A 128,994-nucleotide genomic window follows, 5' to 3' on the forward strand; every position below is an offset into this window, starting at 1 on the left:
TCGGGGGCGGCTGGGGCAGGCTGGCCGGCCGCCGTCGGGCCTCGGGCCCGCTGTGCCGCCCTGAGGGGTCTCCCTGAGGAGCCTGTGCGCCGGCCCCGCCGAGCCCGCCGCCGGCCTACAACTCCCGGCATGCCGCGCGCGGAACGGCCCGCCGTTTCCCCCTCCCCCCCGTCGTGCGCGCGGATCGGCAGTTGCCCGTTCGAACCGGCCAATGGCGGCGGGGGTGGTGCCGACTACAGCCAATGGCGATGCGCCTCCCGGGCGGGGCGGGGCCGAGGGGTGGTGCGGCGGACCAATGGGGAGGCGGAGCGGCAGGTATGAGATGGCGGCGGGAGCACCGGCGCCCGGCGGGCGGCGCGGCGGCAGGTAAGAGCGGGCCCCCTCCATCCCCAGAGACCGGTATCACCTCACCCCCTCCCCGGGGCGGTGGCGGGGCGCTCTCCCCGGCCCCTCGCCCCGTTACGGGTCGCTGCCCGGCCCGTTGCGGGCACTCCGCACCCGTCCGCAGCCCGCTGCTGGCGGGCGGGCGGTGCACCGGCCGGCGCACCTCGGCCTCGGCCCGCCCATTGCGGCGCTTCCCCCGACAGCCAGGCTCTCGCCGGTCCCTGCTGCGGCGGGGCAACCGCTCCCCCGGCCGGGGTCCCCCGACCCGCTGGCGGAGGTGTCGCTGCCCGCCGAGCACCCTCGCTGGCCCCGCGGGACGGACCGGGGGGTGGATCGGGGTGGGAAGCTGGGGGCGCCTCGGTGCTGCCGTTCCCTCGTCCCCGTGGGTTCAGCGGCTGGGGAGCGCTCCCTGCAGCGTCCCTGTGCTGCATTGCAGGGGAAATACCGCCCGCTCCTCCTGCCAGGGGAGAGATCCCGCTCCAAACCGCCTGCCCTCGGGCGGGGGGACTGCGCCATAGGGGAGCGTGTCCCTGCGCTTAAGTTAGCAAAGATAAGTGCCTGCCTTTCGGTTCTGCCCCTGCTCTGGTGCAGCCGCTCGCTGCCTGCAGAGATACGAGGCGTGCTGTGACTAGGCTGGCTCATTTCTGCAGCCGCAAAGCGAGACCTCATACCAAGCACTTGGCAGTTGCAGGGTTTGGTAGGGTGATGGCACTCTATAGACTTGCTTCGCATCCAGCCCTCTTTCTCCCTTGCTTTGTCCACTCTACATGCGTTATTCTTGCTTTCTAAAGACACGTACAACGTCAGCTTCACGTAATTCACCTTTAGCATGTACTTTTATATGCATAACCATTCTGTGATTGCTGCCAATAAAATAGTGGAGACCGTATGAGCACCGCATTGGAATAGTGTTGTCGGATGACTGCTAAAAGGCTTTAATATCTTACCCACCCCACCCCCCCCCCCCGCTCCGGCATGTGCAGCATGGAGCTGCAAACTGAGTACCCTTTGAGTGGTAATTCTTGTGGACTTGCAGAATAAATACAGTTGAGAGCTGATGCTGCATATCCAGCCTGATTCACAGTGGTGCTGTCCCATTCTGTGCTGAGTGGGACCTATCCTGATGGCACTTGCTGTGCTAATCTGGGGGTACTGCTGGGTTGGGGCAGAGCATTGCTCTGCAAGGAGGGATGAAGAGATGGTGGTCAGCGTGGCATGTTTGAGCAGGGAGTGACTAAAATGCTAGACCTGGCCAAGGGATGAGTATGCTCTGTGCAGCTGATACTTACAACACTTAAACACGATACAACACTTACAACACGATAAAGCATTTTAAACGTGGCCTGGATCAGTCCAAATGACTGAATTTATTTGTTACATGCTGATAGTTGTCCTTAGGATGTAATTCCCCAGATCTTTACCCCTCCCCCTGCAAGGGATTGTGTTAAAGCAAAGCCTGAAGTACAAGTTTTACTCCAACGCTTCCTGTCACCCACAGGTAGCGCTAGCAAATCGATCTCTTGCTTTGCAGGTCTATTACCACAAAGACCACAAAGCTTCCTTGTTTGTTTTGGGTTTTTTTTGGTTGGTTGGTTGTTTTTTTAAAGTAAGCTCCACGACCGTGCTTTTGCCGCTATTTCCTCTCATCTGGAGAGAAGTGCAAGTTAGCTAGTAAAGCTTGCATGCTGTGCGTGTGGTCTTATAGCATGCTGACTTAAAGATTGGAAACGAAAGCTGGTTGTCTTAACCTCCTTACCAAATGTTACTGAACATGACAAAAGATGATTTGTGTGCATCTCGTTTCTGTTTGTGGTCTCTCTAACCTCTGCCTGGCTCTTCATAACTGAGAATGATGATTGCAGTGTGCCCGAGTGCTCAATTTCAAAAGAGAAACATCTGTCTGATTAATGAATGCATTTAATGTTCAATTCAAGCAGCACCTAAGCGCTTTGCCAGGCACTTAGTGTTCTTGTTGACCATTTGATATGGCAAGGGTGGGATGAGCGGAAGGGAAAAAGCCATGGGCCTGGAAGGCAGGATGTGCTGGAAAAAGGCTTAAGGCATATTGCTAAACTGGCTTGATAGAGTGTCACTGCACAACTGGACATTAAGAGCTCACATCGTAAACAGGCAATGAAAGGAGACACAATTGCCATCTATGTTTTACTGCAAATAGGAAAACGTTCACTGTAAACATGACTTAATGGCAAAAAGTCAGTGACTTGCTGAGGGTCATGCAGAAAAAATGGTTGATTCCAGAGTTAAAGCCAAGTCTGAACACATGGCTATTTTTCTCCAAAGATAGCCTGCAGCAGGGGACAATCTTATTCAAATGTGCACTTTTCCACAGCTCTCACTAAAATCTTTGAGACTTAGACTTGCGTTTAACCCCATACTCAGTTCAAGCCCTGTCAGGTGCACATCTGGACCTGAAATCAAGGCTGTGTTGCATTTGCAGCATTTTTGAACGTTTACACATAACACCCTGTCCTGTTCTCATCCAGGGCCTGGGATGGGCTTGGACAACAGGATCCTTGTTCTGCTACGCTTCAGTTTATTGTCTGTTTGCGTGAAGGGGGAGCATTGCTTGCCCACATAGCCCAAAGCAGCGTCTGGATCTCCTTGCCAGCCTAGTCATTGCCTTGTTGCTGTGTGCACATTTGCATGCATATGAAAATGTCACCGGGCTTCGTTAACACTCCTTTAAAGGTGCCTGGGCGCTCAGTTCAGTCTGAAACTGAAGCGCTGAGTGCTGGACACTGTGCTGGGAAATCAGATTCCTTGTCTTAAAGGTCAACAGTCTTCAGTGTGTGTTGGTTTAATAAGTGGCAGGAACAGATGGGAAGGAGACAGGGCAGCATGGAAATGTTGGCTAATATCTAATGGTTGCACTGAAGTCAAGTTACTCTTGGAAATACTGTCCCTCTGTATGCTGGGTTAGGCTCCTGGTTGCAGCTGAGGCCTTGAATTTTCCACTTGTTTCAGAGTTAGCTCTTTTGGCAGGATCTCATTTTCGCTTATTCTTTAGCTGGAGACAGGAATACGGAGCCAAGACCCTTTCCTTGGTCTATGTTCTGCAGGGTTCAGGCACAGACCTGCTGTGTTGCTTTTGTGTAGGCTTTCACCAAAACTGTGCTATGATACTGGGGACTGACGCTGTGTTTCCAAGTCATAGGGGTCTTGGAGCCAGCATGGGTTGAGAAATGGGAGGAACTGAGGCCTGGTGGTGTGATAAATTTGGCCGACCCTTTGTTTCAGAGCTTTACGGGTCTGGTGTGTTCCTGGCCTCTCATCCTGATAATGCTTTACACTTATCCTTGTGTCTGACAAGAGCATTGGGCCCTTTTCTCTAAGGTGCAACAGCCTCACTCGCTGGCTCTTGGCCTTTCTCACCTCTATGCTAGGTAATTCCAATTAAGCTATCTAGAGTTTCCCCATAATTTTTTTCAGAAACTGTAGATAGTAGGGAATGTGATAAGCTGCTTAAATAATTGCCTGCCAGCTGCCTTATGAGAACTTCTAATGTGTTTGCTTTTGGACTATAAAGCTCTAATAATTTGGAGTCCAGCCAAAAGATCCTTTCTTCTCGAGTGGTAATGTGGCAGCTCTGATTTTCAGAGGCAGGAGGTTCTCGGGGGACCCAGCATTAGTTTCCCTTTTTGTTTTTCTGGAGCTCAGACTCAAGGTTGAAAAGTAGCTTTATGGTTTGGGAGTTCCATATTGGCATTCCTACAGCCCCGCTCATGAGCTGTCATATAGCAGGAGACAAGCATGCTACGGCTGGCTGTGCCTTGGAGAGCAGCAAGCATTTTAGGGAACATCCTTCACAAGCTCTCAGGGGTGGCTGGAGCTCTCCTCTCATGCATATACCACTCCGCATCCTCCTGAGCAGCCCCTGGAGCAGCTCCCTGGGCTCTGCAGAGAAACCGGGTGAATCCAGACAGAGATGACCTGTCAGGTGGGATGGGAAGAGAAGCAGTTTCTGATCAGTATGGGAGACTTGCATAAAGTGACAGTATAGGTTATTGTCATATGAATTCTGGCATCTGTTTACAATATTCTAGTTTTTGATACCCTAGCCTGCCCAAATCCCCTTCAAAAGCACTAGGCCCCCATTCTGCTCAGTTTGGTGAGTTAATTGGGCTGCTTTGTGCATCTCTGTCTCTCTGGTACTGCATGCTGTGCTGCTCTGTGTCTGGCCCAGCCTGTTTATCTGTGTGCCTCAGCAGCCCTGACCAGATGTCACCAGCTTATTTAAATGCTGGCGTGCATCCAGGTGTGCCTCATTTCAATTCCAGCTTGTGCGAGTTTACACATCTGGAACATGGGATGTGGCCTCTGACATACTCGGTGTCTGCAGAGGATTGCTGATGAGAAGGGATTTTATGTGCTCTCATGCTTTGCAAACACCACCATGATACAAAATACAGATGTAAGTGTGCAGCTTGCCCATTGCACCTCCAGAGCGAAGGAGTGTTGTAGAATTACAAAAGTGTAACGAACAAAAACAAGAGCTGTTACTTCCAGAGTACCTTTGTTCTCTGTATTTGCCAGGCTGTGACCACAAAATCTCACCCAACAGTACTGTTGGGAGCTTGCTGTGTGTCCTGACCCAGGTCTTGGTATCCCCGTATCCTCTTGGTCCAGAAAAAACAACAGCAGTCAAGTGAACCTGTGAGTGCCACAGCACACTATACTCAAATTGCAACACTTTGCTCGAGCGCTGGCAGTCGATGGATGGCATTCCCAAATGTGTTCTGAGCACCAGTTGGTGCTACCAATTTTGGGTGATTATCATCCCGTGGGAGGGCTGGAGGAAAACATCCATCCTTCCTTCCTGGGTTGCTCTGAGTTCCCAGACTAGTTGTTACAATAGCTTGTTAATTTTGCTGTGCTGTTTTTGTGTGATTGCTCTTTTTTTTTTTTTTTAATGTTAGAAGTAAACCTGATTGCTGTGGGGCTCCTCTTTATAGATGGTAATTCTGCTCTGACCTGGACACTGACTTGGAGCTACTGGACTGAGAAGTATCTACATGGTGTATCTTTGCTAGTCTCTGAACTGCATTTTTCCCTGCCTCTGAAGGATGCCCTAGGGCTCTTATCTTCAAGTGTAAGGGTAACAATCAGAGGTGCGTGCACCAATTTCTGAGTGCTAGAGGCCAAGGAGGTAAAGGTAGGACTGGGCCATGCCTCTTATTAACTTCCAGTACACTCAAAATGGGGAAGTAAAGAAGTTGAAGACATTTTAAAATGAGGAGAGTAAGGGAATGCTATCATTGTTCGCAGTGGGAAAGTACCCATTGGCACGCTTTGGGGATATAGCAGGCACCTGCGGACCTTGCAGTCCACCCAGCTAAGGACCAAACAGGCAAAAGTGGGAAGACGCTTCCTACCTGGGATCTGGATGAAGTTGAACAGCAGTCAGTTGGCGAGAGTCCATGGACAGATGTTCAGCAAGGAATTTTAGATTACACAAGAAAACTGTTAGGGTCTATGGGAAGAGGAGGTGTCCCTGCAGTTCGTTAGACTCATAGTCAAAGGTCATTGTGGGGAATTCTGCAGTGCATGGGGAGAAAAGGCCCAAAATCCCTGTCCTAGACAAGGGACACAGCATTCTGGGCAGATAACACCTGGCCCCAGAGGGTACCTCAGATCTATAGCATGTTGTTCACAAAGAAAATGGCTTAAATTAGTAAAATAAAGCAAAAAAGATGCATTGTTTTGTCATAACTATATGACTGGGGCAGGGAAAGTACATCAATACAGTTTCTGTATAAGGACTAGCCCCAGACCCTGGTGACCTCCCGAAGGAGGCAGCACGCCTGCCCGGCATGTTCTGGGTGGTGGCAAGTGGCTGCAGGGCTTCCTCATGCTGCGACCCTCCCACCCTGCTGTCGGGGTCCAGATGTGGCCACACAGTACCCTGCAGTGCTGTCAGGCTCCTCCGGCTACCCAGCACTGCTGCTGGCCTGTTGTCTCTGCCTCGTCAGCGGCTCCCAGCCAGCGCCTGGAGCTCAGCTCTTCCCTCCTCAGCCCCACATCCCAGCCGTCCCTGCCTGATAGCTTTCAAACCAGCTCCTTTGTGCTCAGTCCCATGTTGCCCCTCATGCAGAAGCTGGATTTCTTCTAAATATCTGCAGTGTGACCTGATTATTTTTCCTGTCCTTCCTCGCCCTCCTTTTTAATAGTGTCTACAGAAAAGCTGGCAGAGTTCAGTTATATCAGTCATGCTGACTGATAGTGCTGCCTCTTCTCTTGGGATTCCTCGTCTTTTCTGTCCCTCCAGCATTCATTTCAGATTTAGCTATCAGCCCTCTAAAGACAGGGTATTGCCTTTGTTCTGTGTTTGTACAGCATGGAGCACAGTGGAGTCCCCAGCTGTGACCAAGGTTCCCAATGCCACAGTGATAAAAGTGAATAGATCAGTAACAAGAAGAGGCAGCTGCTGCCATCTAAAAAGATTCAGTTTTGGTGCTGGTTTCAGTGAAATCAGGATTGGATCTAAGGCTCCTTTTCTATTGCTGCTCCCAGTAGGGGTTTATATTAAAATAAAGACATAAACTTTAGACTTCATTGAAAGTCATGAAAATTGGAGCAGCATTGCTATTTAATGCTGTTAGACTATGTTATTCTGATGTTAAGGCAGACATATGAGCTTGCAGATCTTTAATGTAAAACTACTGGGTTTCTGGCCGTAGCTGTGTTTCTGCATTTTTTACAGAGTCTTGGGTAGGAGGCTGAGCTGTTGCACAGCGTGGGATCATCCAGAGCTGTGGTGGTGGTGCTGGGAAGGAGACTTGGTGAGGAGCACCGTGGTGAACATGCGGTTCCTCTCTAAGGTGCCTCTTAGTTCTTTTCCTTCTTCTAGCACTAGAAGGCATCTGGATGCTCTGATGTTGTGGTGATGGCTGATTGAAGTACTGCTTTGTTGACTTTAAAATATTCCAGTAGCTATTACTAAAGATATCATGAAAGAATTCACTGAGGTCAAACTTGAGAAATTTCATGCTGAAATGTAAATTTCTTGATGTTTCACATATATCAAGCTGCCTTGCTACTGCAGTTTTCTTTGACACTGGCAATACATTGCATTTTCAGTTTCTTCCAAAGCACGCTTCCCTCCTGCCCCCCTCCAACTCTTTTATCTTCCCAGATAGGTCCCTCTCCAGGTTCACATCACAGATGTGCACCTTATGTTGCCAAGGTCCGCTTTGAGTCCTTTACTGAGACAGAATTGGAATTCATAGATTATAGCAGTAACTGGGATATCCAATTTACCCGATGGCCAAAAGATGGCCAGGTGTTACGTTAGTTCCAGGTTGTCCAGCACAGGCTGCCATCACATAATAGCAGCTTTCTTCCCAGCTCCTTGCTGTTTAAATTGTATATTATTATCTGGTTCCCATAGCCAAAAGGCTGAATCACTCTGTGTTAGCTGTTTAAATGTGAAGAAAGCAAAGCACAAATTAAAAAGGCAGTGTTAGCTAGTATGGCTTACTTGTATTAAGTCTGGCGACAGTAGGCAAGGATCGGCATCCACTGTGCTATGCACTGTGTACTCATCACAAAAGGATTCTGCCCCTAAAGACCTTATGAGTATAACCCTAGGCAAAAATTGCTGCATGTTTTTCTTGACGTTTTTCAGAGGCAAATCAGTCATCCTATGAAGAGTTACTGTGTCAAATCTGAGGCCTGAATGTGATCTTTGTTACGCTATCTTACAAGAATGTCAGTCTGAAGTACAGTCCTCAAAGCAACCTTAACTGTGAAGTCACTTCTAAGGTCTCCGCAGTCCATTCCCATTAGACGACTTCTAATTTTTTTTATTATTTTTTTTAATCTAGGAAATAATTTGTCTTCTGGTCCTTTTGTACTTAAAATGATTCCACATAATTCCAGTATGGTTCTTTCATCTCTTTGCAAAATCTGGGATGGCTCCTATCTGGCTCTGGAAATACTGTCTTCAGACATCCTCGTTAATTGATTCCTTACTCTGGCACAACATAGGAAACGATGCTCCTTCTCTCTCTCTGGGGAAATACGAGCCTGTGTGCATCTGTCCCGTCTCCCTTTGTGCTTAGCCAGGCAAAGAATTGCTCACGTTTTGTGTTCTTTAGCACTGCCTGCTTATCACCCTGCTCTCAGTATTTGGTAGCAGCCTGGCTCTTTCTCATAGTCTATAAAGATTTTGTTATTATAGAGGGAGATTTTCTTCTATTATCTGCCTTATTTTCAAAAGATTTTTAATCCTTTTACTCCTGTATGGTTAAACTCGCCTACTGTGGTGTGTCTGAAGTGTTAGCTCCCTAGTGACAACACACCAAGTGTGTAAAATGGCACTGGAGATGGGTTTTGCCCACTGAATTAGGTACATCAGGCTCCTCTGAAATCTGCAGGTTCCAGTGTTTCCACTTTCCCAGCTAGACAAACAGCTAATGCCTTGCCCCAAAGGTACCTTTCCCTTTTCTTTCTTGCTTACTTGTGCTCTCCTTACGCTCTATTTCGTGTTGCTTGAACCTGTTTCTGCCTTCAAGTGGGTGGAGTTAGAACAATATAAAATCTGTAAAAGCCACTTAAAACAGTTAGGTCTCACCTATCTGAATGCAAGCTTGCTGCCACATGACCTAATCCGCCTGCTTGCACAGCTCTTGCACTACAGGTTTAATCACCAGGTTTTGCCAGTTAAAGTCTCATTTTTGTCCTAGTTTCCAAGGCATTTCCCTGGCCTGGATCTAGTTACCTTAGGGATTAATTGATCCATCATGATTTTGACCTCCTGCACCATCCACTCCCCATGAAATGATGGGGCTGTCATGCCTGAAGCAAGAATGTTGTGTGTGACAGACAGCTTTCTTTGTGACTTGGCTGGGATCACAGGCTTCGCTTCTAAAAGATACTAGAATGGCAAGAATCTCAGCACAATATAGGACCCATTTTTTTTAATCTGCTGTCTTAATCACAACCCTATTAGTACAAGGTTTTATTATTCATTGGGTTCTGATTTTATTCATGGGATTGGGGAGGAAGCTATTTATTCCTTTATTTTATCGTCTTTTGACATGTTGTAAAGCAATCTGAGATCACAGCATATAGAAAATATAACTCTGTAATTGCAAGCAAAGCAAAAAAAAAAGCAATAAGCTCTCTGAATACATGTTTGTCTCCCCTTTGCTGCTGTTATATAAACTGTGAGTGTAGGTAGAGTACATCCATCTTCCTTTTTTAACGTGAAAACAGCAGATGGGGCACATGGCTTTTTCTGAAGGTTATAGTGTGTGCAGCAGTGAGGATTGGCAGGGTTATTGTGTGTAAAGCCAGTGGGGGCTTTATCTTTGCTCAGAAATAGGGGTTTGCTTCACATTTCCATTTTGATTAGCAATAATGATACAAAGGCAAATTTTCTGTGCGAGGAAGAGCTGTTAATAAAGTGACCTTTCAAAATTAAGTAGCTCATTGAAGTGCCATACCACAATAAGAGTATACAAGGCTGGTCCCAGCTGTGGCAGGCAGCGAAACTGGATGGGAATCCAGAGAAACGTGGAATGGGAAGCCTGAAGTGGATGAACAGCACATGGTGGCACAGTAATGGTAGCAAAGAGCAACAGCCAGGTGCTGTGTCCAGCTCTGGAGGGGCCAGTCTACGTGCTTTGTCTCTGAAAGGATCTAAAAGTGTGAAAGGCAGGGGCAGAGAGTGTTTCTAGCAAGGTTTCTGGGCATGGGGTTGTGCAGTTAAGGGACTCAGCTATTGTCCTGCCAGTGCCGTAACATCAGTTGTGCTTGGATGCTGTTGGGAATGTGTTTGCATGGCTTTACTCATGGTAAACACAGGGTAGATTTGGGGCTATTTTGTGGATTCCTCTTGGATACAGGTGGAGAGCACTTAATACCACGCTGGTCCTAATTCAAAACCCTGGTTTCTATGTAGGAATTATTTGCTGTTCAACTCCAGCTACGCAGCCTTTGGCAAGAGACATGAATCAATTTGTCCAGCTTTTCTTTTCTGTTTTGTCTCTGTGTGAAGGCTGATGCCCAGTGTGTGCCAAGGGGGCCTTTCAGACCCAATAATGCGCCCTTGTGTCTCGTAGCATGCGTGGAATTTGCATAGGCTGTACTGGGACAGGCAGGTTTCTTTTGTTGCTGGAAACAAGGAGCAAGTTCTTTTCCCTGTCTCTGCTTCCTAATGCCTCTCCAAAAGCTCTCAGCACTCATGTAAGAAATTTACTTTTTTCTATTTATTTTTGCATTAAATGTTGTTAAACGTTGTGTGACTTGTAACAATGGCTGTGCAGAGAAGTCATGTCAGTCTGTTCTAGTTGACAAAATTGTTTAATTTTCTTTCTCTGAATCTAGATATCTAGTTGTCAGAGGGAGCAGATAATCTGTGATGCTTGATGTAACTGCTGCAAAGTATTTGCATATCTTCTCTGTGGGGAAACAAAACTGCTAGTGAGTGAATAACAGTGCACGGATCATTGCAGGCAGGGTCACTGGGCCTATACACTTGCTATTAACCCTTCTCAGGATCTGTATTGCCACGGAATGAGTTGTCATGGGTTTCAGGCAGAGGGCTTGCTCCACATTATGGGCAGAGCTGGCACTTGTTTGTGCATTGTAGCCCCGTGCAATGAAATGCGAATATGATCAGATCAATTGGCAGTTGCTTTTTGGCAGCTGATACCAAGTTGCTGCATTTCGGTCTTGATTTATTGCAGATAATAAACTGCTGAAAAATAGGCTGGGAGGTGCTCAGAAAAATATGGCCCCCATTTGGAGTTGGCAGCATGCTTTGCTAGGCCACTCTGAGCCATGCAGCTGGGAGCCTTTAAGAGCTTTCTAAAATTTTAGATGACCTGGCAGATTGCCTTGTAGTCTGCCGTGCAGACCTTCCTCCTCTCCATCCTCTTGAAGGAGTCTTTGACATGTGTGGAGAGCAGTGGCAAGGGGAGAGGGTTTTGTGTGGATTCTCACGATGCAAGTGTTGCTGAGAGCCTGGTTTCCTCTGATTTTCAGCAAGTATCTTTCTCCTTGTGGAGTCTGAGTCCCAGCTTTTATTCTTTTATTCTGATCATGCATCCTGGAAAATCACGCCAAGATGGTCTTGCAGGTCAAAGATGTACAGCAGTAGCTCAGATAACTCTTGGGTTCACAGATACTATGTGGAGGTGGGCTGGAGTTCAGGTGACTTGCCAGTATGTGCTTTGATGTCCTCCTCTTCGTTAGCTAATGTCGATTTACATCAGAACAAGAAGTTGCTGAGATCTCTGAACTAGTAGCGGAAGTGCGCTGTTAATTGAACCAATGGATGTAAGGTCCAGGGGGCTGCAAATGCTTTCGCTGGCAGGCATGCTGAGCAGTGAGCACAGATGCCCAGCGTGGTCCGAACATGGTGACGTGGCCTCCACCCCTCAGCAGAGAGGAGAGGAAGGTCAAGGTGTTTGGTGGCCTCAGGGGTGACTGGCAGAGCATGTGCTTCTCCCCAGGTGCCACACCATACCTAGGGGACTGATGTGATCCCTGGTGCAGGAATGCAGCATTTCTGTTACCTGTGCACTTGGCAGCTGCTGTTGGAAAATGGTGTTCAGTGAGAGCTCACAGCTGAGGAGGGATGTTGAAAAAGTGGAAAGGAAAGTAATATATAAGAGCCCAAGAATGGTTAAAGGACTGGGGAATGTCCTGCAGTGAAAGCACGCAGTGTGTGCAAGCTGGGTGGGTAGGCAGCCTCCGCCCAGAGCCCTGGAAGAACTGGCACACCAACTTGCAGGGCCAGGCCAGCACTTTGTAGCCAAGTATGACATCGGGGCAGTAGCTTGTGACTGGAGAATAATGACGTTAATCCTCACTTAAGTAAAAGAGGGACAGGAGAAGGAAGCTAGGTAACTCTAGTCTGTGGGCTTGACTTCAGAAGTGTGCAAGTGTTTGAAACAGTGGTGGGAAGATGGTAATAAAAAACCTAGAGGTAGATGGAAATTGGGATAAGCTTTAAGTGTGAGCATTAAGAACGCTGATTAACCTGAGATATCTCTTTGATAACTCTTTATTTTTATTTTAGACATGGTAAATGTAGCTTACCTAACATCTGGTAGGGCTAAGTATCTGTTATAGATAACCCTTAGCAGACCAGTGTCTCAGGTGTACCCCTTTTCCCATGCCATGTGAGAAGCTATGAAATGGGGAAAGTAGGCCTCAGTAAAGGATGGGGAATTCGGATGAAGTTCAGCCTGAAGAATAGGCAAGAACTGGCTAAGATGAAAAGAGATGTTCTAGGAGAAAGGTTACTAGGGGTTCCTCAAGGACTGATCTGGCATGGCTTGTGCTAATACTGATGAGTTCACACTCACTCTGGACTTGCTCCAGAGTGCATAGCTGGGCAGTTATTGTAGCTGGCAGAGAGCAGTAACCAAAGACTTGGCAGCTTGTCACCTGGGAGCATTTGACCACATCCCTAGCAGAACTGTGGGTCAGTATTATTGCATGTTTGTGATCTTAAAGTCCTAGGGCATGGGAACTATCTATTTGTTGATAGGAAAGTAGGGATGACAGAATGGCAGTGGGAATTGATGAGTATAAGCTGCCCATGAAAAAATTTAGATTGGGATTTAGATTTTCAGGCCACTGGGAGTGAATTTCTGGGGAGGAAGGGAGACAGAACCAAACTTATTTATGACTGAGTGGTAAGTTAATGTAAAATATCTGCTTGAACAAGTAGGATGTAGGTACAGTGAAGGTTTTAGTTGGGTGTTGCAAATGTTACCATCATGCTATGGAGTGCTAGTCTTGGGCTGTGTTGTACAAACAGGCCAGAAATGTTTTTGCTCCAAAGGGAAATGTAACTGTGCTGTGCTGAATGTTCACCAAAGACAGACAGTGCTGTTGGTGTAAACTGGTAGCTCCTGTGTCAGCAGATGTCTCCTTCAGGGCAGACCAGCTGGCTGTAAAAAAACAAAGCAATGAGGAGTTACTGTATTTTTTTTCCTCCTTCCTTTTTTTCAGTGATGCCATCTGCAATTTTGTCATCTGCAATGACTCCTCCCTCCGCAGCCAGCCGATCATCTTCAATCCTGACTTCTTTGTGGAAAAGCTGCGCCATGAAAAACCAGAGGTGTTCACTGAGCTTGTTGTCAGCAACATTACCAGGCTCATTGACTTGCCTGGGGCAGAGCTGGCCCAGCTAATGGGAGAGGAGGACCCAAAGCTGCCTGGGGCAAACAGCACAGCCTCTGGATTTTTTCGTTCTCTGATGTCTCTGAAGCGCAAGGGTGAGTGTGGCATGATGTCTGGTGCCCACCTTTAGGGTGATGCTGACTGTCATCATCTGTTACATGTAGTTTACAAAACTTTCAGTGTAGGCCTGTTGTTTTGAGCTTGTGTTGAATGCTTAATACTATAGGTTTGTAATCCCTGGGCTTGCCACCTTGAGAAGGAGCAAAACGGAGACCAGGAGGTTCATCCGGGAAATGCACTGCCACTTCTAGAGTACCCTTCTTCTGGGGATTATTGCTGTGGTTTGTCAGGTTGGCCTCAGTGGGTTAGCTGCTCACTGTGCTGCTGCTCAGTGCAGCACACACCGTGGAGATATAGCTTTGGTCCCTGAGTGTTTCTGGTCCGGCTCTGTGGATAGCACTGAGCTGGAGAGGGGTGCCTGAACAAGCTGCAGGTTTTTCCAATACACACCAAGGTGTCCTTGTCTCTCTGCTTGTTTGTGTTCATGGTAGTCCATGCTCTGTTTTCCTTAGCTCATTAGCTTTCCTTGTAAGTGATGGAATATCAGTAAAGGCTGAGAGCATCAGGTTCCACAGAGAACAATAATGCCCAGGTTTTCCAGGCCACTGACTTCACTCAGGGCCCACTGTCTCTTCCAGTTGCTGTCACAAGGTCTAGTCTGTGCAGCTGAGAAATCTGTAAGCATCTCCCATCCAAATGCCAGTGCCACTCTGATCCACATCCCAATCCAGTGAGTCAGTGACAAAGCTCTGCAGACTGACTGCTCAAGCCCAGATTCAACCCTGGGAGATGACATTTTTCTCTTTCTCTGAGACATGCATTCAGCTGGAGTTTTCTTCTGGTAAACTGACTATTCTTATCTTCTCTTTCAAGTTCAGCTGTCTTGGTTATGAAACAGTAGCCCCAGGCCCTTTCTCAGAAGTCTGAGATTTGCTTTTGAGCACAGTTGTGCTCAGATCCTCTCCTCTTCACTGGCTGGCATTTACCACTCTGTTTTGTTGTAACTAAAAGGGTGTTCTAGGTGTATGTGTGCCTTCTTCCACATCTGCCCACACTCAAGGGGAGCCTGGTTCTCCTGATAAGTTCGGTTAAACCTTCTCACTCATCTAGACAGAAGCTGCCTCCATCTGGGCACCTCTCACATCCCTCGTCAGCTCTGGTTTCCTAGCTAGACTGGCTGTCTGCTGGCAGAGAAGCTGTGCGTAGCTGTCTTCAGATGTTGGCAGCCTGAGGTTGAACACTTCTAATTAGTCTTCCCCTTCCTTTGAGCAATTCTGCTATTGTGAGTATCTCTGAGAAGGGAGCTATCACTATGTCCAAATATGGCTTTTTTTTGTCTTTAACCTTTATATAGTTTCTCTAAGTGTTTATGATTCTACCAAACCTATTCCTCCATTGTATTTCATAAGGACAAGCTCTGCAACCCCACTGTTCAGGCTCAATTATCTTGTGCTGGCTTCAGCCCTCCACTCCTGGCTCACCCAGTGGGAACCCTGGTAGATGCACTCACCCTGGGCTGGACAGCACTGCAGGGGAAAATCAAGTACTGCAAATCAAGTCCTTTAGCATACTTAGGTGAGAATTTTTCAATATTGCCATGACTTAACTTTGCTGCTCCATAATAACAGGTCTTCATGCTGCTCCCAAACTGCAGTTAGACTGTGCTTATACCTGCTATTGCTCCTGCCTCTGTTCCAGGAGGGTAGCAGGACACCTTAAATTCAGACACTTGCCACTTGACAAACAGAAGCGAGTGAGTAACCGAGTTGAAAGTGTTTTCTTAGTGTGTATGGAAACTTCCATGTTCTTGTCAAAACCTTCTAGCAGGGGCTTGTGAGCCTTCTCTAGCTTGTTTTTTTTAAATTATCTGTACCCTGCTGGAGCACTGCTTTTATCACACATGACATCTCCTGCTAGCTCTCTTCCCCAAGAGCTCTGCCCTCCCCCATTCAGAGGTCTCCATGGCCATGTGTCTCACTACAGCTACAGCTAGCAGATGTTTCCAAGTCTGCTGGCTGCACTCCCAGGCTGCAATGGCAGTGTCTCTCTGCATTGACAGGCACTGTCTGTGAACTCCTTGGCCAAACTCTGAGAAAAAGAAGTTTGTGCCTACAGAGAAAATCAGTTTCATGTACTGTGTGTTTCATCTTGGAGCCATAATTTGTTTTTCTTCGCATTATAGACCAGCTAGAACAAACGGGTTTTATTTCTTCAAAGCCAGAGGCCAAGGACCATAGACCTCAGAGCTGATCAAACTGCAAATACTTACAACTTCTTTGAGCATCAGGAAACTCAATCTCATGCTGCTTCTTAGTTTGAGAAGCAATTGTACAATACCATCTGAGCCTTCGTAACTCAGCATCCATTCTCCAGACATGTCTTTTAAGTTTCTTTGAGAATCAAATTCTCATTCAGATATCAACTTCTGACTTCAAAAGTAAATTGAATTTTTCAGGCCCTGCATGTCTCAAGAAGATGTATTTTCCTCTTCTCTTCCTGGCCACTATTGATTCTATCTGTTGAATGTCTAATGAGTTTAGTTTTCTTCAAGGACAAGAATCTTTTGCCAACTGTTCTCTCCCTTTGCACTGAAGCCTTTCAGATCTTATGTATGGATCAAGAGGTCACATTGCCCTCCTTTCTCCTGCAAGACTGAAGCCTGCACTTTATCAGAGGGAGGTCAGAAAGTTCTTGATTTAACAGGAGGCTGGAGCTCCTGGTGGTTTACCATGTATTTCAGAAGCCCTGGAAGAAAGTGGAACATTCTTCAGGTGGAATAAATTTAGTTGTACAGGAAGGCTGTTAGAGAAGTGCATAGGGTTAACCAGGTCTTTCCCACATGCTGTGAGCATCAACACCACAGAACAGTAAGATCTGTAGTACAACAGACCAAAAGCTAGTAAAATCAAAACATGCTATGAGGGGGGAAAAAAAGGCAGGAGAAAGCTTGAGGGGGAGATAACTTTTATCAGACCAGCCAGTGCACTGCTTGGATTGCTGGGCTATCAGCTGTAACAATGAGGAGGGAAATCTTCAGCCACAGAGAGGTGGGGTGCGAATGCCCAGCTTGCCCTCAGAAGTGGCCCATGTTCCTGGCAGTCTGGTCATGGAGAAGGGAGGAATATTCTTTTCTTAAATCTGTTGGCTCTTTGAAGCCTAAGTGCAAGGGTGGGATGAACCAGCTCTGTACCTGATTCCAGTTCTCAGTCCCAGTCAGCATGTTGTGGTATAGTCTATCCAGCATCTTGTTTCTAGCTGCAGTCAAAAGCCTACACGTATCGGAGGGAAGAATCGGTGCTCAGGGCTCTGGTTGCTGCCAGTGAAGCCCCTGGGAGTTGCCTCAGCTTTCTGAGGGACAGAGCATGCTGCCTGTGTGTATCTGATGGAAAAAGCCATTCACCAGCAAGACTGCATTTATTAGAAAATACTGTCCTGCTGGATAACCACTGTCTTACCTGGGAAGTCCCTCTCTGGACAAGAACTGTTTTCTGCATTGGTTCAACAAGTGCCTTTCAGTTAAATGGGCTTCACATCTAATGTTTCCTCCCATGCAAGGATCACCTTCCTTTCAGCTCAGTTGCTTCTATCTTCTTTTGGAGCTGTAGCCTGTGTTATTTACTGGAGTTCTGGAGCTGGCAGCTCATGCCCAATCTGTAACAGCCCCATGAGATGAAAGCAAACTCCAGGAGTGAGAGGAGCTGTCAGTGCTCCAAATGGAGAAGGGCCCAGCTCATTTCATTGCTTTGCTGCTCTCCTTTTTTTTTTTTTTTTTTTTTTAATAGTTCTTCCTTGTTCAGCCTTCATACTTTACTGTACTCAGGCCAGGGCAGCTGACATGGAAGAGGGATTCACTGTGATCAGGGAATTCCAGGGATTACCCATCCCTGAAAAGGAGACCAGTGTGAGCCAGTCAGATCATGTCTGTTCTCCCCAGTGGTGCTTGTTCCCCTTTCCCATAGTCACATAGCTGCACCTCTTCTTTCAGCTCCACTCCATGTCAAGCCACAGCGAGGATTAATCTGGCCTTTCCTTCCCAGGTGTGGAGTGTGCCAAAGTGGCAGACATCTGGGCAGTCCAAGCTGTCACATCTGCCCTTCCTATTTGCTGTTTCCATAAGGTCCAGGCTTGCAGATGATATGCCCTTTAAAACTGAAACATCTGTTCTGGTGTTGTTTTCTTTTCAAGAGCTAGAGAATATTTGCTTTAGCTGATAAAAACTGTAATTAAGCTGAGGTAAGAAGCAGGATGATGAAGCCCTTGTAAGTACAGCATGGTGAGATGAAGTGACGTATTTGGGAGTGCTTGTGATATCTCACATCTGTGGAAGTCCTTGTGACCTTCACCCTTAGCATTTTGGGGCACTGGTCTTTGCATCCTGAGATCCTGTTCTTTGGCGACCAGTCATGTCTGTGGCTGTTGGGTTCTGAGCTGTCTGAAGACACTATCTTCTGTTCTGCAGATAAAGGGGTGGTGTTTGGCTCACCGCTGACAGAAGAAGGCATTGCACAGGTTTCCCAGCTAATCGAGTATCTGCACAAAAGTAAGTCACTCTGTCTTGCTGTCTTCCTGTCCCAAAGGGTATCTGTCTGGCCCACCTCAGGTCTCTGGTGCAGACAGAGTGAAAAGCTCTGAGCTCTCCAGCAGCGGGAGTTTGAGGCTGCAATAGGCAACTGTTCCCCAGAACTGCCTAGCAGATGTGTTATTCTCTTTCCCTCTGTGCATGGACTTTTTCTACTGATGGGAGTCAGCTTGAAGTCGTGTCTCTGAATGCAGTTCACTGAGGTTTGCTGTCAAGCTCTGGAAAGGGGAGGGAACTGCTTTAGTAAGAAAATGGGAATCAGCCTCTGATTAATCGGTGGCCTTTTTTCTCCCCTCTGCCAAGCAGATCTAAGAGCAGAAGGCTTGTTTCGGGTGCCAGGCAACAGCATCAGGCAACAGATCCTAAAGGATGCTCTGAACAGTGGTACAGATATTGACCTGGACTCTGGGGAGTTTCATTCCAATGATGTGGCCACCCTGCTTAAGATGTTCCTGGGTGAATTACCAGAGCCGCTGCTGACACACAAGCACTTCCATGCCCATCTCAAAATTGCAGGTGAGTGAGCAGTAAGAGGCAGTGATGAGCAGAGGGAATAGAACTAGCCCCCTGGAAAGCTGGTAATGCTACAGAGCCACATGCTAGGCTGCAAAAGTGTAATCCTTAAAGGTAGGGTAAGAAGGAATCTTCCTGCCATCTCAGCCTAATGGTGGAAGGACTGGAGCTGAAAATCCTAAGGAATCAGACCAAGTCTCTCTAGCCCAGTCTTCTCTCTCCAGCAATAAACAGATACCTATAGGAGTGGAGCCCGTGTTGGTAACCTGGATTTCCATCTGGTTTAAGTCTGGGGGTCTCATGAGTGAGGTGTGGTTTCTATTGTACTTAATAACTGTTACTGAACTACCTTCTGTGAACTTCCTCTATCTTGCCTTCAACCCATCACAACTCTTAGCAACTGTGTTGTCCTGTGAGATGAATACCACAGATTAACACATCAGGTGGGGAGCTTGGGAGCTGGGGGGAGAGAGATGGAGGGCCAAGAACTGCGCAGGAGTATGGAGATCTGCATATGAAGAGGGAAGTGTAAGTGGTTGCAATAGGCCTGCTGTTAAGGAAGGTAATGCATGTCATTCATGTTTTGCCTTGTGATTTGGCAGACTTGACCCTGTTTGATGAGAAGGGGAATAAGACCAGCACTCCAGACAAAGAGCGCCAAATTGAAGCCCTCCAGCTGCTTTTTTTGATCCTTCCTGCGCCCAACCGCAGTCTGCTCAAGCTGCTGCTGGACTTGCTCTACCAGACCGCAAAGAAGCAAGACAAGAACAAGATGTCTGCCCACAATCTTGCCCTGATGTTTGCACCCCACATCCTATGGCCCAGAAATGTGAGCAATGCCTCAGTATCTGCGGGTGGGATATTGCAAGGTAGAAAGCAGAGGCTTGGCAGGCCTACAGGGGAAAGAACCAAGATGGGAAAATTAAGTATTGATACAGTGATGTGAGGGTTGGAGGCTGGGATGGTGAGGTGGACCTTCCTGGCAGGACTCAGTCCTAGTGTTCAGCCCAGACCTGCCGTAGGTCTCACTTCCAACTGATGCTTCATCTTTTTCAGTAAAATTGAAAGCACAGCAGAGTCCTGCTTCTTTTAAGGAGGACTACTCCAGACAAACCTTGCGGATCTCTGCAACGTTTCTTGTGCTGCTGGTGAACTATTTGGCCCCAAACTTGTCTAGTTCTCCTCCTCTCGGAGCAGCTTTGGCTCTGTGAGCTCTGCCTCCTCATCTCCTCAGAGCAGGTCTCCTGCTGAGGCACTATGTGTGCTATGTCCCAGAGACAGGAAGGGCAGCAGAGACCCTTCCTCCTTCCCTTCTAACTGCTGCACCTTTGGCTGTGTCCCCTTGCCAGGTGACAGCAAATGACCTTCAGGAGAATATCACGAAGCTAAACAATGGAGTGACCTTCATGATCAAACATTCTCAGAAACTTTTCAAGGTAAGTGCACTCTGGGGTCTTGCTCTCCCTGCCTCTTCAGCAGGAGACTGAATGCCCCTTGTCCAGCCATATCCCAGATGTCAAGTGTATATTCTGGGTGCTCTCTTCTGCGGTAGGAGAAGGAGGATTTCTACAAGAAACTGTTCCTTTAGTGACTAGGGAGGAGGTCTTTGCTGGGCAGGCAGCCCAGGAGGAGGAAGACCGCACTGGAGGTGGCTTTGTGCCTGGGCAGGTCAGAAGCACGGTGCAGTGTAACACCACCCTCTGCTGGACACCCAGCACCTGCTGCCCAGCTGGGAAGCCTGGTTCCTGGGGGCAGGTAGTGACCAGGCTCCCCTCGGGTTCTGGCAGGATAAGGAAACTGAAGGGGCTTGTCCTGGATGAGTGCTGCCAAGAGCTGAATCCCTAATATGGCAGGTCATTTAGTTGTGAACTTATCTGCAAGTGGTAGTCAACCCACTGCAGCTACAGTGACAGCCTGCAGTCTTGGGCCTCAGTCTAGCTCAGAGCAGGGTGCTGTGGCAGGACAGTCAGGAGCATGCGGCTTTCTGCAGGTTCTTCCAAGAAAGTGTTCCTGCAACAGGCAGTCTCGACTTCTCAGGACCTTCCTGGTCACTGTAGGCATCTGTTCTCTGCAAAGAGTCCTCCCATAGAAAGTTCCCCTTATGCCTTCTTTGTCAGGCTCCTGTTTGGCCAGCTCAGAGCTGGGTGAATTGCTTGGAAAAAGTTCCTGCTCTTACTCTGTGTTCCACTTGTGCTGGCTGCCTGCATCAAAAGGAAACCATGAACAGGGACTGCACTGGGGACATGAAATCCCATTGGTTTGTCTGCCCTGAACAGCTGAGTCTTGATGGAAGTGGCTTGTGTGGTATGGTTGAAGAGCACCTCTTGCTGGGGCCACTCTTGCCCCGGGACTAAACATACATTTGGTCTTTTCTCTGCTCGTTGTCACAGGCCCCAGCATATATCCGGGAGTGTGCCAGGCTGCACTATCTGGGATCCAGAGCCCACACATCAAAGGTAAGGCCAGTAAATGCAGCGCCTGCCCTCCATGAAAGGGCAGAGGCTGTGATACTATGAAGGGACCCTTGTGAGTGAAAGAAGCTGAAAACAAACCAAGTCATGAAAGAGGATCTGTCAGAGAGCAGGAGTGAGGGAACCATATGGTGTAGTAGTGTAGGCGGCTGCATTAGGGAAATTGGGCAGAGTTGGAGCATCTGTTAATCAAAAGCACAGGGAAAGCTACCAGCCCCTGTTTAGCAGCAAACCTGCTCCCTATGCCCAGTACATGCAGCACCTGCTCCTTCATGGGGTTGTGCCTTCCAGACAGACAGATGCGCCTGCTGCCATGGCCAGGCTGCTTGGAAGAGGAGCTGGGATAAAGGCTACTTGCTGCCACTGGGACAAGATTTGTCTGTGTCTTGCCAGCAAATGCTTCTCTGCCTCATATAGCTGCAGAAGAGGGAAGATGCATTGCAAGGAGCTGCACTGACCCTTCTCAAGCCTGGAAATGGTTCTGCAGCTGGCATCCGGCAGGGGAGGGAAGAAGCAATGGGGTCACCTTTGTATTGCTGTCACCTCTTCCTGGCACAGGGCCTGCTGGTGCAGTGCTGCTGCAGAGGGGTAGGGAAAACACAGCCCTGTGCATTCACTGGGGTTGAGGCAGCTCCCGAGACTCTTCCCAGCCTGGCGTAGATGGGTGGCTCATTTGGATTAAAGCATGGCAAGCGACTGCTGTCTCCACTTTCCCAGGACGACCTGGATTTGCTGACGTCTCCTGGCTCTAAGGAGCTGCAACCCCTCAAGTCTCAGAAGCGAAGTCGGCTGGACACTTGCCATCAGGAGGAGACCCAGCAGCGCACAGAGGAGGCACTGAAGGAGCTCTTCCGCCATGTCCACAATATGCCTGACTCTGCAAAAAAGAAGAAGCTTATCCGGCAGGTAGTGTGGGGAGGAAAGATATCTTTGGGGTGTGCTTGTCAGAACAATCTGGGGCACAGGCCTAAAGGCAGGGCCTTCCTGAGAGCTGCTCCTAGTCCTGGGCAGGCTAGGGAGAGTGGGCTTTGGGCTGTGTAAGGGGCAGAGCTCTAAGAAGGCAGGGGAGGAGGCTGCTTGTCCTGGATGTGGCTGACTGGAGCTTGCTGCACCAAGCTGTGCTTCGAGCTCTCTGTTTTCCAAGCCAGAGACTTGCTAGCCAGCAGTTCCCCAGTCCTGATTGCAGCATTGTTGAGTTTCTGCCCTCAGAAAGGGAAAAGTCTTGTCCCCTCTTGCTTGCAGGGAGTGGACAACCTGGTCTTCTCTCAGTCCCATGAGCATTCACAGCCAACCTGCTGCTCTAGACAGAGACTGGTTGATATGGTCAGCACCAGTCCTGGCTGCCAGCCTCCAGCTGCTGCCCAACCCCCTTTCTGCTCCAACACCTGCTGCTTTTGGCTAATCTGGTAGCCAGCACAAAGCAGCCTCACACCCAAGCTCCTTGTAAATCCTGGATGGGAGATGTGGCCTTCCTCTGCTTTCTTCTCCCTGCAGCTCTGAGCTGCTCCTCCATTTTGGAGTGCAGAAGAGACAAACTGAGTTCTAGGCAGAGGGCAGCAGGTAGAGCAGCATACAGCAGCAAGAGACTGGTGTAACTGTAACAGTAACTGTGCTAATGTACTGCCCTCATGTTTCCTCCTAGTTTAATAAGCATCCTACAGCTCTCACTCCTGGCTCTGATGTACCCACATCCCCAGCACCACGACGCACCCGCTCACGCTCCTTCAGTGGCCTCATTAAGGTAAAGGCAGCCTCTGACCCAGGCTCTCTGCTGTGAGTTTCTGATGTTGCTTTTTGCTTCTGCCTTGCCCTGGCTTGAATGAGGCCCTCAAAGGGTAGGGACTGTTCAAAGTATTGGCTGCCAAGGAGCACAGATCCACTGGGGACAGAAAAGGCAGCACAGTGACAATAAGCCTTGCTAGTATAAAGTGTAATTACCTATGAAACATATGGCTGTAGGATATATGCATCTTTCTGAAGGATTGGTTGCTTCCTGAGAGGAGATGAGATGAGGACTGACAGGAAGCTGGTTGTCTAGTCTAGCCTGTTAGCACAGGTGTTAGCACACTCTAGGCTGCCCCACAGCAGCATGTACCTGCTTCTGACAGACTGGGCTCCTGGCCAGGCCTCAGGTCAGCTCCCAAACCCTTTACAATCAGGCAGGCTCAGCCTAGTGGCATGGTATTTCAGGTGGCTCTGCTTTGCAATCTTTGTCCCAGCTTGGCTTCATTTTTTCTTTCCCAGCATCCAACCACTTACCAGCAATGCATCCTGCTCCTTCCCTTTCTTTTTCACTTTGCACTCTAAGCACTAGCCAACAGCCCTCTCTTCTTACGGCAGCGGAAGGTTTTGGGAACCCCAGTTATCCTGGAGAGGAGGAGCAGGGATGCCACACCGGAGCCTGAGCGAGTCAGCAAAGAGAATATCCACCTGGTAAGAACTGCTCCCAGCACCGCTGAAGCTGCTGGTGGAGGGAGCATGTGGTGGGAGGAGTGCGAGTGCAACTTTGGCACTCATTTCAGCGATCCTTGTGGGGCTGCTTGCTGTTCTCTGCCCAAGAGAAGGTCTCCAAGTTTCTTCTGTACGGTCAGATAAGGTCTTAGGAAGCTGCTGTGAGAGCAGAGCAGATGGCAAGGGCAGCATTGGGACAGGGGTGGCAGCACTTGGCCTCCACTCCAGTCTTATCCCTCTGGCTGTGTTCCTGCCCTGAGGCATTGGGTTGTACCCCTTCCCTCTCCGTCATCCTCCTCCGCAAGTTGTACAGCAACTGCCTGTGGGTAGTAGGGCTGTCCCATGGCCCAGACAAACCAAGAGTGGATTTGGGTGGTAGCTTCTCTCTGGTGGTACAGGCTGCTCGCAGGAAAGGCTGTGGATGCCACTTCATTCCCTAGGTCTCTACTCCTATTCCCCTCTCTTGTCCAGTTACAGAAATGTGGATCTCCAGCTCACATGTCCCAAGCGAAGCTGAAATCTTTGGAGGGGCGGAAAGAGGTGAGACGCGCACACTCTTTCTCCTTCCTGGGGGGAACCTGGCCTGCTGGGCTCTGGGACCTGCAGGGGTGATGTCATGCATGCAAGGCTCTGTCTCGGGCTCTGTGACAGCTGAGGTCCCCTGGCTTGTAGCAGCCTGCTCCATGCTGAGCTGCAGGCAGTTGGCATGCTGGAAGCCTGGCCTTGAAGGGTTTCACCCGAGCAGGTGTGTACAGCCCTTCTACCTGTGAGCTGCCAGGCTGGCTGTCACAGGAAACAGAGGGAAGCTGGCAGCACAATGTAGTGCTAACAGCCGGTCGTGGTGGCAGTGGGACAAGAGATTGGTACAGCCCAAGAGCAACTGCTGTGTTTGTCCCTGTCTGCTCACTGCCTCTTGTCTAGTGCTCTGCTTTGGTAAAAGGAGTGGGAGGCAGATTCCAGTGGGGAGTCCTTACAAGGGGAAGACCTTGCCAACTTGTCAGCCTTTTCTTGCATGGCATTCTGTGTCTCAAGCATTCAATTGCTCTAATTCTCTGTTCCAGGAATCTTGTAGACGCATGCGAACCCACCTGCTTTCCAAGGATTCATCATCCCTCTGAATTGCCTCGTACCAACGCATGGGTGGGGAATGCCCAGCCTCACAAGCTGTGAATAATGTGCTGCAATGAGAAGTGGAGCGCTGCAGGCTCACGGCAACCCTCACCAACATGGCAGCGCTCTTGAAACTGGACCTTTGCAAAGACTGCAGGGATTTGTGTCTTTCTGTATATAAATTATATTTCATTCTACTATGGGGCAAACCACTATCTAACCAAAACTTGTGCAGCATGTCTGACCTGCTGGGTCTGAGAAGAGCTGGAGTGCTTGCTTAAAAGGAGAGCCCTGTGTGTTGCACTCCCAGCTTTCTCTGCAATGTTGCTAGGCTGTATTTTTTTGCTTTTATGCTCTGAGTTTTTAACATATTGGCTTGTTTTTGCTCCCTCCCCTTTGTTAGCAGTGAGAACGATGGACTCCAGCCTTCACTCGCATCCTGACAGCTAACCTTACCTCCAGGCCTCTTCTGGAGTCCTGCCCTCCTCTGCTTCCAGTGGGCTCTGTTTTGCCCTGCTGTCCCCAAAGGGCTGGAGTGCACAAACGGTACAGAGCACAGGATGGGCCTGGGAGAAGAGGAGATGCTCTGGGTGCCATCATTTCAAGTGAGGCCAGGGGAAAGCAGCTTCCCCAATAAACTCACCCCTCTGTTTCAGCTTGAGCTGGAGGCAGCCCTTGCTCACTGCCTTTGTGGTTCTGTGGCACAGTGCTGCTGCTGGGCTCTGCCTGGTGAGCAAGGAGTGTCTCTGCTTTGTATTCTCCCAGGGAGGCTAAGCTGAGTGGGGCAGGAGGCTGGTAAAGGCTGTCTGGGGCAGGACAGCCCAGCCTTTGGAAGCTGGGGTGTCTGGGGTGGGCAGAGTCTGGTGGCTGTTTGCACAGCATAGGAACAGCATCAGCAGCATAAGAGGTGAGAGAGGGCTCTGGCCATTTGTGATCTGCAAATGGTGCCAGAGGCTTTGGCTCAAGATATCTGGATGGCTGGTCAGGCAACTGGCTGATTAGTCATTAAACCGCAGGAAAGGGCTGGAGCTGGGTTCAGCTCTTTGGCCTGAGCTGCAGAAATGAGATGAAACCATCTAGATACAGGATAAACCCCCATCACAGCTGGCCAGTGTCAGCTGCCTTGTTAAGCTAAAGTGCTCCCATAAGCCAGTCTTGTAAAGTGCAGGTCTGCAAGCACTCTGGGGTAGGAAACACACAGGGTCACTACTGTGAAATAAAGATTTAATCAGCTGGGGAACCATCTAAACACTTCTCAGCCCTTCTTGGTGAAGCAAATAATCTCTGGAATCCAATTATAATTGTCTTCTAATCTTTAAGAACCAGCAGCCGGCAGGAGTTAGAGCTCTGTCCTTGACAGCTTTCTGAGACAACTGGTGGCAGGAGGTGTGAATATTGGGATGTGAGCAGGGAGTTCAGTCCAACTGGCTAGAGCTGTCAAAACAGGGCATCAGAGCCCTGTGCAGCTTAGCTGGAATTTGTCACTTTTTTAACTTTTTTTTTTTTGAGATACAAAGCTATGTGCCTCATGCTACTCTCTCCAAAGAGATGTTCCTGGTACTCTATCAGGGGTGCATGTCCCCAGTCTGACCCCAAATGGGAGGAGCTGCCTTGAAAATGTAGGGGGTAGTGGGACTGTAGATGTGTGAGTTGGGAGTTGTTGGTGTTAGGAGCCTCTGTTGCAGCAAAGGAAGGGCTTTGGTTCTTCAGGGACCTGGCAGGCGAGGATGCTGTGAGGAAGGGCAGAGGCTGTTTGCTGTGGTAGTAGTATGTGCTTTTTGGATGTGTCTGTAATCGTTCCCCCCCGAGGCTGAAGCTGTCTATGTGCTCTTCTCCGAAGGGCACCATGTATTTTGCTGACTGCACTTCTGCCCTGCCTCTACAGTCCACTGCTAGCAGAGATCTGGGGATTTCAGCTTTGCCTCTGAACAGAGATGAGGCAGAGCTGAAGGTCAAGTGGCAGTGCAAGGAGAGCTGGGTCTGGTCCTGCTACCTCTGCTCTTACTTGCATCGGGAGCAGTTGCTGAGTGAAGCATTTGTTCATCCCATCCTTCCTAGCTTACTTGGGCATATATCTCTGTATGGGTGTCTGCTTGGCAAGGCAGTCTTGTTCCTAAGACTAAATACACTGCTCCTGTATAGGTGAGAGGAACATAACTCTTCTCTCTGCTGTCCCCCTTTATTGATGGCTCTAGCTCAGGGACTCCCTCTGGTTTCTGGCACAGCTGAGATTTGCTTAGCTCTAAGAAAAATTATCTATAGGGCATCAGCCTGGCGTTCTGCATGTCTTAGATGCCTTCCCTGCCAAAGGGGTGGGTGCAGTCTCCAGACAGGGCAGTCCCAGGAGGGGTTTGGTGCCCTAGGCTTTAGGTCATGGTGCTGTCCTCCCTGTGCTGAGGATGGTGGTGGCTAACAGACTCAGCCTCTAGGACCCCTGGCTGTTGCAGTCCCCAATGTGTTCACACGGTCTCACACGCACAGGGGAGTTTTAGTCATGCTTGGATGTCTCTCATCTGTCTGCCCTGTGCAATGACTCACAAGGATGCTTCCTCCCAGAGCAGCCACTAACTGTTCCCAGAGTCTATAGTTTCCAAAGTATTTTTAATCTTTGTCATTATTTATATATGCTATGTATGTACTGTTTCAGACTGTTGCCTTTCTGTGTGTTCATGTGAAAACCCCATATTAAATGCTTTTATTTTTAGTTGTTTTGCTCAGTGGGCTTAAGCAGTTTCATTGGGACGGCAAGGACTCGGTGGTGCATCCACCTTCAAAAAGAAGGAAATGTCTGCTCAGAACCCCAGAGCTCCTACTTCTAAGTGCAGAGGAGCTTGGTGAAGTGCTGCCCGCCTGCAGGGACGGCACTGGCCTCCTGTGGCACTAGGGCTTGTTCCCTCTCTAGGATCCTTGTGTGATGCAGGGTGCCCAGACGGGCTGTCTTTCCCTCAGAGGTATGAAGTTGGACCTCTTCTTTTCCTATTTTCTCCCTGCTGTCATCCAGGGTGATGGGAAATCAGGTTTACAAAGAACACTTTATATAAATAATGGATCAAATGAATACATTTTTCTCTGTAGAACCATTCTTCTCTTGCCATTCTTGGCTGCCGAGGGAGGATGGTTTCTGCTTGCATTATCTTTTCCTCCTTCTTAATAATGGCGTCTCAGATTTTATGCAGATTATTTCTCTGTGAAGTTCTTCCACATTTGAAATGCCCTGGGCTTGCCTGCCGTGGCTCAGACACTCATTAACATCCTCGCCATGCAATTGAAAAACAAGCAGGAGAAGCAAGCGGTGCGGTACGTTTGAAACTAGTGCTGCTTTCCTGCAGGGTGAGCTTCAAGCGGGCCCCGTTCTCCTCCAGGGCTACAGTTGGGTGTCATGGGACTGGTGTGCCCCATCTCCCTGGAGCTTGGGGAGCGGGAGGGGATGGGCCTCTCTGCACTTGAAAGTGGGCATGGGAGTCCAGAGAGACATTTCTGTTCTTGAAGCTGTTGAACAAAGGAATGCAAAAACTCACAATAGCTATTTTGAATACTGCAAACCCAAATATCACCTCCCTGATAAGCTGTGATTCAAAGTGACAGCTTTATATGGCTTACATAATTTAAAAAATGAATAGTTTTTAGCCCCTGAAGCCACAACCCAAGCACTTGCGCTTGGCTGCAAGTGAAAGGGCAGCAGTCATTGGGACCAAACACTGGGTGAAGGTACATATTTAGAGGGGGATTGCTCAGCTTTCATTGTGTTTGCTTTGGCCTGTTGGTATTTGTGCACAGCAGTGGTGTTACAAAGCAAATAAGCAGTGCTCATCCTTCATTTCATTAAACAGTTTTTATCTCAAATTGCACAGCACAGACTTGCAAATAAGTTCTGCAGAGTGTCACTGCTATCTAAATCAATTTTTGCAAGTTGTCTTGATTTTTTTTTTTTTAAACTGTTCTGCCCTGGTTTGGAGTTGAAATAAGATATTTTTTTCTTTCTTAAATTATCATGTGTGGTTGGGAGCTGTCATGCTGCTGCTGCATCTCACTGCCTAGGGCAACAGTGTAGACAAAAAACATGAGTACTGCTAGCGATAGATGTTGGCACCAGCCAGACCAGTTATCAGGCTTTACAATCTCATTGGCTTGGATTAACTAATATTTTTTCATGGAGTGAATAAATTACCATGTTTAGTTCTGTTTGCTCATCCCCCCAGCGAGGATCTTGTGCTGAAGCTCATAAATTGTGCAGGCATGTAAATGCCAAACCTCCATGCTGGGGGCTGCACTGACCTTCCATTTTTGCTGTGGACCAGGGTGGAATATCTGCTGGTGCCAGCTCTCTGGCCCTATCCTGCCCCAGCCCAGCTTTGTTCCTGGGCAGTGCCCATGCATGAGGAATGCGGTGGGGGGTTTTCTGGGCTCCTGTGTCTTGACACAAGGAGAAGCTGTCCCCAGCTGTGCATCACAGGATGAGGTTCAAATACTTCCCAGCACCAGCCTTTGAGGTGCTGATTTCAATCTGGATTGGGGCGGGGGGACCAGAGCTTTCCTTTCCCTGCTGAGTCCCAGCTGGAGTGGGCGTTGCTGCGCTCCCCTCCCCAGTTCCACCTCTCCTGGGTTAAACCAGGCTCCTGTCCCAGGCTAAACCAGCCTCCCCTGCCTTGCTGCTGGGAAGGACTTACAAATCCACCACCCAGCCCTCCCATGGGTTGCCTTACATGATTTTAAGCCTGGCTCCTTTTGCACCAGTGAGGAGAACTGAGTCCCATTTCATCCTCTCTGCTTCTGGCTGAAGCTCCTATTCTGCTGGGGCGAAGAATTGAGATGCATGGAGGTGCAAACCCTCCTTGGCCATTGTGGCTGCGTGTAACTGGGTGCACGCACAGGTCTATGATGTGGGGGTGTCTGCATTGGCCTGAGCTTGTTTTAGGGTTTGTTTCTTCCAACCTTTTCGCTTACAAAGCCTGAGCCTTGCTCCCCTGGGGCGGGAGGACCTCAGCAACCTCTTGCACAAAAGCTTCTGGCTCCGTTGTGCCTCGCCAAGGCCGTTCTGCAGCAGCAGCGCAAGAGGGGGCTGGCAGCACACGCTGCGGGACGGGACCCCCTGCCCGCCCCGCAGCACCGGGGGGCCCAGGGCCAGATGTGCTGGGGGGCAGGCTTGGAGATGCCTGGTTCTTCCTCCCTGGCTGCATCTGGGGATAGAGAGGGTAGGAAGCAGGGGCTATAAATAAGGTGAACAAGAACATAAAGAGCACAGAGAAGGCTGAGGGAAGAGGCTGGGGAGGGATGCCCTCTTATAAAGGACAAAAATCAGGTCTGCAGATAGCCCCTAGCATTGTCCTCCAGCTTCAGTGAGAGTCCCTGCCTGCCTCTGGGGCTGAGTAGAGCTGTCACAAGGCAAGCTAAATGCTTTTCTTCTCCTTTTCAAGTTATTTTTGGCTACTGGCATCCTCCTGCCATCCTTCAGAGCCAGACCTTGGTAGCCAGTCGCTTGGGCTCCTTCCTGCAGCACCTGCACCCTGAAAGTGCCTCCTCTACCTTGTGGGAATTTGGGTGATGGAGGCAAAGCCAGGCTGGCACTAGCTCCCCCGTCCCACGTTGTGCAGAACCTGACTTTCTTCCAGCCTCTAGTAGCTTGTAACTCTGTAAGGGCTGGGGGAGGAGGAGCAAGGGTGCAGAGACACACGCTCACAACTGTGGGACCAGCAAGGTGCAGAAAGGCTGCCTGCAACTGTGGAAGCACAATGAGCCCAAGTGGGCATGCAGCTTATTGATTGCATCCCAGCATGGGACTGGCTGCCAGCTAGCCATAAATATGGAGCAGAAGCAAGCTCGTCTTCACCCAAGGCATCTTCATTAACAAAATCAGGACAGACCCACTGCCTCCCTCATCCATCAGACTGAGACACTCCTTATTTCTCAGGTTAGATGGTTTCCCAGCTCAGGGATATCAGTGCAACGGGGATTGCAATATGTGAAAGGGGCTGGTAAGAACCCTGCTCCTCTAAAAACAAAGCTTGGTGTCTCTGGTCACCCCATGGCCAAGGTCATCAGCTAAATCCTGAAAACCCACCTGCTCCTACTGGGAGACAGGGTTTTATGGCAGAGGAGCTGCAGTTTATGGCACCATGGAGAAATATGCTGGATGTGCTTGGCAACAGCAAATGGAAAGTTAGTCTATTAAACAGTAAATTATCCCTCCAATGCATCTTCATTGAGGAGGGTTAATGAGTGGCTCCAGGCAGAGCGAGCAGGGAAAAGCGTGTGTGTACGCACAGCGCGGATGTGGAACAATTGCTACATCTGGGGACCCCTGAGTCCCTGATCCCACGCTGCACCAACAATAGCGTTTCCATGTGCGAGGCGCTTCACAAACACCTCCTCGCGTGTGGTTTATTCAAACCAGCTTGCGCCTCGCCGCAGAGCTCCCAGGCGGTTGGTGTGTCCAGCTGCGCTGGGAACAGCATCTCCCCATCTGCGTCTGGGCTGCTCGGCGTAAATGTTTTCCTTGTGGACTAGAGCTAGTTTTGGGAACCCAGGGTGTGGGGCTCAGCCCTTCTGCTCAGCTGCACCACAAAGCAGAGATGTAGTGCCTTGTGGACTGTCCCCCCCCCCGCCGCTCTACAACTGCTCAAGGCAGTGGGGCAGGCTGGGCTCCCCCCGCTCAGACAGTCCCTGTTGTGCGAGGCTGGGGCCAAATCTGCCTGCTTGGGAGCCTCAGCATTTCCCATAGCATTGAGAGTACCCAATGGATGCTGATCCCTTCACTCGGTCCCAGTGGTGAGGTCCCCAGGCAGCGGAGCTGCCCCCTCTCCTGCAGTCAGTGGGGCCATGTTCACACAGCAACGCTGGCCGTGTTTGCAGGGTCATGCTGGCACAGGATGATGTTCACAGGGTGATGCTGGCGGTGTTCACGGGGTAATGCTGGCAGCATTTGCAGGGCGTTGCTGGCAGTGTTTGCAGGGTGATGGTGATGTCTAGAGGGTGATGCTGGCCATGTTCACAGGGCAATGCTGGCAGTGTTTGCAGGGTGATGCCAGCCACTTTCACAGTGTGATGCTGGCCATGGTTGCAGGGTGATGCTTTTGCTGTTTGCCAGCGAGGTAGGGCTTGTCCCTGGAGAGATGCCCGAAAGAGCGCATCCCAGCCCTGCCTGCCACTGCCGCTAGCCAGGCAAGATTTACTGTGATCCCAGTGGCCCCCAGCTGCCCGCACCACTCCATAATAGACCCATCATGGGCATTGTTGTGCTGCACAAGCCCAACAGGTGCCCTAACGGGGCTGACATGCTGGCCCGCTCCCACACAATGCCTCACTCTCTGAACCCGAGCGTGTCCGGCAGGACAAAGGCAGCCTGGCCTCCCAGCACGAGCCGAACTGGCCAGGCGTGACAGATGTGGCCCCGGCCAACGGAGGGGCAGCCCCGCAGCCCGCCTTGCGCAGGGTCTCTGGGGGACACTGGGCAGCTGGAGTTCACGGCCACTCCGCTCCCAGCACATCTCCAGCTGGGTCTTGTGGCCACTGCTTCCCAAACCAGGTGTGTTTTAATGATGCTCCTGGTGGGAGGAAGGGTTCGAAGCACAGGTCCGGTGCAAGGGGAGCCGCGTCCTGCTCTTGGCAATGATCCTCAGCAGAGGATTTGGAGCAGGCACTGGTAATGCATGCTATTGTCTGCGTTTTAAACGCTTCTGCTCTGCACCAGTGCCTCGTCCTACCCTGAGAAAGGCTACCGCTGCTGTGGACTAGTGACAGCCGCGGCACTGCTTCGAAGCACATCCTAAGCGGTAGCAAGCACGGGCCGGGGCATGCCGCCTCCTCCCCTGCGTGCTGAGGCTCGGGGTGCAGTGGTGCAGCGTGGCTGCCTCGAAGCCCAGGCGTGCTGGAAGGTGCTATTGGCCGCCGGTGGCTACGGCGGGGACGCAGCGCCAGGCCAGACCGCAGCAGAGCTAACGGGGGCGGGCTGCGGCCCATCCCGGGGTGGGTAGAAATGCCTGGATGCTGCCCTGGGGGGCTTGGCTTAAAACTGGCAGCAATTTTTGTTTGAAGCTTTGTAGCTGCTTCGCATCTCTTTGCACGACAGGTCTGGCGCGTACCCTGGAATCCTTCCCCAGATCTTCCCATGAAAACTCCTCTCCTGCAAAAAAAAGCTTCTGCTTCATTTTAACCGAACCCAGAGCCCATCAGACAATCCAGATGGTGTCTCTCTCTCTATCAAGCAGTTTGGCCCAAATCCCGGTGGCAGACGGCAGGACCAGGCCTCCCCCGATAAAGAAAAGTTTGGGGTTTATTTTCTCCCTGTTCCTCATCCATATTCAGAGGCACCCTGGGCCTTTCCCAGGCAGCTGTTGCTCTCCGGGGCCTGCATCACCCCATGCAGGGTGCCTGGGCAATTTGGGATCGCCCAAGTGCACCAGGGACTGAGGTGTGGGAGGGGGTCTCAGCGCATGGCCCGTACCCCCACCCTGCTGTCCTGCCTGTCCGGGCTTGCTCAGCCCTCAGGGTTTTGGCAGCCCTAGAAGGGGGTTGCTTTTGCAACCAGAGCAGTTGCAGATGGGTCGGCCGTGGCCGTGAGTCCAGCTCAGTGGGATGCTCCGTGGTGTCAGGGAACTGGGTGCTGCCTGCGTGGCGGGTGGTGGCAAGAAGCTCCCATGGGAGAGCAGGAGTCGAGGTATCCACAGGAGAAAATGTGGAAGTTGGCCTGAAATGGGGTTTTCAGCCTCCCAGCCCTGTACTCCCACTGGAACTGAGGCAGGTGATGGTGGCCTCCAGGCAGGCCCCCACGGGCTACTCCCTCTGCCGAGACCACGGCCGGGCTGTAAAGTGAGTCGGTGCTGCTGCAGCTGGACACAGAGAGGGAGGGAGCCTATTTGTTCTGCAGATCACAAGGATCTGCCTGGGGCAAATGCCTGCAAAAGGGAGGAAACACGATCCCTCGTCCTGCTCCTGCCTTCCTGCCAGCCAGCAGCATCAGAGGCAAAGGGCAGGTTGGGAGAACCCGGCTCTGCTCTGCCAGCCAAGCGGTGAGGAGGGAGTTCAGGAGGGAGCAGGGTCGCAAGCATCACACCGGTAGCGGCCAGGTTTGGGGAATGCTGAGCCGCTAGGAAACAACCTTCACCCCCCAAAATTCAGCTGAGGTCTTCAGCATGGGGCCCCTTTGGGTGCCATAGCCACCTGGGTCCCCCTGGGAGCCCCAGGGCGGGCTGTGGGGCCACCTCTGCAGAAACCGTGCCAGCGAGGGGTCGGCTCCCAGAGTCCTGGGAAGCAGCTCATCTTCTTCGCTGTCAGGGCTGCTGGGTAGCAACGAGGAACAAACCCCTTTCATCCATCTCAAGCACAGCTTCCTCCCGGGATTGGGGCCAGAGGAAGGAGATGTCACGAAAATGCAGACAGATGATGGGAGCCTGCATTCGGGATGGGAAAGGGCTGCTGATCTGGGCCAAGCTGGTGCAACCCTGTGTGTGTGTGTGAGGTGGCCCTTGCCGGAGCGAGACCCCATGCAGACACCTCTCTCTCACCCTGATTAAGGAACTTGTGGAGCTCCATACGCAGGGGGCATTGATTTAAGAGGCACTTCTGCCCCAGGACCTGCCACCGTCCCAGCAAATATCCTGCTGGCTGGGGAGATGAATGTGCAGTGGGTTGCCTGTGCTCACACACCTCTCCTCCCGCGGCCGGAGTGATGCGACAGGCTCCCATCTCCCCTCCTTCCATAGGTTTCGTCTCCAAGGAGGACATTTGCAGCAGTAGCTGCCAGCATCCAGGGCTCTGTTGGGCATCTCAATATGCCTGTTTTTTTTCTTAAAGACTCAGCTCTTGGAACCATGGGGTTACAAGTGTTTCAGGTGTCATTAATAAAACGGGTGACCAGTCCTCCTGGTTACACCCTCCTGCTTTGCATTCGCAGACCTCAGGGAAGAAAATGGAAGGTAATAAAATGAATGCAATGCTCACATTTCTGAGATGTCAACCGTTTGGGACCAAGCTCACGGGATTTCTTGGCTTCACTTTTTTTTGCGTTGAAATAGGTCTATTTTGCCTTATTCTTCCAGGTGGATTAGCCACAAAGACATTTTGGTGTCTTTGACATTAAGATCTTCCCCTGGAGTGGGAAAGGACATAGCTAATGCCACAGCCAGGGCTTTAGGACTCGCTGTCTGTGTGCGGAGCAAAGAGCAAAGCAGAGATGCATCCCCAAGTGTCCCCTGCGTGCTGGGGTGCTTGGCCGCAGGGTTCCCATGAGCACACCGGGTACCGTCCTGGCTGACCGGTGCCAGCCCTCTGCGTGGTCCCCGCGGGCTGCCGGGTCCCCGCGGGCTGCCGGGTCCCCGCGCCTCGCCTGGGCTCTGGACGATGGGGACGGGGCTCCGGGCTGCAGGGTGGAAGACTGGCCAGGGGTGCCTGGAGCACGCCGGGGGATGCGAAAGCTTTTGGCACCCTCCGAGGAGAGGCGGGAACGCTCCGCAAGCCGCCGCTCGGTTGGCAGGCTGTTTCTCCGGCCGCTGCCAGTCCCCGGGGTGCCTCTGCCCGCACGCTACCCGCTCGCCTTGCTGCTGCACCCCGGCATCCCGCAGCCATCTCGCGGGGGGTGTGGGCGAGTCACCGACCCCGCTGTCCCGGGTGGGGGGACCGAGACGCAGCCCGCCTCCCTGCACGGCCGGGGCGGGGCAGAGCCCCGACGGCTCCGGCCACCGGGGTGCCGGTGCCCTGCCCGGCCGGGACCGCTCCTACCCCCGCAGCCGCCGGTGCCGGGGGCGCGGGGAGGGGCGGCGGCGGCGCGGGGAGGGGGGGCCCGTCGGGGCGGGCAGGGCGGGAGGGAGGAGCCAGCGCGGAGGCCGTGCCTGGGCTGCGGGATGGGGCGGCAGTGAGGACGGGCGGGTGTGCGCCGACGGGGCTCTCGCCCCGGAGCCGAGCCGTACCGAGCCGTGCCCTGCCGAGCCCAGCCCCGCTCCCCTCCCCGGTGATGCGCAGCGGCCCCGCCGCCTAACCCCGCTGCCCGCTGCCATGGCGGCCCCGACCCCCGGGGGGGCGGCGGGGGTCCCGGCGGGGCTGCGGGCCGCCGCCTGGTTGCTGGCGTGCGCCGCGCTGTGCCGGGGCCGCGCCGCCGCCTGCCCGCCGCTCTGCGCCTGCAGCGGCACCACGGTGGACTGCCACGGCACGGCCCTGCGCGCCGTGCCCAAGAGCATCCCCCGCGGCACCGAGCGCCTGTGAGTACCGCCGCGCTTTGTCCGGCCCGGGGCGGGTGGGAGCGGCCGGGGCGGGCGGGCGGGCGGGCGACGGCCCGGGGCGGGTGGGCGTGCGACGGCCCGTGGCGGGGCGCGGGCGTGGGCAAGAGCAAGAGCCCGGCCGGCTGCTGGGGCCAGGCGCTTGTCCTGGGGGGGGAGGGCGGGGATGTGTGTGCGCGCGCGTTCAAAAGCGCGGGGCGAGTGCGTGCAAGCGCCCAGCGGGGGTGTGCGTGGGTGTGGGTGTACGTGTTTAAGAGCCTGTCAGGAGAGTGGGCAGAAGCCCGTCGGAGGATGCATGTGCAAGAGCCTGTCCGTGGGGTGTGCGTGCAACAGCCTGTCTGGGGGGGGGGGTGTGCAAGCGCCCATGCGAGGGGGGATGCTTATGTCTGTTAAGGGGAGTGCTTGTGCAAATGCCCCTGGGGGCACGTGCAAAAGCCTGCCCAAAAGGTGCGCGTGCAAGAACCTGGTGGGGTGGGCGCGTGGGCAGCGGGGGGGGGTTGGGTGTGTGTAAAAGTGCCTGTCCGGGGGATGCGTGTGCAAGAGCCTGTTGGGTGGGCGTATGTGCATCATCCTCTCCGTGCGGGGGGTGCGATAGCCCGTCGAGGTGGGGAGCGGTGTGTGTGCAAAAGCCTGCTGAGGCAGGGGACGAGTGCAGCCCTTCGTCTGGGGAAGGGGTGTGCGAGGGGTCCGGCATGTGCAAGAGCCCGCGTGTGCCAGTGGGTGTGCAACCATGCAGAGCGGGACTGGGATTAGAGCTGTGCCCGAGGGGGTGGGTTACTCCAAGGGGGGGGGCATTTGCACTGGGGCAGCCCAGAACGGGCTGCATGTGCGGGGCTGTGTGCCCCGTGGCACCCACAGGCAGTTGTGTGGCTGCCCCTGCTGTGGCTTGTCGTGGGGTACCCACACAGCTGGAGGGGTTGCCTGAGAGTCCCTGCTACCACAAGCCCCTACTCGTGCTGGGCACCCCTTTGTCCCTGGGAAGTCCTCCTCGGAGTGCTGGAGCCTTAAGGAGCCCTGTAGGGAGAGCTTTTCTCTTACAGTCACGGTCCAACTGGCTGCGGGGGTCCTGTGGACCCTGCCGAGCTCCTTCGAACAGGGTGCCCCTTTGCCACTGCGCCCGACTGGGCAAGTCTCCCTGCTTGGGGGCCCTGTGGCTGCAGCGGGTCCCTGCTCTGGGGAGAGGGGCATGAGCTGAACGTGTCCAACCCGCTGCTGGCGGCAGGTTCCTGGCGTGCAGGTGTCCCCAGTCCCCGCAGGAGAGCAGGGCTGTCCTCAGCCTCTCCCCTCTGCTTGGGGGCAGCGGGTACCCATCCCAGGGGCTGCGGTGGAGCGCGGTGGCACAGTAGCCAGCCCCCCCAGCCCCAGCTGTGCGGCCAGACTGCCCCGGCATCCCCTTTGCTGCGCAGGGAAGCATTGGGCTGCCGCCTCCTTGGGCAGCAGAGCTGCTGGATGCATCCTGGGACAGCCACACACACGGGGCTCCTCCTGTCCCTGGGCTGCGCTGCCTCCGGTTACCGGAGTGTGAATGTGCCCTTTGCCTGCAGCTGGGGAGAGTCCCCGCAGGCAGGGACTGCGGGCAGCCTGGCAGCTGCCAGGGTTGCACCCAGCATGCAGCGCTGGGAGCTCTGCGGGACACCACTTTAGTGGAGTTTTCTCTTCTCCCGCCATAATTATCCTCATACAAATGATTATTACCCAGCACAGCGACCAGGCTGCTGTGAGCTGCAGTCCCATAGAGCCAGTTTGTGAGCTCTGAGACAGGATCCCCCTTTCCTCCGTGCCCAGGGCGGTGGAAAGGTTTGCGCATAGCCTGCACCAGCCCTTTCCACCCCTTGGGGAGCTCAGTGGGCTCCGCAGCATCAGCTTCCCACGCACCCGGCTGCAGGGTGCTGGGGGAGCGTGGGCAGTGAGCCCCCGCCTCTGCCCGCTGGGCAGGTGCTCAGCACCGCTCAGAGGAGGCAATGCTGGAGTGGGCAGATGGAGGATGCCCTTGGCTGGGTGTTGCCGCTTGGCGATATTGGTTTTTTTGTATATTCATGCAGTTGCCGATGCCAGATCTGCTGGCTGGGTTGAGCTAGACGTGCTGCTCTCTCGTGGGTGTTGTCTGCTGGATAACTACTTCCCGCTGTGTTGCACACCCTTGCAGGTGCTTGAGGGTGTCTGTGCAGAGCAGGTCTGTCTCCGAGCAGTGAATTCCTGCTGTAACAGCTCGTAAGCGAGTTCGAGTTCCCCATAAAGAGGTTGTAACCTCGCAGTCTCCAACTTCTCACCGCTTGATGGAGCGGTGTCAGCTAGCAACTGCAGGGGAGCCTGCAGCAGGGTCTGTGCTCGGGACTTGCTGTCTCCAGAGGCTGGCTTTCTTTGGGAAGCCAGCAACCTCTTACCAGTGCCCCCCACTGCCTGCCTCTTTTCCCAAGCACTGGGATGCACGGCGTGAGTGGTGCCGACCTCGCCATGCGTCCCACAGTGCTGGTGAGCAGTGGCGTCTGTGCTGTGCTGTCGTGTTGCCCGCCTGTTGCGTGCCCGCAGCCTTGCGGGGCAGCCAGTGTGGTGTTTGGAGGCTCCAGGCTTTCTCCAGGCTCCCAGCTGGCTGAGCCCCGTGGTGACATGGGTGGAACCCCTGGACAGGACAGCGCTGCTGCTGCAGCCACATGTGCTGGCACTGCCAAATTCATCATGGGGACTCAGACAGCAGTGTCCGGTGGTGAGGTCTGAGCTCCATCGCTTTTGAAATACACCCTTTTCCTTTGAAGAAGAGGGAATTATTTGCATTGCAGAGTCACTGCAACTTTGGCAAATCATGGGTTGGGGAGAAATTGTCTCATCTTCTGCTCAAAGGTTTCCCCTGTGATGTCTCCCTGGTGCTGTGCTATTGGTGCAGGGTAAGGGCTGGAGACGTGTCTAGCATGGGTGGTGGCTGCATGGGGGGACACGGGACCCTTCTTTCCTTGCTCCAGGGCACAGCTCATTGCTCCCTAAGTGCCTTCTAGCCTGCAACCCGACGTAAATGCCAAGTGGTGCCTGCAGCCCCCACTCTGCCTGGATCAGGCACTGAGTAGAGAGGCTTATGCTGCAGCAAGGCAGGAAGCAGCAAAATCTCTGGGCGCTTTGCATGGCTGCCTGCACTCCTGCCTACGCCTCTGGCAAGCACGAGAGAGCAGGTCCTGGAGGCATCGTAGGCAGGACAGGGCGATAATCCTCCAGTACTACAGTGTTATCTGCTTCCAAGAGTCCCTCGGGTCTTAGTCGCCGGAGGAGAGCTGTGGGAGAAAGGCACAGTTCCCTTCCCTGTTTGCTTGCTTTTCTTTCTTTCTTGCTTTGAAAGTGCCTCTGAAGAGCAGACTGCCCTGTCGGGGAGCCTCACCACTCTCCCCATGCCAGCAGGATCAGTGCAAATTTGCCACTGTCAAATGGCTGCTTCCAGCCCGGCTCTTCGCCCGTGGGGGATGAATTGAGCCTGATGGCATTGCACTCGCTCCTGCTTTTGAAGTTTTCAGCTGACAGCTGAGAATTGCCCCACTCACCCCTTTTGCCTCCTCTCTGGTGGGCTGAATGGCAGTGCAGTGCCCTTCTCCCCCCATGTGGGGGGAAGCAGAGCTGGTTTTGGGGGTCCTCATCACTGCATCCCCCTTGGCTTCCACTTCTCCCTCCCAGGGTCCCTGGCCTCAGCATTGCATGGGGCTCCTGTTTGCCTTGTTCCCCCAACTTGGGGTTTCCCTTTGCTGAAATGGGCCCCATCCAGACCGCAGCCAGCTCTGCCGTCTCCCCGCTCCGCGTTGACAGAGGGAAGGGGTGCTGAGCTCCAGCCTTTGGGTGCGGGAGCACGATGCTGGGGTGGCTGCACCTGAAGCATGCTTGCGTGCTGCCTAACTGTCCCCTGCCGAAATTACAGCAGCGGGCTCTTGTTCAGAGCGGGTTTAATTCATGCACCCGTGTCTCCCTCTAGCTGGTTAATCAAAATGTCTTGCAGCAGCAAGGCTGGTGTATCACAGCAGCGCTCATGCATTTGACACCAGTTGTTGGGCTGTGTCTCCTTGGTGGGCTTCAGGGAACGTTAATTCTTAGGAAGCACCTTGAGGGGGTCGACCTCTTCCTTCCTCAGGTGCCTGGGCAAGTTTTTGGTGTTGCAGCTGAGCAGGCTGGTTGCAGAGGCAGCGAGGGAGTGCGTAGGCTCTGCAGAGCTCTGGGGCAGAGTGCAGGACCGATATCCAGCCGGGGCAGTGCTCAGGGGGCCCTGCTGCCCTTGGCTCTTGGGAGAGCCAGTGCTGGGCACTGGGAGGACGCGGCCTGGCTGGGGAAGGCAGCCTACTCAGCCCGCTGCGGTGGCTTCTTTGGGAGCCTTCCTGGACAGAGGAAATTTGCAATTCTATTCCAATTTCTCCCTTCAGCTACGTCCAAGGCAGATGCTGTCTATATATCGCCATGGTAACGCTGCGTTCTTGCTCTCCATGGAATTGCATGCTGGAAAAATATTAGTTTAAAAAACTATGTCGTGTTTGTATTGACTGGAGCCGTGGCTGATAGCAGAGGATCTATTGTCCCCTGGTTGGGAAAAGTCACCGGTAACAGGCAATAAAGCCAGGCGGATTGGCCTCTGGTGACCACTTCTCACCCCGCACAGCAATTGCTTCCCTATAAACCCTTCCCTGGCGCTGTTTTATTGCATCCTTTAAAATAGATATTTTTGCCTTAAATGTGCTGCCACTTTGCTCCTCCGGGGTGATGCATTGTGCTGCCAGCAATTCCTCACTGCTAAGGTGGAAGCAAGGAGGGGGAATTGCTCCTGGCTTTAATTGTGTGTCTCTCGCGTGCACCTTCAAACGCCGTCACTGCTGCTGCTGTTCCCAGAGCCTGCAGCCACAGGGTGAGCTGGGCACGGCGGCAGTGGTGTTGGTGCAGGACAGCAACCCATGCACATGCATGCACAGGAACAGTCTAAGCCGTCTCGTTACAGGACGTGCGTTTGCTTTGAGTTTGGTGCTCCCCTACTTCATTGTTTCCTACCGAACCTCTGGCCAGCAGAAGAGCGAGCCAGCTATAAAATGCAAAGGATGCTTGAGAGACCCCTGTGGGGGAGTAGAGCCCGCGGCCTGGGGGAACAGAGGGGATTCGGGGTGCCACCAAGGCGGCGTGGGCAGGGAAAGGGTGTCCCGTCCGGGGAAAGGTGTATGAGCCCGTGACCCCGCGTTGAGAGGGAATTTTCCTGCATCTGTGCACCAATTTGCTCCCCGGGGAGCTGGCGCGGGTGGGCAAGGCGAGCGCTGGAGCAGGACGTGTGCAGGCACAGGAGGGCGAGGTGGGCAGCCAAGGAGCCTGTCTTTGTCTCCCATCTGAGTCCTTCATGGTTCCCTGCCCGCTCCAGAGGTACTTTGTGCTGCGGACACATCCTCTTTATCTTTATTGCTGCTGAAATAACCTTTCATAAAACCTGATAGGCGAGGAGATGTTTCTGTGCATGTTTTGCTGAAAGGCAATAAAAAAAACAGTTGCACGTTAGCAAATGGCCCCGTCCCGGGGGATGTCAGACCCAGATCACTGCTCCCCGGCAGGCTTCCAGTGCAAGTAGCTCCAAGGCCAGCTCCGGCAGCTGCCCCTGTCCCCACTCAGGGGGGCAGCCAGGGATGGCTGCAGGGGCACGAGCGGTGAGCAGAAGTTTTCCTGCTGTATGGCACCAGGCTGCAATTAGCAGTGTGGGCAGTGAGAGGGGATGGTTTGCAGCCTGGTCATTCAGGTTGTGGCACTGCTGGAAGCGGAAAGGGAAAGAGGTGGGATGGAGGGGACCCCTCCGTGGTGTTGATGCAGGGTCAGTCCCAGGCTGTCCTCTCTGGGACCATCTCAGGCTTCCCTGCCACATACAGGCTCTGAAGCTGTGCTGAGTATCTGCTTTCCTGGCATGCATTTTGGATGCACTTGCTGCTCAAAATAGCAGAGGCAAGTGTCCTATGGGGGAGAGAGGCTGCTAGGAGGAGGAAGATCAGAAAAAAGGGAAGATTAATTTTTCAAGTGATGCAGTCGAGGAGCAGCCCTGGGTACCAAGAGTGGGAGAGATGCAAGCTCCTGGCCCTGGATATTTTTCGGTAGGAGGAAGCCCCAGCTCCGAAATGGGATTCTTCAGGAGGCACAGCTGGTCTGGGGTTGAGCAGGCACCCACACCTGAGCAGTTTGGGTGCACTTGTCCTCTTGTCCCCACTGTGAGCTGCTCCACGAGTGATGAGCAAAGGGGGTTTGCTGAGGAAGATGCAGGGTGGATTGGACCTTGGTCTGCTGAGTGGCAGGATGAAGCCTGAGGGCTGGGCTGCCTCCCCTGCCCTGGAAAGCAGAGGAGCGACGGGAGTAGCGATGCTTCTCGCCAGGCTACGCAGCACAGCACAAAAAGCCAAATTTTGGAGGTATCCAGGCAAATCAGTTCTCTTGGCTGAGCCTCAGTTTCCCCATTTGTGAAACAGAAATGACTTGCTGCCTTTTCTCTCTCACACCAGGGTTGAGGGAGGTTATTTATTTATTTTTAACCCTGAAGGTGACACACCATGATGCTGCATGAGGGTAAAGCATTCCCTGACTGCGAGCAGCTAATGGCTGTGGCATGAAAACCCCAGAGAGAAGTTAGGAAGAGCAGAAAGCCTTCCGGATCCTCACCGTTACTCGCACGATCGATGCTGTTTGTAACACTTAAAAATTTATTGTGATGCTAACCTGCTTTAGTACCTCATAAAAGCTTACAGAGCCTCCCGTGCTCTGGGGCCAACGCAGTGCATGGGGCTGGGTTCCCCTTCGGCTAGGGGCAGTTATTCTGAGATGAGCCCAAATAGTACATAGCTGCTCTCGGAGCTCTCCTCTTTGGGCACATCACCCTGCAGGCATCTGGTAGGGGGACTGCTGGCAAGGCGTTCGCCCTGGGTTGTGTGGTACCCTTAAAGAGACTTTGATGGACCCCATGGGCACTCTTGCTCTTCCTTGAGGGCTCTGGTCAGGGCAGGGTTGGGAAGGAAAAGGAGGAGAAGGTGCTGAGCCTCTTGTGCAGCTGTGTCAGCCCAGGGTGTGGGTGCCCAGTGCCCCCTCCCCGAGCAGCGGGCAGCAGTACCCTGTACCCCTCTTGCACCTTGGAGGGGATGGGGTTAGCACCCAGCCATGCCCCCATGGGCAGCAGGGAGCTGGCGGATGCAGTGAGCATCCCTCCGTGCTGTGCTGGTGCTGGAGGGAACCAGCTCTACCAGGACTGGGAAGGGCTCTGCCCTGCCTTTCGCTGCTTGGGCCACTCAGCCAGCCTGTGCTGGGACTCGATTACATTCAAGCAGCTGGGTGAAATCTTGAGAAGACTTGAAAAATGCAGTAAAAGTATAGGATGAAAGGTTGCAGCTGCTCTGTCCCGCAGTGCTGAGTGCAGGGGTCAGTCCAGGGTCTGAGCTCGTCCGTGTTTCCATTAGCAGTCTGCGTGATGGGACGTGAGCTGCTTATGACATTTGCAGATGCCACCAGGCTGGGAGAGATGCAAGAGGGCTGGAGTACAGGCTGAGATTTCAAAGTGGGCTTGGCGAACAGGAGGAATAGTCTGACAAAAAGGATGTTGTTGCCTGCGGAATGGAGGAAGGTGTTTGGTGGCAGGGGATCACCAACAGCACAGATGTGAGATGGGAGCATGAACCGAGCGGGTCCTGCCCCTGCAAGGCAGAGAGGCCCCAAGGGAGGGCTGTGCCCCTGGGGCTGGTGGCTCGTTGGGGGGAATGGGGCCTGTGTGGGCAAGGGAGCAGCCTGGCCTCTGCACCGTGGTGGCCAGGGCAGGCAGGAATACGGCTCACCTGCAGCGAGAGGGGTTCTGGTCAGACTTTTGGAAATGGGCCTCGAGGCAGGAGCAGTGACATGCTGGAATAGGGCATGGGGGAGTGTCAGTCCCTGGCTCTGAAGGAGCCGTGTGTGCATCTGTCAGGATTGATGGAGGGCTGCAGAGATACTGCTGTGGGGTGCGTGACCTTGCAGCTTTCATTTCTCCGCTTCCCTGGTTATTATCTGGCACTGCTGGCTCCAGCTGGGGTCAGGACTCTGGGATGAGGGCTACGGAGCTGCTGGGAGGGGAGCCGTGCCCCCAGGGGCTGGTGCTCTGAGCCAAGGGCAGGAATGGCAGGGCAGTGGGGACCATGGAGGGAGGGATGCATCCCACGAACGATGCAACTGCCGGCCTTGCCGGGCACTGGGGCAGCGAAAGCCCTCAGAGCGTGGACCGCAGGAGCATGGCTGGCTGCAGGTGATGCTGGCATGGACCGCTTCTCTGCCAGCCCCTGCAGTCACTGCCTGGGTGCTGTGGGTACCCACTCTGTGCTGGTGCTGATGGGGCTGGGACACATTTCTCCGCTTGTGGGTGCAGATGTAGGGATTTGTCTCACAGACTTTCCCTCTGCCGCCTTAAAAGCAGGAGTCTGGGGAGCACACCAGTTAGGATTTTTGCCTCAGTGGGAAAGCAGAGCTGAGCTGAGCACAAGGACAGGAGTCACGTGTGTGCCGAATAGCTGATGCTTTGCAATGGAGCACGGATAGTGGGATTGCGCTGTCTGCTCCTTCCCCTTCCCGCTCCTGATAAATCAGTGCCCAGGGAAATATCACTCATGTTGGCTGTATTTAATAAATTACCTCTCAGCATTTGCACTCTCTGAGGTTGTTACTGAGTTAGTGTAGATCCAAACCCTGCAAAGGGAGAAGATGCATCAGACCCCCCGGGACCGGAATAAGCCATCCAAAGCTAGAAACCAAATATAAACCCAGACTATGCAAATTGAGTCTAACGAACCCTGCTGCAGCACAGACATCCCATCTGGGAGTGGGATGATCCACAAGCAATGTAGCAAAGGGACTGCTTGTTTTAATGACTTTCCTCTTCCCAGGGAGAAATGGGAGGGGGGTTCTGAAACTTGAAGGTTGCAAATGAAAATTCACTGCCTCTCCAGCGGCACTGTGAGATTTGGGGTGCTGTGGGGCAGAGGAAGGCAGCCTGGATGAATGTGAGGATGCTTTCTGGCGTTAACCCCTATAGATTAACGAGAAAAGAGCACGCCCTGCATCTCTGTTTTCAAATCACAGTCCAGAAATGCAACCAATCTGCCAGGCAGCTCCCCAGACACATCAGTCCTTATCGAAGCTCTGCTGCGTGGGGCAGGGCAGGGTGTTTCGCTTCACTAGGAAAGGGCACAGAGGCAGCGGGTGAGCAGCTGAGCAGCGGGGATCCGGCTTTCTGGGCACAGCAGACTGTAATTTATCTCCATGAGGAACTGAAGGGGATTTAGAGGGGAAAAAATGGCACGAAGTTAAATAGCAGTGTTGCCTCGGCATTCTTACAAATAAGCTTTACCTGCTGTTCGTTCCCATCTTGGTTGCAAAGGCCATCATCTACCCGAACAAAGGCAAGGGGGGATGCTGAGAGAAGTTGTCAGGGAGCACGCAGGGCCAGTCCCCGAGCAGGGCTGTGAAGGAGCCCTAGGGCACTGCCCTGCTTTTAGGGATGGCCACCAGCCCCAGTGCCAGAGCACTCATCATCTTCAGCGAGCGTGCAGGGAGCGGAGGCTGGGGTAGGCTGGGAGGGTGGCACAGTTGCCCTCCAGGGTGGCCTGTCCCTTGGCACTGCCCCAGGGCAATGCATCCTACCTGGCCTCCTTGTGCTGAAAAGTCTTTGGGTTCAGACTGCTCTATCCTAGAAGGTGCCTGGGAGAGAGGGCAGAGCCTAGTTTTGGCATGTGGAGGGACTGGCTGCGTCCAGCCCATCGCTCTTTGGTGTTTCTGCATATCTCCATGCTGCTTTGCCTGTGCTCTGCCTCTGGCTAAGGGTCTGGGGTGCCGGTGCTCTGGGGACCCCAGAGGAGTCCAAGCCCACCGTGGGCTTGCAGGCTGAGGTGTAAGTCTTGGCTTTCTGATTGAGCAGTTTTTAAGTCAAGCCTCTCTGCTCTGTCTGTCTGCAGTACCAGAGGTTTCCTAACTTCCACTTACACATTGCAGCCAGAGTAATGTTAGGTATGTTTAAAAGGCGGCAACATGGGAGTCCTGCCAGGGACCTGCCCTCGGCCGGAGCTTGGACGGACACCGTTACCTCCAGCTTGGCCTCCAGCACGGCCCTGGGGAGCTTCCAGGCAATCTGCTTTGGCAAGGACCCTTTAGGACATTTGGAGAAAACCGCTCCTGTAGCCGGGGTTTCTCCCTACCCTGGGCTGACCTCGAGGCTGTGATCCGTCAGGAGACGGGCACACATCTGCCCGTACCGAGCCACCCCTCCTGGGGTGACAGATGTCCCTAAAATGCACGACCCAGCCCAGTGCCTCGTGCCTGGGACTTAGAGCCTGCCCGTGGGTTTTGCTCCCGGGGAGAGGGGCAGCACCGAGTCCCGCAGGGCGCAACCTCGCGGGTTGGAGCCCCATCCCCGGGAGCCAGATGTGCACAGCTGTGCGCCGGCCGTCCGGGGAGCCGGGCGAGCCGTGGGGCTGCAGAGCCCGGGTGTGGGTTTCAGTTTAATCGCCGGGGCTGGGGAACCTCTATTCATTCCCCGCTTGCATTCATCTGTGTCCTAGTAACGTGCTCTCCCCACCTCCTTCGCACACACGGCTGGATAATGGCAGGAGCCCGGCAATCTCGGGCGCTGAATAGCGGTGTAATTACGAGGCTATAATGGCGAGCTGGAACTCATTAGCCATTATCAGCCGTTTCAGCAGGACAATGGCAGCACCCCGGGGTGCGCGGCCGCGCTGGCTGTGCCCGGCGGCCGTACCCGCTGCTGGGTGGCTCGGAGGCCAGCCCGCCGCTGACCTCGGCCCCTCAGCCCGGTGGAGGGAGACTTTGGCTCCGGAGGGGGACGATGGGCTTTGTGTTCGGCCCCTCGTGGGATGTGGGGCGCTCCTGCTCCCCGGTCCCGCTGCCGCGGCTGGGGGGGTTATAGAGCCCTGGGTGCTGGGGTCCTGCCCAGGCACCGCACCCTGCTCCGGGGCGGCACCCTCCTGCCTCTGCCCTGGCTCCAGCAGCTCGTCTTTCCCTTGACTGCCTCCCTCTCCTGTAGTTTGTTTGTTTCCTCTCTATTTCTGTGCCTGTGTTCAGCGCAAGCAGCGGGTCTCCGGCGTGGGAGCCCTCCCCGGGCCGTGCGTTCGCGTGGGCGTCCTCTGTCCCCAGTGCGTGTCGTGGGCCGATCGGCCGCCTGGCAAGGAGCAAACGCTGCCGAGGGGGGAGGCTCTCTCCTGCCGTGGGGTGCTGCACAGGGACCCCCAGCTCTGCTCTGCGGGTCCCAGGGCTGACGGTCCCCCTCTCCCTACAGCGCTCACAGCCCGTAATGCAGAAAGGCACTGCGAAGCTGAGATCGTGAGGCGCAAATCTCTGCAGCTCCCGGCTCAATATATTTTAAAGCAGGATAATCCCAGCAGGGGCACGCTGGAGAGCGTGATGGGTGGAGAGCCAGGGAGGTGCAGCCGGCAGGCTGGGAGCAGAGCCCCTGCCACGCGTGGGTCCGGCAGTGGGGCACACCTTGCCCCGGTGGTGAGCAGAGCCTGGGCAGGAGAGCAGCCATGGGGTGGCTGTAGGCACCCCACGGGCTGCCCCTCTCCCCTTATTTCCACCAGCAGGACAAGCAAGCTGGGACAGCGTCTCCCTTCTGGCTGGAGTGCCTGTCCCTGCACTCACCCAGGGCTTTTGCATGAGAGAGCGATGCCAGGAGAAGCAGGTTGTCCTGTGCAAGCATCTCCTGTCAGGTGAAACTTGAAGTGTGGCTTATTCTCCAGGCAGAAGGTGTGAGATGGCTGTGCACTGAACCAGTCATGATGCATGTGGGTGACCTGCAGCTGGGTGTTTGGAGGAATCCTGCTTTTCTGGGGGACAGTTGTTTGCTTTCTTGTTATCCCTGTTTTCTGTAAGCTCTGTGTGTTTGGGATGACCCTACAAGGTGTTGCTGCATTTCCAGAGTGAGATGATGTGCATCCAGCCAGGCGGTGGCTGGCGTTGCTGGGCTTCTTGTTGCATTGCTGAGGGCTCTGGGGCTTCTGTCCCAAGGAGGGCATCCAGCGTGGGGACAGGGAGATGGGGGAGCCGGGCGGCTCCTGCCCCTTGCTGCTTTATGGTCCATGAAAGATGCCATTCCTGGCGAGGGGCACAGAAATGCAGCAACCACTGCCATCCTTTGGGCCCTGTCTGCCCTTTTTGGGGAGTTGCTGGGGAGCCCCCGTGCCTGGCCACCTCCTGAGTGCTTCCTCACTGATCTCTGCCTCTTCTCTCCGCAGGGAGCTCAACGGCAACAACATCACGCGGATCAACAAGAATGACTTCGCCGGGCTGAAGCAGCTCCGCGTTCTGTGAGTTCCCGGCGAGGGGTCAGCTGGTCTGACCTCGGCAGGCACCGTGCTCAGCTTGTGGTCCCTCCTGGGGCTGGTAGAGATGATGCTGAGCCCTTTGCTGGGCATCTGCTGGTGGGGCTGAAGGGCATCTGAGCTGGGCTGAGCATGGTGGGCTTCCAGCTGGGAGGGAGTGGGGAGAAAGAGGCCAGGTTGTGTTTAATGGATGGTGGGAGCGAGGTGGCCCTGGGTCTGGAGGGTGAGCGGGGACACTGCTGGTGAGACGGGGGTGCTGGGGACCACCTTTCTGGAAAGCTGACCCCTTCTCTCTGCAGGCAGCTGATGGAAAACCAGATCAGCACGGTGGAGCGTGGGGCGTTCGATGACATGAAGGAGCTGGAGCGGCTGTGAGTGCCTGGGCGCGGAGGCAGTTGGTGGAGGGCGGCTGGGTTTAGTCGCAGAGAGCATCCTTTCCTTTTTGGCTTAAACCATAATGTATCAGCGCTGCCTGACTTCAAACAGCTTCTCTGCTGCGTGGCAGCAGTATTTTACAGTGTGGGAAGCAAACCTATTTCTGTTTCTATAGATCTTAAAGTCCTTTCTGATGCTTTTGAGGTGAGGGGCAGGTTAAACACAAATCACTCTCACTGTTATCAGCTGTGTCCTGTGTGTTAGTGAGGAAGCTGTAAGTTCCAGTCCAGTACTCAGTAAAATAGCTCAGCAGTTTAAAAATCCGGAGCTGCTGGAGCAAATACAAGGAGCTGAGCTAGCAGCAGGTTAACAGTACATTTAAGCAGCAATCAGCAGTTAACAGCTTGGAGTCCTGTCTGCATGTAATTACAACATTGTGAGTAAGTCTATTAATGCCCCGTTGGTTGCCCCTGCCTGGGAGTGCCGTGGGTGGGACAGGGGTGTCCTTGCCAGGTGGGATGCTTTTCTGTAATGGCCCCTCTGAGCGAGCCAAAGCACCCCGGCTGTGCCCAGAGCTGCCAGTTGGGTTGCAGGTGGGGTGATTGCTTTGCCCCTGAAACCCTGACCCTTTCTTCTTTTCCTGCAGACGGCTGAACCGCAACCAGCTGCATAGCCTGCCTGAGCTCCTCTTCCAGAACAACCAGGCGCTGTCACGGCTGTAAGTACCCTCCATGCCGGTGGGTGGTATGGGCTTGCTTGCGGGGCTGCTTGGGGCTGCGATGGGGTCTGGAGGGGCACTGACATCCTGGGAGGGTGCTGTTTCTGGGGAGAGTTTGCTGGTGGTTACTGGTGTCTTGTCCCTGTGAGTGCCTGGTGCATGGCAGGGCAATGCACCCTGTTTCTGAGCGACCCCAGCATGCAGCATGGCAGGGAATTGGCTTTGCCCTGCAGAAGGCCTGAGACCAGTGCTGTTAAAGACTGTGTTAAATGTCCTTGTGGTGCATGGGGATGTGGAAGGAGGTGGTGGAAGTTTGGGCTGGGGCTGGCGCTGCTAAGCTGGGCTGTGCCTGCACAGTGCCAGTTGCAGAGTTGCTGTGAGCCCCGCAGCCTCCTCTCTGGGTGTAGACCACAGGCTCTGGGGTGGGGTGCCCTTACGCCCCAGACCAGGTTGTCATGAAGGGAGGGTGAGGGGGATGTCCCCAGGGGTCAATCCTGCCCAGAGAGACCTCTGCAGGGCCCGGAGAGCCCCATGGCCCCACTCCAGAGCTGCCTCTTTGCTGGTGTCCAGGGCAGCCTGGGGAAGGAGGAGGAAGCCCAGCCTGGGGCAGATCCAGCCCCTTGTGCCTGCTGCCCCTTCTCCGCACAGCCCTGCCTGCCTCCATCCCTGCCTGTCCCTCTGCACCCCAGAAGCACCCCCAGGGACCATCTCCTGTTGTCTAAGCCCCAGCTCTGCAGACCCCTCTTCCCTCTGTGCAGCAGCAGGCTGCCAGGGAAGGGCTGCTGGGGTTTGATAAATACTCCTTTTTCCATATTGGCTTTCCCTTGTCCGGGGCTGCTTTGCTCGGGCAACAGCAGCATTTTTCAAACTGCAGGAAATCCTCTTAACAAAGCATTTACCAGCTCTCAGCTATGTCAGGCACCACGTACATTGGGAAGGGGGCTGTGAGGAGGAGAAGATGCATGCCAAACTGGGGCTGGGTGCTCTCCATCTCTCAGAGAAGATGCTTACACGCTGTGGCTGATTTGCAGTGTGTAGGAGCAGGGTAGTTGTGGCTGGGACACAAGCTCTCTGCTTACTGCATCTTGTATCTCCATTTCTCAGCTGTGAAATGAGGATGCCAGGTCCCTGCCGGCACAGGGTAGGAGTGGATGAAATAATTGAATGGGCTGAGACATTGCCAGGACAGGCATGACCATGTCAGGGCCAAGCAGCCCTGCCCACGCAGGCGGGCTGCGGCTGAGCCGTTTTGCTCAGCAGTGATACCGGTTTATTCTGACAGTGCCAGGGAGTCAGTCCTGGAGTCCAGCCGGAGGCAGTGTAATGAAGGGTTAAAATGCTGTGTGGGTTGCCAGCGTGGGATGTGTGAAATGGTGGGCCTGTGCCAAAGATGGGCCTAGGTAATGGCAGCTGATAGCACAGGCGTTCAATTAATTATCGAATGGCATTTGTTGAGCTCAGCTGTGCCGTATCGAGGTGCCAGAAAGGGCCCATCCTCCTCCAGCTGCCCATTGCATAACAAAAACACAGTTGAGAGAATTATTTTACAAACATTAATCTTTCCCTTTTAATCTTCTCTATATTTTAATACCAGGCTCTTTCAAAAAGCAAACCCCAACAATTCATTGGGGAGATGCAGAAGGACAGCCTCCCGGGTGGGCTGTGCGGTGTGCCCCTCCGCAGCTCCCAGGCTCGTGTGGAGCTGGGGCCGTACATACTGCCATGGGTGAGGAGGGATGTGCAAGATGCTTCTTGCAGCCCCCCCCCCGTTCACAGTTTCATTTCAGCCTCTGCCTGTTGCTTTGCTATTCTATTGCTTCCTGCAATGTGGTGGTTTTCTTGAACCTATTCCCTCCTGCCCTGCCTTGAAGCTGTTTTCTGACCATCTCTGCTGTGACAGCCACCACCTGGACACCGGCACCTGGAGCTTTTCTTGTGTAATCTGGGGCTGTGTGAGCAGGCTTAGATTTTTGCAGCCCCTCAGCTATAGGTGGTGCCGTGTCCTGGGGAGCTTTGGTGCACGCTCAGAGCAGACGGTCTCTGTGACAAGCTGTGGGGTTGGGGATGGGGGACACACTGAGCTGCCTGCCATCCTTCTCTGCACCATGTTACCCCACATGCTGCCTGCGTTAGTGAGGGCAGGGATGTAGTGCTGGAGTCTGCCTGGGGAGCACATCAGGAGCCGCTGCTCAGGAAGAGCCTCAGGTGCTGTGTTTGGGCAGCAAAGCCCTGCGTGCCGGAGGACCTGCTGCTCCTTCTCCTTGTGGCTGCCCATTGCTGAGATGCCCAAGGATGGTTTGGGGGGTACAGCAGAGCAGGGGGTGCCCAGACCTTGTCTAGACACACCATCACGCTGGCTTAACAGGAGGTGGGAACTGGACCGGTGCTAGTCCGGCCAGTGTGGGAGGTCATAAGGACGCTCTTAAATTGCCACAAACCTGGCTCAGGCTACAGGGATATGAGTCAGTGGGGAGCAGGTTTAAGCTAAATTGAAATCAGCTTGCCTTGAACTGAAATCGGAGCCTCTCCGCCAGGCTTTGCGCTTATTTAACGGGTGAAATGGATCTGGGGTGGCCCCGTGGCTCTGTGGCCTCTCCCTGCCCCGGAGACAGGCTGGGACCTGTGCTGGTCAGGATGGGATGGGATGGGAAGAGAGGACTTTTAGCAGCACCGTGCTCTTGCAGATCCTGGTCTCCAAACCATTTCCAGCAAGCAGTGCCTGTGCCCCCCATGCCCTGCCCGCTGCGGCCACCCACGACGTTCTCCTCAAGCTCCCGGAGGTACCTGCTAGGTCCTCGTGTCGTTGCACCTTGATACTGGGAGGTCTTGAATTAGCAGAAACTGGCTGAACGAGTCAGGCTGAGATCTGTTTAGCTGGGAAATGAGGCTGCTGGGTCTGGCAGGTGGGTGGCAGCTGAGGCAGAAAGCCAGGGGTGGATGCAGGAACCAGTGGGGGTTGCTTAGATGGGTACCTGGGTGCTGGCCTGGACGCTCCAGCCTCTTCTAGCCTTAGTCTTGATGCATCTTCAGCAACACATCAGTAACACGGCAGCAGGTTAAGGCAAGTCTGTTGAATGTGGGGTATGCGATACCCATAGAGCACTTTTCCACTGTACCTCGAGCCTCATGGAAATACCTCACAAGCACAGAGGGAGGACCTGAGGCTCAGGTCGGGATGGAGAGCTGTTTGTCCGCCTCCTGGGTCTGAGTGTCAAAGCCTAATCCACGTTGGTGGTGCTTTGTGGTCTCCCAGCCCGGCTCAAGCTGCAATTAGTTACTTGGATCTCGGCTATAAAGAGCATTTGTGCACTGGGATAATGGAAAGGGTTGGAGTTAAACCTGATCCGTCGGGGCTTAAATAAACTGGGGAATGGCAGGAAAAGGCCAGCAGAAAGCAAACCTCACATGAGGGCGTGGGGGAGGTGAGACGCCTGGAGAAGAATGTTTTCCCCTTGGTATTTGGGAATACTGAGCTGACGCCTGCCCGGAGCCCGTCTTGGTCTGAGATGGTGGGGTTGGGGGGGCTGTGCCAGTGCCTCGGCAGAGGGGCTGGGAGGCAGGAGGACTCTCCGCATGGCCTTCCTATTTATATCTGCCGCAATGAGCGGATAACTCATTAAGCAGTCCTGGTGGCTGGAAATGGTGTTGATCTGAGGTTTCACTGGAGAGCGCCTGACCCTGGTGACCCCATCTCAAACTGGGTTTAATTAAACTGTCAGCACTGGACGGAAGAACAAAGCATTGTGGGGTTGGGGGGGGCCGGGGTCCCCCCCACAGCTTGCTGGGGAAGAGCACGTCTCCTGCAAGGTGGAGAGCTGATAAAAAATGGATCTTCCCTTCCATCGAGGATTACCCAGGCAAGAAGGTGACCTCTGCTATTGCACTGCCCAGCGGTGATCTCTGGTGCCCCGCAGCCGTGCACATCTTGGCTCAGCACCGGTGCCCCGGTGCAGCCCTGCGGCACGCCAGGAGTCAGGGGTGTGCTGGCAGACCTCGCTTCAGCATCTCTGCCGAGCTGGCAGGAGTTGTTTTTTTCCCTTGGGAGGGGCAACCCAAGCCTTTGAGTTTCTCTCCCCTCCCTTGGGAGGGATGGGGGAAGGATGGGAGAGGAGTTTTGTAGCCTTGTCTCCCCTCTCTCCCCACCTTCCCTTAAAACCTCCTCCTGAAGCCGTTTTTAAGTCCCTTTGGGGGTGCTGGGTGGGGGATGCGAGGAGGAGAGAGGAGGCTGGGATGGCCATAGCAGCAGGCTGAGAACAGAAACGCTGCGGGCGCATCGTCAGGGAGGCAAAGACGTGGGCTGTCGAAATGTGCTAAAGGCAGCCAGGATGGCTATAAATAAATGGTTTTCTCCAAGGGAAAGCCGAGCTGGCGCGAGGGAAGAACAGAGAGGTGCGTGCTCAGCTGTGGGGAGCTCTGGGGAGATGCTCCCGCAGGGGTGCAGCAATCCCGGCTGGATGTATCCCCCCAGGAGCGGCCGCCCAGAGGTTTCCCTCGCCAAAAGCCGCAGCAGCTGCTCCATGCTCAGCAGAGTGGGAGCTGAGAGAGGATGAGCAGAGAGTAGGGAGAAAAGGTCTTGTGTCCAGAATGAGGAAGATTTAGGACATGGGCTGCAGCCCATCGGTTCCTGTCGGACCCGCGCCAGCAAAAATGGTGGAGGAGACGGTGCCGCTTCTGAGCTGGCAGCCAAGCCCAGGGGGAAGGGCCGTGGTGCTGCTCTCCCATCTGTAAGGGCAGGGGCTCCCTGGAAACAGCATTAACATCTCAATCAGGACCGGTGGCTTTCTGAGCTGGGGACATGTGAAATGCTGTAGGAGCTGGGGGGACTGTCACGCTCCTGCGAGACTCTCCTCCTGCGGCCGGAGCCTGCTGAGGAGTAGTGATGCCCTGCACTTAGTTCTGTCTGGGAGCTGAGACAGAGACCAGGGGCTGATCCAGACCACCTCTGGACCAGGGGTATTTAAAGATCTGAGTGATGAGGGAGTTTTGAACTGAGTTGCAGAGAGGACTGCAACTGGGTGTGCTGCCCGGGCAGGAGAGGTTACATTCTGGTGAGCTCTGGGGTAGGTGCCTCGCACCCTCCCTGCATCTGGCCAAACCCAGCCCTAATTGCCTTTAGAAAAACAAGCAGAGAAAAATGGAGCGCTGCTAAATAACTTGAGAAAATGCAAATGACATCCTTCAAGAAGGAGAGGACCACAACCACGCGGGAGGAAGCTGTGAGCTGAGTAGTAGCAAAACAGGGTGACAAGTGAAAAAGGAGCTGTCGGAGAAAGGAATAACAAAACAGGCCCTGCTCGAGTGGGGCTGGCTGTGCGTGGGAGGTGTTGCTTGCGAGACTGTATCAGTGACCGTTCCTCTTGCTGCTGTACTGGGAAAACCCCCGGATAGGAAAGGGAGAGATGGAGAAATGTTGGGACAAAAACCGCGTGCTCGGTGGCGGCTGGGCAGAGGAGCAGTCCCGTGCCTCTGCAGTGGCAGGTGTGGGTGCGGGGGGGATGCTCACCGGGGGATGCGGGTGCCGCAGCTCTGCTCCCCCCTCCCAGCCTGGGGGACTTGCCTGCCCCAAGCCCCGGTTTTGATCTGGTGGGGGATTTTCGGTGCCTGCCTGCACGCTGGCTCCCTGGAAATCCTGCCGTGGTGGTGGGCTGGCTCTGGCTGCGCGCCGGCTCTCCTGTGCCAGACACCCGCCCCGTCCTCCCACGGCCACTCCCGTTGGGGCTTTGGCTGAGGTTCGCTACCTCCGGCGAGGTTTTGTGGTCGTTCTGCAGCCGGCAAGCTCGGCGTGCGCCTGGGAGCCTGCAGCCGCTGCGTGGGAAGGGGCCTACGGGCACGGCGTTGTGTTTTCATCTTTCCGTGCTGGAGCGGGGTGGCTTCGGCTCCCTGGGCGCGTGCCCCTTTGCCGCTTTGCTTCTTGCACAGGTGCGTGTGTGCCGGTGTCCCTGTGCAGGATTCCGCGGCCCAAGAGCAAAGTGCCGAGGTCGGAGCAGAGAGCAGCTCCCCCCCCTCGGAGCAAACGTCCCTGCTTCCCCTTCCCCAGCATCTCGCATTTCTGTCCCAGTTCCCCCCTCCAGCAGCATCCCCCTCCCCTTGCTGGGTGAGGGCCAAGTGTCCCCGCTGTCACCGTGCCCACGTTTCGGCCGTTGTCCCCTCGACTCTGGGTGCCGTACCCCCTCGCGCTCCCGACAAAGCCTCTTCTGTCGGGGACAGAGTGGGGCTGGGGGGGCCGGGCTGGGACGTGTCCCCCCGAATACCAATCAGGAAGGGGAGCGTGTTTACCCCAGTAGCTGGGGGGGGACTGCAGGGTCTGTGCACTGCAAGATTTCCCCCCCCCCCCAGCCGGGGGGGACGGGGAGGGGGAAGGGAGGCCTCTCCGCAGCCCCCGGGAACAAAGAGTCAGTGTGGCTCATGACAGCTCTAAGGAAACGCGGGGAAACAAATGTGCCACTAATAGGTGGGGAGGTTACCTAGGAAAAGATGCTGCCAGGCAGGCAGGCGGCCAGCCCCCTCCCCGGCAGGCTGGCAGGCAGCGAGGGGCTGGGGCTGGCACCCCCAGTCTCCGGGGGGGGGCTCAGGGGGCTGCACTGGGGCCAAGCCGAGGCAGGTTTGCGTGCCCTCGCACTGCTGTCCCCATGGGGACAACATCCTTATGGGCACAGTAAGGACATCTCTGGGGTTTTGTGCTGGGTGTCCCTGCTGGGAAGTGGCACTGTTGTGCGGGGAGCTGCTCGCTGCCTGCTCGCTCTCCCCCTTCTTCCTCCATCGTTAATGTGCCACAGACCTCAGCTTTTTTTTGGTGCCCCAGAAAGACTCCCTGGGGGATCCTGAGTACAGCCAAGCCTCAAAGCCTCACGAATTAAACACTTGTTTAAGACCTTTTTAGATTTAAGTGCTTCCATAAGCTTTTTGAGACCTGACTTGCAGTCTCTGGAGACACAGGAGTGCCAGGGTGAGAGTCGCTGCCATGCCCCGACCTGCTGCCAAGCAGCCTCCCTCTTTGCTTCCCACCAGCCCGGGCCCCCTCCCACCAGGTTGATGGTGCAGACCCTGCACAGGGGTGCCCCGGCCCCCAGCTCTGTTCTGTGCCATTATCCTGCCGGCAAGCCGGTGCTGCCAGGAGCGGGCATTGCCAGCCGGCTGCCTGGAGATAATCTGCCCCCTCCCTCCGTGCACTCTGTTGTGCTCCTGACCCACGGCCGGCTCCGGCTTTCTGGGTCTTGAGCCGCTTCCAAGGTTTCCCTGGCAATGCGTGGGGTTGAGCCCTGCTCCTGGAGCTCCCTCCTCGAGCTGCCAGCTCTGCCGGGCGCACCCTCGGTCTTGCTTTGGGTGCAGGCTTGGATTTGGCTTTTGTAACGGCATTAAAGGAAAGGGGTCTGGGTCTGTAGTGAGGTGTAGCTTCCAGCCCCCTGCCCCTTTTTGCAAAGTGCCCCCTCCACATGGCATCGTACAGAGCATCCCTGCCCAGCTCCCCAGTGATCCCTGCCACACCAGCCAATGGGAATTTGCAACCCATGGGAAAAAGCAATGGAAAATCAAGTCTTCCTAATGCTGGGCAGCAGTGCTAATTACATAGCTATTAAAACACAGGGGAATTATTTATTCCCTCCCTGCCTTGCGGCTCACTGCCTGCATTGTGCCACATTCACCCCTTGGCCACCTTTGGTCCCCTGAAAGAGTTAAAAGAGCACTTGGAGGAGCCAATCCCTTTGTCCATATGTTTTGAGAGCAGAATAAAAGCATTTCCTTCCTCCTGTTTTCACGGCTCAGATAGCAGAAAGGTTCAAAGTGATATTAAAGTATCATGAGCAGAATTAGCCTTTGGTAATTTGACTTCCAGGATGTGGAAGAAAAAAGTTTTAAGCGGTGATTTTAGGGTAAGTTATAACTTGGCACCCCTGCACACGTATCCCACAGATGTGTTAATGTGCAGAGCCAGGTAATTAACCTGTGTTTGCTGGTTGATTCTCCTGCGGATGGGTGCCGGGCCCCCTTGTCGCTCCTGCTGGGGCTGCCACAAAAACAAGCTGTCACTAGTTTCCAGCACTGCTTCCGACTGCTGCCTGCAACGGTGCCTGTGCCGCGTCCCTTCTCTGCTGCTCCCGAGGGGCCCGTGGTGCTGTCGGCATCGGTGCTGGACCACGCAGCCTGCAGCCCTGACACCAGCAGCTCAGCTTGGTGGGTGCCAGCACCAGCTTCTTGCCCAAGCAGGCTGCCTGGGGCACCGGGATGCTTTACCCACTGCAGTAGGTGAGTAATTTTCCCAGCGCTGAAGTGCTGTAAAGACCAAATGTATGTGAGCGGGGAAGATGCCCCTTCTCATGCCCAGAGGGAGTCCTGGTGCGGCTTGTAGGCATTGCCGAGGGGAAGCTGTCCCCCGCCCGCAGGGGTGGGCTGGCCGCATCCCGGTTTGGAAAGCCCGTTTCCCTGTGTGTGCCGGTCGGCATCCCTGCGCAAAGAAACCCGGCCGGCAGCGTGTTGGGGGTGGGTTTGGGGAGGTGGGGATTCATTTCCCAGATTCTCATCTGTGTTAAATTAATTATCATCTCAGGCTTATCCTCACTTAACCAGCGAAATGCAGACGTCTGTGGTTAGGACCCCCACTGCCCTGCCAGAACTAAGCAGCACATGGATTAGGGGGTCTTACCGGCTGCCTCCCCTGGCCCCTCCATGGTTTTTGCAACCCCCTTTGCCCCCAGAGGCTTTGGTTCCCATTTGTGTCTGTATTTCCCTTCAGGACAGGAAAAGCTGGATTAATTTTTACTGCTCCTCAGGGAGCTGTTGGTAACCAAAGACGTCTTGCTGTCTTGTTTTCTGTAAACCGGGAGGCAGGAAACGGCAGGGATGGTTTAAAATGGTTTCCTTGCCCCCCCCTTCTCCCCCTCTGGCCCTCGCCACCCCTCTGATGGAGGGTGGTGTTTGGGGCAGAGTTGCCTGGAGAGAAATAAAGTTGCTCAGGCTTTTTCCAGGCCTGGGGCTGGAGGAGAGAGGTTTCTCTGGGAGGTGCAGGTGGGAAGAGCTTGACCATCCTCTTGAGTGTTTGGGAAATAGTAATTTTGGGATCCTACAGAGGAGTGAGGGACATTAACCCCACTTCATGAACAGAGTGTTAAATGTGGAAAGCACAGGAAAAGCTCCCAAAAAGTGCCTCTTGCCCCAGAGCTGGGAAGTCCTCCATCCGTAGACCCCTCCTATGGCAGAACTGGGAAGGGGACCCAGGAGTCCTGGCCCTGTCCCCCCCCCCTCCGCCTTCCCATTCCTGGTATGGCACTCAAAGGGGCTTTTGTCCAGCTCCGAGCCCCACAGGTGGGTGGGCGCTTCATTCCCCCCCTCCCTTACCCCTGGGCTGGGATGCTTTTTCCCAGGGGCCGTCGTTGGCCCGTCGCTATGCGACGCGGGCTTGCGGGTCGCCTCGGCAACGGGGGCCTGGGGATGCAGGTTGGGGGTCGACACCATCACGGGACCCTTTTGGGATGTTTGTCCGGGGGCTGGCGATCCCGCTTGCCGGGGACCGGCACGTACCCAGCAAAACGCGCGGTCGCGCGTTTTGCTGGGTACGTGCCGGTCCCCGGCAAGCATGATGGAAATGCAAAATCAGTGTGTGCCGTGCTGGTGCGCACATGGCACAGGGTGTAGGGTTGGGATGCAGGTACCTGGCATTGGGGTTTCACCCCAAGGTTGCTCCATTGCAGCTCCTCTCCATTGCGCAGCCGGGCTATTACTGTCAGCGCTATTAATTACTAATCATGGGGACAAAGTTGGGGCAGTGTAGCGAGGGGGGTCTGTGCTTGTGGGGTAAACAGGAGCAAGCAAGCGAGGAACAAGCAGGGGAGGGTGGCTGCATTCCCGGGACTCAGTGGCGTTTCCAGCTCTTGCTCTCTGACCGGAGGCATTTCCACCTCCCAGCATTGCCGTCCCGCTCCGGCTCGCTTGTTCTCTTCCCCACGGGCGCAGCATGTTGCTCATTCCTGCATCCTACGATTTCACAGCATCCCCGCAGCCGGGTGTTAATGAGATTAGACCCAAGCTTTAAGATGTCTCTCTCTATCCTTTGCCATCCAATTACACAGCCCGCATGGTATCTGATTGCCTGCGAGAGGGGAGGACTGGGTCTGGCTGGGATGGGAGGATGCAGCTGGTCTTTTTGGGTATCAGCCCCGCCGTGCCGAGTGGTTTTCTTTCTTTTCTTTTCTTTCTTCTTTTTTTTTTTTTTACTCCCCCCTTGGCTTTGAGCTGCTTCGTTTGGCTTTTTCATCGCTTCTCGACGTGGCGGCTGGGCAGAATTTGTTTAAATTAACTGCTTGAATGGCAGCGTTGTATGTGTTGGTGGGGGGGGAGCTCAGACAGCACCAGAATGGATGAGGGGGATTAAAGGTGCCTAATGGGTTCCAGATGGGCATCCTGGACTGGGAAACACCCCCGCAACCCCAACCCCAGCCAGGGGCTGCTGGCAAGGAGCTCGGGGCTGGGAGCCGGGATGCTACAGCGGGCGGCTGCCTGGCTCTCCCGCAGCAGGTTGGCTTGCTCCAAACTTGTGCCCGTGGGACTGGGGTGCCCTGAGACTCCTGGGGTGCTGGCTGCCTCTGCACCATGCCCAGGGCGAGTAGACAGATGCACCACAGGAGGAACCTTCCCTGGCTGGCCCGGAGCATGGGGTGCAGCAGGCTCCACTCTCCCCTCCAAGCGCCGTGGGCTCTGGGGATGTGGGGCTGGGGATAACTGCTGCATGTGAGTCCGGCTTTTGGAGGTGCCTCAGCTCCGGCATTAGCTGGCAGTGCAAATACAGCCCGCCACGGCAGCGCTGCTGGAGCGGCAGTTTCTGCTCAACAGTCTTGGTTGCAATGTCAGGAATGATAATATTTAGTCTTTGACGCCCTCCCCCTGGGCTCTAGGGTACCTCGGGGCACTCTGTCACTCCAACATCCCCACTGCAGCAGACATCAGTGTATTTTTTCTTATATATAGATGGAAAACTGAGTCCCGGAGACAGGAGCTAAATTGCCTGCATGCCCCTGCCAGTTACATTTCCTAGACCTGTAGGGATTAGAGACATGGTGACAGCCCTCCCCGGCTGTCCAAGGGCTGTGCCTCCCACTGATGGCCAGATTTCTTCTCCACACCTGCTACATGGTGCCAGGGCTACACGTTTGCAGCCTGTCCGGTGGCAGTGCCCAGCTTGGAAGCACATCAATCCCAAGTGAGATGAAGCATGCAGGAGCGAAGGGCTGCTGGGGAGCGCTGTCGCTGACAGTGACCGTAGGGTCATGGGCAGGGTCATTGCTTTGGAGTTTTATTAATGGCTGAGAGCAGGAGCAGGACGTAAGCTGCGAGCCAGCTCGCTGCTGGGAATATCGGCCGTGCTGTAGGATGGCTCATCATTTTGCAGGGGTTTTAAGCTTCTTAGGGGAGTGGGCTGTAGAAGAGACCATCAGGTTTAATGGGAGCGAGCATTGAGTGGTACCTTTTGCAACTGAAAGCTGGAAAAGCCCTGCTCCCGGCGGGAATGAGCCCACTCACCCTGCAATGGCTTTTTGTGAAGGCAGCAGTTTGCTCCAGCTTGTTCGGCTGCATCCAAGTAGATGGCCGAGCCAGGGGATGAGGCAAGGCACAGGAGACCCACGCCAGCGCTCCTGATCCAGAAGGGCTGTGGCGGAAGGCAGGGACTGAGGAGGGTCTGGGCAGGGGGGTGCACAGGGTGGTTGGGAAGCCCTGGCTGGCTTCCCTCACCCGCTGACCCTCAGCCGAGGCTCTGTCTGCCAGCCCTCCTGGCCCATCCTTGGCCCCGTGTTCCCCCGGCTCTCATTTCCTTCCACAAATATTGAGAAAATAAATAGCGCAGCCAAAAGGGGACATCCCCGTGTCCCTCCACACACAACTGACTCCCCGGGGAGCCGTGCAGGTGGTGACCCCGCATTCCTCAGCTTGAGGGTTAACCAGCAAGAAAGCAAATATTGGCTTCTCCGAGGACCGCCCCAGCCCGTGCCCGTGGCCAGGGTTGCCTCTTGCCTGAGCAAATGGGCTCATGGGGCAGGCAAGTCCCCATCCCTGGCAGGGGTGGTTGCACAAACCCAACTCTTCGCCTGGGTAGCGTGAGGTCCCTGCCGTGGTCTGAGCCCACTCCTTGGGGCAGAAGGTGCCCCAGCACGGGAGGGACAGGCAAAGCCACGTGGGTGATGGGCTGAAGGGTCGAGCCTGTGCTGGGCACTGGCTGTGGTGGGCTGGGGGCACAGCTGGTGTGCTGCCAGGGCTGGCTGCCCCTCTGCCTGTTGCTGCATCTGCCCCTGGGGCACGCTTCTGTGCCTCGGGGAATTGGAGGCACGCGGCTGGAAAGGACTGTGGCCGCTCCGCAGGGAGCTCGTGCGTGCAGTGCCGATGGCACGAGCCCAGCGCTGCCAGCTCCCGCTGCCTGCCCCTCTCGGCTGGGCTCCTCCTGTCCCCCTTCAGCCCTGTGTGTGGTTTTGTGGCACAGGAGTTGCTCCATGAAGTGCGGGACCTGTGTTGATGCCGAGAGCCTTTGCAAGCCCCCCACTCCCTGGGGCAGGATCTGGCCTCAGTGGAGTCCAGCAAAGCGTATCCTCTCTCTCCCCCATCCTTCTTCACTCCCTCCATCCTGGTCTTGTCTCTTAGCAACTGCCCCTGGCCAGGACCTGGGCTGTGCATGGAGGGATGTGACACTTTCTATGCATCAGTCATTGTGCCACCTTGAGAGTGACGGCGAGGTCATTAACCCCCACGGCACTGGTTGGGCCGAGGCGCGGCGAGCAATGATAGAGCATCCCTGCGACGCCTCCGCCCGGGTAGCAGCCGGCTGCTCTGCCTCCAGCTTGACACCGATCCCTGCTACAATAACGATACAGTTGGCAATCAGGGAGGAATTAAAGGATAATTAATGCCAATCCACATGGAAAATTGCTCTCGTCAAACAAACCTGATATCATTTTTTTTGATGAGCTGACAAATTGGGTTGATAAGTAGCGACTGTGCTGACATGATATACTGAGACTTCTGCAAGTCATTTTACTCTTGCCTGGAGGATATTGCGATGAAAACATTAATATTCTACAAAAATCAGTGTAGCATTTCTGACAATGTGCTTCACTGGTAGACATCCCGGGGGGGATTGCAGCAGTCGCCTTTCTGGCAGGGTGCAGCGGGGGTCTGATGATGATGAACTGATGTTCACCATCTCTGCAGAGCCACGGTGGGCTTGGGATCTTCAGTGGCAAAATATTGACTTTCGCCAACCACCCCCAAGTCTCCTGGCCTCTTGTTGCCTCATCCTTCTGCACCCAGCCGAGGGTGTGCAGTGAGCTGGGTGGTGTAGGTGATGTAGCTGGGGAAGAAGTGACCTGCACCATCACAGAGCTCTGTTTGGAACGAAACATGAACCAATAGGTGAAAGGAGCAGGGCTGGGGATGCCGGTGGGATGCTGGTCCAGCAGGATGCTCTGCCTGAAACACCTGGCGCTGGAAAACATCCTCGTGCAAGGTCACGCAGCTGGGGAAAAAAAAATGTAGGTCACAGCTACAAGACGGGGAACAGTGTCGGGGGACGCGGTTACACTGAAAAAGACTTAGCAGCCGTCGTGGCAGCATGCTTTGGGAGGCAGCCTTCCAGCGCTGAAGCTTCTGGGGTGATGGATGAGCAGAGCAGCTCTGGGTACCGAGGGCTGGGGGGGTTGCTGTTTTGGGGGGCAGTGAGGAGGCCTCTGTTGAGCATTGTTTCTGCTTCAGAGCCCATGGTTTAGAGAGATGTTGGGAAATTAGAAAGTGCTCAGAGAGGAAGTGCAGTATAATTGAAGGTCTGGAAAACCTGCCTTCCAGTGAAAAGAATTAAAAAGCTCAGCCTATTTAGTGTATGCAAGAGGAGGTAAGGAGGGGATTTTATCCCCATCTCTGTGTACCTGCATGGGGAGAAGCCTGACTGTAGGCACCTCATTAATTTTGTAAAAAAAGAAAAAGAAAAGAAAAAGCATAAAATCATTCAATAGCTGGAGGCTGAAACCAGACAAATTCAGACTAGAATGAATTTTGGCTTTTTCACCGTGGAGAGCAGTTAACCATTGAACACTCAGCTGGGAAGAGGTGGATTGGATGTCCTTTGAAGTTGCAAAGGAGATCGTACTTCTCTGCCTGATGGTGAAAATGGGAAGGGACAGGGTTGGAGCAGGAATCCCAAGGAAGGCTCTGTGTCTGGGCTGGGTGCGCAGAGGCGTCCCGGGGATAAAGTGTCCCCTTCTGGGTGATGGATGGCACCCCATCCGCTGTCCCTCTCTGGGCACTGGGGACATCAGTCCAGCACCTGCATCCCAGGCCAGGACCTTAATTGCTTGCAAAGCCCTCAAGCACCCCGGCTTTGCAAGGCTGGCTGAGCAAAGCCGGCTGCAGAGGCTCTTCTCCATCCAGGACGATGTGAGGCGATGTCTGAGCAGGCACGTCTGCTGGTGGGGATGGGGCTGCCACAGCCGGGGGGCTACCGGGGCGGGAGATGTCCCAGGCTGCCCCTGCTGCTCAGCCAGGCCGGGGGGGATCCGCTGGTGCCTGTCTTCCCACGCTCTCTCCGGGGGATGTTCAGCCGTGGCCTTCCCGACCCCTGCGCTGCAATCCTGTCTAAGCATCTTAGGCAGAGTTATATTTTACTAGCGCAGTAAAAGGAAAAGGCGGCTTTGCTTTGATTTTATGAGCTACAGAGTACCTTGCCTGGTTAGGTGCTGGCTGAGCTTTGCAAGGGCTCTGGCTTGGAGTTCACAGGGCAAATGGCGGTGGTGGTTGAAGATGCTGTCTCTCCCCTACGCCGCTCCCTTGCCCATCACAACTGCTCTTCCTCCAGTGCCCCCATCCCTGCAGAGCCGGGCAGGATCTGCTTCCTTCCTGTTCCCATCCCTTTGCAGAGAGATGCCAGCCATGACCACGACAGTGAGACCAAAAGGGAGTGCTTACAGGTTGTCCAGCCGTGGGGTTTTCCTGGCTGCTGGTCCCCTGAAATTGTTCCTGGGACAGTGAGAAGGCAAAAGCTGTCTGTAGCTGGGGATGTGGCTCTGGGAAAGTCCCACCCTGGCTGCGCATTTGGGGACAACGCGTGCAGAGCAGTGGGATGCTGCGGGGAGTCATCGGTGCCCCTGTGAGCAGGGCAGTGTGTGCAAACGCCCCTGTGTCCTCGCAGCCTGCCGACCCCTGATCCCCCGGTTGTAGGAATGTCTTTACACGCTCTGGGAATCTTTGTGCTCCTGTCCTTGCAGCCTGCCACTGCTGGGTCTGGGTTTTGTGCTTTTGCTTCTTTTTTTTCCCTTTTTGTCCAGCCTCTTTCACAAAGACACCTTTTCTCCCCCGCACCCCCGGGGATTTACACAGAAAGCTCACCCTCAACATGGCAAAAGAAAGGCCCGGGCGGCCCGGGAGAGGAAGCTCACACAAAATGCGGTGTGTGGCTCTTTGTGTCCCCTTTGTAATTCCTCTGCACAATGAACTGCCCCGGCCACCCACCAGCCCCGGGGTACCCCCAGGTGCCCCGTCCGCTGCGCTCCCCGATGCAGCAGCAGGCAGAGCTGGGGATGCTGCTTGCCGGCTGGCTGAGAGCACAGCCTTTGTGCTCAGGAAAGGGGAAATTTGGGCAGGACGGAGATCGCCATGTTCCCTCGCCAGCAAAAAGCCCCCTCGCATCCCACCGGCCCCGGGCAGAGCGCTGGGGCGGTCCCTCCAGCAGAGCCCTTCCATCAGCCCCGCTCTGACGGCTTTTAACATGCTAATGACCCTCTCAAGGGCAGGAGCAGCTCTGTGTAAAACCCATGTTCAGCCCTCGGTCATGGACATTTGCTCGGAGACACAGTGTTAAATATTTATCCTCCCCGCCTCCCCCCGACTCCGCAGGCATTAACAATAGCGATCGCAACCGGCCCCTTCCCCCTCGCCGGGAACATGTGGCTCCCGGACCACGACAGCGAACGTTATCGTTTGTACCTGTGAATTATTGATAAGGTATAAGATAGTTCTTGCGGTGAAAAAATAATGAGGGGGAGAGGCTGTTTGCAGCCTGGCGGGGTGGGCGCTGCTGCAAACCCTCTTCTCCGGGGGCAAAATGGGCGGTGGGACCCCGTTCCTGCCGGGCCCCGTCCGCCAGCTGACCGTGCCAGCCCTTAGCAGCGTGTGGCCGGCACCGGGCTGCCTTCGTGCGCGGTGGCTCCTCTCTTGGCGTGGGTCTGGCTGGCGCCTGTCCCCTCCCGGCTGCCCGCTGCCTTCCCCGGGGGAGGTGGGCAGCTGCCCTCCCTCCCCGGCCCCACGCTGCCTGCAGCCCCCCGCGACCTGGGGGATGCTCGCTCAGGCAGCTGCCTGCGGGTCGCGGAGGTGAGTGGGGATGTCCCAGCTCCATGGGTCGGCTGCCCACCCTGCGGTGCCTTGGCGGGGAAGCGGCAGGTATCGTCCGGCCCCGCAGACGTCGTGGCTCCAGCGAGCAGATGGGGTTTAGCCTGGGAGAGCCTTTCAGCTGGCAGGACTGGGGAGCTCGGGAGGTCTCCAGGGGCTAGGGGAGGGAAAGCAGTCCACGGTCCTTGGCTTTATGGCCATCGATGCGCGCTGTCCCTGTGCTCTAATCTGTCCCTGGAAAAAGGGGGATGAGGCTGCTGAGTCCCTGGAAAGCAGGTGGCAGCCCTGGAAGGGGGTCTGTTCCCCAGCTTAGGGCTGTCCTTTGGCTGGGACCTGAACCCAGCGCATCCATCCCCTGAGCTATGGAGGTGAGAGCCTGTCCCGGAGAGCCGCCGGGTCTGCCAGCTCTGGCAGGTCTGGGCTTTGGCTGCGCTTTGTGAGGCTCTGGGATGCCACGTGAGAGGGTGCAGATGGCTCAGGGGGATCTTGTCCTCAGTGGCGTGGGCAGTCTGATTAAAATCAGGGTGCCTCTTTAAGCCAGTTTAAAGCCCAGCTTTGATGTATTTAGACCGTCAACCCTGCTGTGTTGTGGGGAGAGCATTAGCATGCAGAGCCTGGCCCGATGTGGGGTTACACATATGCGTCCCTGGGCTGGATGACGGGGCATCAGGGTGCTGCACCCACCCCAGGGACAGTGAGGGTCTGGGGGGAGCACGGCCAGGATGAGGCACCCTCCTCCCTTGCACAGAGCCCCCGCCGCCGTCCGGCAGCACCACCCCTGCCCAGACCTGCCGTGCACTGACATCAGGTGTTGCTTTCCCAAAAATGTATCTGAATCCGGCATCCCGGACTCCAGGGACACAGGATGTGCTGTTATTTCTGAAGATGCAGGAGTGCCTGAGAGGCAGAGCAGCCCCTGCTCATCACCTGCCACAGCCGAGGGCCACGCGGCTCCCCACCTCCCGCCCCATTCGTAGCTCCCAGTGGTGGCTATGGAGCTGGGAGGATTCCCAGGAGCTGCCCCCCTCTGTGGCTCCCTCGCTGGGTCTCCTGGGTGAAGGTGGAGGTGTGGGGTGCTTGTGAGCATTACAGGGAGACGTGGATGTCTCATGCTGTTCCTCGGCATTGGCACTGCCACTGTCCCTTTCTGTCCGGCCTGAATGGTTTGGATACTGATTTTAATTACACACTGCAGTAGCAGAATTGCTTGCTCCCAGCCTCTGGTTTCTGTCTTCCTCCCTGCCTAACCTCCCCAGAGTGCTCCTTGGGTTCTGTGCCCAGGGAAGCATTTCTGGGTGAGGAGCATTGCACTGGTCTTTCCACCGGCCCCAAAAGATGGGCTGGACTCCTGGAGGGGCCATGACCCCGCCTTGCTCCCCAGGGCGCTGCTCTTCCAGGTGTGCTTGTGCAGGGGTGGGTCAAAAATGACACTGCTGGGACAAAGGTTTGGAAGCGAGAATTAAGGAGTGATTAAGAGAGCACATGCGTGTGCAGCGTGTCTGCACGCTGGTGGGTGTATGGACGCGATGCAGTGGGTGATGGGTTGCAGCATGTGTGCCGCAGTGTGTATGGGCACGATGGGAGATGCTTCCAGGCAGTGCAGCAGTGTGCGGAGAGCCCCTGGTCCAAGGGTGCTCCAGCATCAGGCAGCGTTACCACCGCGTACAAGCTGCAGCACGGGAGCTGTAGTGAGGAAGGGGTGAGTGTGGCTCCTCGCTCCCGCTGCGGCAGAGCATCCCCGAGCGGGTGATTGATCCCAGCACTAAAGGCTGTGGGAGCACCAACAGCGTCTCCTGCTCCCCGACTTGCCTTCAGTTGTGCTGCAAATACAGGCCAAGCCACTGGGATATCAACTTTGAAGTGTGAATTTCAAACGCTCCTTCTGTCCTCATCCCCCCTCCAGTGTCTGATGGGAGGCAAGGAGAGCGGCAGGAGCACGAGGCACATGAAACAGTCTGGTTCAAAGCCCGGTGCTGCAGCTCCCACTTGCAAGCCGAGTTAAGTTTGCAGGCAATTACCCGGTGTTGTTCCCTGCCTTCGCTCGCAGCCTTTTCCTTTGCAAACTGCCTGCTCTCTGCTTTGCTTTTAGGGGAAGAGCCTGGCAGTGGAGCAGCTACAAGCTGCATTGGGCTGGGCTCCTGCCTGCAGGTTACAGTAAGGGATGCTGCAGTCCGTCTCAGCGCTGAATTTGGCTCACACCAAGCAGGCATTGAGGGTGGAGGCACAGACGTGTTCTGTGCAGGGGGCAAAGCAAGGCAGCCATGCTTTGGCCTTGTTCAGAGCCAACATGTGAGGACGGGACCAAACCCGAGCCCTTTTCTCTCCAGCTGCTTTCTGGCTAGAGGGATGCAGTGGGGACCACTCATCCTGCACTGGATCCCAGGGTGCTGTGGGATGCTCGTGTGCTCAGCTGGAGCTGGGGCTGCGTGTGTGCAGGGAGGATCTGGCCCCTTCCCCGCGCGAGGCAGAGGCGAGACGGCATGTGTGAACTGAACTCCACAAGACATCAAATACGCTGCAGTTGGATGGAAATTGGCTCTCGGAGCTCCTTTCTTCTGGCGCCGAGCAGCTCCCTGCTTCTTCTCCCCCCTTGGTGGGTGGATGGGCTGATAATATGAGAAAGCGCCTGCTCCTCTCCGAGCGGCTGTGCCTGGGATCTCATCTCCAGGCTCGCCGACAATTTGCATTAATGTTTACTTAACTAACCGGGAACCCTCTTACATCCCAAGCGCCTTTGCTGCGGCGCTTGTGGTGGCTCTTGGGGGCGGTGGGACCAGCAGAGGCGTTTCTGGGCTGCCTCCTTTGTACTCCGGGAATCTCCAACCCTCAGGAAAAAACCCTCTTTGCCAGAAGAATAGGCCCTTCTCCCAATTTACTTGAAAACATGTCCCAGGTTCCTGCCCAGCCAGGAGGACCCTGCCTTGTTCCCGGGCAGGATTTCAGTGGGGGGCCTGACTAATTTGCAGTATTTTACATATCTAATATGTTGTCAGAAATGCTTTTAAATCCCTATAATATTTAATTAGGAGGCAGCTTTTAGTGTCGTAGGTGGGAACAAGGCTGTCTAATTAGTTATTGGTGATTTCATACCCAGGAAGGTAATTAAGTTAGGTAAAAGCTGAAAGCAAGCTCAAATGCATACATCTGCCCCATTTTGGAGCTGCTCTGGGATGCAGTGGGGTCGATACCAGTTGTCTGGCCTCGGAGCGGTGTGTACCCACCCAGGGCTGCTGCCAGGCTTTCCTCCGTAGGGTGAGGGACAGCCCTTCCCCATGGCAGGGACCATACCCAGCCCACAGTCCTGGATGGAGCAAGACATCTCCCACCACAGTGAGGTCTCCGGCCACCTCGTGTGGGGCTCTGACACCTTGGGCCCATGATGTGCTTGTCTCCCAAACCTGGTATTTTTAATCTTGAAACTGAGCTGGGATCTGACAAAATATGAATCATCCAAGAGATGTAAGAGCGGGCAGAGTCCCTGGCAGACTGGCATGTATTTTTAGCCTGCACGTGTTGGAATTCGACTGTTTCTTAGGGAAAAAAAGAGGTTTTCAGATCTGAGCACCTAGCTCTGTCTATGCTGAGAGCCCTGCTACTGGCTCTGCATTGCATTGCCCGCCTTGAAAATAAGGTTTTATGGCAGCATGGGAAGGAGGACGAGGTCAGGCTGTGCTGCGCAGCCCCTACTCGCCTCTCCCATTGCAGAGGACCATGCTGGGGGTCCAAGCCCTGCCCTGCGCCCACCAGTGGGAGCTCGGGACCGCTGGTATGGGCACATGCATGCAACTGGGAGTTGGCTGCTCACCCTTCTGCTGGCCCAGGCCAGCAGCCGTGGCTTGGGCTGCCAACGCTTGGAGTTGGTCATGGTTGGGGCACTCCCAGAAGCAGGGGTGTCTCTGGGCACACCAGCACCCAAAGTTACACCTGTAGCCTGGCTGTGCTGCCATGTCCTTGCATACGTGCCAGCGATAGATGGCACGTATCTCTCCCCAGGCTGCCCTGAGATGGTTCCTGCTGCATCCCACGGTGGGGTCCCAGCCTGCGATGCCCCTGCTGTGAGACAGGGCACCCCGGCCACCCACCTCCCTCTAAGGGGACTGATATCTGTTCATCTGTGCCTGTGTGGGTCTCTCCCCCTCTGTGGGGTTTGCAGCCAGGACCCCACTGTTCGGGAAATTTCATCCCCCCTTTAATCTTGGCAGTTGGAAGCCAGGGAGCCGATAATGATGAAGGAGTGTAAATGTCAGCAGGAAACCAGCTTCAATCAGAACTGTTAAAAATAAACCCGCCAGGCCTGCTCTGGCAGGGGCAATCAGCCTCGGCAGCTCTTCTCCCCGGGTCCTAGAGCACGAGCCACAGCTGTGCCGAGCAGCGCCGGGCCACCCGAGCAGCCGTATTGGAGCCTGGCTGCAACACTGGCAGATCCAGCCCCAGCCAGCAGCTCCCCTGAAGCTGGGACGAGTGACCCCCCGAGCCAGATGGGGTTCAGGGTCCCGTCCCCTCTCCCTGGATGCACCCTGGCTCTCCCCTTAGCAGGAATCCCCACTGCGATCCCAGCTGGGCTTGAGCTAGGTTTTAAGTGGAGGAGTGTAGCGTGGGAGAGGGGCGCAGAGGTGAGCTGCTTCTGGTGTGCGTGTTTTTTCTTAGGGATCCCCAGGAGCTGTGTGCTCTGGCATAGCATGCGTGATGGCGGTGAGATGCTCGATCTTTGTGAAAACACCTGTGACTGTAGCTACCTCCTGGGAAACACACAGCCTCCCCTTCCCAGCTCAGTCGGGCTGTAGCAGAAGATGTGGACACACAGGTAACACAGCCCCCAGCTATTCAGGCACGTCTGCAGGGCAGAATCAGCCGCAGGCTCTTGGGGTCACAGAGCCAGTGTCCCCACCTGAAGTGAGATGCGCTTGGAGCAGAGACAGGAGGTGCACCGTTAACCTCTAAGATAATTAACCTCCGGGCAGCTTGCAAAGGGATGTGGGGCTTCTCCATCACTCGAGCTTTAATATGGAGGCTGAAGGTCTGTGCGCGCCCCCCAGGTGCGTGTGGGCTCAGGGCTGGGGCTCCCTGGTCTGTGCTTTGCGGTTGGGCGCTGCTGCTGCCCACTGCTCCTCCAAGGCTCCATGCATATGTGGATCAGGGAAAGGCAGGAGGAGCACCCAGATGTGCCTCCGGCAACTCATTTCTGCCTCCCCAAAACAAGGAGGAGCTGTTGATCCCCAGCACAGGCGAGGTCCGTGGGCAGCGGTATTTTGTGACCAGGGGGGCTGCAGCTGTACGAACTGCCTGTAGGCAGAGGCTTCCCCGGACTCGCGGTGCGGTTTTGTGCCGGGGGCTCTTCAAAGAGCTGCTCTGTGGAGGGAAGCCCTGTGCGCTGGGGTGTAGCTCCCTGTCCCCTGTGGCATGGCCATGACTGGGTGCTGCTCGCCCAAACCCACTCGGGAGCGACGTTAGTGGGGCAAGGGCAGCTCCAACTTAAGCCTAGCCTTGTGGCAGGGCTTTGCCGCCCTGCCAGCAGTTTTTATCCTGGCTTTGATGTGTGTCACACGGGATGGAGTCTTTTTATCTGCCTGTTGGGTTTTCCCTGCTGTGCGCCCCTGCGCTTGGTTCCTGTGCTCGGGTGCTCTCACAGCCTCGCACTCGCTCTGCCCCATTTTCCACCCTCCTTTTCTGTTGGACCCTTCTCCTATCAGGGCTGTTTCCTCCCAGCCCTGTGTAAAATCACATCTCTTTTTGCAGCTGCTGGGCTGGGTTTGAGATGTTCCGCTGGCTCCATCCTGGCTGCCCAGTGGCAGCTGATGCTTTTCACCCCACGCTGCATCTCCCACCTTGCATCCCACCACCAGCTCTGTGGTCACTCCCAGGTGCTTTCAGGAAGCCAGGCTATGACATGCAGCCACTGCTGGGGCAAGAGTTTTGCCCATCTTAGTGCTAGGGCTGAGTGTGAGGAGCCTGAAGGACCCTTGGTCATGCCAGGGCATCTTGCCAAATAATTCCAGCTGGGTCTTGCAAGGTTCAGCATTGGTTTCAGAGCATCCTCCAGGCCAGAGGGAGTTTGCTTTAGTCCTTCCCAAAGCTGGGACCAGACTTTAGTGTTGCTATCCCAGGACCTGCAAAGCTGAGGAGCAGCGTCACAGATCGGCAGCATCGCTCCTTGGCTCACCAGCCTGCGCCAGATCTGGGACAGCCGGGACGCAATTCTCAGCTTGGCTCAGCCTCATTCACACCTCGGAGGAATCCAGGAGGGCCGGCAAGGCTGGCTTCACACTTATTAGCAATTAAAAGCCTCAGAGCCCGGTAGTCAATTAGCTCTGAGCTCAGCAGTGCCGCAAACCCAGGGGATGAGCCTGCTAACGAGAGCCACAGCCAGCTCCCCACAGGGCTTGGGGCCGGCTTGCCAGAAGAGCTATTTGCTTTTTCATTTACACCTTGGATGAGTGTTGCTGCATGGAGTTCGGGGTGTCTTCTCCGGCATGAGCTGCCGGGCAGGGAGCACACGCTGCGTGCTGGAGGGTGCAAGGCTTCCTGGTGCATGGAGCTGGAGCCTGGCACCTCTCCCAGCATGGCACAGCACCATCACCCAGCAGGGCCCTCTGTGCATGGGGTCACGGTGGGGTGAGGGGGGATTGACCTTGTCCTAACCATCATGGTGCTGTGCGGGAGAGTCTCGGTGTGGCACTCTGCCGTCTGCCAGAGGTAGACCCACGTGTGGTCCGGCAGATCCTCACCGCTACCCCCTGGCTCGCTCTGCCTCAGGCTCTGGAGCTGCTGGGCTGCGGTACCCTGATTTGCTGGGTGCCCCAGGACGTGCTGGGTCTGTGAGCGCTGGGATGATGCTCTGCCACGGGCAGTGGTTTCCTTCTGCAACAGGAGAGCAGTGGGGCAGTGAGCCGAGGGTGGGTTCGGGGGGAGGCTGTCAGGGTCGTGCAGCCCTGGGGAAAGGAACGGCTCCACGCTTTTGATTTGCAGCGCGTCGGGAACGTGCTGGAAATGAGCCGGGCAATGGAAATGTGAAGCAGATAGGTGCGCAGGCTGGAGGGTAGCGTGGGAGCTGGAAAGAAAACATGCTTTGGTGGAGGGTTTTGCAGGGATTTCCCACTACTAGAGGGTGAGACAGAAGCAAAAACATGAAAGGAGGGAGGAGAACAAGCTTGCTGAACACCAGCGCAGAGGGGACTTGGAGGTGGTGAAAAGCAGGGATGGAGAGAAGCAGGAGGCCATGCAGCGATGGGGCCACCGGCTGGGTGCAGCTGGGTGCCTCAGCTCCTGGTGGCAGTGGGACATGGAGGCTGTGAGCTGGGCAGGTGTGGTTTTAACACACGGTGTCCAGCTAGAGGGGATGAGCTGGACCGGAGCTCACTTACTGGAGGGGATGAGCCCTCAGCCAGCGGTCAGTGGGAGCCTTGGGAGACGCGTCAGCCACACAGCAGGTCCCTTTGCAGACAGCGGCAGGTGGGCTGCTCCCAGGTTTGTGCTATGGGGCACCCCCCTGCCCAGCCTAGCCTCTGTTGGACCACAGGGCACTGGGCGCAGCGAGTGCTGTGGTTCTCTCGAGGCACTTTGGGATGCTGGGGAGCTGGTGGCGATGCCTTAGCCTCGCATTGGCTCCCCTTCCCGCAGATAACAAGGTTGCAGGAACAAAGGGACAGTGTGGGGAGGGGGCGGCGACAGGCACGCAGGGTTTGCAGCTTGTTATTTCACTTGTGTTTCCATTAAAGCTGCTGCTTTTAACTGGTTTCAAGCTCTGAAGAGGCTCCAGGGTGGGTGGCAGATGCTTTATTCCCCCTCCCTCCCACCCTCCCCTCTTTTCCTTGGCCAGCTCCCCTCGTTCCCATAGCATCCCCCTTCCCATGGAGGCTGAGTCCCGCAGCTCTGGCTTTGCAGCGCAGCCCACGCGGGAGCCGCTCCTTGCTGGAGCTGGACGGGAGCCACCGCACAAGGGCTGCCCTGTGCAGGGAGCTGCTCGGCAAGGTCTGGCTCCTGAAAATGCCTTCCCCTTGCAGATCATCCCGCTCACAACGGATGTTGCAAGTCCCCGACTTCCCTCGTGCCCAAACACAGGGCTGCTGGTGTCACCTTCAGTGCATGCACCCATGTGCCTTGGCACCCCAGGTGCACCCCTGTGGCGTACCCTGGCACTGTGATGGCACCACCGGGTGATACCACATGGTGTCAGTCACTCGTGCTCTGCTAAGGACAGCGACCCAGGTCATGGCACGGGTCAGCAGCATCCCTTTGAAGCTGCTGAGATTTATGTATGCCCTGAAATGTTTTGCTAAATCAGCAGCACCGCGCTGGGGCTGGGACTCTTCTTGCTAACTGTTGCCATGAGCATATGTTGCATTTTACACATGCTTTGCTTGGCTGTCCAAGCAACAAACCCCTCCAGCTTTAATGTTTTGGGAAGCATCTGCATCTCCTGGGAGGGAAGGGGCTGGGGCCGGAGCCTAGGGTCAGCGTGGTGCTTTGGTAAGGCTTTCCTGGCAGGGGAGCAGTGTGAAGCATCGCTCCCCAGTCTGGCAGCATTCACCTTTACTCTTTGCTGTGTGTACGTGGTGGACAGGCAGAATTCGTTATCGAGCTCGTGTCACTGAGGTCTGTGGTCTGAGATGCTCAGCACGACATCATGATGTCTAGCAGTGTGTTGCCTTGCTCCAGCAAAGGATTGTTTTGTGCTTATACATATGGGCCTGGCAAGGATGAGCTCTGATCCATTGCTTTTGCTGGTGCTGAGATAACAAGAAATATTACTGCAGAAAAACCTCAGGTGGGGATGGGGGCAGCTCTCCTAAGGGAATTTATTATTTATTGTTGCTTGGACCTCGGTGGATGTGACCTGGTGTGTCATCCTGCCTGACAAGAGGTGCTGAGGACTCTGGTCCCTTCAGGAGGACCATCCCATGCCCAGGAATCGCATCATTCCCCCATGAGTGATGGGTGAGCAGGTGATGGACATGACAGGCACATGGCCCTTGCAAAGGGGAGGGGACCCCCAGTGCTGGAGCATGGAGACCCTGCAACTCGCAGGTGGGGACATGAGCCCCTCTTTCCAGCGGGGCTGGGGGAGAAGCACGTATGAAAGTGCATATAGAGGCCAAACTCCCTGTGCCACCCAGGAGCAATGAGCCCTGCACAGGGCAAGAGAGGCCAGCAGTGGCTTTCAGGCTGCTGTGGTGGCTAGAAGAAGGATGCCTGGACCTCCTCATCTCTAGGGCCCCTGTAGGGTCACCTCCCTGCCTTTGCACAGCGCTTCGCTGTGCCACAGAGATGTCTCCTGTGCTCAATACAGGTTGCTGCCACCATCCTTGTCCCCCCTGGCTGTACCGTCCCTGCTCCGTGCACCCTGTCCCCAGTACTCATCAAGGCTGTCCGGGTCGGGAGGCAGTTTCTGTGGCTGCAGGTTGCAGTCTCCCCCAGCACGCTGCAGGCTGCAGCACCCGGAGCCAGGAGGATAATGAGATCTTAATAGTCCAATTATATCCCATCGATTTACTCAGCACGTAATTGTTGGCGGCTGGGGCTGCCTGATGAAGCGCTCGCTCCGGCTGCCAGCGGGGAGGGCTGTGCCGTGCCGCCCAGCCTGGGATGCTCCTCACAGCAACCAGCTGTTCCCCCTTGAACCACCGCAGGAGCAGCCCCCCTCCCCGACTCGCTGTCGTCCCCCCCTGCCTAGGAGAGGCAGGGACAAGAGTGGCAGGCAAGAGACTGGAGCAGGGACCCTGGCACCTTGTCCTGGCCGGGTGCGGTGTGCCGGCGTCGGGCTGACCCCAAGTTGACATCCCCCACGCCGCTCTGGGGAGCAGAAGGGTTGTACATCTCCACCTCCCACTGAAACAGGCGGACAGGAGAAGTGACTCCTGCTGGGTGACAGTCCCTGCCAGCTGAGTGGCGGCTGAGCCATCGGCTGTGCCTGGCAGTGCCTGCGCCGGGCAGTGTGGTGGCTTCCAGAGGTGTGTGCCCAGCTGGTCTCCTGGCAGCAGAAGCCAGCTCCCCAGCATCCACCTGCATGTGTTCCTTGCCGCAGCACGGCATTGCAGGTGCATCTCTGCACTTTTTTTCTGTTCACTCCCCTTTTGAGCTGGTTGTGGCTGGGAGTCCCACGGACTAACAATGCCTAATTTGGAGGAGTCACTCTTACCTGTGATTTTAAGCCTACCTTTGTGATTGTGCCGGACATCCCTTGTTCTGGTGTTGTGAAAAGCAGTGAATAACGTTCCCTTTTCCCCTCGCCATGCTGCTTTGGACCCTGTCCCATCCCCTCCCATTACCCTTTCTGGCCCCTGCCAAGGTGCCATTTCCCGAGTGGCAGGGGCTCACGCTGAGCCCACCATGCGGCACCCTGGCTTGTTTGCACCCATGCATCGGGCTCTGCCATCCCGCCTTGACCTGCGCAAACACCATCAGCCCCAGGGGCCGGGGTCGCAGTCGGTAGCAGGCAGCAGCAGGCAGCGTGCAGGCTCCCCATGACCTTGGGGATAGCGGAGTGAGGCAGGGGTGGAGGGGGTGGGAGGTCTGTCAGGGTGGAGCTGTGCCAGCAGCTGGGCCAGCGGAGTCCATTAAAAATCAAACAGCCTGATGTAATGCTGGGGGCACGCCATGGGAGCCTGAACCTGAGATGGGGCTGCAGGGCCCTGCTCATGCCGGCGCTGGGGACCAGGGCAGGTGACATGGAGGACAAAACCCTGCCTCGTTACCCCAGCACCCTCCCAGCCTCTGGCAAGCAGCTCCCCTCCGGGACACCCCTCCTTGGGCACTGGGTCCTTGCAGCACTGGGGACTCACAGAATCCTAGAATGGTTTGGATTGGAAGGGACCTTAAAGATCATCTAGTTCCAACCCCCCTGCCATGGGCAGGGACACCTTCCACTAGACCAGGTTGCTCACAGCCCCATCCAGCCTGGCCTTGAACACTTCCAGGGATGGGGCAGCCACAACTTCTCTGGGCAACCTGTTCCAGTGCCTCACCACCCTCACACTGAAGAACTTCTTCCTTACCTCTAATCTAAATCTGCCCTCTTTCAGTTTAAAATCATTACCCCTTGTCCTATCACTACACTCCCCGATAAAAAGTCCCTCCCCATCTTTCCTGTAGCCCCCCTTTAGGTACTGGAAGGCTGCTATAACTCCTGGGAGCCTTCTCCAGGCTGAACAACCCCAACTCTCTCAGCTTGTCTTCATAGGAGAGGGGCTCCAGCCCTCTGATCATCTTCGTGACCCTCCTCTGTACTCACTCCAACAGGTCCATGGCCTTCTTCTGCTGGGGCCCCCAGAGCTGGATACAGTACTCCAGGTGGGGTCTCACGAGAGTGGAGTAGAGGGGGAGAATCACCTCCCTCAACCTGCTGGTCACGCTTCTCTTGATGCAGCCCAGGATACAGTTGGCTTTCTGGGCTGCAAACACACATTGCCAGGTCACGTCGAGCTTCTTGTCAACCAACACCCCCAAGTCCTTCTCTGCAGGGCTGCTCTCAATCCACTCATCGCCCAGCCTGTATTGTGCAGGACCTTGCCCTTGGCCTTGTTGAACTTCATGAGGTTCGCACGGGCCCACCTCTCGAGCCTGTCAAGGTCCCTCTGGATGGCATCCCTTCCCTCCAGCACATCAACCGCACCACACAGCTCGGAGTTGTTGGCAAACTTGCTGAGGGTGCACTAAATCCCACTGTCCATGTTGCTGACAAAGGTATTAAACAGCGCCAGTCCCAATACTGACCCCTGAGGAATGCCACTTGTCACCGAGGCGTCCATCACCTTGAATCGATCGCGTGGCTGGGACACGTGGGTGACACTTGTCTCCCCCAGCATGGGGCTGTGGGTGCCGATGCCAGCACAAGCAGTGGGTGCAGCCACTCCTCCTCTGCAGTAAGAAACGGGAGTGCAAAACCCCCAGGGGGACTCTGGGCTGTCGGCCACTAATGCGAGCGCTGATTAGTCTTATTGATCTCGCGTAATGCAGGAGTCTTTCTGTCCCTTCACGCTTGCCCTTGTCACCTGTCAGGCGGTGGAGGTGGTGGTGTGAACAGCCGTGCCGGCGGGGCGGCCCCGGCTCTGCCCGTCCCTCTGCCCTGGACAGGCTGTGCTGGGACAAACAGCATGTGTGGAGTGACCCGAGGGACACCGGGCTGCTTAACAGCTGCTGGTGCCACGGTCCTTGCTGGTTAGTCCCTGGCAGGCCCTTCGGCTTGGGAAAATGCCGGCTGCACCCTGGCACGGCCTCCTCCAGCACAGTGCCAGTGAGGCGAGGCTGGGATCTGAGGAGCACCTATCCCAGCCCAAAAAGCTGGTGCTGCCCAGGGCTGTGTAGCTTTGGTTGCGAGGGCAGCTGCCGTGTCTGCTCGAGACTTGGTGGACGGCTGCTGTGGCCAAGCTGGTGCCTGCAGTGGCTGGTCCCAGTGCCGCCGGTGGAGCAGAGCTGCTGGGGGAAGCGCCTGGCCCGTGAGCAGGGACCTGTCCTGCATTTTCATCGTGGGAGCGGCAGCCTGGCAGCAGCTGAAAGGTTTATGCCTTTGATCTGCCCCAGTGAGCAGGAGAGAGTCAGGGAGACCGCCGGATGCTAGCGTGGAAGCTGGGGAGGAAACAAATTAATGAGGAGGGCAAACCCCCGGCGCTTCGCCCGCCTGGAGCCGGCAGCCGGTCCTGGCCGTGTGGGCGCTGCCAGGATGGGAAGCCGCTCGCCTGCCGCGGCGTGTCTCCGCGGACTCGCCGGCATGGCTGGGACTCAACACGGGCTGCCGCGACTTTCGCCTGGACGGAGGTGCCCCGCTGGCTGCCGGCGCCGGGCGAGATGGACCTCTGCACCGCCGGCAAAGCCAGCCCCGGCGGACGCTGCCAAGCCGGGCTGCCTGGCGAGGGGAGCGCCGTGCCGGAGGGCTGCCAGGCCGCCCCAGCGCTCTTGGCAGGCGGCGGGGGGCTCGGAGGACGTGGGGCCAGCGCCGCTGGGAAGCAATTACCTCCCCGCTGCGTCCGGCCCTAATCCCCTCACACGGCGTGCGAGGAGCCGGCTCGCCAAACAAGGCTCAATCAGGTTAAAGTGTGAAGTCAGGATTAGCCGAAAGAATGAGAGCGTGGTAATAGCCCCGGCCTTCCCGCCTGGCCGCCGCAGTCCCGCTGCGGCCCCCTCCCTCCCACCCGCCCTCCGGCCCGCCGGGCTCTTGCTGGGGAGATTAAGGCTGCCGAGGTTTGTTTGCCTGAGTGGGCTCCCCACTGGGAAGCGATGTCGAACAGTTTTGCTCGGGTGCCCCGCTAAGTGCCGGGCAGGGCGGCACGCTGGGGGGTTGGCTCCCGCCGCCGAGCCCCTGCCAGCCCCGAGGGAGCCGTGGCAGCCCCGCGCCTGGCTCCTCGCCGAGGCTCCCCGGGGACCGGCGGCGGCGGGGCAGGGGATGCCGGCTGCCAGGAGAGCCGGTGCCGGGGGCACCTCCAGATCCGCCACAGATATTGCACTGACGGCCATCATGCACGGCGGGGGGCAAGGGCAGCGGGGTATAAGATCCGAGCAGGGAAGTCTCCAAAATCTCAATCCTTGACCACCACTATCCCCCACGCTGTCCCACCGGGAGGGGAATTGTGTGGACATAGCCTGGCCATAAGGCTTTCAGGGGACGTTTAGAAGGAAAGTGGGTGCCTGCTTTCTCCCCATTGTACAGCCATGGGCTGGAGCTGGCCACTCATAATTAACAAGCATCTGCTGGGTCGGAAACCCCTGTGGGAGGTGAGCCTGGGGACAGAAGCGATCTGGGATGGGGCTGGGCCAGGAGGGAGTGGAAATGCCGTGGGTTCCTGGGGGACAAGCGGGGGTCCTGCTTTGCAGACAGGTTGCTGAGATCTTCCCGTTCGGGCATGCGTGTGTGCTACAGGGTCTGCCTAAGTGCAGACGTCTGGCTCTGTCCTCTGGCGCTCGCAGGGCAGAGGCTGTGTCCCCCCCATCACCTGCTCACCCCTTATCATCCTTCTCCCTTTGCACCCCTGGGACTACCGGAGCCCTCTGCACCCTGTGCTGTGTGGGGAGAAACACCAGCCGCGTGGTCCCTGTGGTGCAGGGATGGGAGGGCGGTGGCAGTGTGGATAGGCTGGCTGCTTGGGCATCCCCTGGTTTCAATAACCATGAACTCTTAAACTTGGAGCTTTAGGAAAATGTCTGGAAGTGAAACCAGAAAAGACAGAAAGGCCGGCTGTGACGACAGGGCAGGAGCTGCTTTCTTTCCCCTTCCTCTGTCCGTGCCTGTCTGCCGGCTGGTCCCCAGCAGGGCTGTCAGACCTGTCAGTGCTTGTGGTCACTGCTGCAAGCTGGCACGCCACATGCGATGGCAGCGACACGCTTGTATTTGGCGGGGTGCGAGGTGGCACCGGCACAGCCGCTGAGGGTGCCGCAAGCCGTGCGGCGGAGCAAGGAGAAGCCGTGCCATCTGCTGTTTCTTCGGCGCCAAAGTGTAAAGCAAACATAGCTGGGAGCTATGAAACACCAGGAGGGAAGGAGCCATGCCTTGTTCCAATGCCGGGGCCCGAGGATCCTGCAGGCAAAGCATGTGCTTGTCCTGGTGTCGTCAGCTGTGTAACCGTGCTGGCGATGTAAGCCCGGTGCTGAGGCCTTGCTGAAACCCTTGCATCCAGCGTCTGTCCCTCTTGGCTTCGGTACCCCCGACGGCAGCACTTCATCGGTGACTGTCACAAAAAGCTGTGAAGGGGAGAAGCCTCGCAAAGTCAGTTGCAACCTTCTAGCAGCATTTCCCTTGCGAGCTGTAAGTGAGCAGCTTGCAGACAGACGCCTGGGTTTACTCCCCGGGCGCGCTGGGACTCCCATGTGCTGCGAGCAGAGAAACGCGAGCAAGGTTTCCATGGGGGAACCAAACATGCTGCAGGCAGGGGCTGCCCAGGCAGGCGTGGTGGGTGTTCCCATGCTTGGCCCCGCTGTGACCGGTTTAATGTTGGAGGACAGGCAGCTGCCAAGAGAGAGCGCGATGCATTGAATGCATCGCTAGGAAGAGCGGTGAACATTGTCTGGGGATTTCCGGGAGGTTTTCTAGGGGATTCCTTCTTCTAGGAGCCAAAAGGGAAAAGGGGATTTGGGGCGATGCTGCATTTTTCTGAAAGGTCAGTGCAACTCCGGGGGGTCCCCGGGCTCATCGCGTCCCCAGCAGAGGATGGGGAAGGGGGCGTTTGCATCCGAAGGGGTGCTGGGGTGTCGGGGGTTGCTGCAGGTGTCGGGTCCTTCTCCTTTGCAGAGTGCGAGGCGACCCCGATCCCTTTCGGGGGGGGGGGGGGGGTGGGGGGGCTCGGCCCCCAGCCCTGGGAAGGGCTGGAGCAGCCTGGGCGGGGCCGGGCGGAGCAGGCAGCGCAGGCAGCGCAGGCAGCGCAGGCAGCCCGGGCCGGGCAGCCTGGCAGTGCCGCCGCGCGGGTAGCGGTGAAACTGCGCTTGCTGCGCGCCCGGCTGCTCGCAGGGGAGCTGGGCTTTACCCTCCCCGAGAGCCTGGACCCCTCCAGGGGCCGCATCTCCCTTCCTCCTCTGCCCCAGCCATGGTGCTTTGCCAGCCGGGTTTGGTTCCCCAGGAGCAACCCGGAGCGATGCCCCGGCCCCTGCCCCCCCTGCACACTTTGTGTGCAGGGGGGGCAGGGGCCGGGGCATCGCTCTGGCACCGAACAGCAGCTCCTTGGTGGCTGGGCATCCCAACGGAGGGCTGGGCAAGGCCGCCGTCCTTGGGTTTTCCTTCTCATGCATCTGCGCAAGTGATGCCTGTGCTTCCCTCTGGGAACATTTCCCCGTTGTGGCAGTGAAGCTTTCGGCTGGGGTGAAGTCCCAATTTGGAGACCTCCGGGTCTTTTGCAAGCAGTTTGTGGGCCATGCTGAGCCCATTTTCTGGAGGAAATGAGGGCACGGGGAGGACCGTGGGTGCTCTGCCTCCATCCTGACCCAGCCCAACTGCCCTGGGATATTAGTAGTGAACAGGCTTTGTTATGTTGAAGCAGAGCAGGTGAGCACTAAGTGTGAGATGCTGGCATCCAGGGACACCCCAAACCACCTCTTGGCACGGGGACGGGTGTGTCTGCATGGCCTGTGTAATGCTGGGGGGGGCTTAATCTGCACAGGATGCCCTGGTCCTGCTCCTCCCTCACCCATGGACTTGCTGCATAGGATAGATACCGTGTCGTGTCATGCCTCAGTTTCTCTGTGCCAGGAGGGAGCTGGGGATTTGGCCTCCTGCCCCATGGGTGGCTGGAGCAGGGCTGTGCTGGCATGGGGCTGAGGGCAGGCAATGCAGGCGCCTACTGAGCTCGGAGGAGCTCGTGGCCTTTGGGGTGGGAGAGAGAATGGCTGCACGGGAGCCGTGGGGCACAAATATGATAGGCAGGTCCCCCCAAGGATGGGTTGAGCTGAACCAGTCCACCCAGACCCTACCTGCAGTGAGATTTTTGGTCTTCATGGTCATTAAAAGACAGTCCAAGCATGGTGGAGGTTCCGACCCGCTGCCAGCCCTGGAACACAAAGCCTGTGCTGGCCTGGCACATGCCGGCATTGCAGAGCAGGTGATTACACAGACGGTGCCGTGTAGTGATGAAGTAATTAATGACCCGATTATTTGTGCCCTCTAAAGTGCGGGGCAGGCTCCATGGGAATGCCTGCTGGAGCCACTAAGTGTAATTACCAGTTAATCAGCAGGGACCTGTAATTATAGCAGTCAGAGGATATTTAAGTGCGGAGGGTTTTCCCAGAGCTGTGCCCTGCTGCTCTGCTTATCAGAGCCGGGGACAGCAGTGTCCGGGGAGCCCCAGCCACTTGCAGCCACCATGGATGCAGCCAGACTCGCCTCAGGAATGCCAGCAGGGCAGTGGGCAACCAAGGACCTGAAGCCAAACTACAGTTACCCAGAGCCCCTGGGGGATCACTGAGTGCTGGGGCATGCCCCTGCCTGTGGATGTCCTTGTCCCACGGGGCATCATGCTTTGCAGGCACTGCTCATTTTCCTTCCTGCCTCTTTCTTCTCCAGGGACCTGAGCGAGAACTTCATCCAGGCCATCCCCAGGAAGGCGTTCCGTGGGGCCACCGACCTCAAGAACCTGTGAGTCCCTGCAGGGATGGGCACGAGGGAGTTTGGGGTCAGGTCCGGTGGCAGGAGGCATCCGGAGCCACAGGTTGCTCTCTGCCTGGGCTGTCCCAGCAATGCTCCCTCTGTCTTTCTCCTCCAGGCAACTGGACAAGAACCAGATCAGCTGCATCGAGGATGGGGCTTTCCGTGCCCTGCGGGGGCTGGAGGTCCTGTAAGTGGCCAGGGGCCGGCTGGAGCCTCCAGCCTGCAAGCCCCACGCGGGGTGAGGGTCTCCCTGGGTGCTCCCCATTCACTGAGGCGCTGCAGGGACATCCTCATTGTGCCGTCTTTCCATGGCCCTGAGGAGAGGCTGAGCAGGGGTCTGGTACCACTGCTGCAGAGCTGTGCTCCAGGGCCTGATCCTGCCCCAGGAGGTCCATGTGGCTGCAGCTGGCCATGGAGGGGAAAAGCCTGGAAAGGGCAGCAAGCCTTGCCCAGGGGTTTGGGCTGTCCCTATCCCTCGCCTCTCCATCCATCCACCCTGTGCCGGGTTGGGTGGGTGCTGTTGCTCCTGGGGGTTTGGTGCCACCTGGACCATCTCACGCTCCCATTTATGGCCTGGCCACCCTGACCTGCCCCCTTCTGCCTTTTTGCAGGACCCTGAATAACAACAATATCACTTCCATCCCCGTGTCCAGCTTCAACCACATGCCCAAGCTGCGGACATTGTGAGTGCTGGGGTGGGAAGGACTCCCTGGGCTGGAGTGGGATGTCCCCAGTTCTGCTGCCAGTGCCGGCAAGGCAGCTCAGCAGTGCTGGGACAGCACCGTGGGGAGGGGATGGAGGGGACAGCCCTGCAGAGCATCCCCAAGCGCTGCCAAGCAAGGTGGCCTTGGCAATTGGCACAGATGCTGTCGGGCTCCTCCGTGTCCCCAGCCTTTGGGATGAGCCGGGCTGGGGCAGCTGGAGGGCAGTGGGGTGGGCAGGAGCCATCCTGTGGCTGCTGACTGCCCTGTCTGCCCGCAGCCGCCTGCACTCCAACCACCTCTTCTGCGACTGCCACCTGGCCTGGCTCTCGCAGTGGCTGCGCCAGCGCCCCACCATCGGGCTCTTCACCCAGTGCGCCGCTCCAGCCCAGCTCCGCGGCCTCAACGTGGCTGAGATCCAGAAGAACGAGTTCAGCTGCTCCGGTGAGGGGAACAGGGGAGGCAATGGGTGCCAGGGCAGGGACACGGGTTGGGAGGACAAAGCCCATCCCATCGATGCAGCCCACCTCCGCTCTCTGCCACGTGCCCCAGCTCAGAGCCTGGGTGAACGCCATGGGCTCAGCTCAAGTCAGCACTGTCCCTGGTGCGGGGACAACACCACCCTATCAGTGGGACAAAGGGTGCATCAGTCTGTGCCCTTGGAGCTGCATGTCTTTTGCAGGGGGTTGGGGCACACCAAGACCTTGTGCACCCACTCAAGGGTGCCACGAGCTGTCCCAGCATGCTGAGCTGTCACCAGGGTCCCTTCCTCGGGGTGCTGCCACCCGCACGCCTGGCTCAACTCTTTGCAATTCCCATGCTGGCCGTTTCTCTGGCAGGACAAACGGACCAGGCACGTGCCCAGCTCTGCAGCTTGTCCTCTGGCTCCTGCCCGGCCATGTGCACTTGCAGCAACGGCATTGTGGACTGTCGGGGCAAGGGGCTGACGGCCATCCCTGCCAACCTGCCCGAGACCATGACGGAGATGTGAGTACAGCCCCACACCATCACTGCTGGGGTCTCGGTGGCTCAAGGCAGTGGGGACACAGGGGCAAGCCCCACGGCTCAGCCACCCCGCGAGGTGGCAGGCCTTCCTTGCCCTTCTCCCATGCTGTCCAGATTTAGCCGTGGATTTAGCTGCATTAAAAATGTAAATAGAGAAATAATCTCCTTAGGGGAATCCAATTATGGTGCAAAGCCCTCGCTGGGACGGCATGCAAAGCACATGGAAGGCAGCAGGTGCCCCCAGATGCAGGGTGCTGGGGGGGAGGAGGTGCTCCCCCTGCCCCAGCCAGCACAGTCCCCCCACCCATGGCACCCCTCCCTGCTGGAGAAAGCCCTGACCACAGGCTGCAAGTTGTCCCTGGGGTGAATGGTGCCACTCTGGTGGGGTAACTTACCGCAAGCCTGGGGGTCTTGCGGCCCCCAGCCCTATCAATGGGGTACTGAGGCTCGGCCAGCCCTACAGCCGTCATCTCTCCCCCTTCTCTTTGCAGACGCCTGGAGCTCAACGGCATCAAGTCCATCCCCCCAGGCGCCTTCTCCCCCTACAAGAAGCTGCGAAGGATGTAAGTGTGCAGCCCCAGCACCCTTCACCCTGCTGGCCCGCAGCCCCCCCACCCCGACGGGCATGGGGCACTTGCCATGACATGGCTGCCCCACATGGCAGCGCTGGGATGGGGTCTTGGACACCCCCAGCTCTGTATCTCAGAGGCTGGGGGTGGTCCCCTGGACACAGCAGGAGGATGGGGGCATGGGGCGAGAGAAGAGGGGACCAGACCACCTTCTCCCTTTTGGTTTCAGAGACCTGAGCAACAACCAGATCTCGGAGATTGCCCCCGACGCCTTCCAGGGGCTGCGCTCACTGAACTCCCTGTAAGTGCCCACACCGGGGTGTGTGGGGTGGACGCTGCACCCCCTGAACCATGCCCCGCACCGCTCTCCCCCATCCCCCTCACACCAGTCTTTCTCTCCCAGGGTGCTGTATGGCAACAAGATCACGGACCTCCCCAAAGGCGTCTTCGGGGGACTTTTTGCCCTGCAGCTTCTGTAAGATGCCAGTGGCTGGGTGGGATGCTCTGCAGGGACACCAGGAAGCAGGACTGAGGTCCTCGGCACCCGTGGTGAGGTGAAGGAGGTCCCCAGACTCACCTCCCTCCCTCCCTGCCAGGCTCCTCAATGCCAACAAGATCAACTGCGTGCGGGCAGACGCCTTCCAGGACTTGCAGAACCTCTCGCTGCTCTCGCTCTATGACAACAAGATCCAGAGTCTGGCCAAGGGCACCTTCACCTCCCTGCGGGCCATCCAGACCCTGTGAGTGCCCGTGCCAGCTCCGATGCCTGGGCAGGCGGGTGCCTGTGGGGAACCATCTCAGGGGGTAGCCGGGGCTGGAGCTGGTGGTCACCCGCTGTCACCGGCGGTGTGTCACCCGCTGTCCCCGGTGCAGGCACCTGGCCCAGAACCCCTTCGTCTGCGACTGCAACCTGAAGTGGCTGGCAGACTTCCTCCGCACCAACCCCATTGAGACCAGCGGCGCCCGCTGTGCCAGCCCCCGGCGCCTGGCCAACAAGCGCATCGGCCAGATCAAGAGCAAGAAGTTTCGCTGCTCGGGTGAGAGCTGTCCCCATCCCTGTCATGGACACCCTGCAGCACGGCTGTCCTCAGCCCTGCCCCAGCCTGGTGTCCGTGTGCTCAGAGTGCTGATGTGCTTTTTTTTTTCTGCAGCCAAAGAGCAGTATTTCATCCCAGGTAAGAGGAGGAGCCACATGCGTGTGTGCCTGGTAACCTTTTGGCCAGGCTGCCTGCAGGGGTGGTTGTGCCAGAGCCCCGTGGTCTGGCCCGGCAGGACCACGCTGCATTTCCCATCGTTTCTGGTTTCTGAGTTCCTAGGTGCCACAGTAACAGAAGCGCTGGGTACCAGGACATGTTGCGGCATCTCCCATCGTGCCGTTATCCGGATGGGCATGGAGGCGTCCCCGGGGTCTGGCTGTGGTTGCAGGAGGGGAGAGGGTGGTGGGCAGCGGAGCACCCCATGTACCCAGGACAAATACCCTGCAGATAAGCTGCTTTGGGCACAGAGAGGAGTAATATGTGCACAGTGGTTGGGGTTAGGGGAGCTGGGGAAGAGATGGAGCCCAGCTGAGGGTGTGGGAGGATCAGAGGAGGGGAGGGCAGGCGCAGCCCCCGTGTCTCTGCTCACGGGAGCCCACGCTGCCCTCGCCGGCATGCAGGGACGGAGGATTACCAGCTGAACAGCGAGTGCAACAGCGATGTGATCTGTCCCCCGAAGTGCCGCTGCGAATCCAACGTGGTTGAGTGCTCCAACCTGAAGCTCACCAAGATCCCAGAGCGCATCCCGCAGTCCACGGCAGAGCTGTAAGAGCCTCCTCTCTCCCACCCTGCTTTCTCTCCTGCAGCCAGAGCGTCACCGGTGCTGGGGTTTGGCTCAGGGTTTGGTCTGTGCCAGGCCCTTCGCAGCCATCTCCTGAGCAATTTTCCCTGCCACCCATGCCAGGCGCCTGAACAACAATGAAATCTCCATCCTGGAGGCCACCGGCATCTTCAAGAAACTCCCGCATCTGAAGAAAATGTGAGTATCAGGCAGGCGCAGCCCCGTCGGCAGTGTCTGGGGGCTGGGAAGGCACAGGAGGTCCTGATGCCAGGGCAGCCTGGGGTGTGAAATGGGGGGCACGTCCCAACCTGAGGGTCACCCATGGGACTGGGCATCACAGGATGCTCAGTGGGACCTGGGGGAGGCAGGGTTCAGGATGAGGTCAGGGCAGATCCCCCCATCCCAGCCTGCTTTCCCCTCTCCGCAGCAACCTCAGCAACAACAAGGTGTCGGAGATCGAGGATGGGGCATTCGAGGGGGCATCCTCCGTCAGTGAGCTGCATCTCACCGTCAACCAGCTGGAGTCTGTGCGGAGCGGCATGTTCAGGGGCCTAGACGGGCTGAGGACCCTGTGAGTCCCCCCTCCGCCGTGGGCACAGGGATGGGGACATCCTTGCTCCTTGCTCCCCTGCCCGTGAACCCGGGCTGGTGCTGTCTGCATCACTGTGGGGCCAGCTCAGGAGTGCCTTACCCATCCACTGGCCGTATCCAGAGCTGGGGGGACAGGTTTTTGCTGCTCAGCTCAGGCTTATCCTGCTGCCTGGCAGTGAGGTGGGCACAGCCTGGGCACTGCTGAGGTGGGTTTCCCCTGTAGCACCTGCCCGGGTCGTTAAGTGCCCTCATCCCCTTCCCTCTGCAGGATGCTGAGGAACAACCGCATCAGCTGCATCCACAACGACAGCTTCACGGGGCTGCGCAACGTCCGCCTGCTCTCCCTGTATGACAACCAGATCAGCACCATTGCGCCGGGCGCCTTCGACACGCTGCAGTCCCTCTCCACGCTGTATGTCTTGGGCCCCGAGATGCTCCCAGACTATCCCAATCGTGCTGGGGGGCTGCAGGGGGTCCCCTTGCCCAGCGGCTGTTCAGGTGATGCCCTCGCACTCCCTCCCATGTGCAGGAACCTGCTCGCCAACCCCTTCAACTGCAACTGCCAGCTGGCCTGGCTGGGGGACTGGCTGCGCAAGAGGAAGATCGTGACGGGGAACCCACGGTGCCAAAACCCCGACTTCCTCCGGCAGATCCCGCTCCAGGACGTGGCTTTCCCCGACTTCAGGTGTGAGGAAGGTAACTCACGGGCCCTGCGGCGCCGGGGGTGAGGGGGGACCGGTCTGCTCCTCCCAGGCTGGCATCGCGCTCCCTGTCCCAGCACTGCCCCTGCTCCCGGGATGTTTGGCAGTGCCCGGCGGCAACCTGGTAGCTTGGGGGGTCCCTCAGCCCGTTAACGCCCTCCCCTAACAAGGCACAAGTTTCCCTTCCTGCTGCCCAGCCCTTAGGGCTGCACTCAAATACCCACGAGGTGCTCTGAAGCCAGGAGAGGAGTTTGCACCCACTGCACTGCGTGGCCCTTGTACATAGGCAGGTCCGTGCTGGCAAACGCTGTGCCCTGGGTGCTGGCAGGAGCAGATGTGTAGGCAAGGCGCAGCGGGATTCATCCTGCTCCTTCCCTCCTTCCCTTCCCAGCCCCGCACACGCACCGGAGCTGGGCAGATGGAGCAGGCGGGGAGTGTGCGTGTTGAGAGAAAAGCCTTTTTTAAAAAAATTTTTTAATTTAGAACAGCTTTTGAGCCCTCTGGAAAATATTTACAAACAAATCATCATTTCTTCTGCTTTCCCTCCTCCACCACGTCAAAGACTGAAGGGTTGCATCCTGCGCCTTTCCTAACAGTGCGAGATAACATACGGTCGTCCCAGGGACGCCTCTCCCGCAGGAGCCCAGCGCTGCGGCAGGCAAGGGGGAGCAATGCCGGCTCCTCCGGCTGCTTGGCGCAGGCGCCGCTCCCTCTAGCCTGCGTGTGGGAGATGGGTGAAGGAGGTTATTTCAGGAGGATTTGCAGGGCTGAGCCCCTTCTTCCGAGCCCTCCTCTCTGCCGTCCCTGGGACTGCATTTTAGCTTGAAAATGGTGAAAATCAGAGCAGCCTTGACCTGGCTGGTTGCATCCATCCCGGTGGGGCAGGCGGTTTCTGGGCACAGGAATGATTTCTGCACTGCTGACTCTCAGCTGGGCTGAGGCTATTGCCCACAAGCAATAGCTTGCTGCTGCCTGCAGCACCCTGCTTGGAGGGCGAGGGGACGGTCGGCATGGGAGGGGAGCAGTCCTAGGCGGGCACAAGGCATTGAGTCCAGCCTCACACGGTGCCTGAGGGCTGGGCCCCGGTGACTTTGTGGCTCTCTGCCCGGTGCAGGTCAGGAGGAGACCAGCTGCATCCCCCGGCCCCAGTGCCCGCAGGAGTGCACCTGCCTCGACACCGTTGTCCGCTGCAGCAACAAGCACCTCAAGGCCCTGCCCAAGGGGATCCCCAAGAACGTCACGGAGCTGTGAGTGGTGGGCGAGTGCCCAGGCTCTCCCCCCAGCTTTGCAGCTCTGGGTAGGAGGTGTCTGCTGCGGGGTTGCAGGAATCTGGGCAGAGATGCTCCCTCCCACACCCCCACCCCAGCCTGGTAGTGGGAGCAGGACCCTCACCCAGCCAAGGGACGCTGTCCGGCCCCAAACTCAGCAAGGGGCTCAGCGAGAGCCTCTCGGCCAACTCAGGGCTACCAAGGGTGATGTGTGAGGGGTGTTGTCACAGCAGCTGGGTCCCTGCTCTTTGGCCCTTGAGAGGGGGCAGTGTGGGACAGCCACCCCCTGCAGCTGCGGTCGCCATGCAGCTGTGGAGCCCAGGGCTCTGTGGTCCCCAGCAGCCTGCCATCAGCGACGGGGACAGGGCCACCTTGCCTTGCCTCTGCCAGCTCCCTGGCCCCTCTCACCACAGCTGCAGGGATGCTCTTGGTAGCCCCAGCTCCGAGCACACGGACAACGGGATGTGGTTTGATTGGGGTCAGCCACCCATCACCATGGGTTTCAGGGAGGTACCCAAGCAGCCATGCCAGGTCTGGATGTGCAGAAACTGTGATGCCCATCGCTGCGAAAGCGGCTCTGCACCCGTCTGGGATGGGGGATGGCAGCAAGTCCTGTGTGCGGGGGGGTATAGGCGCTGATTGTGCACATACATATGTATACCACCCCCTCACACCCCTGCGCTGTCTCGCACACCCCTCCTCTCTGCATCCTCCGCTCTCTCTCACACATGCCTTGGGAATGGTTACGGCCGCCCACGCTCACATCAGATGTGTAAATGCAGCACATGGCTGGCTGCGCTAGCACACGCAGGCTGTTGGGAGACTGCTCCCAGGGACTCTCATGCAAAGCCCCCGGGTGTACTAATGCACTCGCACGCTGGCTCCCTTGCCAGCCCAGGGGTCCCCCGAGAGCCCCGTGGGGCCTGGGTGCTGGGAGGGAGGTGATGCTAGAGATGCTCCTCGCAGCCCCAAGTCTGTGGGAGTGCACAGGAGAAATGGGAGGGCAGAGGGAGAGACCTCCTGCTTCTCAGCCACCCCAAGGTGCTTTTGTTCTCCCTTGCAGCTACCTGGATGGAAACCAGTTCACTCAGGTCCCGGGGCAGCTCTCTACCTTCAAGTATCTGCAGCTTGTGTAAGTAGCCAGGAGCAGGAGACCAGGCAGCCGGTCCCACTGCTGGGACCTGTGGGTGAGGACAGAGGCTGTCCCTGTCGTGCATGATCCTGAGGAGGGGTCTGGCAGTATGCAGGGACCCCCAACATTCCCCTGCATCCACCCTCTGCACCGGGACACAGCTGGCCGGCAGTGATGCGCAGCCCTTGGGTGCTGACAGCCTCTGCTGTCGCTGGGCATGGGGCAGAGTGGGGACAGTGGCATTGCTGCCATCAGCCTGTGTGATAGCCCTGCTGCTCCCTTGGAGGCTGTGCCGTGCTGCTGTTCGCACCCCGTTGCAGCTGAGCAGGCGGGGGAGCAGCGAGGGGGGACAGGGCCCAGCCGGCTCCACGCTCTGGGGTTTCTCTTTTCCAGCGATCTGAGCAACAACAAGATCAGCTCCCTGAGCAACTCCTCCTTCACCAACATGAGCCAGCTCACCACCCTGTAAGTGCAGTCCCTGCGGGGTGCCACACTGGGCTGCAGCCCAGCTGAGCTGCGGGGGGCTGTTCCTAGAGGACCCCAAAGACTGGGGTGTGCTGGGAACACCAAGACCTCCCCCATCTGCTGGGGTGAAGCTGTGGTTTGAGCTGGAGCTCGTGCAAGGGGGAACGTGCAGCCCAGGGTGGGCTTCTTGCAGCACACCCAGCGGTGCCCCCGGCGCTGTGTTGCCTCCGGCGCTGTGTTGCCTCCTTCTTCCCTTCCGCAGGATCCTCAGCTACAACTCCCTGCAGTGCATCCCTCCGCTGGCCTTCGAGGGCCTCCGTTCCCTCCGGCTGCTGTAAGTACCTGCCCGCAGCCCTGCCCACAGCCCTGCTCGCAGTCCTGCCCAGTCCCTGCTCTGCTGCTGCCTGTGTCCCTTGTGCCCACTTGGAGCTGGGTGCAGGTGGGCAGGGTACAGGCTGCAGGAGGAGCAAGGGGGGATGCATCAGCCTCTCGGAGCAGATGGTGCATTTGCAACAGTGACAGTGTAGTAGGGTCCACCCGTGTCCACCTCTGCCACCCATGTCTGGACCTGTGGGGTGGGGGCAGCCCAGCTGGTCACAGTCCTTGCTGCCCACCCTGGAGCCGTGGGCATTGCAGGACCTTCTGTTCTCTGCAGGTCTCTCCACGGCAATGACATCTCCAGCCTCCCTGAGGGCATCTTCGCAGACGTCACCTCCCTGTCCCACCTGTGAGTATCTCCCACTCTGCAGGGCACAGGGCTGGACGCAGGCTCAGGAGACCTTTAAAAAACATGGGGCTGTGCTGCCTCCTCTCCTCTTCTCTGGGCTGGTACTTGGGACAGCATTTGTGGGGCAGTGCCATGCTGTGCCGTGCCTGCCCTCCTCATGCTGAGCCCCAGGTCTGGGTGTGCAGCTGAGCCTCCCAGTGCTGCTGGGGTGGCCCCCCCCACCAGGTCCCTGGGGTCCCCTAACATGTAAGTCAAGACATGCAAGGTGCTGGCACGGTCGTGGGTTGGCAGGGGCTGCTCTGACCCATGCCAGCATGTCGTTAGCCTCCTGCCAGGGTGCTTCCCTGCAGCAGCCCCCCCGAGTCTGTCATCAAGCATCCTGTTGCCAGTGGCTGTGTTTCAACCCATCTTTGAGGGAGCCTGTACCCCAGGAGCACAGCCCTGTACCCACTGCCCAGGGCAGGAGTTCAGCTTTCCTCACTTTTCAGTCCCTTCCCTGTCTCTGCTAAGCTGTTCCCACCTGCCTGCTGGTGGCCAGTCCTGCTCCTGGCATCCTGGGGTTCTCAGGCTGTTCCTCCAGCCTGCGGAGAGCATCTTGATTTCCAGTCCTGGCCTCCCTGTGTTTTTTGGGAGCAGCACTGCTTGGTCTGGTGTCCCCTGGCTCTTCACCGATTTCCTTTGCCGAAGTGTGGTGCTGTCTTTGCTGCTGCCAGCTGGTGCTGCCGGCTCCCGCAGGGCTGAGCTGTGTCACCAGCAGGCGCTGTCGGTGCTCTAGGACCAGGTTTGTCAGCCCCAGCAGATCTGCTGTCCCTACCGCCTGCTTTCTGGGCTGCCGTCTCCTTCCTTCGTCACAGGTGTCGGTCTCACCAGCCCTCCATCACCGCTGACCTTTGCAGTGAAGGAGGATGCAAAGAAGCATCCAACCCTTCAGCCTCCCATGTCATCTGCTGCTCCCTGCCCTGCTCTGCTGTGGAGCAGAGCAACCTTCCCTCCTCCTCTGAGAGCAGTTCCTTGCTCTCCCCCGATGCTGTCCCCACGAGCTCCAGCCATGACCCGCTGCTTGTCCCCAGCAGCCCACTCCAGTGTCCCTGCCCCATAGGCTTGTGCGGCAGAGCCCTGGCTGGCCCTGCAGCTCCTGTGCAATGGTCCTGTTGTTTCTGCACAGCCTCAGGGTGCTTTGCCCAGTTTGCGCTGGACCCAGGCAGCTTTGTTCCAGTGCTGGAGAGGGACTCGCGAGGACTTCTGTGTGGGCAGCGGAGGAAGGCCCCAGCACAGAGCCATGGGGCGCCACGTGGGCTGTGGGGCTGGCAGCAGGGTGGTCGAACTGGGCAGCGGTGTGGGGCTGTGTGCCCCAGTCCTCCCACTGTGGGCAGCACCTCTGGTGGGTCCAGAAATGGAGGACCGCTGGGTTCCCCCATCCCCTGGCAGCCCATCCAAGTGATGGAGTTGTGTCCAGTCCCAAGGTCTCCGAGCCCAGTTCCCTCTGCGGGGCAGCGGGTGCAGTTTTGCCTTTTCTCCTCCTGCAGAGCCATCGGGGCCAACCCCCTGTACTGCAGCTGCAACCTGCGCTGGCTCTCCAGCTGGGTCAAGACGGGGTACAAGGAGCCAGGCATCGCCCGCTGTGCTGGGCCCCCTGACATGGAAGGCAAGCTGCTGCTCACCACCCCCGCCAAGAAGTTTGAGTGCCAAGGTGAGAGAAGGCTGCGCCATCCATCTGCCCATCCGCGCTGTCCTCTGGCAGGGCGGCAGGCACTGCAGGGAGCCGGGCTGCCTGCTGCCCCGCACGCGGCAGAACGATGCTCCGCGAGTCTGGGAGACTCCAACGTTTCATCTGTTGAGCTGCCTTGTGGAGGAGGGGGCCGGGATGCTTCTGTCCCCTTGCCTGGCTGGTGGTACATCCCTGGTGCCTGAGCAAAATTGTTGCTGTCCCATTGCCTGGCGTACAGCCCCTGGGCAGCCAGGCTCTGCTCCCAGCCGTGGCTGGGGCTCTGCCCCCCATGTCGGTGCCCACAAACAGACACCTCCCCATCGCTCTCCGCACCGATGGTCATCTCTGCGCCTCCCGTCCCGCAGGCCCACCCGCCCTGAGCGTCCAGGCCAAGTGCAACCCCTGCCTCTCCAGCCCCTGCCAGAACCAGGGCACCTGCCAGAACGACCCCCTTGGCTTCTACCGCTGCACCTGCCCCAGCGGCTACAAGGTACCCTGGTCCTGGCACCACCGCCGGGGGACCCATCCATGCAGAGGGGAAGGGGGCAGCGCGGGGGCTCTGCCGTGCCCCCGGGGCTCGCTGCTTGCAGGACCGTCCCCCCTCCCTGCTCCCCGCAGCGCCCTGCCGAGTGGGACAGGGCAGGGGGAGCGGGACATGGTGCTGTGGCACCCTTCTGACTCCCACCTCTCCCTCTTTCCCTAGGGCAGGGACTGCGAGGTGGCACTCAGTGGCTGCTCCTCCAACCCCTGTGCCAACGGGGGGACCTGCCAGCCCCAGGAGGGGGAAGGAGCCGGGTTCAGGTGAGTGCTGGGTGGGAACACGTGAAAAACGGGTGTTCGGGCAGCAGCATGGAGCCCCGGCATCCCACTGAGATAAAGTCTGGTGCTTCCCTCCCCTCCCGTGTGCTCCCTGGGGCACATAGCTGGGATGTTGCATTCACCCGGCAGCTCCGGCCCGTGCTGCCTGCTCTCTGCAGCCCTGCCTGCGTGTCCTGCCAGCACAGCACCAGCAGGGCTGAGTGCTGGCTCTGCTTTGCCGTGTCCCCCAGCCCTGCAGGCTCCTGGGCTGAGGGTAGGGGGGGAGAGCAGGGTCCTGCTGCCATGGGAGGTATGGGGAGGCAGAGGGCAGCGGGATTTGGGGTTGGGATCTGGCTGCTGTAGCAGGGCTGACGGTGTGGGATGGGGCAGGATGTGGCCCTGGGGTCGCTGGTGCTCCCTGCGAGGCTGCTGTGCTGCTGTGCCCTCGCACAACCCTCGCTACCCCGAACGCTTCAGCCCTTTCCGGGAACCAGGGCCCAATTAGTGGCTGAAAATAGACGGCAGGCTGGGGGTGAGGACGTGGGCTGCACAGCCGCCTGCCCCCCCTCCCCGTGCTGAGTGGCCTCTCAGCCCGTTGTCGTGGCAACTCAGCATCCTCGCAGAATGCTCTGCGTGGGGCTGCACACTGCCACCCTCCCCTGCGCCCGGTTTTCGGCGGGGGGGTACCGAACCCTGCTCCTCGGAGCCTCTTGGCGTGCATGTGTGCGTTTTGCCAAGGTCCTGTGCTGGCATTTTTGGGGGGACCACCCCAAAATGCTCCGATTCCCACCCCCTGATGCTGCTCTATGCCCTGTGGCAGATGCCTGTGCCTGGCGGGCTTTGAGGGCCCGAGCTGCCGCGCTGCCAGCGACCCCTGCAAGGAGCACCGCTGCGAGAACGGGGGGTCCTGCATGCCTGGTGCCGCCAACTACACCTGCCTGTGCCCTGCCCACTACACAGGTACCCAGCACAAAGGCTAGCCATCCCCAAACCTCGCGGGCCTGGCAGGGGAATGTGCCCAGTGCTTCTCCCTTCCCAGCGATGAGGGCTAATAGCTCTTCTGCCTGCTGTCCCCGTACCCATCGACATGGCTTCTGGGTCCAGCTGCCTCGAGTTTGGGTACACCCAGCTGAGCCCCCATACCCTGGGATGCCCTCGGTTGCCTGGTTCGGGCAAAATCTGCCTCCAGCGGAGCAGAGCCCTGTGCCCCTGGTGGTGCAAGCTGCGGGCTTGGCAGCTCCCTGCCTTGAACTGAGCACCCCACGGTCTCCCCTTGCCCCGCGGGGTCTGGGGCTGCCCTTCTGGTCCCAGAGCTGCTGGGCGCCCCCCGGCACCCCCTCTTCTGCCCTGCAGGGTATTTCTGTGAGCAGCTGCTGGATTTCTGCTCAGCCGAGCTCAGCCCGTGCCAGCACGGCTCCACCTGCATCTCTACCAGCCAGGGGCCCAGGTGAGCCCCCCTCCCCAAACTGCTTTCTCCTGGCTGCCTGGAGGGAGAGATTTGCTTCTGGGGGGCTGCAGCTCACAGCCTGGTGAGGGGGCATGGGGAGGGGGATGCCAGGAGGAGCAGGTGCCCACTGCCACAGGGCGGGGAGGAAGGGGCGGCCATGAGCCCCCCCGCCTGCCCCAAGGTGCGAGTGCGTGCCCGGCTATGTGGGGAGCAACTGCAGCGAGGACTTCGACGACTGCCAGGACCACCGGTGCCAGAACAACGCCCGCTGCCTGGACGAGGTGAACGGCTACTCCTGCCTCTGCACGGAGGGCTACAGGTACTGCCGGGAAATGGGGGTGCACCAGGGACAGCAGGGACGGTTACGTGTCACCGTGCAGGAGGAACCAGACCTGGCTACTATGTCCATCCATTCGTCCCCCTCAGTGCAAGAGGAAGGAGTGGGCCTGGGGGCATGGGTCTCCGGGGATGGAGGCTGGGGGGTGCCAGCATCTCTAGGGAGGGACCCCAGGGCAGGGCTCAGCAGCTGGGCCCCCCTCTGATGCCCCTGGCTGGAGACCCTCCCCAGGGACCCCAACACAGGGGGGTGCTGTCAGAGCCCCGTGGGGCACTGGGCAGGGGGTAGGGCGCTTTCCCAGCCCCGTGCCCAGCAGCACCCTTGGCCCCGCAGTGGCCAGCTCTGTGAGATGCCGCCCCGTGCCGCCGGCCAGCCCGGCCTCTGCGAGCGAGCCGAGTGCCAGAACGGGGCCCAATGCGTGGAGCGGGGCGCCCGTGCCCTCTGCCAGTGCCTGCCTGGCTTCGGTGGCCCCAAGTGCGAGAAGCTGCTGAGCGTCAACTTTGTGGACCGTGACACATACCTGCAGTTCACCGACCTGCAGGACTGGCCCCGGGCCAACATCACCCTGCAGGTGAGGGCTGGGGGGGTGGTGTGTGTGTGTGGTCATTGGGAGGGTGGCATCGAGGGTGCTGCCCTGGGGATGTGGGCTCCCACCTCTCCCTCTGCCAGGTCTCCACAGCTGAAGGCAACGGCATCCTGCTGTACAACGGTGACAGCGACCACATGGCCGTGGAGCTGTACCAGGGCCACGTCAGGGTCAGCTACGATCCCGGCACCCACCCCAGCTCGGCCATCTACAGGTACCTGCCTCCCCTTCCCCGCTTGCCGGGGACCACCACCCCCATTGCACGGGCTTGGGGGGGGCCCCGGTGACCCAGCCATCCCCACCAGCGCCGAGACCATCAACGACGGGCAGTTCCACACTGTGGAGCTGGTGACCTTCGACCAGATGGTGAACCTCTCCATCGACGGTGGCAGCCCCATGACCATGGACAACTCGGGCAAGCACTACACGCTGAACAGCGAGGCCCCCCTCTACGTGGGAGGTAGGACGGGGGGCAGGGGGGGCGACGGCGGGGCATGTGGGCTCCCTGATGCCCATCTGCTCTCCGGTCCTGCTCTCCCCAGGGATGCCTGTGGACGTCAACTCGGCCGCCTTCCGCCTCTGGCAGCTCCTCAACGGCACCAGCTTCCACGGGTGCATCCGCAACCTCTACATCAACAACGAGCTGCAGGACTTCACCAAGACGCGGATGACGCCAGGGGTGGTGCCGGGCTGCGAGCCCTGCCGCAAGCTCTACTGCCTGCACGGCATCTGCCAGCCCACCGGCGCCCAGGGCCCCGTCTGCCACTGCGAGCCCGGCTGGGACGGGCCCCACTGCGACCAGCCCCGTGGCGGCCCCTGCCAGGGGCACAAGTGAGTGCCCCCGCCCCGTTGGCTGCCCCGCAGCAATGGTCTTGCCCCATTGGCTGCCCCGCAGTGACCCATTCGCCCCATTGGCTGTGCTGAAGCAATAGCACTGCCCCATTGGCTGCCCTACAGCAATGGTCTTGCCCCATTGGCTGCCCCGCAGCAATGGTCTTGCCCCATTGGCTGCCCCATAGTGACCCATTTGCCCCATTGGCTGCCCTGCAGCAATGGTCTTGCCCCATTGGCTGCCCCACAGTGACCCATTTGCCCCATTGGCTGCCCCACAGCAATGGTCTTGCCCCATTGGTTGCCCCACAGTGACCCATTCACCCCATTGGCTGTCCTGAAGCAATAGCACTGCCCCATTGGCTGCCCTACAGCAATGGTCTTGCCCCATTGGCTGCCCCACAGCAATGGTCTTGCCCCATTGGTTGCCCCACAGTGACCCATTCACCCCATTGGCTGTCCTGAAGCAATAGCACTGCCCCATTGGCTGCCCTACAGCAATGGTCCTGCCCCATTGGCTGCCCCACAGCGACCCGTGTGCCCCACTGGAACTGCCCCTCTCCATTGGCTCATTGGCTGCCTTGTCATCCCTGCCCTCTCCATTGGCTGTCCCTCCACACTGCCTGCCCTGCCCACCTCTCCCATTGGCTGTCCGCCACCCTGCCCCCGGCCGGTGGTGCCGTGCCATGGCCATGCCACCTGCCGTGCCACCAAGTGCTGAGTCGTGCCGGGGCTGTACTGTGCTCGTGGTGCCGTGCCAGAGCCACGCCAGTGCCGTGCCGTGGTGGCTGTGCCATACGAGTGCTGCGCCGTGGCAGTGCCACGCCAGTCCCGGTGCAATACGGTGCCGGTGCTGAGCCGCGCCGTGCTCGGTGCTGGCGGGCTGTGCGTGCCGGTGCTGTGCCGTGCCATGCCGGCAGGTGCCTGACGGCGCCGGGTGCCCGCAGGTGCGTGCACGGGCTGTGCCTGCCCCTCGACGCCCTCTCCTACAGCTGCCAGTGCCGCGAGGGCTACCAGGGTGCCCTCTGCAACCAGCCCACCGAGCCGCCCGACCCCTGCCGCCGCCAGCCCTGCGTCCACGGCCACTGCCGCCTCACCCCGGGCGGCCAGCCCACCTGCGAGTGCCACGGCGGCTACACCGGAGTCCTCTGCGACCAAGGTAGGTGCCAGGGAGGTGGGTGCCCGAGGCGAGGGGGGCAGCCCCACGCCGGGATGCCGGGCTGAGCATCGCTGTCCCGCAGAGCCGGAGTGCCACGGGGAGCCGGTGCGGGACTACCACCAGGTGCAGCGGGGCTACGCCATCTGCCAGACGACGCGGCCGGTGGCCTGGGTGGAGTGCCGGGGGGCCTGCGGCGGCCCCAGCGCCGGCTGCTGCACCGGGCTGCGGCTCCGGCGCAGGAAATACGCCTTCGAGTGCAGCAACGGTGCGACCTTCGTGGAGGAGGTGGAGAAGCCCAGCAAGTGCGGCTGCAGCCAGTGCCTGTGAGCGGCCACCGGCCCCGGAGAGCAGGGGGGGCCGGCAGGGAGCCCCCCCCCAGTTGGAGCCAAGGACCTGGCTTTGCCCTGCGGCCGCAGTACTGCTGTCTGGGTGTTCCCGAACCGCAGCTGCATCAAAGGAGCCCGGCGGAGGGTAGAGCTGTTGCATCTAGAGGGTTGGGAAAAAAAAAAAAAAAAGAAAAAAAAAAAAGAAAAGAAAAAAAAAAACCCCACAAACAAAGCAAATGTGTAGATAGAGAATTTTTTAAGAACTGCAGCTACACAGATGTGTGGATACGGGGTGAGTGCTCTGCCCTGCTGCCCCTTCCCCGCGGCGCTCGGCCTTCCCCCCAGCACAGCCCCACAGCCGCAGAGGGCAGCGCCCGTGTCCCTCGCGTGTCCCCTCCCCAGCAGCCTGTCCCTTGTGTCCATCTGGGTGAGCCGGTGGCTTTTCCAACACCTGGGGCTGGAGCGGAGGGGCCTGACGTGGCAGAGCCTCGTGGGCCGTGGTAAGCTGGGGCTGGCAGAGGGCTGCGCAGCGCAGCCGGCATCCCGTGGTCCCGGCGAGCCTGGAGCCCGGCTCCCCGTCCTCTCCGCCGGCAGCCCTGGCCTCCCTGCTGAGGACCCGCCATTGCCCTGATGGCAGCTGCAGCGAGCAGCTCCCCGGTGCCGTGGCTGAGGTGCTGGAGCCCAGCGTGCCCCAAATAATGTCGCCAGCTCCAGGGCCGCAGCCTGCCCACTGGTGGCACCTCTGGGCTGTGCTTGCCAGCCAGGCTCCGGCGTGCGCCCCATGGCACCCAGAGGTGGGGCATGGCTCCAGCACGTTGCAGTGGCATTGGGGCCGTGCGGGGTGGAGCAGGACCAGGGTGGTCCCGGGCACGCTGAGTGGGTCACGGGCAGTGGGGCGCAGATGTCCGTGGGGGACTAGCACGGTGCCGTTAAGGCAGAGGGGACCCCAAATACCCCTGGCCCAGCCAAGCAGCTTTTCTCAGAGGCAGGAGCCATGTAGGGCAGCACGGGAGCCCCTTTCCTCCAGGCTCAGCCCTGGGGGGGGGCTCTGCAGCTGGGCAGAGGTGCCCCATGTCCTGCTGGCCCTGCTCTCCGTGGCCGAGCCAGCAAGGGCAGGAGGCTGCTGAGACAGCCGGCGTGCGGGTTGCCATGCCCCTCACCGGGGCTTCAGCCTTGTGGGTGCCAGGGCCGGTTAAAAAGAGGCTGAAGATACCTAAGCCTGCAAGCCTGGAGCTAACACCGCTGCCAGGGCAGGTCCCACCACCTCCTGGACTCGGGTGCCGGCACCCGGGCAGCACCTCTCCAAAGCCCACAGTGCTGGGGGACGCGCTGGGCTGGCGTGGGAGCAGGGGCAGGGCTGCTGCCAGTGCAGCATGGAGAGCCCGCGCCGGGGTACCGCACGCACCGGACCTCCGCAGCAGCATTGCTTCTACGCCCATGGGGGCCGAGGATGGTGGAGCCCAACCTGGGTCGGTGCACGCAGCTGGACAGCACATCGCCATGTCACCCGGGCGGACAAATCGCAGCCCCGGGTCTCTCCATCGCGCTGCTCCAACGCATCGGCTTCAGGACCGCACCGCCAGCTGCAGCTGGGCTCCGGGCATCTCTACCACGTGCATCTGGCTCCGTGGGTGCCGGCACCATCCCTGCTCACCACCAGCATCCAGGACGTTCCCGCCACCACGGGGATGTGTTTCTGCCACAAATGCCCTCTCCACGGGAGCCCCCGCTGCCACACAGAGGAGCTGGGATGCATCTCATTTTGCCCGTGGCCCTGCCAGGGCTTGGTTGTGTTGTGTTTCTGTTCTTGCTGTAAGCTAACCGCTAAAGTATCTCTTTATACAGAATACTTACAGATTCTAATATATATTTGTATTTCATTTTGTTATAGTATTTTTATATGTTCGGGGTCAACAAATGATGTTTTCTTTTTGTTTACAGATGCTACTGGGCAGGAAAATGACGGTGGCTTTGTTTGGCCCGTGGGGTTTGTGTGTGTCACTGTTGAAGACGCTGGTTTGTACTAGGCTGGTGAGGGAGGCGCTGAGCATCCTTCCGCTGGCAGAGGCTGTATTGTTTTAGGAGATGTTTGGTATTGTCTATGTTGTCTTCCATGTGAACATGACATTTATTCATTCAGAGGCTTGGCCTCTTCTTTCCTGGAGGGGAGAAGGGGGCAGCTGGTGCTCGGGAGCTGCTGGGCATACGAGGAGGTGGCACAGGCTGGGGAGATGGTTACTCCTGCCATAGATGAGAACCTGCTACTCCTGGAGCAGCCCTGGCCACCTCTTCTGGCCAGAGCATCGCCCACATGGTGCAGGGACATGCAGCCCCAAGGCTGAGAGCTCATCGCCAGGGAGAGCCGGGGCTATCCGTACAATGCCTTGCAAAAGGAGCCATCACTACCTGGGTCACGCGTGGGGCAGCGCGAGGTGCAGAAGGGCCCGGTGCCTGCTGCCGGGATGGAGTGGCTGCAGGGGAAACTGGGCACCTGTAACAATTCGGGGAAGGGGAGAGGTGCCCTGGGCAGCAGTCCCTAGGAGCACAGAGGGGTTGCACTGTTTGTGCCACAAACGCAGATCTGCCGGTGAAAGCAGTACCACCAGCACAGACACCGGCACGGGGGCACTCAAATCCCACCTGGGCATTTATATCCCACCCAGAGGGTGCCAGCCTGCTGCCCCACCTTTGTGCACTCACTCGCCTTTGCCCTTCCCCAGTTACCACACCAAACAAACGTTGATATCAAAGAAACGTTTAATAAGCTGCAATAAAATACGGACCTTTAGAAAGCTCATAGGGTGAATATCGACAGTGGAGGAAGAAAAGAAAACAAGGTGGTGGGAATCCTTGAGGAGTTCAGATCTGAGTCAGGGACCTTTTACCTGGAACAAGAACACAACTTCTTCCATAGGCTAGGATGAAATAAAAGACAGGAGCACAGAGTTCACAAAATGTCAACATTTAGAGAGTTGATACATATTCAAAGTTCAAATGACCCAGCTCTTATAGCTATACATATTGATTTAAAGCAACTTAATATAATTTTATTTTCTTTTTTTTTTTATATACACTTTCAAAGGTTTGTCAGGTGAGGTATGTAAACATTATCTAATGGAAACCCCTCTCCACATTTCCAACTGAGAATTCACAGCAGACAGTTCATTTTCCCAACTCGCGACGCAGTACTTCCCACTCCCCAGAGCAGCCGGGAATGCCGTCCCAAGCCACGGCTCTCCCAGGTGCAGTCACCGGCTCCCATTTCCCATCGCTGGTCTGTACAGTTCACATTGCTTAGGCTCAAACATACAGTACCGGACAGGAGGACTTTTCAGCTCAGTGTCTAAAATTCATACAGAAACAAACAGAGAAACAAAACTCTCCCAGGGAAGTAGACACAGATGAAGGAAAAACATTTGCCGTCAGGGTGGAGATAATATTTAAATGCTGAGCATCTTATAAAAGAAAAATTTACTGGGTTGTTGTTGCCTTTTTTTCCCTTTTCTTTTTTTTTTCATACACACCTGTTCCAAGGGCAAAGGAAGCATGGGTCTGGCGAGGGCTCCTGCAGGGCCAGGACCCAGCAGCACTCCCCGCTCCACCCTCCAAAGTCAGGGACCCATCACCATAAAAGTAGCAATGATCCTGCTGACGCTGCCCCACACAGACAGCCAGGCTGGGGGGAGCAGAGCCCGCAAACACTTCCAGGCAAAAAGGGATTAAAAAAAAAATAATAAGAAAAGTCCAAACACACTTAGGAAAAAAACCAACCAAATGACCTCGAACCCCCTAGAAGGAGAATAAAAATTGCAGAATGGCAATCAAATGAGCAAACGACCTTCTGGAGCCAGCACTGGGATTGTAACGGCGACAGCAGTGCGCTCCCTTGGGTCACCCATACCCGCAGGAAGCGCAGGAGCCCCGAAGGCAGCTGCTTACTGCAGTAATTCGCTAGCAGGAGTTTGCTATCAGTAACCACCTACCCTACCCTGGCCGTTTGGGGGGGGGGTTCCTTGGGGGTGACGGCAGCCCCCACCTCCTGCATCCCTGGGGACGCCTCCTTGGGCATCCCCAGGCCAAGAGCTGTCGTGTGTGTCCCCCCCCCACCCCCATCATGCCGTGCTGGACTGAGCCCCCACTGGGAGTGGGGTTATTCCCACCGGGCCCCGAGCCCCAAGAGCCCCTGCCATCGAAGCAGACATTATTACTACAAATCTTATTGCTTGCAGTGCTCCCCGCCCCGGGGAACGGCCATCCCGGCCGGCCACGGGAGCTCACTGCCTCCCCAGGGACCGTGGCCATCGACCAGGTCTGACATCATCAAAATGAGATGAAGAGAAAGAGTTAATGCTTCAACTTTGATGTGACATAAAAAACCCAAGCCAACCACCACCACCCCCACCCACCCCATCCCAACCCGTCCCCCCACGCAATAGCCAGCCCTTTGGTTGCGGCACGCTGGGCGATACAGCCCCACCAACCGACACACCAGTCAGAACAAGAACCTGTGGAAAGCCCATGAAATAAATATTAAAAAAAACTATTTACAATATTAGGTCTGTGAGCATGAAGTGAGAGAAAAATGCTTTTTCCTGCCCCCAAAAAGCTTAAAAAGTAGGTTAGCATCCTGCCGCCTAGCACAACACTATCTTACATGGCACCTACACATAATATATATTCACATTTCATTTTAAAATTAGGTACTCTTACAAACAGACTTAGAAAACATTGGCTAGCAACGCAGCCCGAGGGACTGCCCGGGCTTCCGACCCACACTGCGAACGCCGGCCGGCTGCGCCCCAGCTCCTCCGGCTGCCCCCCAAGCTGCCAACGTGCCCTGAATCGAAACCGCCAGCTGCCCCCCCCCGCCGCCCTTCGGGGAGGGGGTGGAAGTGCTCGTGAAAGAGAGGGCTTGTCCGCGGGGAGGGGAGGACGAAGGACGGGGACCGTGATTTCTGCTAAGCCTAGGGGTGAGCTTAATACAAACAAGAACTCCTGAGAACATCTTAGAACAGATGGATTCATTTCACAACCACCAAGCTAAAGGATGGGCCGAACGGACGCTACGACACACGGAGGGGGGGACGCGCGCGATTGCGGGGACATCGTAGCCTCGTGGTTTGCTCAAAAAACCTACCGCTACAAGAAAAGCTGCAGTGGCGTTCCCTGGCAGGGGGGCCTACCCCCGCCTCGCTCCCGGGCCGTCCAGGTGTTCAGCCCGAGGATGCGGACCCGAGCACGCCTTGGCTGGGGCTCAGCCCTCTTTCCCTGGCACGACCGCCGGTGGTGGGAAGGCCAGAGCCCAAGCCGGACGGCAGAACGCACTTCCCTGCTGCCCCAGGCACTGCCCATGCCTGCGGGAGGCTGGGAACTGCAGTTTTCCCAGTTGCCTTCAACTGGGAATGCAGTTGTCAGGCTGAAAGAATACGAGCTGGAGAGAGAAACTGTCCATCAGTTAGAGTAGGGCAGCAGTACATCTGTGTCCTTCTGAGATTGAGTCTCTATTTCCCAGGGGGTTAGCAGGGGCTGGCAGAGCTTTCGGAAACACCAGCATTTCCAGAGGTGCCATGCAAGCGGCCGGGACGCGAGCTGGGCTGCAGCTTCGCTCATCCACACACAGGCAGAAAGCGTCTCGGGCAGCTCGCCAGCCCACTCGGTCCAGCACTGCATGGCTCCCCTCAGCACGGGAGGGACAGGGATGCGGAGAGCAGCGGGGACGAGTTCATCCTGCTCTCCCAGCTCACGGAGGACGATCACCAACGCGGCAGAAAGTTTGCTGAAAGCGTCAGCACCGGCTAAACAGGTCTTTGGAGAAGGTTTGCTGCAAGTGCGTCTCACTGACGTGTTGGCAGTTGAACACAGAAACACCACTGCACGCAGCAAACACGAGCAAAAAGGACCTCATTAGTGATGAATATAAACACGTGCACACCTTGGATATACTGCATGCATCCCCTCAGCAGAGAAACCCATTCCAGGGCTAGCATTGCTAGATAAGACTCTAACAGCTACAGATACAAGGAGCCATCCTGGGCTCAAACTGCTCTTGCTGCAGCCCTCAACCCCCCCCAGGTAGATTTTGACTCTGAGCTCAGCAAAGCCAGCCCCTCCCAGAGTTTAGGTAAGGTAGGTGGTTCCTGACCACGTCAAGTGTGAAGACCCACCTGGAGCTGCCGATGACAAGGTGAGAGAGGAAAAGGTAACCGTGCCAGTGAGAGAGGGGGGCTGGCAGCCAAGGGACAGTAAGAACATCTGTGGAGGTGCAGAGCTAAGATGCTGCTCCTGGTACATGGACCAGGGAGCTGGGATGGAGACTAGTTTCAGGAATAGGATGAGAAAGCGGCCAGCAAGGAAAGCCAAAGTAATGGAAAGAGAAGAGGTCTGTTTTGTGGGACACAGCACTTCTGCTGAAATCCAGAGCTGAAGAAGCAGAGCAGGGAGCTGCGGGGTGGCCCGGAGGAGGAGGAGCGCAATGAGGCTGTGGAGCTGAGGATGGCACTGTGGTAGTGCCAGTGGGCAGCTCTGCACCTTAGCAAACGGAAACACACTCCATGCCCGTGTGGAATAAGGCAATAAATCACATTGCTTATTTCCTTCCATTCATTAAGATTGTCTGCAGCTCCTTGTGCATCCCTTGCATTACACAGAAGCTGCATTTATTGGAAACAGGTTGCTCCAAAGCAGGGGCCGTGCCTCAGCAGCACACCTCACCGCTGCCTCGCTGCAGAACAGACACAGGTAGTGCATGTCCCAAGTTGTTAATAAAGAGCAACAGGTTATATATATATGGTATTACCTCTACTTATTTTTGTGTCTCTTGTGCACTGCTCTAGCTGAAATGTAGCTGTGTGGAGAGAGGAAACTGGAAAGTAAAATTGGAAGAGTAATGCAACACGAGGACTGATTGGGAAAAATAGAAAGATGAAAAAATTCAAACATCTGAGCACTGATAAAGAAAATGAAGCTATCCAGGCAATGCCACCCTGCCAGGCAGTCACCTCACATGCAGACCCTTTAATTTGCTAGCAAATTAAATGGAAATTTAATTTTCTAGCAAGTTACAGCATTCCTCCTTCCTGCCCCAAAATAAAGCACTCACAAAAGCAAGCGTTAAGTATATTAAAAGCAGGTCTTTTAGTCTGCAAGTCCTGCAGCTACTACTGGTATCAGGTGGAGAATGCACAGAGGAGAGGCAGAGGGGCCAAAGACGGCATCTCCCGGAGCAGTGACAGCAAGGAAAGGAGCCCAGCAAGGAGCTGGGGGTTTCCTCAGAGCAGAAAACCTTAATGCTTTTCTAGAGATGACGACCACTGCTGGCCTACCTCACCCCTGGGGCATCCTCCCCTGGGGTAACCCAAAGGATTGCACAAATCTGTAATTCACAGAACTTGTACTAAAGCACTGATATTCCCACCTCGGGGTGGGCTGGAAAGGTCAAGCCCCAAGTGCTTGCTGCAATAACTCAGTCACAGGCAATGGCTTCACCCTACCTATCCCTCAGCAAACAAGCCTGACCTCTGCAAAGACTACCTGCATGAGTCAAACCCACCACTCAGCGCAGCAGTTGCAGGAGGAAACACTCCTGCCAGCTCCTCACAAACAGCACGATGTAGAGAAGAATCACTCCAGTTTTCCTCAAAATTGTAATTTTTAAGTAAGGGGGAGTTGGGAGGAAAAGAGAGGAGGCAGAGAGCGGAGCAGCTCTGAGTAGGTTTTTTTGTGCCCAGCGGGGAGACCCCTGCAGGGACTGCGGCACCAGGGACCAGACCCAAGAACAGTGGAGCAGGGGGGTCCCTGTTGACAAGACCCCAGACCATCTCACCCCATGGGACAGCCCCGTGGCTCGGCACGTCTGGCAAACCTGCTGCTCCCTGTCCCTGCAGATGCCTAAGGTGCTGCTCTGCCATCTGCCCACCTGAGCTAGGTGCCCACGAGGGACAGGCAGTACACTCCTCACCTGGTCTGGTCCTAGGCAGTAGGCTGGGGCAATTGTATTTAAAAATGTTTTTCTTTGAAAAAAACCCCTCAGAATTATTTGCTTTTTCTTCATTTGCTTTCTGAAGACAAGAATAACAACTCACAGCCCAGCCCAGAATCCTCTTTTCAGCCCCATCCTGACAAAAAACGCGCCCTCTACCTTTCCTCATTAAAGCGTGCAGAAGTTCAGATTTACACCTACAAGGCACAGCCCAGCTCCTGTTAAAAGTCAATAGGGTCTTTGCACAGATTTCATGAGTGTTACTTTTTGTGCAGACATGCTGGATCTAACGTGGGAAAGCCAAGGCTTGCTGAACGCCTCTGGCATCCCCCAGGAAGGGACAGAGCTGCTGGCTGAAGGCGATCAGAGCCTGGGACAAGCTGCAGGCGCTTTGAGTCTCAGGCCACGTTGCCTGCACGCTGTCCAGCCAATGCCACCTCACTCCATCCCGAAGCCCTGTGACTCCTACAGCATCTGCTGACAGGGCTTCGTCCCATGAGACCTGCCTTCAGCACAGGAAATCTCCATCCAACTAAGCTGAAACACAGCAGTATGACAGAAAACTACAGACCGAGACTGGAAATTCAAAGGGCTGGGAGGAATATGGTTGTCCTTTTAGTATCTCTGATTTCTCCCCGTGACAGGTCCTGGCCATTCCTCTCCGGAGCTGACGCCTGGCAGGGACGCTGCCGGGAACCTCAGCGCGCTGATCCCACCACCGCCTAAGCCAAGCCGTGCGCACTGAACCGGGACAGGCGCCCAGGTCCTGCACCAGTGTGACACCTGCCATCTCCCACCCTTGCCATGCTGAGCCAACTGGTGCCAGTGGAGCCCCAGGGTGCAGGAAGGCAGCCGGGAGGCTGGAGCAGCCAGCAGCACCCCATCCAGAAAGCCTACCTCCACTTGCTTTGTTGAGGTTTTTATCCTAATGAGGTTCCCACTCCCAGAAGCACAGAAGATGGAGAGCAGAGCAGCCTGCATTTACGAGCAGCTAAAAAATTAGAAAGCAAGAGAGAGGGAAAGACCTGAGGAGCGCTCGGTGCGCGGGGCCCCGCACGGCTCTGCATGCGCAGCCTAGCGCAGGTGCTTCGGGAGCGATGGTGAAGGACGGAGAAAGAGAGGTTGTGAAGGATGGGGAAAAGGGGGTTTGCTGCTGGGGAGCAGCACGAGGAGCGGAGGTAAGAGGGGTGCTCACACACATGCCTGGCCCAGAGGAAGGAGGGGAAATGCCAAGCCCGCATGCCTGCTGAGAGACAGGAGGTTAGAAGAGGACCGTAAGTACAGATGGGGAAGCAAGAAGGAAAGACAACCCGTAAGAAAGGTACAGATCAGTCATTTAACTGCCATCATTGCACTCCTGCCTCACACCTCTCCTGAAACGCTTTTAAATCTTTTCTGATGGAATGTTTGACATATTTAATGCATGCAGTAAAAATTAAAGTAATAGATAACTTTATATTAATCTGTACAGGGACTGACAGGCTAGATTTAATCACTTCCTAGCTGTTCAGAGAGTTAACTTATTCTAGGATGATTCAAAGGAAAGGTAAAGGTGGGTTTTTTTTCTTTAAATCAGCCATTTCATAGTAAGAGAAAAATGTGCCGCAGCCTCGTGTGCGTCAGCGCTGGGGGAAGGGAATACCTGCAAGAGAGCCAGAGGTGCTCTGCAAGGGGCGTGTAAATCTCAAACGCCTTGTTTCATCCTCTAAATAGGTACAATGAAAGATTTAAAGATGATTATTTGCTTTCCACCTTCAGTCCACAGGTTCGGGGATCTGGGTTCAAAAAGCAATTCCCATTGCAGCAGAGCCCTCTATAGCCTCTGCCCCCAGGGCAGGCATGTCTTGAATGAGTGGCCTGCACCAGAGCCTTACTCTGAGCAGGGACAAGGAGCTGAGCAAGGACCGGCAAGTGACTCTTAAAGGTTGGGCAACCCCAGAGCCCACACGGTGCCCCCTCAGGCATTGCTGCTTTCTGCACAGGAGGAGGCCTGCATCGGGATTCACGCAAACGGAATTTGTGCAGCGACGCCAAGTGAAGCCGTGGAGATGCAATGGCTGAGGAGGGCCCTTTCCCCGAGCACAGACCGCAGCAGTCCCTTCTCAGCCACCGAGCACCCCTACCCAGCAGAGCCAGCACAGCCACATGCTCTGTGCACTTCTAACAGGTTTTTCTCAGAGGTGCTAGGCACCGTGACCCTGCTCTGCCACTGCAGACTCCCAGCAGGCTTTTAAATGTGCTGCAGAGGCTTGCAGAGGAGCCCTGCAAAGGCGTCGTGCAGGACAGGGCAGAGGCTTGGCTGCTTTCAGACTACACAGCACCAGACACAAGCAAGAACAAACCAACCGCAACTTGCTAGTAAAAGGATGAAATGCAAATTACAGTAAAAAATAAACTTAAGTCAGTCCCTTCTCTCAATCCTATTCCAACTGCAAATCCTGGCTTAAGAGGGTGCTAGGCAAGACGTGTACAAGAGCACAGGGTGAGGGCCAGTGCTCCCCTTTTGCAGAGCACCAACATCAGAAGAAGCTCGAGCCCGTAAGAAGGGAGAGATTCAACCTTCAGCAAAGCACTGCGGAAACTGCTTTGCCATCAGAGACCACAGAAATCACCACGAGCGCAGCAAAATGGGAGAAGGAGGTCTGTCCAAAAGCAGGGCACAGCAGGACCGGTTCATCCCTGAAGCCAGCAAGAAATAAAGACGGATACAGCCCAGCATGCCCACCCGGCAGCAGTGGATGCGGCAGCCTGGTACCCGCAGCATCTCCTCCGCCGCCTCCACCTGAGCGGGACCTCCCCACCCCATGGGCTGTGCAATGGGGGAGTGAGGCAGCCATCAGCAGTACACACACCAGTAGCTAATTAATACTTTTATGCAGGTAACAGTATGGGACACCAGCAGCTGCTATTCACGAACCGACAAAGGACAGATTTCGCCTTTCTCTCCCTCACTGATGGGAAATGGTTTTGGTTTTGCTTTAAATGCCACTAAGAAGACAGACAGAAGGAGGACTCTGAAGGAAAGGGAAATGTTTGCGTGCACGCAAAGGCTGCTGAAAGCTACTTCATGTGCACGAAGGTGGTTTTCTTTCTGCTACAGTACAAGTGCTTGTGCCTCAAGTATAAAACGCAAGCCTCCAAATCACACAGACGAGCTTCTTATTTTTATTTTTAAAGTGATAAATAAGGCACTGTACTTTTAACTAAAACTGCCTGGTTCCAAGTTTAAAAAAACCCAAGGAACGTTCAAACTGCAGAAACTTCCTTCTGAACAGCAGAGCCAGACAGGCCGACCTCTTCTCTGTCCGAGACACATCTGCCGATGCCTAAAATCACGGGCATTATCCTTTAACTGCGGATTTTTAAAGGCTTGCTACAGCTTATAAAAGCAGCTTTAGTTAATGCATGGTAAAGGGTTACTACTATACATCAGTTTTGTACATGGCTACCGGTTCTTTGCTATTTCATGTCCAGTCGCGAGCGTTTGCTGTGCGAACAGTCCACTTTTGCCCTCAGCTTCCTCTTGCCCTGTGACCCGCTGCTCTCCTGCATCTTCCTCATGGACCTCGTCAGGGTCTTCCCTCCGCTGGGCTTCTTGTTGGCCATCTTCTGTGATCTTGTGGAGGACTCCCCCAGGGGCTTCTGCTTTGGGGACTTGGCCAGCTCCTCGTGGCCAGGAGGCAGCACGGCCCGTCTGCTTGTGTTCTCCTTGCCCTTCCGCATGGGGAGCCGCACCTTCTCCAGCTGCCTTTTTGGGACTCTCTTCTCTTTCAAAGACATTTTTCTAGCCAGCTTATTGCTCCTCTCCATGGCAGCCTGCTTTCGGGTGGCGGGAGCTTTCGTGCTGACCTCCGAATGCTTTATTTTACTGGCCTTCTTGGCAGGCAGCTTGTCCTTGGTAGAGGAGCTGGACCGCTCCTGGGTGCTCCCGCTCTCCTTCAGCGTCCTCTTCTTCCTGCTGAGCTGGAGGTCGGCTTTGGGCGAGAGGTCCTCCTGGGACCTGCTCTTCCCCTTCCGCCCCTTCCCTGTCCCATCCACTGATGGAGATTTAGCGGGAAAGGCATCTGCTTTGATCTGCAAGGCCAACTTTGGAGACATCAGCGGGTTGATGCACACGCTTTTCCGGCTCTGCCTGCTCTCCAGGGACGGGTGGTCCCCCGGGCCATCACTCTTCTTCTCTGCCTTCACCATGCGGTGCTGGGCTCGCAGCTTGCCCCGCAGGTTGGAGTATTTGCGCAGGATCCGGGTGCTGGCCTGCGTGGGCAAGCTGGGGGCAGGCTGGATGGTTTTGTCTTCGCTCAGGTCCTCTGTGCCAGCGTCGGTGGGAGACGTCTGGCTGGGAGCGGTGGCTTCTTCAGCCTCTGCTTTATCAGCATTCTCCCGAATTTTGGCCCAAAGCTTTTGGTTCTTCAGGTTATTCCGAGCCGGGGTAGTGGCAGCAAACTTCTTGAGATGTTTTTTCAAACGTTCTGCTTGCAGTGAACTGGGGTAGAGACTGGAGGAGGAATATTTCTGCATGGGGACTTTGATGGGGGGGATCTCCCCTGGGAGACGGGTGTTGAGTTTCTTCACGATCACAAGAGACCTGGTTTCGGTCGTCTCCAGAAACCACTGGCAGATGTCGGACAGCTTAAAGGCCTTCATAAACAGCATCTGGACAGGAGAAAGCTTCTGCACTTCCAGCGAGCCTCTACTTTTCCGTGTCCTTTTCTTACTTTTCCAAATCTCCTTCAGTTTGTCGGCTTTGTTCTTTACCTTGGGGGTTGGCTGCACCTCCTTCTCCAGCTGAATCCAGCCCTTCTGAACTTTCATGTACTGGGTATTGAACTCAGCAATGAGCTCCTGGTTCTCCTCTTCAGCACACCACTCCATGAACTTTGGTTTGCTGTCAGCCGTGTCTATGTCCTCCAACGCTGAGGAGTTGTCATTCCCTGAACTGCTTTCGTCCCTCAGTTTGGGGATCGCTTGCACAGACTCCTTCCCTGGTGTGCTCTTTTTTGTGGTGTCTACAGGTGCAGGTGCATGTCTTAAGTTATAAAACTGCAGGGCGACCTTTTTATGCTTCACAGCCTTTGCTGGAAGATGCTTGCTTCCACCTCTGCTGCTGGGACATGGAGGTGAATTGGCCACCGGCTTGTAGTTCTCCAGCTTGCCCATGTCCATGGCACTGTCAGAGCCCTCCTCATCCTTTGCGCTGGCATCGCCTGGTTTCACATCCACTTGCTTGGCATCATTTGTAGGCACGCTGCTCTCCAGAGGGAGGGGAATACTTCTCTTCTCAGAATCAGCCTGGATGCTGATTTCCAGCATCTCACCTAGTTGACTTTGGCTGCCATTAGCAGGGGGGTCGTCTTTAGAGGAATTTTCTACCTCTGACGCAGTCTCTTTTGCTAAGATGCTTTTATAGGTTTGTCTGGTAGTGACACCATTCTCCTCACCTGGCCGCTGCTCAGCGATGCTCTCTGGAGCCTGGTCAGTGCCCGGCCCCTCGCTGGTTTTGAGCAGCACATTGGGGAAGCAGTCGTTTGGGAAGTGCAGGGATGCTGCCCCATCCAGCTGCACTTCTCTCTTGAACCGCTTAGCGCCAGGACTCTTGGAGAGTTTGACCTGAAGGCAAGGAAGCTGCACAGAGCTGGAAGAACCAGTGTCCTCAGCACTGCCCTCAGTGGGTGACTGGGATTGCTGGCTTCGGAGGCGCCGGTCTGATGCCACAAGCACTCTCCTGCCTTTTTTTCGCTTCTTATCTAGACTGTCTTTGGAAGAGACAGAGTCTTTCCCTGCAGTGTCTGAGCCATCAGGTTCAGGCAGCATTTCCCCTTCAACGGGCTCTTTTTCACCTGCTGGGCTGTTATTCTGCACCGCCTCCCCTTCTGAGATTTCGGGGAGGGCTGTGCTGGCCAGCACAGCCTCCTCTTGCTCGAGGGAGCCATCACCCACCATACCCGATAATTCGGCTTCTGGTTCAGCATCGATGTTTTTGTTCACATCCACGCACTGCAAGGTGGCAGGTGGCTCCAGGGGGCTTTCCCTGTCCACGGTGGCAGGGGGTTCATCAGGAGCCTGCCGGCCTGGAGAGCATGGGGAGGGCTCTGCCGGACACAGCCCGCAGGGCTCTGTGTCTCCCACGCCTGGAAGCTGGGCAGGATCCCTGGCACCATCATGGGCCAGGGGTGCTGTGTCCGCAGCGGCAGAGGGCTGCAAGGGGGACTTTGGCTCCGGGCTGGCCGGGAGGTCCGGATCAGTTTGTACGCCAGAGCCTGGACAACCTTCCTCTCCTCCGGGTGCTTCTGAGATGGGAAGGGCAGCAAAATCGGCAGCCTGCCCGCCACCACCGCTGTCCCCAGAGGAGCCCAGGCTGCTGCCAGCCTCCCAGGGGATGGTGCCTCCGGCTCTCGTCCCCCCTCCTTCGGCGGGAGGGGAGCCAGGGGGTGGCGAGCTGGCCAAGCTGTCCTCTTTCTGGGGGCTGGGTGGAGCAGAGAGGGAGAAGAAGGGCACGACCATGGTGGCTTCCCTCGACCGCAGTGCCCGGGTATCCCGGGGCTGCACAGAGCTCAGCTCAGCTCTCTCTTTCGTTTCACGGCTGGTTGGTGCCCCTTTAGCCAGGAGCCTCAGGGAAACCCTCTTCTCGCCTTCCCGTCCTGCCCCTGCAGACCCCCCCACCGAGAGCACCAGGGGTGGCTTAGCGCTTACAAGGGTCTCTGTTCGCAGTGCCGGGCTGCTCCCCCTCTCCTCCGTCCGGGAGCTCTTAACCAGCGTGCGGACAGTCGGGAGCTCGCAGCACTCCCCGTTGAAGTAGTACCCCCGCGTGCTCTTCCTCGCCGTCTTGCGGGACGACACCGACCGCTGGCTCTCGAAATGGCACTCGGTGATGGGCTGGCTGATGTAGACCACGTCACACTGGTTGTCGTAGTCGTTGATCCTCAGCCCCGACGCCTTCTTGCTCTTCCGAGTGGATCTGAGGGAGGCTGCCTTGGCGCGGGGGTGCCCGCCGGGGGTCCGGTGGGCGGCTGGCGCAGCGCCGGCGGGCAGCCAGCCCTCTTTGGACTTGTCGAGCGGGCCCTTGTCGGCCGGGTGCAGGTGGCAGCCTGCCTTGCCCTTGGCCACGGCGTGCAGGTGGTTTTCTTGCTTTGGTCTCGCATCTTGTTCTTTTGCGTCTAAGTCCTGGTGCAAAGATGCTTTCGAGCTGCATTGCAAAGTGTTCTCTTTGTCGGCTCTGCGAGGGGGGGTCACCGCAAAGCCAGGATCCCAGGACTCTTCCGGCAGAGCTCTGAAAGAGCTCTTTTGGGACCCCAGACAGCTGTCTAAGCTGTCCTCGCTGCCGTTCACATTTGCCACTTTGACCGAGATATAACCTTCCACAAGAGTCTTACCTGCTAGCTGCTCTTTATTGTCCTCACACTTTCTGACACCGGCTTCTTGCTCGTGTCCAGCAGCTTGCTGCCCTTCCAGGCTCTTCACGGCATGATGGAAATTCAAAGAGGAAGAGTTCAACGTGCTGAGGTATCCTTGGGTGGAGTTATCCTTTGGACTAGCAGAACGAAGCCTGGTGACGGGGAGCTCGAAGTCCCTTCTCAAAGCAGGACTGGAGCTCTCTGCTCTGTCCAGAGACTTCAGCTCTGCCGGCTGCTTCGGGGCTTGTCCTGTAACATGCAGGGGGACATCGGACCCCGACTGTCCCAGGTCTGAGGAAGAAGGGGGCTTTGATTCAGTACAAGTACCACCCTTATCATGATTTTCAGTGCTTCGCTGGCTACAACCAGAGCCACAAGTAGAGGCCTCCATGCTCTTGGATTCAGACAACTGCTGGCCTTCAGAGTCTGGTTGTACTTCAGTGTATATGTCGTTTAGCACACGAATGAATTGCTTCTGGTGATGTGTACACAGTCTGACCATAAACTTTTCCAGTGGAGACTTCGGCTGATTGTTAGAGTCTATTGCTATTGTCTCTGCTGCATCCTCACTAGAGAGACAAAGAAAGAAGCAATCAGTAACATGTCCCAGGGAATAAAAGTTTATGCTGCAAAACTGGAATAACATTTCTCCTCCCACTCAGGAATATCGCTTGCCCGACCTCCAGGTGAGATCAAGCATCCTGTTGTTACAGGACTGACAGGTATCCCTTCAGTCCCCAGTGTGCACACGTATGTATGCATACTGCTGGCAGGACACGGACTGTACTTTTGTTTGTCTCCCACTGCCAGAGCACCCATAATTACACTTCTGCCTAGGACATCCTGGTGTGTAGGCACCATGTGACATGTTCAAAGCAAACCTAAATTTCCCAGTGAGAATCACATTTAGTATCTGCACGGTGCCCAGTGTAGAAGGCCCAGCACTTCTGGGACCCACCAGGATGACTGCACATGTCTCCATGCTCGATCTGCACAGCCAGGCTGGGTGGGAGCAGAGCAGCATCCCAGCTGGGCAGCCAGATGCCAGAAATCTTGAACTACTATAAGTCTTCAACTTCTTCTTACGCTTCGGTGGCAGAAGATGGGTCTAGGGCAAACTGAGCAGATCTAAGCCTCCTCCGTAATCAGTGCAGAAATTTGGGCGAGCTCCCAGCCTGCATGACGTGCAGGCAGCAATGCACCCTTGTGTGGTGCAGTGCCTTGCCATTTGCACTGACCTTCGATTTACTGCCATTTAAGAAAGTGGCTCTGCAGCTAATGGGCTGACTGTCAATGTGCAGTGGTCACTCAGAACGGTCTGCTTCTACAGCACAGGATCACTGCCACTAGCTAGCTCTCAAACCGAGACGATTATCATTTACCTGCTTGGCAGAGGCAATTAATTAGGACTTATTGGTGGAGAGGTTAAGGGATAATTACTCAGTGTTTGCATGAACTCATCAGGAGTGCCATGCCAGGTGCTATTATCGAGACCGTATCTGTTCCCAGCGGCAGCACAGGCGATTCCTACCCACTCCTCGCCACACCGAGGGGGCTACGTGCCTTGGCACCCATGCTGCCTGGCACAGAATCTTTGCCAGCAACGCCGGGTTGCTTTGTAGTAACAGTTGCACTTTGCACCTCCTGGCCTTGTACCGGAGGACTGAAAGTCGTTCCCCCCCCCTCAGCCTTGCTCTCCCCCCCAGCATTGGACACCAACCTCACTTGCTCAGCTGGGTTGAGGAGGGCAACGCTTATTGCAGGGTTCAGAGCCAGGGCTGGGAAAAGAAAAGAAGCTTTATCCGGAGTGGGTTTTCCCTCCCCAAGCTGCCAGGCGCAGGGCTAGACAGGCGGACAGGGAAGAAGAACCCCAGCTCAGAGGAGCCGTCGGCAGAGAAGAGGAGGGAAAGCCAGGGACCAGAGCCGGCCATGCTCGGTGGCAGCCGGCATGCCGGAGCCGGCCCGGGCAGCCCTCACCTGCTGCTTACTTACTGCTTGCTGGCCGCTTTCTTTGAACTGACAAGCGCCAGGGAGGCACCTCCAGCAACCTGCTTCCCCCCGGCTCGTGAGGTCTGCCCCCGTACTCGGCAAAGGGCAGGGAAAGGTGCCCGGGGGCCGCTTCGGACCCCACGCTCGCCAGGTGGCACCCGGTCTCCTCTTCGCCCAGAAATGCTAGGCTGCAGCCAAGACTGCCATGAGCATCTGCTAGCCAGCCCTTTGCTTTCCAGTTTGCCCAAATTTTTAAGCATAATGAGGCTGAGCCTCTCAATCACGGCTACTCAGTTTCCTTAAAGGCTTCTTGGGCAGGGTTTTCCCAAAACCACCCAGAAAGGCTGAGCGAGCTCGGCTTCCCAAATGTGCTCCGGCACCTCCAGAACATACTCCCGGGGTTAGCGATAAACAACGTACCTCGAGACTGCTTTACTACACCCGGGCAAGAAAAACACCCTTCAGCAACCGTCTCAACTGGTTCTACCTGGCGCTGTGATGACTTTCAATTTGCAATGCCTGGGATTAGTTTAAATAAAAATGCTCAGGTACAACCTGGCCCCTCTCCAGATCCCTGCATGGGAAGGGTTATGTCAGCCAGGATCTCTTACACAGCCCAGCTCCTCCCCTTGCCCTGCTGAATAACAAAGGAGATGATAGATAAAAAACCTTTCACCCCCGCTGCAAGAGGAGGGCTTGGAGCAGGGGGCTTTGCGAAGAGGCAGAGCTCGGCACAACTTTTTTTCCACCTCTGCAAAGAGGGCGGTTGCTTTCCTCTTGCCTGCACACAAGCCCAGCTCCTAAACGCGGCAGCCATCTTCCCCCGGCAAGACCGAATTTAGCAAGACCGAATTTATAACGGCAGCAGCAGAGGTGTGACCCTGCCCCGGCCCACCCTGCCGCCACGCTCCTCGGGCAGCCTCGGGAAGTGGTTACGGTGGCAAAACAGCCAACTCCCTCCTTGCCAGGGCACCTTCGGGTGCTACAGGCAAATGGCTGCAAAAGAAGAGCCCATGGCGTAGGCGAAGCAGTTGCCCGGGTGGGTGGCAAGGAAGAAAAGGCGAGCTACAGGCTGGGTGATGCCTGGTGAGGGAGGAGGTTGTGGGTCTGCGTACAGAGTCCCTAATTTGGGAGAAGGGATCAAAGTGGCCGGGCACAATCCTTCCTCGCCTTGCAGTAGCAATGCCGAATGCAGCTGGTCGCAGTTCAAGCCTGCTTTGCATGGGTGTGCGGGGCTGGAAAAGACCTGTGTCCTGCTTGTATAGCAGAGGGGACCTGGGCTCACTGGTCCTAAAGGCTCCAGGGTGGCATTTCTGCCTTGCCTTCAACTAGTTTCTTCCTCTGAAGTGTGACTGAGGCCATGGTGCCTGTTTTCACCTTACTTGCCCCACTGTACTCCAAGGAGTCAATATGAGATACACACAGCTTGTCAAGCTGTAAATTTAAAAAACAGAGATAAATATTTTTCCTGCTTGATAAAGGAAATAAATCCATTCAGCCTTGATGCCCTTTGTCCTTAGGAAACTCGTCTCACACTCAGCGACACAGTTCAGCTGCTTCTGCAGGCGCGTTGTATTCAGGGTCCTCTGCTTTCACATCACTTTGGCTCAAAGATAGGCTGCAACTTCTCGCCTTGAGCTCATCGGCTCCTTCCCCAGCCCACCCCTGTTTGGGTACTGCAGGCAGTAACCCCTTTTTCTCCGTTTCAAAGGATAACCTTGAGGCAGAGTTCTGTCCGTCACCTGCAGTGGGGCTCTGAACACAGCTGGATCCCACCTCAGTCCTTCTTCTCCCTGTCCCCCCAGGGTGCTGAGACGCAGCCTGTACCTCTTCATCCCCAGATCTCCCAGAAACAGCTCTGTGCTCCCTGGGACCCAGTAATCTGGGCGCCTTGGTAGCTGCCCAGCATTTCCCACCACTCCTGTCTGTTCTAGCTATTATTACTAAATAAAACTTGCCCATGGCCATCTTGCCTGGTGGCCGATGGATGCAGGATTGCCTGCATCCTCTCTACTTAAGGCAGTTTTGGAGAAGAGCTTCTTTCATGCTCAGGTGTAAGAGAAGAGTTTATTTCAAGTGCCCCACAGCTTCAGGCAGGGTTGCTTACGGATTGTGTAAACTGTTGCAGAGAAACTATTTATTTACGTGGCTTATCAGTGAGGAGAGGAGCGGTGAGCTGATTGCAGAGCTGAAGTGCCTTCCCGGGGGAAGGTGCCGGCTACTAACAGGCTCCTCATCCCTGCCGGCAAAGGCGCAGCAGGAGCTGAAGACCGACTGGCGAACGCAGAGGATGGGAATTGGGGACGTGGTTTTAAACAGGAGGAAAAATTGTTCTCGAGAAGCAGCCACCCCTGTCTCCGAAGAGCCTGCCTTTCGGGAGGGACAGGTCAGCCTGGCAGAAGCTGCTGGGCTCAGCAGACAAGTGAGGGAGCCCGCGGCTGCCCATACCGTCTGCAGCCTCTCCCCGGTGCCCACGCTCACCCCTTCCCACAGGGCTTGGCCTGAGGCTCTCTTAGGTTTGGGTGTGCATGAGGAAGGTGTCATCTCTCTCAAGGGCTGGAGAAGCCACAAGCCTACTGCAGCTCCGTGGCTGGGGAGAGGTGGCTTACTGGGGACCCTCCTATGCCTGTAGCCAAGCTGCAAGCGCAGTCACAAACCCGTACCGGGTACCCAGAAGGATTTCACTGCGATGGGAGAGACAACCCACCTGCCAGTGAGCTTTCCTGCAGAGCCTGGGAGATGGCAGCTCTGCCCTTTCTGGCCGCCAGCCTGGAAAGCTGCCTACACAAGGCTGCGGCTGCTGGAGGCTCCTCTGCTCCTGCGCCCCAACGCCCCGCTGCACGTGTCGCCCCGTGCCGGCACCGGACACCCGGGTGTCCCAAGCAAATCTTATCACCTGAGCCCCTCCCTGCCTCTTGGCCCTTCTAGCTTTCCCAGGGCAGCCCTGTTCCCTCCTCCTTCCCTGCCTGCCGCAGAAGGTGTCAGAGGCATCAAGGGGCAGGAGCTGTCAGAGACACAAACGGAGCTGTTGCTACGCAACCCTGGCGGTGCAGCAATTAACGCTGGGGAAAACGTGCTGTGCTCTAAAGCTATTTGCATAGCTGCGTGCTGCAATACATTTGTTTGCATTGTGCCTCTACTGTTTAGTGGAGTTTGAAGTCAGCCCTCCTCCAGCTCTTGCTGGGGGGGGACACACGGGGCTTCCAACAAAGGCCACGCAGTTGGGGGTGATGGGGCTGGGGGAAGGCAGTGGTTTGTGTGCCCATAACACCTACGGATTGCACAGGTATAGGATGCACAGTATGGCGGGGAAAGGACAAGTTATCTGGATTTCATCCTGTGCAACCCGAGGAGTCTTGCCCATCTTGCGGAGCTGGCTCCGGCTGTGCCCCTGACCCACTGGTGGGGTTGCCGCATTTCCCCTTTTCCGGGCGCACCGGGATGACACTGAGCTTGTTCTGCTTGTGAACGCTAGAAACAGAGCTTTACAGGCAGCCCAGCCTGCCTGTGATTCAAGAGTGTATTTTGGTGGGGAGCAAGGGGGAGAAGAAACAAAGGGAGAAAGAAATCAACTGGTTCATACCAACCTACCTGGGACGCCGGTCTCCGAAAACCTGCCGATTGCCAACTGCAATCTTCTGGTTTGCCCACCCCAAGTTTCTCACTATTGAACATGAAGCCTGTGCCCTTTTTGGGTTTCTTTTTTTAGCCCTTGAACATCAGTTTGATTGATTATAAGTTTACAGGTATGTTTTGTACCTCAGAGGCACAAGAAGCAGCAGCAGAACAAAAGTTCAAGGCTAAGTGTTTCTGTTCCTTTCAGACCACTCTAAGCACCAGGATTATAGCTCTGTAAAAGAAACAAAACATAGCTATAAACTTATAAAATCCAATTTAGTATTTTTACGGGGATGACATCTCCATTCCCTCTCCTGCTGTCACACAGCTGACTCTGTGCCAGTTGGTGGAGCACTGCCTCGCACCCCCCAAAACCAGAGGTACTGCTGGAGTACCCCACCAAGCCGAAGGGTGCCTTGGAAACCTGGCTAAAAAGAGAGATTTGAGAAATGTGGATGACTAAGAAGACAGTCTAACTTGCAAGCAATGCTCTCCATCAGCTGAACTCAAAGCACTGACCGTGCCCACTTAGACCCCAAGGCCAGAGGCAGCGTGTCTTGCAGCTCTCAGGTGGCACCTCCAGCCCTGACGATTTCAGCCACTTCATTTATTTTTCATGGCGAGTGGAAATGCCATTTTGAGGGATTGCAAAGGAGGAGCAGCCTCTAAAAGGAGCTCCTTCACCCCTAGCAGTCAGGTGAGCTGACCCCAGTCCCAGGGGTATTGTGAATCCTGCATGCTAAACGTGCGCTTGAAAGCATCCGTGGCTGTGGGTTGCCAAAGATGGGCTCGCTTTTCCCCGTGCCAGAGGGGTTGCAGTCCGAGCCACGCAAGGGTCTTGCCCAGCGGAAGGGGGAAATGCGTTCTCTGCCAGCCCCGGTTTGGCTTGCTGGAGTGGCTGTGTGAAAGCAAACGCCAGTGGGGAAAGGCACTGGACGAAGGCTGGAGGTGGCACCGTGTCTTTCAGTGGCAGCCCACACCAATGTCACCGCAGCGGACACGGAGCCACGGCTACTGCCAGCTCTCTGCCTGAAATTATTATCCCAGGGCGGCAAAAGGCAACCCACGTTCCATCTTCCCTGCTCCATTTGACACGCAGTATCGTGCTCAAACCCATCTTCACTCATAGCTGCAGCAAAGACCTCGTGCTTTGAGAGGTGGAGGTGAGGGGACACGTTTCCTTCTGCTGGCACCGCTCTGGGATGTGGCAATCCCTTGCAGGGGATGGGCAAAACAGCCATGTAAGCCACTGCAGCCAGATTTTCTGGAGCTCATCTCTCAAAGCCCCAATTAAAGGCTGACACTGGATGTGCCAGTTTAAATGCCTGTATTTCAATCCTCAGAAATATGCCTGGCACCTAACACACCCCACACAGATGAATGAGTCCCTTCACACCTCTGTGGGTGCTACAGTAATTCTCTCTTGCTGCACTGAAAAAAAACAGAAAAGCAGCACAGAAAGAGCTGAGGCTCCACGCAACAGCTAGGAAGGAGAAAAAGCATTTTTCTTCTCTAAATTAAAAGCTGAAGTTGTGCAAAGCACAGCCAAAATAACTATGGAAATATTGCTGCTGGGTTCTCAAGGCCCCTGAATTTACGCCGTCCTTGGTGACGCACGTGGGGATGGATTGAGCTTGCATTTCAACTGAAAAGCAGGAAGAAACAAGTTATAGATGGGTTTTGTTTGGTTGGGGTTTTTGTCAGCTGCATGTATTCATCAAGGTATCCAGGTTGTACAATAAGCCAACTGACTGGATGAACAACAGACATCCATTACAGATTCAGACCTTTAACCCTTCAGAGTAGTGTCTTTTATTTATTTTTAAAGTAGTTAAACATTAAAAATAACCTTCTCCCCACCTGTAGCCAAATAAAAATCAAACCAAAGTTGATTTTACATTAAAAAAACCAACAGCAACCTCAAATAAGTTTATCTTTTTTATATTCCTATCATAGCTTCCTCCACTCCCACCTTCCCCAAGTAACTAACCCAATCGTATTCTATAGTAGTTTATCATCACTTGTGATACTTCTAATACAATATTTAATGACTAATTAAAAATCTTACCACTGAGCTATTGCTTTAAAACCAAGGGAAATTTATCAAGTTGGAAACGTTATTCTACATACTAGCTTTCAAAGCCTTTCCAGAATTGTCCTTGCTAATTTTTCTAATTATCAAGGACATCTGGGATCTTCTCTTTAAGGGAAAAAAAAAAAAAAAAAAAATACCACAGGTGTTTCTCTCTGAGGCAGTACTCAGCATCTTCCCTGAGCTAGGTGCTCCGAAAGAATAGATAGCACCAGAAGACCAGAATAGATAGAAAAACAGACAGCACCAGAAGATAGATAACAAAAGCGTGCAGGGCAAAAAAAAAGTTCTTACAATGATTTTCACAGCTTTGCACATGTTTTAAAAAAAGCAGCACCCACTTAAGGCAAAGGAGAACGAACGACGGGGACCAGTCCTATGGAGCAGGAAGGGATGCCCTGAGTATCTTTGGCAGTCCCGTGTATGAGCTGGGAACGCTTGCTGGCTCCGGACCCAAGGTGAGGCAGGTGTACGGCCTCTCCCTGCTCCCGAGCCCATCGCCGTCAGCTCCCCGTCTGTCCCGCAGTAACCTGGGGACAAAGCTTTCCCTACCCAGCCCTCCTGCATGCACATGCAGGTCAGCGGGAGCCACTGCAACCGCAGAGGTCCAACAGGCAAACCCCCCACCAAAGGTGCACCCGTCTGCAGTAAATGAAGGCTTGTGAGCAGGATATGCTGCGCCGTGATAAATCCCACCTTCCCTTCCTACGCTCCACCTATACTGCAAGGCTGCACCTGTGGGGTCGACGAAAACCCAAATGCATCAGATGCCCTCTCTGCAGACGTCGCTGGTCCCATCTCCAACAGGCACATCGCCACGCACAGCCACTGCCTACTTCTAGAAGTCTTCAAGGATTTCAAAGTCTGCAAATATCCAGGATATTTTTCTTTTTTCACCAACACGGATATGAAAAACCAAATGCAGCAACTAGGCAGAGTGCTCGCTAGAGCTAAATACACCCAGCACAACCCGGTCACCAAAGCTTGGGAGGGGCCAGCGGAAGACATTTGGAGAGCAGAGGGTATCTTGGGTGTAATTAACAGGTGTTGGGGGATATGACCCCATTTCAGATAACCTGGAGATTCAGATAATTGGGCCTCAGATAATCAAGGCCATGCTGTTAATAGAAACAGTATCACAACTCCTAACGCAGCGTTCCCCATGTGCCGATGCCGTACCTCCTTGCACAAAAATGCCTAGTGAAATTTGAATTAGCGGTTTGATACGTGTCCGTATTCTCTGTCAACTGCCAGGCTGAGCAGCAAACCCTGTTTCTGAAGCACCGCTTTGGCTGGCTGCTTGGGAAATAGGTTAAGGCAGAGAGAGTGGATTGCAGCCCCGGATGCCTGGGGACAAGGCTGTCTCAGAGCTGACGGGCTAGGTAAGCTCTATTTTGAAAGTGGGTTAATTTAACTGCCATTCAACTACCATTAAATGATGTAGGTTAATTTTATAGTCAGATAACTATTAAGAAACCAAAACATAAGGCAGGAAATGTCTCTATGCATGCCAGTAGGGAGAGGTTTCCTCTGCGCTAATGCACACCCCTCCCCTTCAGCTCAAACCTCTCATCCTTCCATTTCTGCACATCCCTCACATCATCTCCTTTTTTTTTTTTAACCCTAGTCATTACATATCATTGTCCTTTCTCCCCCTCTTAAGAGAGTCTATTCTCCTCTCAAAACAGTCACCTTGGTATCCCAGCCCACAATTATTTTTCTCCTTCATTTACATCGTCACACATGTCAATGCTAAAAGAAGACTAACAAATAAACCTTGTCTGACCACAGCAAATGTCCACTAAAAAAGGTCCCATTTCCCCCATGCATCTGATATTTATCCAGCTATATGGCAAACTGAGGCAGGGAACTACACCTTGCTTCGCATGTAACATGCCATTACCACTAATACACCCAGTTCTCTTTAGTGTTATTTACTGTATTTAAAGCATCCTCGAATTTTGGCAGTTTACCCTTTATAATTGGATGCCACCGTTAAAATGTACTTTATCTCTGCGTGATTTTCCTTCACACAGCATAATGATAGGTATTGTTTGTTTCTTTATGCTGGGGACAAAACCCATCAATTGCTGGTTTGCCATAAAGAGAAAAATAAAAGGAAAAAATTTATGAACAACAGCTTTTGCCTGCAAAGGAACAGATCCTTTGGAAAAAGCCGAAGTGACTCATCACTCCTCACGCACAGCGAGGAAGGAGCAAGCACCAGAGCCAGGCAGATCCCCCCCGAGATGCCTTCACAGATTGCCTCCCTCTGACTTCTCCACCTCCCTGGTCCCACTGCTCCCACCAGCAAGAAAATCAGTCCCTAACCTTCGCAGAGGAAACTAAAGCAATGATGGCCCATTAGCACATGCTGCCCATCAAGCACTCACAGATCTCCTCTACCACAGACGTTTTTTATCGTATTAACAGTAAGTGCACTACGCAAACCCTGAAAGCTCAGAGAAATGAACTCACGCTTAACCACGCGGTGGTAGCGAGACCACGGCACTAAGGGGATGTTGGCATTTTCACTGTGCTTTATATGACCAGAGAAATACAGAATGTGACCATCCTCAGAAATCGCAGCAAAACCACCTCTGAAAAATCCTCCTCGCAGTGACTCACACATTCAGACGGTGATGCCAGAGCCCAAACCACGTATGCTGTGGGGATTTTTGACCCACAAAAGGCTGAGTGACAGATTCCCTGTTGTCCTGCTGAGGCCTCGCTACTCCTATTAATCTTGTGAGGAAAGTCTTTTTTTTCACTCAGGAGCTATAAAAGAACAGATGAAACAGCCAAACCCCAAACCTCACCAACCTGCTCTTTGCCAGCACTAAGCAACTACCTTTATCACTTTGTGCTAGGTTACATTGATTTTAAGTTTTGTTACTAATTATTATTCCTAATTTAATAATAAGATCATTAAAGGAGCTGCAAGGCATATTTCTTTTAAAACCAGTTATGTTATTTTTGCTTATATCAATTAGGAATCCAGTCTACACTCAAACAGAAGTAAAGGCACCAACATAAGGACAGGTGTAGGCAAGAAGGCTAGAATTAAAGAGCAGTCAAGCAGTCCCCCTTACCGTACACACTTGCATATGTCTATTAGAGAAAAGCCAACATAGGCCCTGAAACAGGAGCAAAAATCTACTTTTTTTTACACATCAACAGAAAAGTTCACCGAATTACAGCTAGGCAGACCTCTAGCGAGCAGTGAGGTTAGGTAGCTGTCACCATGGTCCAACAAGAACTTTGTTATTAGCGAACACACTTCAGGCACCCAGTAAACTGGCTTAACTTTCACATCCCGGGCTGATGTTTGATGGTTAGAAATCAGAAGAAAACTTGTATTTCCATACAAACAGAGTACATTTGTTATGGTAGTTTCTTATGCAGAGGCAGAATCCTACAGTGCCTTTTTTTACAGCTTCCTTTCAAAGTCAAATAGTTTGTTTTAAACCACTGCTAACACCTCACACACAGCTTTAAAGGCCTGAAAGGTATCTGAGGAAGACATCACGTATGACCACAGCACATCTGAAAACATGAAAAAAACTATACCACCACCTTCACCTAAAAGGGGAACATGGTGGAAACTAGTAGATTCTCCAAGCAGCCACCTGAGGCTTAGATTGCAGCAAGGGTCCCAGCACAGGTATCAGCTGTGTGTATGAAAACCCCTTCATGTGCGTGGGGAAGCTGTTTGGCTTCCCCGAGGGTCATTTTTCCCCTGCAGAGTCTGAGTAAATCTCAACGATTAGTGTCAGAGCCTTCCTCTAAAGCTCAGTGAGAAGAAAAACACAGTCAAAGGCTCAGCTTTAAGAAAGGAAACCATAAAAGCCCCTTTCAAAGTGAGGAACGTCATTCCAAAACGAGTTAAGCAAGTCCTCCGCTTTATTAGCTGGGCAGGAGGGATCTGGGACACGTGATGAAGGGATCTAGGTGCATGCCAGCAAAAAAACCCAAACCTTAGCAGGTGTAACAAAACTGCCTATTTAGCACCGTAATTTTTACAGACTGTTTGCTGAGAACCCTGTACAGACAAAGCACTCCTCCTGTCAGCAGAGGCTGGCTGATCCGCACCCGGAGGCAGGAGTCCAGCAAAGGTAGGCACACAAGCTGTGATTGAGCTAGCCCAGGTAAGAGCGGGAAGGGAGATAAGGCAGGAGCCTCCACACGGGCTGGGAGAAGCCTGTCACTAGATCCACCGCGGGCTCTCGCGCCAGCTGCAGCTGAAGCCTCTGCCCTGTCCTTCATGGCATTCCTGTGGGCGCTCGAAGGTTACAGCCCGAGACTCTTGTCGGTGCCGTGGGGAGATGCAGCTATATTTCCATACAGGCAGGCAGTCTTTGCATTTTCAGGCAGCAGTGCTTATATTTCTATGCTGAAATATACCTTAAGCACTTCTAATTTTAGCTGAGCTTTTAAACAATTCCTGGAGATTTGAGCTGTAGCCATCTCGTAAAAAAATGTGCCTTTTAGTCAAATGTGTACCGAATAGACCTCCTGCAGAGCTGCGTGACACCTGCATAGGAGGAGGAGGCAAGAGAAGATTTTAGAAGTTCTCTTTCAAATGCAACCTGTAAGTTTTGATATGTTGAGTGACCTGTAAAAATAAGATGCAAATGTTTTGTGCTCCCTCTTCATGTTACTAAAAGAGAGCTTTTAAAGGTTGTGTTGTCTGGGGTTTTCAGAGTGGTGGGCAAGAAGGAACTTAATTAATTCATAATTCACAAGTGTGAAGTCATTCAGATTTCTTCTAAATTTCCTACTAGACAACTGAGAACATCTTGGATTTTAAGTCATAGAGTCTGCATCAAATGTACCAGATCAGGGGAAACAGTACTCCCACAAATGGTGTTATGTGGGATCCTTCCAGCATTGTAACGTCTATTAAAGTATCTTGAGAATAACTACACTAAATATACCAAGTTTTATTTTAATCTCTCTGCCATCTTCATTGTATCAAACTCCATATCCCTGGATTTGCCCCTAACGCTTCAAGCTCTGTTTTTGAAAGTGCTTTTGGTCTGTACCTCTGCTCCTCTGTCCGTGAATCACATTCCTAAATAGGTCCATGAACCTGCTACTCACTTCCAGTTAAAACCACAGTTCAGCAAGTACCCATGGCTGGGCATCTGCCAGAGGCCAGTTTGCAGATTAAGAATTAGTGATTTGCTGAAGCATCTTCCTCAATCGGGATTTAAATCCTCCCCCTCCCCACAGACCCACTTTTGTCATGCCTCTAGGAAATTAGAGAGCTCAGCACGCTCAGGCAGAAAGCCACCGGTGATCCGCCTTACTGAGGACGCCAGAGCAAGCTTTGCACTGCTGCTGTTTGAGCAGCCATGACATGAGGGCTCGGTTTTGGTTGCACAAGATGAAATTGGGATGCTTGGGAATTTCCTTAATTAAATCAGCTTCACTCGCAAAACTTAACTTGATTTTCAACACAAGAGTGTTTCAGATCCTTCATGCTGAGGTCAGGGAGTTGCTACTTTCAGGTCTAGCATTAATCCCAGCACTTGCAGGTAGTGACCTTGAATGAAGCCTTCTGCTTTTCCCTTCACAGAAGCACATATTTTCACAAAGGAGCATCAGCAGAGCCCCTCATTTCACATCTGCTAGAGTAGAAAGTGACCCAGGTGTATGTGGGGGTATAGTCCACTGCTACTCCATGAAGGATCTGTTACTTCAGACGGTGACCAGATATGCTCCTGCAGGTTCAGCAGAGGCAGCTGCCTCTTCCAAAAACAAATGGAGCAGCTCAAAAGCCATCTTGAGTCAAAACGAGCTGAGGTAAATTAGCAGAAGACTTTTCAAGCTGCCTAAAAGGGCTAATTAGGTTTCCTTTCTACTTCTATGACAACGGCATGGATGCTTCTTTCTGGGTCTGGGTGCAACATCTTTGGCACTCTTGTCATGATATGTGTTTGTATTACAGAAAACAGGTATAAAAGAAGAATTCGAGACTGTGTTCCTTTAAGTCTGAACAAACTCAGCTTAACAGTGTGAGACCATCAGCAAGTCCTCCAGGAAAACCAGAAAAACTTTGTATTTCTGATAATCGCAGGACTAAAAGTGTCAATTAAAAATGTTCTGGGAAAAGCTTGCAGAGTGTAATACATCCTAAAGAATAGCAGATGGGAATATGGTTCATCACTTTCAAAGGCTATTTTCATAGATTTGACAGATGTATTCAGACATACAGAAAAAAATATGATAAATGCTAGTTTACAGCACAAGGCTTTCAAGCTATTTACACATAAAGACTCACTATTCCTGAGTAAGTGTAAGATGTAGTCTCTAGTCAAACCAAGTTTTTTATTTAAAAGAGATTTGCCCAGTAAAGCTAAACTAATGACAACACCCAGCTACCTTACCATTTCGCTTTTTGTTTTTAATACCAGTACTAGTATACAAGGAATACAATAGTTAGTTTGCCATGTAACAGTTATTTAAGGATCTTTAAGAAAAAAAAAAAAAAGGGCACTGAAAAATTATATTAGCAAATGTAAACCCTAAATTACCTACTTTTCAATAGCAGAAACTAAGAAAGCAATTTCTCAGGAGAAAAGAAACCTCGGCTAGAGAGCACGCAGCACTCTTAAATTTTCCTAAAGCTAAGAAATCCCTATGCATCACCCTCAAAATCATCCTAGGACTGAACGCAAAGGTTAGCAGAAAGGCCTAAACTCACGTGGGTTCCATTATACACCACTTACTGTAACCTACTTTTTAGTATTCAGCATTTCAGTATCAATAATGCATAACACCAAAAGTAGTTCAACCCAAAGTACGGTCGCGAGAAAGTAGACATGGGTCTCAAACCAGGGCCAGCTGAAGCATGGTGTCACTGCTGAATTTGCCTTGTGCCCCTGTGCAGAAGGACAGCAGGACAGAGCTTTCCGTAAGTTAATCGGGAGCTGGGGACCTTCAAGCAACACCAGTGCCTACTGGTGCAAGCGAGCAGCTAAGCAACCTCCC

The 128,994-nt window shown here is 55.8% G+C and overlaps 3 protein-coding genes across 4 annotated transcripts; 2 read left to right on the forward strand and 1 right to left on the reverse strand.

The window, feature by feature from the left end:
* Window positions 1-306: 306 nt before the first annotated feature.
* ARHGAP19 (Rho GTPase activating protein 19) lies at window positions 307-27,482 on the forward strand. Of its 2 annotated transcripts, none has more exons than XM_075026213.1 (12): window positions 307-366; window positions 13,375-13,640; window positions 18,065-18,145; window positions 18,491-18,700; window positions 19,300-19,526; window positions 20,047-20,133; window positions 21,088-21,153; window positions 21,886-22,074; window positions 22,811-22,909; window positions 23,509-23,601; window positions 24,091-24,159; window positions 24,681-27,482. In XM_075026213.1, the coding sequence occupies exons 1-12, from the start codon at window positions 323-325 to the stop codon at window positions 24,735-24,737; spliced, it is 1,488 nt and encodes a 495-aa protein (XP_074882314.1). In that variant the 5' UTR covers window positions 307-322; the 3' UTR covers window positions 24,738-27,482. The 2 variants fall into 2 exon arrangements, with proteins under 2 accessions (XP_074882314.1, XP_074882315.1); XM_075026214.1 differs by lacking the exon at window positions 307-366 and adding an exon at window positions 10,535-10,593.
* Window positions 27,483-35,695: 8,213 nt separating this feature from the next.
* On the forward strand, window positions 35,696-101,050 carry SLIT1 (slit guidance ligand 1). The gene is made up of 37 exons (XM_075026215.1): window positions 35,696-35,918; window positions 48,170-48,241; window positions 48,556-48,627; window positions 49,278-49,349; window positions 82,678-82,749; window positions 82,877-82,948; window positions 83,373-83,444; window positions 83,743-83,906; window positions 84,302-84,449; window positions 84,959-85,030; window positions 85,266-85,337; window positions 85,440-85,511; window positions 85,633-85,776; window positions 85,910-86,073; window positions 86,188-86,211; window positions 86,694-86,838; window positions 86,978-87,052; window positions 87,282-87,425; window positions 87,714-87,857; window positions 87,975-88,141; window positions 89,261-89,393; window positions 90,478-90,546; window positions 90,940-91,011; window positions 91,274-91,345; window positions 91,667-91,738; window positions 93,265-93,428; window positions 93,812-93,936; window positions 94,150-94,247; window positions 95,065-95,204; window positions 95,598-95,691; window positions 95,873-96,010; window positions 96,362-96,599; window positions 96,698-96,828; window positions 96,920-97,074; window positions 97,157-97,445; window positions 98,393-98,604; window positions 98,687-101,050. Exons 1-37 carry the CDS (start codon window positions 35,716-35,718, stop codon window positions 98,929-98,931), a joined length of 4,617 nt encoding a protein of 1,538 aa, XP_074882316.1. The 5' UTR covers window positions 35,696-35,715; the 3' UTR covers window positions 98,932-101,050.
* An 8,218-nt stretch (window positions 101,051-109,268) lies between these two features.
* Window positions 109,269-119,918, reverse strand: LOC142030288 (uncharacterized). The gene is made up of 2 exons (XM_075026216.1): window positions 119,880-119,918; window positions 109,269-114,868 (listed from the first exon to the last, which is right to left on the reverse strand). The coding sequence occupies exon 2, from the start codon at window positions 114,799-114,801 to the stop codon at window positions 110,368-110,370; it is 4,434 nt and encodes a 1,477-aa protein (XP_074882317.1). The 5' UTR covers window positions 114,802-114,868; window positions 119,880-119,918; the 3' UTR covers window positions 109,269-110,367.
* Window positions 119,919-128,994: the final 9,076 nt, after the last annotated feature.

Source organism: Buteo buteo, chromosome 4, assembly GCF_964188355.1.
Source record: "Buteo buteo chromosome 4, bButBut1.hap1.1, whole genome shotgun sequence".
Classification (NCBI taxonomy): Eukaryota; Metazoa; Chordata; class Aves; order Accipitriformes; family Accipitridae; genus Buteo; species Buteo buteo.

What these genes read in the sequence shown, in the direction of transcription:
- ARHGAP19 (XM_075026213.1), top strand. Translation starts at nt 323, where the DNA reads ATGGCGGCGGGAGCACCGGCGCCCGGCGGGCGGCGCGGCGGCAG. An exon ending in GGCGGGCGGCGCGGCGGCAG is followed by an intron (nt 367 to 13,374) that starts GTAAGAGCGGGC and finishes CCTTTTTTTCAG; the next exon opens with TGATGCCATCTGCAATTTTG. An exon ending in ATTCTCAGAAACTTTTCAAG is followed by an intron (nt 20,134 to 21,087) that starts GTAAGTGCACTC and finishes TCGTTGTCACAG; the next exon opens with GCCCCAGCATATATCCGGGA.
- LOC142030288 (XM_075026216.1), bottom strand. Translation starts at nt 114,801, where the DNA reads ATGGTCAGACTGTGTACACATCACCAGAAGCAATTCATTCGTGTGCTA.
- SLIT1 (XM_075026215.1), top strand. Translation starts at nt 35,716, where the DNA reads ATGGCGGCCCCGACCCCCGGGGGGGCGGCGGGGGTCCCGGCGGGGCTG. An exon ending in ATGCCCAAGCTGCGGACATT is followed by an intron (nt 83,445 to 83,742) that starts GTGAGTGCTGGG and finishes GTCTGCCCGCAG; the next exon opens with CCGCCTGCACTCCAACCACC. An exon ending in CTCCCGCATCTGAAGAAAAT is followed by an intron (nt 87,053 to 87,281) that starts GTGAGTATCAGG and finishes CCCTCTCCGCAG; the next exon opens with CAACCTCAGCAACAACAAGG.